A 140991-nucleotide genomic window follows, 5' to 3' on the forward strand; every position below is an offset into this window, starting at 1 on the left:
TTCCATTATAGGTTATTACAAGATATTGAATATAGTTCCCTGTGCTATACAGTTGGACCTGTTGTTAATCTGTTTTATATATAGTAGTGTGTATCTGTTAATCCCAAACTCCTACTTTATCCCTCCCCCTACATTTCCCCTTGGGTAACTATAAGTTTGTTTCCTATGTCTGTGAGTCTGTTTTGGTTTTGTAAATAAGTTCATTTCTATCTTTCTTTTTTTTTAGATTTCACACATAAGTGATATCATTTGACAGTTGTTTTTCTCTATCTGACTTACTTCACTTAGTATGATAATCTTTAGGTCCATTTGGGATATTTCTTTATAAATATTTGTATATTTTCCCCTTGTCTTATGAACTGGATTAAATCTTCTAGAGCAATAGTGACTCATATATATTTGCTTATTTTAATGGAATATTTTGAAAGTTTTCATTATTAAGTAGAATGTAAACTGTTGATGTGAGAGAGATTCTTAACTAAATTAAAGAAGTTTTCTATTATTTTTAATTTTCAAAGAGCTTTTAATTCAGAATGATTTTGATTTTATCGAATGCTTTTGTAGCATTTATCAGTAACATGTTTTCCTCTTTGGCCTCCTGCTGTCGTGAATTGTTTTCACGCAGCTCCCCACATCAAACTATTCTTTCACTTTGCCAAGAGACCACACTGCACTGCTGTGCTTTGCTGCTCTCTGATATACCCTTAGACTGATTTGTTAATAATTTGTGATTTTTGCATTTTTAAATATAAGTGGAATTCATGTCTATTTTCCCTTTTTGTAGACTACATTTTTCAGAATTTGGTATCAGCCTTATGTTAATCGTATGAAACAGATTAAGATTATTTCTTGTGTGTGTGTCTGTGTGTGTGTTTATACACTCCAGAATGGTCTAAGTCCTCTCAATTTTTTTCAAAGATTTGATAAAAATTATTATCTGGGTCTGGTAACATTGGAAAAGTAGATCTTTTGACAATGTTACTGATTTCTTACACAGTAATTGATACGTTCTGGACTTTTACCTCATTGTTAGTCAATTTTGATCATTTTTGTTTCCTAGAAACTAATCCATATATAAAATACTTCTTATTAAATTAGTATAAATATGTCAAAACATTAGTAATTTTTAATTGCCTTTCTATCTATAATCTGTTCCCTGGGAAAGTAAGCCACTTATACAATATTTCTACTTAATTACAATAAATATCACATGGTATTCTAATTTTTAATCACCTGTGTATCTGAGGTTATATCTTCCAGCATCTCAGAATGTGACCTTATTGAGAAATAAGATTGTTGCAGATGTAGTTAGTTAATGGAGCAGGATGGGTCCTGTATCTAATGTGACTAGTATCCTTATAAAAATGGGAATTTGGACACAGACATGCACACAGGAAGAATACCATCCGAAGATGAAGACGAGATTAAGGCGATGCTTCTATAAGTCAAGGAACATCAAAGATTTCCAGCAAACCACCAGCAGCTAGTCGAGAGGCATGGAGCATTCTTTGTCACAACCCTAAGAAGGAACCACCCATGCCAACACCAAGGTTTTGAACTTCCAGCCTCCAGAACTGGGAGACGATACATTTCTGTGGTTCAAGTCATCTAGCTTGTAGTGCGACTGTATAGATAGCTGGGAAGCGGATACGCTTTATTTTGAGCCTTTCTATTTATTTCTTCTTATGTGGACAACTCTTATGAATGATATATAACTAATCAACTCAAAATTAATAGGATAATGTGAGGCATAGGGCCACAGATAACCCCAAATCACCAGGAAAAGAAAACTCCAGTGACATTTTATGATCCAGTTTATCCAGTTAATATTCAGATTAATGAGAGTTCAGGTTAATCCTGATTAAGCACCCACAGGAACTAGAACTCACTAACTTTCAGTGGGTGTAGTAGTTGAGTACCTGCTTATTAATGCTGATTATTATAGTCCTTCATAGGGCAGCATAAGATACAGGCCTTGAGATGAGAAGGAACCTCAGGTTTTCACCCTCAGTTCAAAAGGACTGCTGTATGTCTGCCTCGGAAATTATACCTATATTTGGCACCTGGAATTTTTTAACTTATAAGTGTTATGCTCCACAGAATTGAAGTGGCCAAAATTCCAAATTTTTTTAGAGAAGCTACAACTTAATAGACTGATGGAAATGACACAACTCACTTATATAGTAGAGAATAAAAGGAAAGCAGATTAAACCGGTATGAGAAAAAGCCTTTCTCTAAATTCTACACCACGAACAAACTCACTGTTGCTCTTTGAGAATATAAAGACATGACGGATCCAAATTTTCTTTCATCTGAGTGTATACTCACAGTACCCCAACTATATCCTCCTATTTAAATAAAAATGGGAAGTGTTTCATTTATTTGATCAACAAACATTTATTAAGTACTTGCTGTGTGTTAAACAATGTGCTGGAGAATAGGGAGGAATAATATATGGTATCAAATAACTCACAGTACACAGGAGAGATAATTAACATCATTCTATTAAGTACAATGGTATCCCACAAAGAAGAAAATAAAAAGCATCAAGGAACATGGAAAGCAGAGTAACTACCTCATGTCATCACTGGGTGGGGAGGGAGGGAAAGAGACAAAATGCAGCACACACACACAACTATTGTAAATTTATAGCCACGTTCAAGAGGAATAAATTAGATCTCTAGGTATCAGAAATAGAAAACCAAGAGCCAAAAGAGTAACAGAAATTGGTGCCAGCCCGACTGATATGGGAAATGGACTTGGACACAAGCCCAAGAGGCTGAGAGCTAGGATCATAAATACTCATTGGAAGCAGACATCATGGCTCCCAACCTGCAAGGGACTGATGATGTTAATAACTATGCTTAAACCCTGGAATCTTGAAGAACTGAGCCTTCCATAAAAAGGAGTCAAGAAAATCGGTGCCCATTATCCTAGGGAAATGGCAATGAAACTCTCATCAATTAAGGGCAATGGATGAGGACAAACTCACACACAAAAAACCCCAAAACTCAAGCTTGAGTTATAGCTCAGTGAATAGAGATTAGAATTGTCAAATCAGAAGAAAGCAGTGAAATGTCTCCAAAAGACTGAAAAAAAAAATCAACTCAAACTTTTACAGTCATCCAAACCATCATTTGATAATGGTGAAAAAATAAAGAGAAAGATTTATAATTTGCTACATGCTGACCATCACCAAAGAATTATTAAAGAATGTACTTCTGTAAGATAATAATATTAATAACAGTGGTAATAATCATAGAAAAAAAGCAGGATACATAAACAATGACAAGCAAAGGAATTGATAAGTATAACTGCAAATAAAAATAAGCAATGATAATCATAATAGAGAAAATATAATAAATTGTGTTGGGGTTTAAAAAGAAAGATGGATTCATAAGATTTAGGGGGTATTATAGCTGAGTATGCTACAGTTGCCCTCCACTCTCAACCCTTATTTCAATTGAGTTGCCTTTTTTAATCATAATAATGCTTTATTTTGCCTAGACTTTACTTTTCAGGTGTTGATATAGCTTTCTTTCTTTCTTTTTTTTTTTTTTTAATATTTGTCTGGTGTATCTTTTTCCATCTTTCTACTTTTAGTCTTTCTGGTTCTTGCATTTTAGGTACCTCTTATAAATAACATAAAGTTCAATTTTTTTAGTTTTAATCCAAACTAGAAATTTACAAATGATAATTTGTACTTAATGTGATTTATAAGATATCTGAAATCCACTGTACTATCATATCTTTGCTTTCTAGTTGTCCTTTTTAGTTCTAAGCTACTTTTATTTCTTCTTTCTTTGGGAATAATGTTATTTCTTTTCCACTCTTTTCCCTCTGTTGTTTTGGATATTACACAAACTATTTCTATTCTCTTAATGTCTAAAATTATTCATCAATACCTCTGTTCTTGAATAATATAAGACTTTCAGAATACCTGAATGCCAATCTTCCACATTCTTTCTTCCCTATTACTACTGTTCAGTATTTAATTGTGTATCATATTTATAATCCTCAAATTAAATAATATTATTATTGCTTTATTTAGTTAATATTAACTTATATTTTTACCAATTCCTTTAGTCTCCATTCTTATTGAATCTCAGACCTTTTTTCCAAGATCACTTTCCTTTTTTTTAAAATGAATCTTTCAGAATGTCTGTTAATGTGGGTTGATTGGTGGTTAAATCCTGTTTTTAATTTTCAGCTCTGTAATTGAAAACCTTAAAGTAAATAAGTATACTTTTACAATTTTTTTACCTTATACTAGTTGTAAATTATACAATCTTTTTATTCTTTTGGTGTCTTCCCTAAAATGTTAACATACATAGATTTTGTTTCCTAAATCCTACTTAGGCTTTATTGTGAATACTAAATCTAAGGATTTGTACCTTTCTCCAGTATCAAAAACTCTCAGATATCTCATTCGGTATTACTTCTCCCCCATTATATGCATCAGATTGACAAAAAATTAAAGGTTTGGAAACACAGAGTTTTGACATGGATTGTGGAAAATGGGAAGCTTCATACACTTCGAGAGAGAGTATAAATGGCCTGAATGCTTTAGAGAGCAATTTGGCATTATCTAATAATGTTGAAAATTTCATCCTTTATAATGGAGCAGTTGCATTTCTAAGTATGTATCAGATACACACTCACATACATACACAAAGAAACTTGGCCACTGAGTGCATAGCAGTATTGTTGGTAATTACTGAATGGTGGAACTACCTAAATGTCCATGGATAAACAAACTACTATACTCATACAATGTTCAATTAAAAATTTATTACATGGCAGTTGATAGCAATGAAATTCATCTAATTATATTAAAATAGGTAGATGTTAAGTACACTTGCAGTATGATACATTTTATTCATTTATTCATTTTATTCATTCATTCTATTGTTATGTATGTACTGACAACTTACGAAGATTTGGATGAATGCCACTTTGGGAAGGGAGGGGAGGAAGAGGCTTGGGAAAGGAAAGGGAGTTGGGAAGGGCAGGAGGATTCAATTATATCTATAATGTTTTATTTCATCATAAAAGACAAAAGTCTGAAGCAAAATGTTAACTTTTTTAGATTTGGTTGTTAAGCAAATAATTTTGATATTTTCTCCTTTAATTTTTTTCTGTCCTTTTCTTTGTATTTTTTAACATTTTTTATTGATTTATAATCATTTTACAATGTTGTGTCAAATTCCAGTGTTCAGCACAATTTTTCAGTCATTCATGGACATATACACACTCATTGTCACATTTTTTTCTCTGTGAGTTATCATAACATTTTGTGTATATTTCCCTGTGCTATACAGTGTAATCTTGTTTATCTATTCTACAATTTTGAAATCCCAGTCTATCCCTTCCCACCCTCCACCCCCCTGGTAACCACAAGTCTGTATTCTCTGTCTGTGAGTCTATTTCTGTCCTGTATTTACGCTTTGTTTTTGTTTGTTTGTTTTTGTTTTTGTTTTTTAGATTCCACATATGAGCGATCTCATATGGTATTTTTCTTTCTCTTTCTGGCTTACTTCACTTAGAATGACATTCTCCAGGAGCATCCATGTTGCTGCAAATGGCATTATGTTGTCGGTTTTTATGGCTGAGTAGTATTCCATTGTATAAATATACCACCTCTTCTTTATCCAGTCACCTGTTGATGGACATTTAGGCTGTTTCCATGTTTTGGCTATTGTAAATAGTGCTGCTATGAACATTGGGGTGCAGGTGTCATCCTGAAGTAGGGTTCCTTCTGGATACAAGCCCAGGAGTGGGATTCCTGGGTCATATGGTAAGTCTATTCCTAGTCTTTTGAGGAATCTCCACACTGTTTTCCATAGTGGCTGCACCAAACTGCACTCCCACCAGCAGTGTAGGAGGGTTCCCCTTTCTCCACAGCCTCTCCAGCAGTTGTCATTTGTGGATTTTTGAATGACAGCCATTCTGACTGGTGTGAGGTGATACCTCATTGTAGTTTTGATTTGCATTTCTCTGATAATTAGTGATATGGAGCATTTTTTCATGTGCCTTTTGATCATTTGTATGTCTTCCTTGGAGAATTGCTTGTTTAGGTCTTCTGCCCATTTTTGGATTGGGTTGTTTATTTTTTTCTTATTGAGTCGTATGAGCTGCTTATATATTCTGGAGATCAAGCCTTTGTCGGTTTCACTTGCAAAAATTTTCTCCCATTCCGTAGGTTTTCTTCTCGTTTTATTTCTGGTTTCCTTTGCTGTGCAGAAGCTTGTAAGTTTCATTAGGTCCCATTTGTTTATTCTTGCTTTTATTTCTTCTAGGAGAAAATTTTTGAAATGTATGTCAGATAATGTTTTGCCTATGTTTTCGTCTAGGAGGTTTATTGTATCTTGTCTTGTGTTTAAGTCTTTAATCCATTTTGAGTTGATTTTTGTATATGGTGTAAGGGAGTGTTCTAGCTTCATTGTTTTACATGCTGCTGTCCAGTTTTCCCAACACCATTTGCTGAAGAGACTGTCTTTATTCCAAAGTATATTCTTGCCTCCTTTGTCGAAGATGAGTTGACCAAAAGTTTGTGGGTTCATTTCTGGACTCTCTATTCTGTTCCATTGGTCTATATGTCTGTTTTGGTACCAATACCATGCTGTCTTGATGACTGTAGCTCTATAGTATTCTTTATATTTTAATAGTTAATCTATACCTACACAACACACACGTGCGCGCCAGTAACACTAAGGGGTTAAAATCTAAGAGAAATTTCAAACACATTTTTGTCCTCTTGATTTATGCCTGTGAACATTCTAAGACACGGCTGGCTACCACTGTCTCCAATATTCTTGTCATAGCTCCTTGTCACTTCGATGTGCACACAGACAGTCATTCCAACTATGGGTTCTCCCCAGTGATTACTCCCTGCACTGTACCCATACTTGACCTCTGGCTTCTACCTCCTACCTTCCCAACCCGTTCCATCTTATATCTCAATTCCAACATTCCTCAGTCAAAAGAGACCTACAATTCAAATTGTACCCCTGCTCTGACTACATGTCTCTGCAGGTCCTCTGACTCCCAGCTTAGGTTCTAAATCTGTCATAATCTCTCCTTTGCGCAATACTCTTCTAGCTAAACTAAAATCTTATTTGATCCCCTCCCTTCGCCTATTGTGGACCTGTGCCCAGATAGATGAATATGCCTGGAGAGAAACCCACAACTCTGCTGAGGGGTTCCCTTTAAATTCATGACTCATACCTTAAAAGATCCTTATTGCTGTTCAACACTACTAGTCATCTTATTTCATTCTCCCTCCTAGGCTTTTAGACCATTATTTTATATCTTCCCTTCTTTCCTCAAACTTCCATCACCTCCTTCTTCCTCTTCAATCAGCTAATGTTTTTACTTCCTGTTGCTCTAAAAAATAAAAACAGTTAGACTAGAACTTCTACATATTCCCACCATTACACCTACCAGTCCTCCTGCATTTGCACCCACTTTCTCTGCTACCTATTGTCCCCCCATTACTGTAGATACACTATTTCTGCTCCTTTCTGTATATAACCTCCCCTGTTCTGCACTGATCCCATTCCCTGTCTCCAGTTCAAATCACCCGTCCAGCAATTCTCCCTTCTCTCTTCTATACATCATTTTTTTCTCTCTACTTATTCATTCGCATCAGCATGAAACATTCTGTAAATCATCATCACACACACAAACAAAAAAAAAACAGTAACTTTGCTCCAACATTTCCCTTCAACTATCACTCCATTTCTCTGTTCCTCTTTATAGCCAAACTCCTTGAATATATATATATTCCTTTTCTACCTCCTTTTCCAGCATCCTCTTGAAGGACTGCTGATCAGTCTTTCATCTCTACCTCTGTACACACCTCTCTACCTCTGTACAGCTTTTGTCAAGTTCACCATTGATCTTTACATTGTCAGATGTGATGAACAATCTTTTGACCTCATCTTATTGGACTTAGCAATAGCATTTGAAGAAATTGATCACTCTCTTTTCCTTGAAATGCTTTCTTCACTTGGCTTGCTAAGTTTCAATCTTCCCTGGCTCTCTTCCTTCCTCACTGGGAAATCCATTTTAGTTTTCTTTATCTCCTCCTTTCCTCATCTTCCTGACCTGTGAACACTGGAATGTCTCAGGACCCAGTCCTTGAACTTCCTCTCTTATAAATCTTTGGTAATTCCCTTGATGATATCATCCTGTATTATGGATCTAAAGTTCACCTACATGCTGATAACTCCAAAAGTTTTATCTTCTAACACCAGCCTCATATGTACAGCTATCTACTCAACATTTCCATCAGAATGTTTGACAACCATCTTAAACTTATAATGTACTGCACAGAACTTATGATTCCAATGCTCCCCTGCCTGAAACTGAGCCTCCAACAGTCTTCCCTGCTCAGTAATTGGCAAGTCCATTCTTTCTGTGGCTCAGGCTAAAATCCTCAGTAGCTTTCTTCACTCCTCTCTTTCACTCAGAAAACATTAACTCTATCAACAAACCCTGTCAGATCTGCCTTCAAAATATTTCTAGAATCAGACTATTTTCAACTATCTCCGTCTCTACCATACTCCTTCATGCCACTGTCATCTCTCCTCTGGACTGGTGCAGGAGTCTCCCACTAGTCTTCTGTTCTTGCTCACTTACAGCTCACTCTCCATGGGGCTGCAACGAGATCATTTCAAGACATAAACCAGACCTTATCAGTCCTCTGCTCAAACCTATGCAAGCAAAGTCCTTAAAACCTCACCTCACCCTTGTCCCTCTTTGGCCTCATCTTCTAACTACCACCCCACCCCCATTGCTCATCCTCCTCCAACCACTTGAAGATTTTTGTTCCCAGAAAATAAGCACCTGTGGCAGTAACGGTGTGATTGCCGGGACTATTATCGTGGGTTTGAATTCCAACTCAACTAGATGCATGCTTGTGCCAAAGTTAATTACTCTCTCTCTGTATTTCTTTATCTGTAATCAGAGATGAGAATAAAACCTATCCATAGGGTTTTGAGAACCATATCAGTAGTTCTCATTGTGGGACAATTTTGCCTCTAGAAGACATTTGGCAACTCTAGAGACATTTGTGATTGTCACAACTTGGGAGGTGCTGCTAGCATCTGGTGGGTAGAGTCCAGGAGTGCTACTGAATATCCTACAATGCATGGAATACCCCCCCCAAAAAACTGTCTGGCTCAAAATGTCTTAGTGCTATGGAGGATTATAAAACTTGGGTTATATTGTAATGATTAAATGACTCAATATTTGTAAATCATTTAGAACAATACATAACATATAGTAAGTACTATATAAGTCCCAGTTTTTAAAATATATACATTATATGTGTATACAGTATATGTGTGTGAGTGTGTGTGTGTGTGTGTGTGTGTGTGTATAAATATATACTTCTTATCCAGGGTTTCTGACCTAGCTGCTCCCTCTGCCTGAAATGCTCTTCCCACACTGTGCATTCTCCACTTTTCACAAATCTTGCTCAGATATCGTCTTCACAGAGGAAACTTCCTTGACCACCTTATCAAAATCTCACCAATCTTGCCACTTTTCCTCCCCCACCTACTCTGCTACATTTTTCTCCATTGCATTTTCAGCACATGAAATACTATATATTTATTTATTGGTTCATTGCCTGGACTCCAACAATCATCGGTGGCTTCTCTGATACTGCATTTATATTCTGCTGTGCATTTGTTTTAACGTGACAAAATAGATTGCAATATGCTTTCAGACCTCAGTCATACTTGATTATGTGTTATTTTCTGAGAATTCTAGTGTAGTACTCTGCAAACAGTAGGTGTTCAGCCAACATTTGTGAAGATGTTCAGCAAGTAATTGGAGACATAGACCTAGATGTTGTGAAGGAGTTGTGAAGTCAGATATGGCTATTTGGGAGTCCTTTGAAGTATGCAACGATTCAGATAATTCAGACTCAGAAAAGATCTTTTAATTTTAAAAAGTACTTACCAAGAAAAAATTAGCCCCCTTATTGGTCTTCATTCATCTTAGTCTTACGATCAATCCCTGAATTTTCCCTCTAAAGATACAACTATTTTGATGATTGTGGGATATAAGTCAGGCAACAGTTCAGAGTTTCAGAACCAGTTGCCAGAGGGCAATATCACATTAGGAAAGGGAAGGAGAGCAACTGAGATTTTCTTGAGTAAATACAATATAGAGTAATTCGACTGTGAAGAGCACACATGAGACCCCCCAGTGCATCTGCATCTGGGGAGAAATGGAACTTTAAAGATGTGTTTTCATGTGGGAAAAGCCCTTTTTATTGCAAATATACTCCCAGTAAGTGGCAGTTTTCATACCAAAATGGTGCTGCATTCATAGCACATCACCTGTCTCATGTGACAAAAGCTTGGAATGCACCCGCCATTTCTGAGTGCTCCGAACTCTTTGGAGACTGTACAGATTATATTATACGGTATTTATGGAAGTAAGTGCTGCTTTAGCTGGTTGGCAAAAGCACTTCCAGTATAACCCTCCCCAACTCTCACAAACACAAAACTTCCCAGATGAGGGAGAGGGAGAGTTTGTGCTTTGCATGCGCCGGGTCCTGGGTTTAATCCTCAGTACCTCCATTAAAAAAGTAATTAAATAAACTTAATTACCTCCTCCCCCACCAAATAAAATAAAATAAAAATACATGAGAACAGTGCCTTAGGAAAAAAGATGTTATTAAAAAAAAAAAAAAAAAAAACTTCCCAGATGAGTTTTCAGGGGTTGATGTCAGCTAATAAATGGTGTTTGTTGTCTTTGTCTTGTTTTTATTTTTCATGCCGCAGTAGTATGATTTAAAATTATCTTGACACATGTCAGGAATAAAAAATTATTTTCATTTCAAGAGAGTTTTTTAAATTTGAGCAAAAAAAATAAAAACGAGCAAGCTTAAACTTTGGACTTCATGAATGCCTAACTCCTTGGAAAACTACAACTGTACTTAGGAAATTTAAATTGGCAATAAATTTGATACAGTCTCATTCATTATCATGCTTTTCCATTATATATTTTTTATGAGATCAGGAAAAAAGAAACATTTCCTGGTGAGCATTTTTTTTTTCTATTTTTGGGGGATTTTTTTTTTCTTTTTTCAGTTTAAACTATCTTTTAATGTTTTTCATTTCTATGAACCCTTCCTTCCTCACCAGATTTACTTCCTAGTGATTCTCTTCATGAACTCTTCTCGGGGCCCACTGGCCTTCTTATTTTCTCCCCCGTGTACCTTGTACATTCCCACCTCCACCTCCTTCTTCACGTCATGCCTCCTCTCCCTCCTCTCTGCCTATCAAAATCCCGCCCCTTCTTCAGTTCATACCTCAAATTCTATATCATCAGATTTCTACTTTGACTCACAATGTTCTTTCTATCCTGTGAGCTTATAGTCATTACTTTAAACTGTATTTTAATTCAATGTTAAAGTAAAACATACATACACAAAACTACACAAGCTGTAATTATGTGACTCAACTAATTTCCACAAGGTGAACACACTTTGTAACCAGCACTGATATCAGGAAAGAGAATATTAACAGATCCTCAGAACTAAACTACATCAAGGATCTAAAATAAAATGGCCACAGGGGCCATGCTTTGTAAATGTAGTTAAGTAATGACGTATCTTTGAAGAAAAGAAAGTTGGAATTATAGAAATGCATTATGGATATGGCTTCTGCAAGAAAGATGGCAAAGAATTCCATTCCTCAGCATTAAATTAAAAACAATAAAAAACAATAAGAAAGGCCTGGACCCTATAGTTTCATGCTAAAAGGCTGACTAATATGAATTTTATATTTATAACTAATATGAGTTTATATGGTTTCTATTAAAATGAATTTTTAAGGTATCATTTTAATATTTCACCAGTTTTGGCCTACTAAGTAATGATAACGGCCAGCAGTAGTTGTAGAAATGGAAAGAATATGATCAATTTGAGAAAAACTTAGAATGTAATATTGGCAAGACTTGGTTCAATGCTGGGGTGAAAGAGAGAAAAAAAAACATGAAAAAGTTTATATTTCTAGCCTGGACATCTGAGTGGCATCAATAACAATCCAGGACGTAGAAGAAGGAAGTGCTGGTGATGGAGGACACTGATGAATCTGTTGCATAGTTTAAGTCTGAGCTGCCTATGGGACATCTGAATATAAGAATCTAGCAGATCCTTGGCTGTAGGCACCTGAAGTTTGGCAAGCTGCAGGTGAAGAATTGAGATTTGAGGATGAGAGCTGTTCTTAAAACCGTAAGTATGTAAAACCAACCAAGGAGCAAGAAAGTTTAAAGGGTAGCTTAAGGAGGAGATACCTGCAGAGGAGAAAGAAATGAAGTACTGTTGGTTCTGGTTATTCACTGAAATTAGTCCATTACATCACCACAAACATTGAATTAGAGAATCTTGAATCATTGCTTCTGGTCACAACATTTTCATCAGCTGATAAATACATAATCTTGTTTTATGTGTGTTTCCATTTAAGGATACCTTATTTAATATATGTATACTGTTGATTCAGTAGCATTAAATTAATGAGCAATAGCACTGTATCTCATGCCTGAAAGAACACATTTTCTTCATAAGGCACATCAGAGTCTTCTTGCTCTTAGAACATTAGACAGCTCTTCAGCACTATGTTCCAGGGCCATTTTAAACAGTGTGATCACCGAGAAAAAGCACAAAAATGCAAAAAAAATTGACAAAAACTAAAAACTGCAACAACTAAATTGACAGTGGAAAGGACACTTGTTTACCGTATGAGAGCTGAAACAAGAAATTAGAGCATCGTCTTGTAAGACCTCAGCTAGGAGCATGTGTGTTGAGTACCTCAAATTTTTCCCCACTCCGTTCATGACCATAAAAGTGCCACAAATATGATCTGAGGTTACAAATAAATTTTAGCAAGTAGGCAAATTTGCAAATATGGGATCCACCAGGAATGAGGATCAACTGTAGTAGAAATACTTTACTTTTAGGAGCCATGGTGAACTTATCAGTTCTCAGATTGTATAAAGGGAAGGAGAGATAGTCTGCAGTGAATTGAGGAGCAAGCGTGCAGTGAAATGAATAGAGACTTTAAAGAATTAATTCTAGAAAGTTTGAAGGGAAGGGACTAGAAAGCTGAAGGCATCCTAAAGACAAAAGGAATGCAATATCTTTTGCCCAACCAGCTCACTGGTACTGAGATCAAGCTGATTCTGATATATGTGTTTTCTACCTAATTTCGGAAAGCAACGAGAAGATGGTAGGCGTTTTAAGGATTGAGGAATGTACCTTGTTGACAACTCTATATGCAGTGTTTGCAATCAATTTAAAATAATTCAGTCTCCATGTAGGGCAAGCAGCCCAGGAAGGATGATTCCACTGATGCCTAATAAGATGGCTGTAAAAGAACACAATAGTGTTTGACACATTTTCCTTTTTGTAAATCCTGAGCCGCTTGCCCCAGCTTCAACATTAGCTGACTTAGTAAAGAGGTTTACAAATGAGTATTATTCTTTGGGATTCACAAAATAATGTCTATCTAAATGTAATTATAACCATAAATGTTTCTAACATTTAAAAAGTACAAATAAAAAGCAAACCCTGAAGAGGCTGTGTCTTCTAAAACTCTGTATAATGTTAAAAAAAAGTTTTTAAATTGGAAAATGAAATCCTTAACCTGTCTTTGAAGGGACCACTAAAAGCGCTCTTTTACATATAAGCAATTTAAATAAAATGAAAGGAGCAGAATTGTTCAATTTGTACGATGGTTGTTGAATCAACAACCACAGAGAATCTGCTACAAAAGAAGGCAGATGTTTTCAACTTCTTTTCTCACCTAATCTCTAAACTTATATTTTATGTGGGGAAAATTACAGTTTGTGAGAAAGACCCCTGTGAAGCAATTTATACAGTATTATTTATATTTTCAATCATTTCTATCACATTGTTGAAATAAAACACTGAGTAGCCACAATAAAAGGAGACATTTGAAAGCAACTGGAAGAAAATGACTATGTAAACATATTTTGATGATTTAGGTCAATATCAGGTAAAATAGTTTCCAGCATACAGAATGTTGACCTATGAGGCCCTCAATATAATAAATATATCAGTGTGAGTAATAAGAGTGGCAGGTTCCTCTTTGGGCACGACTGTATTCTTCCCAGATTGACACACAACTATAAACTTTGGTCAAACTATAAAATTCAACTACCTGAATGTACTGAAGAGTGAATAAGCATACAGCTTCTGAAGGAAGTCAACATTTGAAAGAAGAAACTGCACAGAGTGAGTTTCCCATTTTTCCAGCTTTTAGCTTTGGAGAAAGGTATAGTTATCATCATGTGGGGAAGCCAAAACTCTGATACAAAACTTGCAGTTTTTTCTGCCTAAGAAACCAGAGGACAGAGATCAGGGCAACCATAATCACTGGAAAGTCAGAGGTATCCCAGAGAAGCCAGAGGGATGAAATCCTAAATACTTGTGTATAAACCCTGCCCAAATTTTTAGCTAAACCTTAACCATGCATGTGCAGGACAGACTCAAAATAGCCCAGATAAGGATAAAAGAACTGAACTGACATTTGAGCTCTCTGCAAGAAGAGAGTTTGTGGTTTGAGTTCAAACAACTGAATTGTCTGCTAAAACAAAAATATTGACACTCTTCAGAAAAATAATAGGAACCAGAGTGTTCACACATAATATTCCCAATGCACAGAATATGATCCAAAATTACTCAATATATAAAGAAACAAAAAATATGGTCCCTTCTCAAGAGAAAATACAATCAACAAAGATCAGTCCAGATATGTTCTAGATGTTGGAATTAACAGACAATAGTTTTAAATAACAGACCAGAAAGTGGTGTAACTATGTTTAAGGATGTAAAGGAAAATATGTTCACAATAAATGAACAAAGGAATTCTAAGAAGAGAAATAGAAACTATTAAAAAGAAAGAAAATGTAAAACCCAGAACTGAAAAACAAATATCCAAAGTAAAAAATTTACTGAATATGCTTTAAAAAAATGCAATGCAAGAGAAATGAGTCTGAACTTTAAAATGTTATCAGTAGAAATTGTCCAATCTGAAAAAGAGAAAGAATGGATAACTATGGCAGAGACTGGGCAACTATTCAGCAAAAATGTTTCCCTTTTCTCCTGTGACTGAAGCTAAACTATATTTTCTGACCTCTATTGCTGTTGAGTGTAAATATATGACTGTGTTCCGACTGATGGAATATAGGTAGAAGTGAGGTATGGCACTCTCAGTGGTGGAACACAGAAACACTCCATGTTGTTCTCCACACTCTCTTCAACAATCTACCAGCTGAAAATACCTAGGGTGGTCACGGGAGCTATGCACTGAAGATGGCATAGCCTCCATGTCTGAATGCTGAGCAGAGCACAGCCATCTTCTTCAACCAAGACACATTAGCAAGAAATAAACTTTTATGGTGTTATGGTCCTGAGATATTTAGATTGGCTTTTTTCAGCAGTTATTATTACCATACCAAATCAGTTATTGTTGTTATTACCTTCAATGTCATCTTCATATAATGATTTCATACTTTGTCTTTGGCCTTCTTCCAGCTAATCTTTATTTCTTTAATTGAAGTATAGTCAATTTACAATATTGTGTTAATTTCTGGTGTACAGCATAGTGATTCAGTTGTACATATATGTGTGTATATATATTACTTTTCATATTCTTTTTCATTACAGGCTAGTACAATGTATGGAATATGGTTCCCTGTGGCAGTCAGTCTTTATATTAAAACTGAAAAGACCTTCTGAACCATTCTTCTTCTATGACTAATACTTTCTTCCTATACTAATCATAAATAATATTAGTTAATTTAAAATTTTTTAACTAGATTTTACTATTTAAAACTTTCTTTTGCTAAGTCAACTTATTTGATATTAACAGTAATCCCTTGAGATAAGTGTGGCAATTGTTAGTGTCTCCATTTTCTAGAATAAAAGAAAAAAAAAGGAAGGCAGGCAGAAAGGAAGGAGAGGAAAAGAAAACAACATAAGCTTAGAGAAATCTAACAAGCTGGCTGAAGATGACACCGTTTCTGTGGGAGGCAGACAGAATTCTCACACAGCGCTGCCTAGTAGCTGCCTGAGGACGACTGCCTCACTGAAACATTTCCTTGTTCCATCTAAAAGTGAGATTCGAACTCCAACTTTATTATAGGCTCTCATCTTTAGAAGCTGCACATCCTATACAAGATAGTTTTATCAGTTTTCCCTGGGGTACCTGCCCTTACCATACCAATAAACTAGTTCGGAAAGTTGAAAAATTCCATAGAAAAGGCCCCGCAGGGCACCAGGTGTCTGGTGGGGATGACTTGTTGCCTGAATGTGAGACTTCAGATGCTCAGTCTGACCTGTGCACGAGCCCAGTACTCTTGTTCTGTGACCTCCTCTACATCTTCCGCCGTCTCCTGAGCAAGTGCTCTCGCAGGAGGGATCCTTAGGTTGCTAGCTATGTGAGACTTTTTCATCAACAGTGAACTCTGCTGGTGTTAGTCTGGTGAAAACCTCCTCTTCGTCTGTTTGCTTGGCAAACGGGGAGGGGGTGGCAGAGAGGGGTTAGAAGTGTTGCTCTATTGTTTTATTTCATAGTCAGAAGAGGGATAACCTTACTGAAAGGGTGACAAATTCAGTTATAGTCAACCAGTACTTGACAGGTTTTATCAGAAAACCAAACAAGGAAAGAGTATGTATGCCTGCTACCAGCTGTCACAGTATTGAACAATAAATGTTTGATGAAGCCGACCTGCAAATACACACATCTCTGTGGAAGTCAGCTTTAAGTAGCAAGTGGCTGACGAAATTAACAAGCAAAGGCCTTGGTAGGGGATATCAAAGGGAAAGGAAAAAAAAAAATGAAACCCAGAATCTCCCAATTCCTTTCTTTGTTTCGGTGTGTGTAGAAAGAGCTTCCAGACAAGGTGGAATTCGAGATGCAGTTGCAGTTTTGTTATAATAAATACAGTTTCCATCTCAGCCCATATTGAAAGGACAGTTTGGATAATTGTCAGATTTTCCCAAATTAGCTGTGTTAAGAGAAAACTAGAAGCTGGTCTGCTGGAAATGCGAGGGTTTCGCTATGCTTCATAAGCTGCCCCTGGCTCCCTGCTGACAGGTCAGGTGCTGGAGAAGCAGCCAGGGTGGCATCGGTGGAGGGGCTCACAGAACGCCCTACGTCACCCAGGCCAGCCCCAGGTTTGGTTATCCTATTCAAAATCACTTTTCCTGAAGCCCAAAGAGGAACAAAAAAATTTCCTTGAGCCAACAAAAAGACCTCTAGCTGACGAGTCCTGTTTCATACCCCAACTTCTCCTCTCCCAAGTCAAAATCAGTGGCATTTCCCACCTTGAATGGAAAATCCTACAGGATTAGTTTAAACTATATGGTAAATCCAATTTCTCTCAGAGGCTTATGAAATTACTTCAAATTAAAGAAAAATCAAGTATTATTAAAATATTTCAGGTAAAGCAAAAAAGGTTTTCTCCACCTTCACCTATCCCCTCCCCAGTGTTTCTGTTGTGCTGTTTTTATGCTTCCATACTAAGCCTAAGTTGCATCTTAACTTGTATTTCTTTTGCACAGTTCATTGTGGGTTTCCTGATGACAGCGATCTGCTCTTATTTAACCTTGATACCTTGCTAATTCTAGCTATTGCTCATAGTAGATCTCAGTGTGTGATGACAGAATTGACCAGCAACCAAGAAATGTTTAAGAGACGCACCTGAAGCAGACCATGGGCACCCCAGGCAGAATCCTGCAGCCCCTACGTCATTACTCTAGCGATATTATTTTAGTTACTACTTGGCAAAGTGGAAGAATAAATCTGCAAACTATGGAAGAAAGACACAAAAGATTACATCCCGTGCTTTCCATTCAGCTGACTGAAGTAAGTAGAAAACTGAGGAAGGAAATTCCACATCCATATCCCCAGATAGAGGCTTTAATAAAATATAATATATCATAATTAAACCATCTTTCAACACATTAATGAATTTTCACATGTACATTTTCCCTGTGAACTTTCATTCTGTTTGTACATTTTTGAGCCCATCTCATGATAGCATCTAGTATTTTATGGTGAAGAGAGTGGTGTTATAAATATAAGTTATGTGTTCTGTCAATCTGGAAAAGCCACAAATATTATCTACTGGGGTTTCTCGCTTCTTATCTCTGTCTCTCCAAATTTTTCCAATCTATATTGTGTTAAAGAACTTTGAAGATTTTTTTTAATCTGTTCTATTATTTAGCTATTTCCAAAGTGGTGAAAAAATTTTAATCTTGGTAATAGAGATACAGAGATGAAAAATGTCTATGATGGATTCTATAAGCAAGAAATGTCTATAAAACTAAATAATCCTTTATGCTGCATAGTGGTGGGTCTCCATATGCACCTGAAAGGGCAAGAGCTGACTCCCTTTTGATATTTTGCTATTAAAAATATGAAGAGGAGAGATGTTGGAGGAAATTAATGCATTTATATGAATAAATGTTAGGGGACAAAATTCCACAAAGAGAATGATGACAGAAACATACTCTGTGGTGATCAGTAAAAAGAAACAGAGGTAAGGGTTAACCTTACAGTTAATGTTGTGTAGAAATGAAACTGCCAGTCAACCTACTATTTCTCCTTGAGAACAGGAGGAAAGGCTTGCTAAGAAATCTCACATCTATCTTTAACGTAACAACTGAGACACAATTTAGGTATCCTTTTTGCCAATATCCAGCACAAACCTATGTGTTCAGAGAGCATCCCACAATCCCACACCTCCAGAAGAAGGAGGAAGAAGAGGAAGAATAATAGTGATGCATAAATCCCAAATAAATCATCAAATGCCAATTGGGGTACGTGTATCCTTTAACCTAGAGTAACACCGTAAAAATGGAGAAAAACTAAATTTTAATACTGACCTTCATTCTACCTCTGCTTCATGGGCATCTGTAGCTCTATTACAAATTCACACCACGTTTCTGTGAACTAGATATAATGTGTACATGCAGTGAAACTCTCTTACAGATCTTGCTGAAGCACAGATTTAACTACATATGCAGTCCACTCCTACAACCCAGAGCTTTGCCCTCAATGAGGAAAATCCAGGCTCTTATTAATATTGTCAGTTAGACCAAAGGATCTAGCAATCCCACTTCTGGGTCTGTATCCAAAGGAAATGAAGATACAATAGGGAAGACATATCTGGACTCCCGTGTTCACTGCAGCATTATTCAGAACAGCTATGATATGGAAGCAACCTAAGTGTTCATCAATAGATGAACAGATAAAGAAGATGGGATACATACATATGTATACATACACACGTATATACATATACACACACACACAGTGGAATATTATTCAGCCATAGAAAAGAAAGCCTGCCATTCATGACAACATGGATGGACCTTGAAGGCATTATGCTAAATGAAATAAGCCAGACAGAGAAAGATAAATACAGCATGGTCTCATTTATATGTGGAATCTTAAAAAAAAAAAAGTCAAATTCATAGAAACACAGAGTAGAAAAGTGGTCCCCAATGTGCATAGCAGCACTATTTACAATAGCCAAGACATGGAAACAGCCTAAATGTCCATCAACAGATGACTGGATAAAGAAGATGTGGTATATTTATACAATGGAATACTATTCAGCCATAAAAATGACAACATAATGCCACTTGCAGCAACATGGATGTCCCTGAAGAATGTCAGTCTAAGTGAAGTAAGCCAAAAAGAGAAAGAAAAATACCATAAGAGATCGCTCATATGTGGAATCTTAAAAAAAAAAAAAAGAACATAAATACAAAACAGAAATAGACTCTTAGACATAGAACCCAAACTTGCGGTTGCCAAGGGGCCAGGGGGTGGGAAGGGACAGACTGGGATTTCAAAATTTGTAGATACTGACAGGCATATGCAGAATAGATAAACAAGATTATACTGTACAGCACAGGGAAATATATACAAGATTTTGTGGTAGCTCCCAGTGAAAAAAAAAATGTGACAATGAATATATGTATGTTCATGTATAACTGAAAAATTGTGCTCTACACTGGAATTTGACACAACATTGTAAAATGACTATAACTCAATAAAAAAAAGTTTAAAAATATAATAAAAAAATAAATAAAATTTCAGTAACCTAAAAAAGAAAAAAGAAAGAAAGAAAGGTGGTTCCCAGGGGCTAGAGGGTGGGGGAAATAGGGAGAGGTTGGTAAAAAGTACAAACTTTCAGCTATGAGATGAATAAGGTCTGAGATCTAATGTATAATATGGTGACTAGAGCTGATGATACTGTACTGTATAGTTGAAATTTGCTGAGACAGTAGAACTTAAACGTTCTCATCAAAAAAAAAATGTTATTCAACGAGGTGACAGATGTGTTAATTAACTAGATGGGGGGAGAACCCTTTGGCAATGTACATGTATATCAATTCATCACTATGTACACTTTAAATACCTGACCATTTTATTTGTCGATTATACCTTAATAAAGCTAAAAAAAATATTACCACTGTGGTCTGAATGTATTTGAAATGAGCGGGGAAACTGAGATATAGAGGGGTACAGTGAGTTTCTCAAAGTTTAATAGAGAATCAGTGGCTGAAACAGGAAATTTATTTTTTTGGCAGTAAATGGACATTCATTTTCAATATTGATTCCGTGCATAAAGTGTACAGGGTATTTCATCAATGAATGTATATGCATTTTTTTTTCTGCTTTTCTTCTTCAGCACTAGAAGAAAGCCATTGGGGAACTGTGACAGAATTCTGCAGTTCATTGGCTGAGAAATCATTTAGGCGGACTTATTGCCTGTATTCTGAATGTGTTTGTTCATAAATGCACACACACACATATATATAGTCACACACTACTTATAACATAGATTCCACGCAATTATATCAGAAAGTACAACCTAGAGACAAAGCTCACAATTGTCTGATTATTAATAAAACACTCAACAATGAATATCATAAAAATATTTTGAATGGAACAGACAATACTCGTAGAGAAGCCCAAAAAACTGGCTTGAAGGATTCATGGATGTTAACTGCTACTGCAGCCTCTGTGTTAAGAGAGAAAGTAGCCTCCTCAGTGAAAAGATTTAAAAGACACCAGAAAAAGCCACTACTAAGTGCCTTCCTTGAAAAGCCACCACACCTGAAATTGTACCATTGGAAATCTGTCCCATAAGACTAGAAAGAAAGAATCAGTGATTCTTTCTGATTGGTGAGAGTTCATGTGACTTATTTTCTTCTTTACCTAGTTTTCTTTTTCTCAGATCCCCTGTTAATTAAACCATGATTAAAAAGATACTTTAGAAAAATGGTTCTTGAGAGGAGTAATTATGCCAAATAACTCTGCAGTTCCAGGAATTTCTGGTACAATGATACACACATAGTTGACATAATAAATATGTGCATTGGACAAAAATATCTATTTCTTTCGTTTGGGGCATTATCTTCAGGAGTCGTTGAGCCCTAAGGCAACGATACATTTTCAGTGATTCTCAGACTTTGGTAGACTAGACATCTGAATCATCTTGTTCCCAAATCTACTGACAGGCATGGTGTTTGCATTTTAAAGGTAAGCAGGGGTCTGTAGGACTAACAAGAAGAAGATGGGGGCAGAGAAAATCGACAGAGACAACTCTGCTGTTACCAGAAAGTTGTCCACATTATAAAAATAGCCAAAAGAGTGGTTCTCCAGAATAGAGAGCCCAGAAATGAACCCACAAACTTTTGGTCAACTCATCTTCGACAAAGGAGGCAAGAATATACTTTGGAATAAAGACAGTCTCTTCAGCAAATGGTGTTGGGAAAACTGGACAGCAGCATGTAAAACAATGAAGCTAGAACACTCCCTTACACCATATACAAAAATCAACTCAAAATGGATTAAAGACTTAAACACAAGACAAGATACAATAAACCTCCTAGACGAAAACATAGGCAAAACATTATCTGACATACATTTCAAAAATTTTCTCCTAGAAGAAATAAAAGCAAGAATAAACAAATGGGACCTAATGAAACTTACAAGCTTCTGCACAGCAAAGGAAACCAGAAATAAAACGAGAAGAAAACCTACGGAATGGGAGAAAATTTTTGCAAGTGAAACCGACAAAGGCTTGATCTCCAGAATATATAAGCAGCTCATACGACTCAATAAGAAAAAAATAAACAACCCAATCCAAAAATGGGCAGAAGACCTAAACAAGCAATTCTCCAAGGAAGACATACAAATGATCAAAAGGCACATGAAAAAATGCTCCATATCACTAATTATCAGAGAAATGCAAATCAAAACTACAATGAGGTATCACCTCACACCAGTCAGAATGGCCGTCATTCAAAAATCCACAAATGACAACTGCTGGAGAGGCTGTGGAGAAAGGGGAACCCTCCTACACTGCTGGTGGGAATGCAGTTTGGTGCAGCCACTATGGAAAACAGTGTGGAGATTCCTCAAAAGACTAGGAATAGACTTACCATATGACCCAGGAATCCCACTCCTGGGCTTGTATCCAGAAGGAACCCTACTTCAGGATGACACCTGCACCCCAATGTTCATAGCAGCACTATTTACAATAGCCAAAACATGGAAACAGCCTAAATGTCCATCAACAGGTGACTGGATAAAGAAGAGGTGGTATATTTATACAATGGAATACTACTCAGCCATAAAAACCGACAACATAATGCCATTTGCAGCAACATGGATGCTCCTGGAGAATGTCATTCTAAGTGAAGTAAGCCAGAAAGAGAAAGAAAAATACCATATGAGATCGCTCATATGTGGAATCTAAAAAACAAAAACAAAAACAAACAAACAAAAACAAAGCGTAAATACAGGACAGAAATAGACTCACAGACAGAGAATACAGACTTGTGGTTACCAGGGGGGTGGAGGGTGGGAAGGGATAGACTGGGATTTCAAAATTGTAGAATAGATAAACAAGATTACACTGTATAGCACAGGGAAATATACACAAAATGTTATGATAACTCACAGAGAAAAAAATGTGACAATGAGTGTGTATATGTCCATGAATGACTGAAAAATTGTGCTGAACACTGGAATTTGACACAACATTGTAAAATGATTATAAATCAATAAAAAATGTTAAAAAAAAAAAAAAAAGAGTGGTTCTCAAGCCACTGTTCAGTGTTGATTTATCAGTGACCATTGGGAAGGGGAAGGGACTGGCGTTGCTGGTGAGTAGCTTCCAGGCCCCTCACCTCAATTTCAATTAGAGCAGATCAGTTTTGATCAATTAAATATATTGACACCTCACATAAGATTTCTCTTGAAGAAAGGACTCCACTACTACAGAAGAGAGACACAGAGAAACAGAGAGAGAGAAAGAGACAGAGAGAGAGGGAGGTAGACACAGAGAGACAGAGAGAGACGAGAGAAGAAAGGAAAACTCTGTTGGTTGCTAGTCCTGGTCTTGGAGGAAATTTCCACTCCTAAATGCAAATCACTTGAAAGGCTAAGGAAGGAAAGGGCTGTCTACTTTGTGAACTGATAACAGAAAATCTCTGCTCCATTATGCAAGTCTAGAGAAAAGAATGCTTTATAAACATTGGTTTTTCAGTCCATCAGGGCACCAGGACCCTGCGTTGCCAAGAGACACCTCCAGTACTGAAATGAAATGAGACAACCCATATTTACATTAACATCCCCATTTGATTCACTGTTTGATTAAGACAAAGGAGAGGGAAAAATCAACCTGCCCAGCGGCCTGAGTCGGGGGGACACAGCACGGAGAGAGGCTGTACGCACGGTCCCCATCAGAGGCAATGAGTGAGGTGGGTGTTTTATGGGCATTGCGCCCAAATCCCCATTCCTCACTCTGCCGCCAGCCAGCTCCTGGGCCCCCCTATTACTCGATTAAAACCTGATATTAAGAAATAGACTGATGAACATTCTTGGCCAGTACCATGATGTCTGAGAAGGCAGCACAAAGCACTGAAAATAATTTTCATAGAAAAATAAACAAGAAGGTCTCATTTTCCATGAAGTCTGCCACCTATGAACTTCATCTGCCATACACTGAATTCCTTTTACGGAGACAGAACAAGAGTGAGAGCGCCATGGCTGAACACGGCCCAGAAAAGGACCAGGATGTGTCTATACGCCTGCTCTATCCCTACCCTTTAGAGGAAAAAAGGTCAGAAGAGGTCCGTGCAAACAGAAGTATTGTGTATTGATGATTTAAAGCAGATGTTCTTAACATGACCCCAACGTGTGACAGACGCGTGGATGACTTGCAGTTGGGGGGGAGGGGACCGTGTGGACTGATGTTTCCAGTAAGAGCCGAAGCACCAACATTTATAAACAGTTCATCTGTTTGTCGTGAATTTGACAAAATTCAAAGGCATTCTTTGACTCAGGTCATTCTTCCGCATTTATGTCTCCACTTTCTGGAGTGAGAGGCAAAGAGGTAGCCAACAGGTGGCCAGGAACTCATTGAAAACAGCACCCACCCCGCCTCTCCTCTGCTATCGGTGCAAGAACCTTTGAGGGAAGCTATGTGACATGTAGTGCCAGGAAGTTTTCACTTCCCTGAACTGTCTAGCAAAATTTTTGTGTGAGAGTGTGTTACGCCTGACAACATCTCATGTGTCATGGTTGGAAAGATCTGAAGACCTAGGATCAATGGGAAAAGGTATTTTCCTTGATTTTACCACCGGATGGCTTCAGATGATTCCTGAGAATTTAAATGGGCCAAAAGTGCAAAGCACTCAGAACAGCACCTGATGCTACACATGTTAGTTGTTGTGTCCTTAATAAGATGAGACCCCAAGTTGGGAAGATGCTGATAAGACTTGCTTCTTTCCAAGATTTGCTGTGATGTGAAAGGAATACCTTTGCACTCTCTAATCTCTGTTTTAAAAGCACTAAAAGGCAATAAACCAGAATCAGGAGGAAATAATTAACCAATGGACTGTCCTTTTATCTGTTCTCTAAATTAGTCTGCCACTGATTGTGGTCTTTCCTCCATTATGACTTTCCTCTCCTCAGATCACTTGAGGTTTCTTCTTTCTTTTTACTCCTTCTTAATTCACTTCTGCAAACATTTGCGGGTGACTTTCTATGTACCAGAAATTGTGCTACATAAACTCAAACACAGGACAGTTTCTCAAATGACATTCTTCCATCCTCGTTGAAAAATCTTGTTGCTTTGCACTTTGTGTCATTCAGCTGTAACCCCCACTTCTCCTCTTCTTTCAAAGTCATCTACATAAGTCATAGTCACTTCCCACATTTAGTTAAGATTTGAACTCAGAGTCCTCCTCTTTCTCCTCAACTCCTCTCAATACCCAGTGTGTCTTCAGTTTCCTGATGGAAAACCCACCTTTTAACAACCTCATCTCTCAATTCTTCCTAGATGTCTTCAATTCCAATGAAAATCATCTTCACCACACCCACCCACCCCACTTCGGTCCCCAACACCCACAACCACACCTTGGACCTTGTTGTTATCAACACTGTTCTACAACAACGGAAACCACTGTTTCAATCATCCTGTCACCACCTCCTACCTCTCCAGTCTTCTCACTCACTCACCACAGATACTTAGACCTTATTGAGATTTGTAATTTCTGGACCCCTTCACTCTTCCCCATCACTGCTCTCTCTCTCTCTCTGCCCTTCCATCTCTCTCCAGCCCAACCCCATGGTCCACTGCCTCCATGATACTCTTCCAAATAGTCCAAGCCTCCAGTCTTGATGCCCTCCCAATACATAGGAAACAAAAGTACATATGAAACAAAAGTGTGCTGAGAAAATATTTTTAACTCCCTCAAAACCATTACCATCCTAACATTATCATTTCATTTCATAGGTAAAATTTGAGCAATTCTCCTCCACTCTCATCTGCCCTTCAGTCTTCAATCATTATCCTATGTCTTCCATCTCCTTACTTCTAATCAGAACACTTTCCCAAGATCATTACAAACTCTGTTGCCAAATCCAGAGGACTCATTTCATTCTTTGTTACCACTTGACTCTCAGGACTATTTTAAACTCTCAATTACTCCCTTTCAAAGCCTGATACAACTTTCTCAGCCCCATTCCTCCTCCTTTACCTGCTTAATTCCTACATTATCCTCAGAACTTAGCTTAAATGTCACTTGTTCCAAGAGCTTTCCTTAACTCCCCACAAGTGAATTACATATCCATCCTATGCATGTGTATTGAACCCTTTACTTATCCTTACAAATCATCATTCCCTGTTTTCTTCCTTTGAGTGAATGACTGTATAGGTAAGGATGGAACCATAATATGCTGCTCTCATCACATCTGTGCCCCAAGTGCTTTGACCTCCTTGTGATTATCAGGAAGAATGTGGTAAAGATTCCCACTAGAGTCATGGAACTAGATAGCAAACCATATCTCAGACATCTCCCAAGAATAGGCTTTCAGAGATTTTAATAGGTCGAACTCCTCTGTTTTGCTGGTAATGATATTGCAAAATATGGTGTTATGATATCACAAAACATGGTGTTATGATATCACCATAACAACATCTTTCCCATTATGAGGACTGGAGACTCCTAATTGGAGGGATAATCTGGAGATGTCTGAGCTCACAATACTGGCCTAGCGATCTCATCTCTCCTATAGGTGCTTTCTTTGTGGTGGCATGCGCCACTAACCAGTCAACACCAGAAAGCTCCTGTCAGGGTCAAAACCCTCCCAGTGACTTGGCTCCAGGAACATTCTGAGCCATGTTCTTCCACGATATTAACCTTTAACACTCATTAAGTTACACAGATCTTACATATCAAGTACAAGGAAAACAAATCACCCCAATTCCATCAAATGATACTGCAATCATAGTATGCCTCTAAAATATTTAAGAAAAAAGTCAAGAGAGGTCAGTGGGTAGCATATTAACTATCATGAAATTATCCACAGACCCTTTCGAGGAACAGAAAGGATAAAAGAGTGCAATGTAAACACTGAGATTTGGGCCCAAGATTACCCCTAAAACCCACTGGCTGTGGAGTTGCATGCCTACCACAGACTCAAATAAGCTTCCTTAAAAGAAGAAAGGAAGGAAGAGTGGAGGGAAGTGGGAATGGAAAAACTAAGCGAAAAGAAGGAAGGGAGGGAGGGAGGGAGGAAGTAAACAAAATTTTGGTCCTTGCTCTCAGTGAGTTCATAGTACAATGGTAAGTGAATATGTATTCTGACAACTGCTAACCATAAAATATGAGTAAGATGCTAGGGAGATCCTCATTAAAAAATTACTTTAAGGAAACAAAATAGAAAGCTCTGTCTGGGGTCACAGGAGCAAGCACCCACTTGGGAATGCCTGGCAAAAATATATCTCCTGTGGCCGATGCTCACTTCCTCAGCACACACGAAGCGGCTAAGGAAAAGGGCTGCGCTCCCACTGGCTGCTGCCTACCTGTGTGGTCCGGGAGACCAGGCCAGGGGTGCCACTTGCCCATGTCCTCGTCTGTAAACTGGGTATAGGCGTGACACCGTCTACCTCCCCGGTGCCCTGTGACGATTCTGTGAGAGATGGGGGATAAAATACTCAACACTGTGTCTCCTGCTGTGATCGTTCATATTGTTCCTACATCTGCTTCAAGGTTTCCTTTGATGTTTGCTTTAACCAAAACTCATTAGGATAAAATCGTCAGGGGGAAGTCCCCACATAGACTGTGGCCGTGGAGATTGCCCCATGTGGGGAAGAGAATTACTTTGATGGTGGCCAGCTCATCATTTTTGAAGCGACTAAAGTGTGCAGTCTTCCTTCAGGCTCTGGCTCCACACCTACTAAGAGGTGTGGAAGAAGATATGCATTTGGTTGAGCATAAAGAAAATTTGAGGATGCTTCATGGCATTTAATTACTTCAGTGCATGTCAGAACTTGCATGGCCATGAGGTAGAGAAGAAAGCTAATGCTGTGAGAAAATCTAGCAGACTTACATTTTACTTTGTTCATCATTAAAAGATAGGGTAGTTAAGTTTTTCTGACATGTTACAGAGTCCTGTTTTCAACTGCTCAGAAGCAGCTGACCTCAGAAAAAAGTAGGTTATAAAACTGCCCTCAGAGGTTCCTGCTATTCTTCCTTCATGGTATCTGAAATTCTGTTGTTTAATCTTGTAAAAACAGGGACCAAAAATGGTGTTATTAAAACATAAATGTCTGCTGGGGAATGAATACTATAAGCTGTTATCAGTCATTTGTACCTTAGGATTAATGAATGTCAGAGTCTGTCCTAAGAATATGTTTTGATAAGTCAGGCAGAGAAGAGGAAGCACCAGGTCCCTAAATTCCTGAAAGTGTGAGGACAAAAGTTGCTCAAGAGAAAAGGAATTTTAACCCAGGAATCAGAGTGCAGTAAACAGTTACTTCAAGCACCTTATCAGTGTACCTCGCCTACTTAGAGACAACAAATGGAGGGTTTTTTTTTTTTAATTGAAGTATAGTTGATTTACAATGTTGTGTTAGCTTCTGCTGTACAATGTAGTGACATTGAATCTAGTTCCCTGTGCTGTACAGTCAGTCCTTGTTGTTTATTTATTTTACATATAGTAGTCTGTGTCTGCTAATCCCAAACTCCTAATTTATCTCTCCCACACCCCCTTTCCCCTTTGGTAACTGTAAGTTTCTTTTTCTATGTCTGTGAGTTTATTTCTATTTTATAAACAAGTTCATTTCTGTCATTTTTTTAAAGATTCCACATAAAAGTGATATCATATTTGTCTTTCTCTGTCTGACTTACTTTACTTAGTATGGTAATCTCAGGTCCATCCATGTTGCTGCAGATGACATTATTTCATTCTTTTTCATGGTTGAGTAATATTCCTGTGTGTGTGTGTGTGTGTGTGTGTGTGTGTGTATGTATATACACCACATCATCTTTATTCATTCATCTGCTGATGGACATTTAGGTTGCTTCCATGTCTTAGCCATTGTAAGTAATGCTGCTATGAACATTAGGATGAATTTATCTTTTCAAATTAGAGAGTTTTCTCCAGATAAATACCCAGGAGTGGGATGGCTGGATCATATGGTAAGTCTATTTTTAGTTTTTTAAGGAACCTCCATACTGTTTCCCACAGTGGCTGCACCTCCCACCAACAGTGTAGGAGGGTTCCTTTTTCTACATAGCCTCCGCATTTGTTATTTGTAGACTTTTTAATGATGGCCATTCTGATTGGTGTGAGGTGATACCACGTTGTACTTGTGATTTGTATTTCTCTAATAATTAGTGATATTGAGCATATTTTCATGTGCTTATTGGCCATCTATATGTCTTCTTTGGAGAAATGTCTGTTTAGGTCTTCTGCCCAATCATTGGTTGAGTTGTTTGCTTTTTCCTTTTTTGTATGAGCTGTTTGTATATTTTGGAAATTAATCTCTTTTTGGTTTTTTTTTTTTTTTTAACAAATGTGCTATGCTTGATCTCACATTAAATGTTCATCATTCTGAGAATATCTGAGGGAAAGTTACAGAAGCATTTTGAGTCTCTGGAGAAAGAAAAGAATATGACAGACAGACAGATAGACAGATCGATCGATCCATCCATCCATCCATCCCTCGATTTTGCCATTTTAAAAATAGATTGTATTTTTAATGTGTTGGCAATTTAGTAACTAATATTTTGCACAGTGTTAATACTTAGGCAGATTGTTTACTCATTTAGATTGCAAACTTCACAATGAAAGTCCCAGCAATATTTTGTATCAAGTGAAGGCATCTCTCTGAGCTTGAGCCTCATTACACTATGAAATAAAGTTATTGCCAAATGAAATCAAAACATTTCTGAAATTTAGATTGTATTTGTTACCTTGGTGTTACATGTCTATATTGTGTAACTCTTTACATATAAGACTGAGTATGTTTCAACACAGGGTTCTTCTCCTAATGTCAAGTAGTATCTGCACAGAACCGCATTTTTGGTGGGAAGAAAGACAAATTTAAAGTCAAATGGTTTGGATGCCTCCTCCCCCAGCCCTGGAGTGCATTTAACGTATCTGTCTGTGCTTTACTTTTCTCTTTATGAAACAAAGGTAATAGTAATACCCACCCACGGGCGCTATGAGGCATTATGCTGTAAGAGTTCACTGAGACAGTGCATGTGTCTCTGCTTTGTTAAACTCAAGTGCCCTATATTTTAATTTTTGAATGTTTTATACAATATGTAGAGATGCAAGTGAAAAGCATAGGTCTTCATGGACAGGTGTAAAGCTTGGTCACTAAATTCTACATGTAAAAAAATATAACCTCTACATGAAAAAAAAAACCATGGTCACAAAATTCCCTATGTTCATATTTAAAACATGGTCATTAAATACTTCTCTGGGTACATATATAAAATGTCCCCAAACCAAAAGTAAGATCAAAGAAATGACTGCTTCAGCCCTCAGTTCCTCAAAGAAAATATCCTGCTTCAGCTCCCTGACACATCAAGCTTCTCACTGGCCTGTTCACTATGATAAGATTTCTGAAGGCTTGTCCACACAAGTACAGTGCATTTATATGACATATGTCAGAGTTCAAATGCCGCCTCCTCTGAGGGGACTTTGCTATTTTCTTTCTGAAGAACCACTGTCTCACTAATCACTCTGTGCTAAATCTATTTTATTGCCTTTTAGCCTCCATGACAATCTGAAATATCTTTATTTTTTTACTTATGCATTACCTGCCCATGTCATCATCTCTGCTATCCGTGTCCCCAACGTTACACAAAACATGAATGGAAATTCCTAAAGAGTAGGGTATTTGCTTGTTTACTGTTATATTTACAACACCCAGAATAGTGCTTAGAATCATATTTAATAAACAGACATCAAATAAATGAACATGGAACATTTCTCCATGTAAAAAACATACTCCCTGCGTGTAACATGACTTATAAGTTTATCTCAATCCTATCTATTCCTTTATCTATTGACATCATGTGTTGTGTCTTTCTCCTAGAACTTTGAAAGTACTAGATCAAATATGGCTCTACTTCTGACCCCAATTTCACTCTGACAATCCAGGTATTGGGTCTTGAAGTATTGAGGCCATTTCCCCAGAGCTGTGGAAAGATGAGCTAACAGACTGTGGACTGCCCAAACTCTCCTATCTCAGTCAGAAAAACATTGTTAGTGATAGAAATGTTGACAGTTTTCACTTCAGTAAATACAGGGATAATGTGATTTCAGTTATTCACCTCCTCAGGTTGATGTGTAGAAATCTGAGCATACTTTTTAGACATTTGGTGAGGAATCTATAGTCATCCATTTTTTCCTGCTTCTGACAAAGCTGCCATCACACTGTTGCATCTTAGGAATCTTCCAGTATGTAAAGAACAGACAAGTTTTTGTTAGCTTCCTTCTAGACAGGCTTCAGTGGACTCAAGTACAAGAACTGAACTTCAGTTACTTACACCCACCCCTATCATTCCTTCAGCACTGTGGCTATGAGAGCACCTTTCCTGGTTTCTTAAAGTATGTGGATTCTTACCACTGTTTAAAGTAAGGTTTGGTGAGCTTGTCAAAACGATATACCAGCTCTCACTTTTTTTTTTTTTTTTGGAGAGGGTGGAATACTAAAACCCTTAAGATATTATTTGTGGTTTGGTGGCCAAACACTAACTCACCCCAAAATAACTTAAGACAAAATATAACAGATTATCTGTAAATAGTAGATTCCCCTTTCCTTGCAGGGTGAGGAGAGAAGACTGAAGATAAGGGGTGAGTATATATGTCATATGAACAAGAAGAAAGATATTGTGTTGGTTTGTAAGGATAATATTGGCATGTGGTTGTTCTAGGAAGTTATTAGGAGAAACCTCTCAGGTATCAGAAAGCTGCACTTGGTGGCAATGATTTTCAGACCATCTTTGATCAAAGTTTCCTACTAATCCTTGGGTAATAAGATAAAAGGTGATGAATGTGATAGTTAATTTTACATGTCTACTTGACAGGGCCACAGGATGCCCAGATATTTGGTTAAACATTATTTTAGTTGTGTTTGGGAGGGTGTTTCTGAGTGAGATGATCATTTGAGTCAATAGACTGAGTGAAACAGATTGCTGTCCCCAGTGTGGAAGGCCACCATCCAACCTGTTGAGGGCCAAATAAAATAAAAATGCAGAGAAAGGGGGAAGTTGTTCTCTTCGACTGACTTTGAGCTGAGACATCAGTGTGCTCCTGCACTTAGACTGGAACTTACACTGTCAGCTGTCCTGATTGTCAGGCCTTCGGTCTGGGACTAGAACTAAACCACGGGTTCTCCTGGGTCTTCAGCTTGTAGATAGCAGGTCATGGGAATTCTCAGCTTCCACAATCACATGAGCCAGTTTCTTATAATAAATTAATCAGTCTGTCTGTCTGTCTGTCTGTCTGTCTATTCATCAAGAGAGAAAGAGAGAGAGAGAGAGATCTTCTACTGATACCGTTTCTCTGGAGAACCTAACACAGTATATGCATAACGTCCTAAAACATCCACAGGCTATAAACAAAATTCCACTCACAACTATGTATTTTTAAAAGAGTTTCTTGTAGCCAAGAACACAATCTTTGATTCCAATTTTTAAATAGCTAGTTAAAGATGGTTATTTTCGCTTTCTCCTCTTCAGAATTATGCAACAGTCACAATAGATTGAGTTTTTGTTTCCCAAACGCAGCCTTACCAAATTTTGGAGGCATCCATACCCCAGAATCACAAATTCAAGGAAGGGCTAACAAATTGAAAATTCAAGAGGGTGCCTGTGTCTGCAGATCCCAGAGACAATCTCAAGAAACAAATCTCCAGAATTATTGGCCCAGACACAGAGGTAAAACCAGAAGTCCCCTGTCTGGAACAATGAGGTGACAATAATTTTCCAGGAGCAAAAGTTAAGTTTCAAGAAACACACTGGTCAGTCATATTTGCAGGACATATTCTGTTTGTGAGGCTAGAAAGAAGAGAAATTTGGCATTGTGTGAAGTTCTGCAGTGAGTGCCAACGTGGTTGGCTGGGGAAAATAAAGGCTAAAAGAAATTGTACACTCTCACAACTTCTTTAAATGGTTTTCTTGTAGCCTAGAACATAATTTTTATTTCTCCCACCACATGAACCTTCAGTAAACACACCTGATACAAAAATAAGTAACAACCAAAAATGAGTAAGCACAAGAATTACACAAATATACAGTGAGGATAAAATGAAGACAGTAATGGGAAAAACAAATAGTAAGTCAATAAAACACACTAGGAGACCCTGCTGTGAATACATGAACATTTTGACTAAACAAAGCAACAGGAATTTTTTTAAAACTATACACAGCATAAGAACATGAAGGATATATACTAAAAATTAGAGAAGATATAGGTAAATTGCAAAAGAATAAAATATGAACAAGCAGAGCCCAAGAAATAGGAAAAACAAAATAATTACATAAAAGAAAGCTAAGTTAGAAAGAATAATAATGAGAATAGACATTTCTGAAAAGACACTAAGAAATATGGGGCCTAAGATATGAAAAAAGAGAATTAAATAATTTAGAAATGAACAAAGAATTAAAGAAAACTGTAGAGAAAATCAGAGGTGTGGAACTATCTAAAAGTTTTATTCCTTATACCAATTTAAATTTCAGATGTGTTAAATATTTACAGTGAAAATTTTTTTTTAATTTCTAGAAATAAACATAGAAATGTGTTTTAAACAGTATCAAAGTGAGCAGCATTTTTAAGTATACACAAAATTCTGAACCTATAAAAGAAAAGAAATGAGAAACTTAACCATATAAAACTCAGAAGTTTCTATATGGCACAATATTTTTTAAGACTTTAAAGAAAGTGACAAACATCATTAAAAAGTCAAAAGTTAATAAAATGAAAATGTGAGAAAAATATTTCAACTCATATCAGAAAGGTCTAATGTCCTTAATATGTAAAGAATCCCTACAAATCAATATGTAAAAAACACCTACAAACCAGTAAGACTAACAACCCAATAGAAACATGTGAAAAGGATATAAAAGGATAGATCACTAAAATTAAATACAAATGACTCTTAAAGCAATGAAGCAATGCTTAATCTCACTCATAAATAGAGAAATGCCAAGTTACAATTCTCCAGTATGGTCAAATATCAAACAATTTGGTAAAACTCTATGCTGATGAGAGCATGTGGAATAGACATTCTCATGCATCAAAGATTGATACAATCTCTGTAAAGAGAAATTTGTCAAGATGTATCAGAATTTAAAATACAAATATCTTGAATCCCAGGAAATACACATCTACATATTTCTCCTAATTATTGCCATGTGGATAAGATAATGTATTTGCAAAGTGATTGCAATATCGTTTGCAGTGTCAAAGCATTATAAATAACTAGAGGTGTATCTACAGGGGACTTGTTAAGTAAATTGTGGTATTTCTTTACAATGAAATATACAGCTTTAAAAAGAATGAGATAGCTCTATATATACTGATTTTAATGGTCTACAAGATAAAATCTTAAGTAAAAAATATGAATTAGAATTTAATGTTGTCATTTATAAGAGTATATGTTTGTGCATATAATGTCTTTGAAAGATTACACTAAAAACAGGTAAAGATGTTTACTTCTGGGAACCAGGGTGGCCAGAGGACAGAAATAAGAGGTATATTTACTCTCCAGTGCCTTCTAAACTGTGTCTAATTGATATCAGCTATTCAAAAACAATTGAATAATTTAAAATAAAATTCAAAAAATAAAATATGCAAAATATAAAATACAAAGTACACAAAATCTAAATGAGTTTGCTTTTACTTTAATTATACTATAAAACTTCAAAGGGAACATTTTAAAATTCATTGCTCTGAATTAGGTCAGTGTCATAGGTTTCCCAAAGCTGTGCACTGAAACAAAAAGAAAACGGTGTGGTCTTAAGATGACAAACGTTTAGGAACCAAGCTCCACTGGAAATGAGAGTTGGGAACTGTTAGAAATGGTTTTGAATGTCTGCTCTTGAAATTTTGGAAAATAAAAGAAAAAATCGGTCTTGGAGTAGGTACTTCAAGATCCACTGTTTAAATTTATCATGAGATTTGTGGTCTTACAACTCCCAAAGATGTTAAAAAGAAAAAAAAAAAAAAGACTTTTCTTCAAAGAACTCTTTAGTTACTTAAGAGTTAATAAAGTTAATAAAGGTAGTGTGATCCTTTCAAAGACCCCCTTATGACCTTGTCTTCATTCCTCCTTCAACCTATACACTCAACTTCTGACTCTGCTTGAGAACAGAACAAGGGCTGAATTTGAACTCACCATTTCTCTTTAGAAAAGAATCTGCATTTGGAAGGGGAAAGGGGACCCTCTTTGGGAGTCTCACTAAAGGAAAAGAAACAAAAATACCTTCACCAAGGAAAACACAGCAACAGCCTGTAATCTGCTTTCCTCTGCCTTCATTATGCTCACATTCTGAAGCAAGACAGAATGTGTGACACTGTTTAGTCTAGTCTGGGAAAGAAGTGATTATTTAAATTGTTTTACACGAACACCAGGCTATCAGATTACGTGGAGTGGCTGAAGACTGTTTATCATCCACACTTTGCTCCCTTTACTAGTGTTACATATCACAGTTCCTTTCAACTGAATAAAATATTGTCAACATTGAAGGGAGCATCCCCTTTGCTATACTTCAAAATGTAGGAAAATAGATCTACGCATAAAGTGAATATTGAAGCTATTTCTTGGAGAGGAATGATTTGATTGCAACTGCAAAATACCTGTTGAGGGAATAAGCTTACATATTAAGAACCAATAGTTCTACACCTCCATCTTACAGCATTTCAATAAAGATGACCAGAAAAACACAATCATAAACAAATATCCCTAAGATTAAACAATCTCAAGGAATCAAAAGAGGTGATTATATGTCACTCACGCGATAGTGGAGAATATCATAACTTACTCCAATAGCTGCTTTTCTCCCACAGTATTTTTTGCTTTGCCAAACAGAATGTTAACATTCTTCAAGTGTTAGTCCTCTTTCGTAAGATTTCTAATTTTAAAATATGTAATGGAGGACTCGCCTGCATTCCCCACACACAGATTCGCAAACAGCCTATTTCAAACTCAAAATGTAGGCAGTCAGTACTTAGGGTACCAACGAAGGCAAGTCCATGTGCCTGATGCCTGATGCACCATGAGGCTGAACAAACCAAAATATCGGAGTTTGGAGCAAAGAAAGGTGAACTGCAGGGCTGAACAAGGAGGACAGGGTGGCTCATGCCCAAGAAAACCCCTAACTCCCCACTGGGTTTAAGCAAAGCATATTTAAAGGCCAGGTAAGGGAGCGGGGTTGCAGGGTATGTGGTCAGCTAGTGCACAATTCTCTGGTTAATGTTGAAGTAAAACAGCAGTCAACACTATCAACCCCTAGGCGCCTGGAGGTCTGGGGGCCACATGCTCTTGATCATCAAATAGTTAATTTCTTCTGTTTGGTGGTAGTTTTAAGCATCCGAAAAACTCAGAAAATATACATAAGGTACTATTATCTGGGTCCTTCAGGGAGGAGCTACAGCAGAGGATACGGGGGAGGGATCTGACACAGGATGGCCCACAGGGTCCTGCTCAGTTACAATTTCCCCCTTTTCTTTGATACTTCTCAGTCTTGAGGAGAACAGTCCAATCTTGTTGGACAAGAAAGGGAATAACATTTTGGATAGAGAAGTTAACCAGCAACTCGGCAGAGGAACCCAGTTTTAGAAGGACTTGGTTTCAATCTCCAATCCTATTTCATCCTTCCCCAAATCTTTCAGGGAATGGGGCAATGACTGCTCTGGCTACTTCCTGCTAAAATGGGGTATAGTCCTGCCTCAATCTGGGGGATAAATACCAAATTGCAAATATTCCCAGTTCCAAGTCTTGTATCTGAGTCTTGTAATGATTAAGATCCTAGGCCTTTAGTCCACCCTTTGGTGCCAACAGACCCAATTAGAAGTAGTTGGAGGAATGATGACTGAAACTTTAACAGACAAAATAAAACTCACTCCCCATTCCCAGAGGAATTCAGGAGAATAAGCCTGAAAACCAGTCTGGATCTGGCACTTTAGGGGAGGCTTGGAGCCACGCAGACAGTTGTCTACTTTTATCTAAGTTGGTTTTAATTTCTGATGTAGTATTAACATATACATTACAGGAGCTATTAGCCATAACATGTCTTCTTTTTTCTGCTAACATCTGATCTAAAATAATTTTATTGTCTAAAATTTGATAGTTACAAGAGGAGACCTTGAAGTCATAAGGTTGCAGCTGCCAGCAGACACTGCTTTGAGAATGTTGGTCATATCCAGATTATGACACAGCTCAGAAAATTTGAGTTTTCAACAATACAAGAATGTGTCTGAAATCACGTCCCCAGTGGCCATCTAGTTTTAGCTTGAATGTCTGAATCACAGCTACTCCATTTTGACTTTCAAATGCATTACCCTTCTAAAGGCCAAAGCAGATGTACAGTGCATGTCCAAAAGGCCATAAAACAGGCCACTCTGGTCAGTAAAGTTTAACTATGTATAAGTCAGAATGACCTACCCATACCTCAACATGTGCAGACTTTTCTATCATTTCCCCTTTTGATTGCAAATCTTTCAATAGAAAGCATTGATGATCAAAATATATGTCTCTCAATGTTGGGGTAGTAGCTCTTGTCCCAGGTTCAGATCATGTCCCTTGGTGCTAGGCCTCCTTTATATTTGCTAAGGTACCCACATTGTGGGGGGGGGGGGGGGACTAATCCGATATTGTGAACAGGTTCAGAGGTATGTTAATGGGGAAACGCTTTCTAGGCCATACATTTCATCACTTATACCAAACTGTTCCACAAGTATTGTACATGTGCTTTTAGCAATAGACATAAAGCAAGCATTGTAATATATCATGAGTAGTTATACTCTCTGACAACTCCATTAGAGAATCCCCTTTCTGTCCTAAACATTGAGGACGACAGTGTCATTGGAAGTAAGACAGTAACTTTCAATATTGAGAGGGAGACAAAATCTGATAAATAATTCAATTAGAAAATACAGATTAAAAGCCAGTGATATTTCCGATAAAACCAAAAAAATTATAACCATATCCACCAGTTAACTCATTCCTATTTAATTACTCCTTTTTACTAATAGTTTCACAAATTCAGAGTATTCATTAAACTTTTTAAATATCTTACCCAGTTCAGCAGCATGATTTAAAAGAAACCCATAATTGTCAAAAAGTCCTTTTTATGGATCTTATTGAAGATGAAGCAGTTTTGCAAAGCATCAGCTTAACTGTCTATGAATGACAAAAGACTTAAAAGGCAAGGTTAACGATCTGGTTACAACATTTTTGACAAAAAAGCTTAATCAAGTTGCCGTGGCATGCACCATTTTAAGATAACTAGACTAGAACTGATAGGTAGTCAGATAAGTGAGGGCACCAAGCAGATAGGTGGAGGAGAGGGAGGATGGTCTGGAAGATGGCATTATGCCTGCCTCCAGCATAAAGGGGCTTTACTTCCTCCAAATGAGTGCCAGCAAGAAACCAGTTAGAATGTGACAGCCACAACCGCTCAGCAGTGAGGAGAACTTAACTGGACATGACCCAGTGCTCATTGTAATATAATTAGCACTGACTGTGGTTTAGCTCCCCCCACCCCCATGGGTTTTTCTGTGTACACCATGGGTACGGACATGTGCAAAGGGGCCAAACCTGACTAAGCATTCCAGGGCCAAGAGCCATCAATCAATCAAAAGGCCACCTCCAGGCTATCTATTCTCTTCCATTGATCCTGTCTGTTCCTGTACCAATACCAATAAGTCTCTTTTTGTACCAATACCATGCTGTTTTGATTAATGTAGCTCTGTAGTATTGTCCGAAGTCTGGGAGGGTTATTCCTCCAGCCTCATTCTTTTTCTTCAGTATTTCTTTGGCAATTCTTGGTCTTCTGTGATTCCATATAAATTTTAGGATTATTTGTTCTAGTTCTTTGAAAAATGTCCTGGGTAATTTGATAGGGATCACATTAAATCTGTAGATTGCTTTGGGTAGTATTGCCATTTTAATAATATTAATTCTCCCAATCCAAGAACATGGTGTATCTCTCCACTTCTTTTAAGCTGTCTTTAATTTCCTTAGTGTTCTGTAGTTCTCCATGTATAACTCTTTCACTTCCTTGGTCAGATTATTCCTAAGTATTTTATTTTTTTGGATGGAATTTCAAAAGGGATTGTTTCTTTACTTTCTTTTTCTGGTATTTCATTGTTAGATTAAAGAAATGCAACTAATTTCTGTATGTCAATCTTGTATCCTGCTACCTTGCCAAATTCTTTTATCAGCTCTAGTAGTTTTTGTGTGGAGCCTTTAGGGTTTTCTATATGTAGTATCATGTCATCCACATATAAAGAAAATTTTACCTCTTCTCTTCCAATTTGGATCCCTTTACCCACAAACTTTTGGTCAATTAATCTTTGACAAAGGAGGCAAGAATATACAATGGAGGTAAGACAGTCTCTTCAGTGAATAGTTTTAGGAAAACTGGACAGCTGCATGTAAATCAATGAAGTTAGAATATTCCCTCATACCATATACAAAAATAAACTCAAAATGGCTCAAAGACTTAAACATAAGATAAGACACTATAAACCTCTTAGAAAGAAACATAGGCAAAATATTCTCTGACATAAATCTCAGCAACGTTCTCCTAGGGCAGTCTCCCCAGCCAATAGGAATAAAAGCAAAAATAAACAAATGGGACCTAATTAAACTTACAAGCTTTTGTACAGGAAAGGAAACCATAAGCAAAACAAAAAGGCAACCTATGGGGTGGGAGAAAATATTTGCAAATTTCCAGAATATATAAACAGCTCACACGACTTAATAAGAAAAAAAAAAAACCCAATCCAAAAATGGGCAGAAGACCTAAACAAGCAATTTTCCAATGAAGACATACAAATGTCCAAAAGGCACATGAAAGAATGCTCAGTATCACTAATTATCAGAGAAATGCAAAAATCAAAACCACAATGAGGTATCATCTCACACCTCTCAGAATGGCCATCATTCAAAAGTCTACAAGTGATAAACACTGGAGAGGGTGTGGAGAAAAGGGAATGCTCCTACACTGTTAGTGGGATGTAGTTTGGTGCAGCCATTATGGAAAACAGTATGGAGATTCCTCAAAAGACTGAGAATAGACTTACCATATGATCCAGCAATCCCACTCCTAGGCATATATCCAGAGGGAACCTTAATTCAAAAAGATACCTGCACTCCAACGTTCACAGCAGCACTATTTACAATAGCAAAGACATGGAAATAACCTAAATGTCCATTGACAGATGACTGGATAAAGAAGTTGTGGTATATTTATACAATGGAATATTATTCAGCCACAAAAAATAATAAAATAATACCATTTGCTACAACATGGATGGACCTGGAGATCATCATTCTAAGTGAAGTAAGCCAGACAGAAAGAAAAATACCATATGATATCACTTATATGTGGAATCTAAAAAAAAAAAAAAAACTTATTTACAAAACAGAAACAGACTCACAGACATAGAAAACAAACTTATGATTACCAGTAGGGGAAGGGGGTGGGAAGAGATAAATTGGGAGTTCATGATTTGCAGATACTAACTAATATATATAAAATAGGCAAACAAGAAGTTCATACTGTATAGCACAGGGAACTATATTCAATATTTTGTAGTAACTTAAGGTGAAAAGAATATGAAAATGAATATATGTATGTTCATGTATTACTAAGGCATTATGCACCAGAAATTGACACATTGTAAACTGACTATACTTCAACAAAATATATTAATACAAAAAACAAAACAAAACAAAACAAAAAAACCACCTCTAAGCAAAGGTATAAGACAAAGGGCAGACAAAGACCACAGCTTTTCCCCCTTGGATCAGCCCACCTCCCATTCTTGGGAGGTGTACTTTTCCTAAGTAAATCCTTTAAAATCTTTTGCTACACGACACTCTCTATCTCGTCTGTAATCTTTATCTTTTGGGTATGACAAGAACTGGTGTCTTTTCCTTTTGGGGTAACAGAACTAGAATTATGACTAGAACAACTAGAATTATGACTGCCAGGATTATACTAGGACATATCTAAATTTCAGAAGCTTTCTAAATAATTTCAAGAAGGTCTATGTTAATGACACTTATCCATGCTATATAATCTGAGAAGTCATCCCTGATTTGACAATGCAATGTAATTTAACAACCCAACCAATCCTAGTTAGTTTAATATTTTTCTCTGAGATGTCTCAGGGGGTCCTCTGAAGCATCCCAAAGTTAGCTGAAGTCAAAAGAACTTTGATTAGAATTTGATAGGAAGTTTTGTCAACAACGTCAAAAAGTTTCACACAATCTGTTACCAGAAGCATCTGTTATCACAAGCAAGTAAACTTGTTCTCTTAACAGAGAGGAACCAAACCCAGTCCTGCACCAGTCTTCTTTCAGTAACAAAATCCATTTACCTATTTAAGTTTATTCTAATCTCAGCCCAACCATTGCACAAAACTCTTTCAGGGCTCTCTTCCTACAAACTCTCCACAACTTTCTGTATCCGTATTAGTTTGTCCATTATTTTTTTTCATCTAGAAACAATCAGCTTTAGGACAAAATCTTTTTTTTTAACTCGAAATATATAACCTTCTTTCCTACTATATGCTGAAATATTTCCTTTATTATTTTAGCAGCTTTACTGACATAAATTAGAATCCTCAACACTTAACATTTTTAATTTCTAGTGTAAACAAAGAAATATGCAATTATGAACTATCTTTGCATTAGCATTCTGTAGACTGGCAAACATAAATACCAGTAATAATTTCTAAAAACATGTGCTTTTTGCAGAAAATACCTCAGTGTGGCACCAAACATATTTAATAATGGTCCTAAACACCTTTAGTTTCTCTGTAAAGGGAAGCCAGTGTTCAGTAAATAATGTTTTAGAATGTTATTTTGTTTGGGAAAGACCTGGCTATTCAAAAAACTTCCATCCTTTAATTCAAGTTAGCACAACTCTAAAATTTTAAGTTACCAATTATCGGGAGAGATCATTTCTAAGAAGCCATTCCTAAAACAGAATTATTTCCAATGAATTCACCCCAAAACTCTTAGGCTATTTGTATTTAATTTACTTATTAGAATTTTGTCATACTAAGTTAATTGCTTTTTTGTTTCTGACAAACTGCAACAGAAACAACATGAACCTATTGACCTTCAGTAAACCCAGGTACAATAAAAAACATGTCTGTATTGACTGTACCAACAAGCTTAAGCTAGCTTTAATGTCAGATATTAATTTAATATTGAATATTCCTAGATCACATGAGGCTGAAATTTCTTGTCTAACCTCTTTTATACTTAGAAGTATTTAATTTGTAAGTGCTTACTTTAAAGTCAATTAAACAGAGCTCTTTTACATGTTAATTTTTACCTAAAGACAGAACCAGAGATCTCACAGTTTTTTCTGCCTGAGTTAAAAAAAAACTTTTTCTTTGAGATCCCAGGTAGATCATTTAACATCTCAAAGACACAGGAAGAGGAATGCAAATTCCTCCTCTAATAGTTTTTACAAAACCCAAACATCTGGGCTATTTTCAGGATTTTTTCCCCAGATCCCAAATATCCACTTCAGTTTAAACAAATAACAATAAAAAATTTTACATATATATAGTTCACTCATGGTCACGTGCCCCACTTTCAGCAAAACTAGGGAGAACAGAATTTGGACTCAGGTTCCAAGATACACACACATACACATGTACATACCCAAGATAAAAGCCAAATTGCAAAAGGCCCATTTTGATATAATAGCAGAACCATTAGGACTATTCTCCAGATCTCAGGGAGTACTGAGGTCATACAGTGTTACAGTAAAAATATCATTTTCTTTCATTTATGAGAGCATAGCTGAAGATCTCCCAGTTTTGCAAAATATACTCTAGGAGGACTACACATGTGATGAAACAGGGCTCTGATCCTTCATACTTAATTATTCATGGCCGACGTTATCAAACACCAAGCAGACAACAATTCGAAACGGTCTCTCAGGGTCACAGTTCCCTAGTTCCACAAGGGAGATTCCCAACCAACGACCCATCAGTCCAAAACGGGAGACCCAGTGCCCATCAGAGATGAAGCTAAATGAAAGACCAAGGCTGGAAAGGGACATCCAGACCAACGCTCTGCCACAGGTGACGCCAACTCAACAGGGAGGGACAGCCTTGTGTCCTCACACATGAGCCCTGTTACTCAAAGACATCCCAACCGGCCAATGCAAGTAGTGACAGAAACAACAAACGTGGTCCCACAAACAAAAGATTAGGTAAGGTGTACCCCAAAATTCCATTTTCATTCCCAGGTGGAGGCCTCCAAACAGATGGGCCCAGCTCCCTAAAGAGAATGGACCCAGAGTGGCTCATGATGAGCTCAAAGCAGCTCACTTCCTGGTGGGAATGAGCCCAGAGGGAGCAGAGAGAATTCCCATCCCGAGCAAGGTGGAGCGACTTACCCCTAGGTGATGCCGAATCTGGACGCAGCTCCAGACGTTTCTTGGCTCCAAACAGCCCGGTGCCTGCAGCGGCCAGTGCCTGTCAGGAAGAGTCCCTCCTGGTTCCCGGAGCGAGGTGAGCACTGCCGGCAGCCGCTGGGACCCAGGCAAGGGGCTGTCCCCAGCCAGAATCAACAGGCCTCAGGCACAAATTCCAGGGCTGGCTCACCAAAATTGTTACGGAAAGCAAGTTCGTGTACTCGATGCACAGTGAAGCCAAATAAGCCAAAACTTCAGAGTCTGGAGCAGAGAAAGGTTAATTGCAGGGCTGAGTATGGAGAACGAGGTGGCTCATGCCCAAGAAAACCCCCAACTCCCCAGTGGGTTTCAGCAAAGCGTATTTAAAGGCCAGGTAAGGGAGGGGGTTCGCAGGGTACGTGATCAGCTCGTGCACAATTCTCTGATTGGCTGATGTTGAGGTAAGAGGTCAACACTATCAACCAGGCACCTGAAGGTCTGGAGGCCACGTGTTTTCAATCATCAAGTAATTTCTTCCCTTTGGTGGTGGTTTTAAGCATCCGAAAACCTCAGAAAATATAAGTCAGAATGGTCTGACGCTGAAAGGCCGCACAGGGTCCAGCTCGGTTACACTGGGAAGGCACCAGAAGTCATTGAGAAATGTGGGTTGGCTTTCCCCACTCCTTCCATCATCAAAAATTCAAAGTCATTTTGAGATTAGCCTCTGCCAAACATAGTTAGGAAAGTAAATGCACTTGAAAAAAAAAAGTTCAACAAACCGTCCGTAATCCAGAGGGTTGGTTATGGCATTCAAGAAAATAGGCACCAAAATGGCTATGAGGAAAGGAGCTTATGGCGTGTGAACTCAACAAAACCAGATCTCCATGATAATGATCTCTCCCACGGAAATCTAAAGACTTGTTTGTATATTACTTACTTCCTTGTCATCTTTTGGCAGACCGTTGAGTAGTTGTCTTCCTTTCTCTAGGCATTCAGTAATTTAGTTTATAAAATTTATTTTTCAGGTACATGTTTCATGCAGAAAGAAGAATGGCAGCGACACTATTTGTTGAAACCTATTATGTATGCTGACATTTTGCACGTGTGACTGTGGGGTCTCATTCCAGTCATCACAAAAATCATGGATGATAGATGTTGTATTAGTTCCCCACTTCTGCTGCAGTACATTACAAACCTAATGGCTGAAAACAACAGAAATTTATTCTCTTTCAGTTCTGGAGGCCTGAAGTCCAAAATGAGTCTTATGGCGCTAAAATCCAAGGTGTCAGTGGGGCTGGTTCCTCCTGGAGGCTCCAGTGGAGAACCTGTTTCTCATCTCTTCCAGCTCTTGGTGGTTTCTGGCATTTCTTGGCTTGTGGCTGCATCACTTGAATCACATTAAACTTTCCTCTTGTATAGTCTAATATCTCTCTCTGCCTCAGTCTGATAAGGTTACAAGTGATTACATTTAGGGGCCACAAAGAAATTTCCGATCTTGAGATCCTTAACTTAATCATGCCTGCAAAGTCCCTTTTGCTGTATAAGATGACATATGCATAGGTCTGGTGTTAGGACACAGACATCTCTAGAGGGCATCGTGCAGCCTTCCACAGATACCATTATATCCATTTTATGGTTGAGGAAACTAAAAGTCAGAGATGATAACCTGCTTGCCCACTTCCATGGGACTGCTCCAGCCATAATTCAAAGACCTTCCTTGCTGATTCCCCTATACCAGGCAAAAGATTTTGTATTGGAGAATTATTTCAGATTCTAAAAATGTATATTAAAACCAAAAAGAAGTTTTTAAACTGAAAATGTGGCTTGAGATCTTTGTTTATAACTGATGACGATGTGCTCCAAAAAGACATGAAATTAAGTTTGTGCTATGTAAAACTGTCACCCAGGTCCATGAGCTAAAAGGGGGGAAATCCTACCCCTTTCCACAAAGACTAGCACTCCAGGTTTACTTATGGAAATGTTTAAGCATGTGAATGTAAAGTTATTGACTACAGATAATTTATGGTTATTTACTTTTAAAGACAACTGGAGACGTTCTCTTGGATTTGAGCTCCAGGAGAGGCTCCGGAGGCCTGAGAATGGGGAGGAGGGTTAGGGCCAGGGGTCAGGAGGAGGTTAGGCCAGCTAAAGCTTTGGACTTGTCACCCAGAGCTCCACATTACCCTTTTCATATTAAGAAGTCCTGGGTGAAAATTCATCTGGGAGTAATTTTTTTGGCTGCTGAAATTAATTTGCAAATCACTAATCTTAACCTTTAAGGACTTCTGTGATTCCTAATGTGTCTGTTACACATCTAATACATTTGTGTGTGTGAGAGAGAGAGAAAGAAAGAGACAAGAGAGCCTGAATCTCCACACAGCAGATTCCTCCATCATTTTTGCCATTTCCAAAATATTTGTCCATCCCCCCCCAAGCCTCCTGCCCCCAACAATTTGGCCAGATCAGTCTTGATGGGTTGTGAACCTGGTCAGAGTGAATGAATCAGGTGTGCCCTGCACAACACGTTCAGCCACTCCTTCCAGCCTTGAGGGTCTCTTTAGTAAACCACTTCTTCAAGTGCGCTAGTCTATCATCACAGCAATAAACACTTAAAGCCCTCTCACCGTCAGCCATTGACTCCTTCTCGGTGAGCCACGTGTGCAGGCGCTTCAGTTGTGTCTACAAACACACACTAGTAGGGGGAAACACAAAGTGAAAAACACTGTTTATTTTGCAAACAACAGCTCCAAAACGGTATATTCTGCTAAACTTTATTATTTTCAAAATAACACGGTTGAAGACAGTCTTTTTTTGACACCTTCAAACCAGTCTTTGTTGACACATTCTTTTACATTTGTGAGAAGGACTTCTCCAAGGTCATGCAGTTCCTAGTATGATCAGCTCATGACCTCAGCTCACACAGGAGAGAGTACGGAAGTTACTCCTGGGTGTGAGTCCCTCTCCTGCTAACAGCTTGTAGTAGACTCCAGAAATTACATTAATGCTTAAGTACCAGTGAATACTTTAGTATTTCACACCATCAACCAGGCTCCTAGAATTACTTGAGAGATTTAAAGCAACTTCAAAAGTATTAGCTTAAATCAAGCTATACAGAAAGTCAAGCTGTCTGCTTTAGATTAACTCATTCATTCTTTCCTTCCCTCATTCACTTATTTCCCCCTCTATGCATACCACTCTTTCATTTCAGTAAAAGGATAAAACCTCTGGCTTTAACGTGATATCCCATCTTTATAAATTGAAGTGAGTTGCATTACTCTTGGAAAAATTATTTGTGGAACCTGCCCATTTCAGAGACACTTTTCCCCCCAGTGCCTACTGAAAGTTAGAAAAGATGATTGAATTCAAAAAGAAAAGATAAAACTTTAGTGGATATATCTCAAGAAAATATGGCTGCTTAAAGTGCAACTTTCAAAATCATGTGTGTTTTTATTATTGGTAAAACATTTACAAAACATGTTTTAAACATTTGTAAGTGCTTTGGGGGGACATACAAATACCATCACCTTGTGAGTTTATTTTTCAGAATAAAATCTCAGTGAGTAGTAGTTTTATGAGTCCTAACAGAGCGCATGATGTCACAGGGGTGGTGGAAGGAGGGGCAGCTATGCTGACAGAGCACTGTAGGTACACACAGAGGAGATAATCAGCTGTCATTGGGAAAGGCTTTGCGGTAAGTGGCTTAACAAGCATTATGAAAATTGCCTCTGGCAGCAAACAATCAGCACAGGGGAAGCCTGGAAAGAAAAGTGACCATTGGGGGGATGGATAATTACCCTAAAGAAGAGCTCACCTTCTTAAGATCAATTCCTTAACACATGTGGCTTTAGAAGGGAAAACTCCCTGCTTGCAGGTTAGGCTGGTTCACAATTGTTTCTTGCATCTTTCTCTACCTAACTTTATTTAATCCATCATTGCCCATTTTGCCTCCCACAAGGACCCCATTCCTAACACATGCTCCATAGAAGTGCGGTTGCACAGAGGAGCAGCCCCTAATGCCAAAATCATCTCTAAGGCAGCTGTATGGAGCTCTGGAATTGGAGGGCCTGGCTGCAACAGCCACCCACTTCCCTCCTTCCACGAGTGTGTTGGCAGCATGAGCCAGTGAGCCAGAGTTCAAGGGCTGTTATGAGTCACATTTTACACCCTTGGCTACTGCAGAGTATTTCAGTGGCAAACACCTCATCAGCCTTGTAAACTTGGACAAACAAGACTCTTGAGAATTACAAGTGATTTCTCCCCCCTCCTCCTCTGAGTGGGCGCCCTCTCTGTCATTGTTTCAGCATAGACTCTGAAAGGCAATTCTGAAAACAAAAACACAGAAACTCAAGCGGGTTAGACTTGCCTGTCAATGAAATTGCAAGAATGCGAGAGGGAAGGCAATTGAGGTTGAACCAACAGAAAGTTGGAGCCATCCTCCCATTTCCTTTCCTGTTTTATCCTATTTGGCTATGATAGAAAAGAATGCCTGGTCCCCAGACACTGCAGTCTATGAACTCATGGAAATCCATATTGGTTGTCATCCTTTTGTGAATGTGAACCCCATGATGTGAACCAGTCCATCAACCCCAGGCTCTTTATGTTGGTAAAGCCCATTCATCTGCACCTTCACCCAGGACCAAACTCAATTTCTAATTCCATAAATTTTAGCTTCCTCAAAAGTGTGTCAGGAATTTGAAATACAAGCTACTTCTAGCAAAAAAACAAAAACAAAAACAAAAACAAAAAAACAAAAGCAGGATCCCATGTTAATGCAACAAGAATCTGCTTCTCTGAAAAGGTGAATCAGCTCATGCAGGCAATGGGTATGATGTACAGTGATGGAGAAAAGCACATTTTAATTCAAGTGGGTTGTTTTAGTATCTTCTTGGTTATGAAAATATGTTTAGTGCTGTTTACTACAATTTCTAGAGGAATAAAAATTAACTCAAATCATGAATTGCACCTACCTCTTCATGATCAGAGCTGTGAAAAAATTCTGTTCTCTCTATCAACAGTCAAAACCAAAAAAAAAAAAAAAAAAAACCCCAAAAAAAACAGTCAAAACCAACTATCGCCTCCATCTCCATCTCATGAATGTGACCCATGATCAAACAATGATTCGGTCATTACTGCTCTTTTACCTAATGGTAAACTTTAAAGAAACTATGCTGCCTTACCAGTTGGATTCTCAGCTTCCATACTTTTCTATAGATTATCCAGGTATCATCTTTAAAACCCCATGCCTATTGCAAACTAAAGAGCACAACTCTTTGCCTTTGTCTTTCTACCAGAACTCACAATGGTTTTTAAATGGTTTTTAAAATTCAAATAATGATGACACCTACAGGAATATTGTAAGTGTTGTCACACAGATGCTGTATTAGTTGGCTAGGGCTGCTGTGACAAAATACCACAAACTGTGTGACTTAAACAACAGCAACGTACTGCCTCACAGTTCTGAAGATCCAGGTGTTGGGTTGGACTGTCAGGGCTGCCTCCTACCTTCTGGTGGTTTGCTGACAACTTTTGGCTTTCCTTGTCCTGTAGATGCATCACCCTCGTCTCTGCCTTCACGTTCACGGGGTGTTCTCCCCATGTGCATGTCTATCTCTGTGTCCACCTTTCCCCTTTGGATTAGGACCCATCCTAATGACCTCATCTTAACTTGATCATCTGAAAAGACCCTATTTCCAAATAAGTTCATATTCATACGTAGTAGGCGTTAGGACTTCAGTGTCATTGGGAAGGCACAGTTCAACCCATAGCAGATGCTAAATCCATGTCTGTTGAGTTGAAATTAACTGTGCTTTATAAATTGCAACCCTCTACACAAACCTATATACTACGTGATTATAGAAAAAGCAGCACATGTACCTCCTGAACAAAAGAGGGCACAGTAAAAGCAGGCAGCAACATTTCATTCACCAGATACTGTAAGTAGGTTCAGGGAGAAAAGTTGTTGTAACTTGACAATTAATAATCAAAACTTTTGGCCACAGATGTTTTCAAACTGTAGCCAGTACTATACATTCTAATGAGTCAGATGACTCCTTCTGGAAGCCAACCTGCCTGTGTGTGTGTGTGTTGACCTAGACAAGACATATAGGTTGATCCTCCTCCTGTGGTGGCGTTTCCCACAACCTGCTGTTAAAGCAGCAGTTCACACTCAGAATCGCCTCCACCCTGTAAAGCCCCAGCAGCTGGGTTTGCAAGTTAGCTAAGTAGAGAGCTAGATGGGGCAGGATTCATGGCAGCTGCATCACCATTCAATGCAAGTTTGCCTTTAATAAATTATTTCTAAGAGTAAAGAATTGACTAATATACTCAATCAATGGAATATACTTTGGCCTCAAATTTTTCAAAGCCCTCTCTAGTCACTATAGATTTCTCATTTAGTGCATTTTCCTATATCAACCATGCGTCCTTTTTAATTTCCCTTTTTTCCCCAAGAAATACAAAAGCATCAAGTTCTTGGGCTCAAGAAATCCTCTAATAACTGACAATAAGTGAGAAGCAAGACTTCACTCATAAAGAGAAGGTAGGTCTGCTTCTGTTCTCGAAATTAATTTTTTCACATCATGGCTGAAGTGTTTCTCTTCAGCTTACCTACATGCCAAGCTCAGCTAGGATGGAGTGGCATATGGCGGCAAGTTATGAAAACAAAGTCATGAAACCTTCCCATGTTTGCACTCCAAGTCCAGATATCCACAGGGAATTCTCAATACCTGTTCTTATTTTACAAAGATGTTGCAAACCATTGGGATCTCAACTTGTCCACTCTTCAGGAGAGAGAATCATGGTAAGTAGTATTCATTAAAAGTGAATCATGCTTCAGGAAATGTGCTAATTGCTCACATGCATTAGCTCTGACTCAAACCAATGCTGCAAGAAAGGTATTATTATCCCCACATGGAAGAAGAGGATGCAGAGGCTCAAAAAGTTAAGTAGCTTGCCCAAGAACACAGCTGGCAAGAAACAGAACTCGGATTCTATTCTAGACACCAAAGTCTACTCTCTTTCTCTTTTATCATAACATTAATACTTAATATTTTTCATCAACTAAATAAAAGATAAATCCAACACCCACACTTGGCTCTATTTATGAGAAAAGCTTATTACAGTAACTGGTAATTGCTCTTATTGTTTGAAAAAATTATTGTATGAATATCCTTTCTATTTCTGTTTAGGTTGATAATCTGTAGATATCTGAGTCACTCGCAAGAAATCCTAAATCTAACAGGATAAGGAGAGAATATCTTCCATGCCATTCTTGAAAATAAAAATTTATATATAAATCCATACTTAATTGAATTCAGCAGCAAACACTAATAAGAATTTACAGCTTACAACAGGGGTCAGCAAATTACTACCCATGGGCCAAATCCTGCCTGCTGCCTGTTTTTATACAACTCAAGGGCTAAAAATGGTTTTTACATTTCTGAAAGCTTAAAAATAAAATCAAAATAAGAAGACTATTTCATGAGAATTATATGAAATTCAAGTTTCAGTGTCCATAAATAAGGTGTGGGGGTTTTTTTTGTTTTTTTGGAACACCGCCATCCTCATTCATTTATGTACTTACTGCCTGTGGCTTTGAGCTACAACAGCAGAGTTGAGTAGCTGTGACAAGATTTTTGGCCTGCAAAGCCAAAAAAATTTACTACCTGGCCCTTTACAGAAAAAGTCTGGCAAACCCAATTACACCAGTCACTGTGGAAGGATCTATGACTGTGAACAGGATAGTACATAGACTCTGCTCTCCAGGAAAGTGCAATCTAGGAGAGGGGTAAGATGTGCACACGTATCTTAAGGGCAGATAAAGCAAGATCAGTGTCACACGAGATGTTCACGTTCAGTGAATATTCAAAGGAGGGGAAGATATAAAAAAGGCATGGAGACGGAGACTCGGGGGCTATCCTATATCCTCATCCTGGTTTATACAGTAACTGAAGATCAGGGTAAGTGCACACCGAGCCCCTCTGTCTTTCTTTACTCTGACTCTCACATACACACACACAGGAGATCATGAAAGGTATTCTTCAGGGATGACCTTATTCTCAAAATTCTGTTCTTATCCCAAATACACCAGTTAAGCCAAAGTCATGTATGTGAAACTGTCGTACATTGTCCATGAATTTTAGAGCTCAAAGGAAATCAGACATTATTTAATCCAATGCTTTCATTCTACAGATGAGAAAACTGAGCCCAGAAAAGTAAAGATAATTCCCAAGTTCAAACAGCTGGTCAGTGACTGAGCTAGCCACAGAGGCGGGGAAGGCACCTAGGATTTGTAGAATACCTGCTTCCACTTATGTTTTCTAATTTAACTCTCACAACAGCCCTGCAAGGCCAATATTATGTCTATTTTACAAAACAAAAACCTGAAGCACAGAGAAAGTAAAAAGCTTACCTAAGGTATCACAGATACTTTTTGTACAAGCCAGAAATGAAATCCTCTGATTTTTCTACTTTATAATCTTCTAGAGACCTTTACTAGAGGTACTTTTACCCGCAGACACATGAATTGCCTAGTTCCAAAAAGAAGGTTATCTGCTTCAAAGCCACAGACTTGGCCAAAAAAACGGCGGCTTTCTTACACCACCACACGTGGTCCTTACCCTGGGCACAGTTGTGGCAGGCTTTAAGAAATAACATTGGTCATTTATAGATTTGTCTCATGTCATTCCTTCCTAAAACTAAATTGGTTAGGGTGAACATCTCGAAAGGTTGACTCCCTTTCAGAAGGGCAGGAGGTAAAAATCTGGCAGTAATACGTTATTTCTTCATACATTAGACGTGCACTAGGCCAAATGAATGAAGCATTTATTTTTGTCACAAAATACAGGCATATATGTTAATCTGGTCCTTAGTACACAGACTCTTCACCATTTATTACTTTAAAAATGTGGTCATATAGTAATATGTTCACTATTTAAAAAAAAGTTTTACCACTCAAAGGCCCTGTACTCGTGTGTGTAAAGGATGTCTTAGGACTGGCTAGACGTTCAACCTGAACCCATTTCTTCTCCATCCTGACCTTACGACTAGACTACACTTCCCAGCTCCACTGCAGTTAGGTGTGGCCATGTTACTGAGCTCTGGCCAATGAAATGTGGGCAGAAGGGAACCACACCCCCTTCCAGGCCTGCCAGTAAGCCCTCAGCACAATCATCTGTATCCCTTCTCTTTCCTCATCCGTTGGCCACCCAGACAATCTGCTGAAGATCTAAGAGATGACTGAACCACTAAAGGGAAAGAACCTGGACCCCTAAGTGACTACATGGAGCAGAGCTCTTTCTTCCCTCTGAGCCCTCCGACCTGCACTGGACTGATAGGAAAGGCAGAAATAAGCTTATTGTGCTAGGCCACTCTGATCTGGGGTTGTTTTTACAGAATTGAGTCAGCCCTAAAATTCAAAAGTGATTCCATTGAAGCAGCTCAAATGTTTCCAGCTGTTTGATTTTACTTCCTTTGAATCCTATCTTACTGTTGTTTTGAATGTTCATGTTCTAAGTAGAGGTGGCTCTTTATTGTTCAGGGTGAATTTGAATATTGGTAACAACCAAATGGCATTTGATACCAAGTTTAGTAACTATAGATTAATCAAACTACAAAAATCTGCAAAAAAAATTAAGCAATAAAGTTACTAATTGAAATTAATATGTGACTCTAAAGCAGCAACTCTAATGCAAATCTGCTGACCACCTTTCTTTGTAAATAAAGTTTTACTGGCACACAGCCACACTCACTTTTTACATACTGTATAGGGACGCTTTTCCACACCACACAAACAGAAATGAGTAGTTGCCACTTGGCCAGCAATATTTAAAATACTTACCATCTGGCCCTTTATAGAAAACTTTGTTGGCCCCTGCTCTAAAAGAACAAAACTCATTTTCTTTTTTAATTGACTTTGAATGCAATTCCAAAAGAGCAATTACAAAAGTTTTAGGTGTGCCAGCATCATAAGATCAATTATAGAAATCCCTAAGAAAATGATGTTGAAAAAATATTACTCATGAAAATATATGCTCCACAAGATCAGTAAAAGTTCAGTCACTCACACCCTAATTCTCTTAACAAAGTAAAAAGACAAGTTACATACTAGAAGAAAGTATTTGTTGATAAAGGATTCGTGTCCAGAATAGATACAGAATTACAAGCCAATAAAAAAGACAAATATACAAGTAAGAATATAGAAAAGGGATATGCAGAGGCAGTTCACAAAAGACAAAATCTAAATGTCCAATAAACATATGAAAATAGTCTTTACCTTACTAATAATCTAGGAAATGCAAGTTAAAGCAACAAGGAGATCATGTCAGACCCAAAAGACTGGCAAAACTTTAAAATCTGAAAATCTCAAATCACGGCAATATTGTAGGAACGTAGGAACTTGATTGCTAGGTGTGTAATTTGTATTACTGCTTTGGAAAGCAAGTTGGTAATTCCTAGTCAGGCTGACTCCATGCCTGCCTGTCTTACAACCCAGCAATTTAGTTTCTAGAAATGCACCCTAAAGGAATTCTCATATATGACCATAAAGAGACTGTCCAAAGATGTTCACTGCAGCCCTTCTTGTAACAGAGAAAAGTGGAGACAACCTATCAAGTAGGTAACTGGATAATAGAACTGGGGATTATTCATATGTGTAAAATTATGCAAGAGTTAAAATGAATTAACCACTTCTACCTGGATACTTCTCAAAAACATAATGGTCAATTAAAAAGCAATTGCAAGAGGAATACACAGTAGCACACCACACGTAACATTTTTAAATGCATAGAATTATACATTTTCATAGGCACTTTTTATATAGTAAAATTACAAATACAAATTTAAGGTAAAAACAAAGTAAAAGTTAAAAAAAACTAGAGATCAGGTTCAGATGATAGTTAACCTCTGAGACTGGAGGGAAGGAATATATGGGGTGTTGCCCCTTAGTTATAATCTTGTGGTTATTTCTTTAAAACAGAGAGAGGGTGAAAATAAGTGTGGCAAAGTTATACCACCTATTTATTAGGTGGCTGACTAGTAAATATCCACTTGTTATGGTTCTTTTGTATTTTTCTGTATGTTTCATACATTTTATATAACATACTTATTTAAAGGCTAAAAAAAAGTAATCAGTCCCTCCTCTTTATGGTGGCAGTGGGCACTCTGCTCTCTGCACACAGTAGGACACCAGGCAAAATGTAGCAAGTGACACTCAGGGCCTGTCCATTCAGGGCTGAGCCCACCTGGAGAAGCTGACTTCCATGACTTGTTCTTGCCTTGGGATTTTTGGAGAAAGGAAATGATCTGTGGACTTCAAATGGTGTTTACCGACTTCCTCCTTAGGGGATTACTGGCTCTGCAAAGTCACCACTTCCGTAGATTTGGGGATTTTAATCCATGATTAGGCATCTCCTCCTCTTCTCTTGTAATATGGGTTCCCTTCTATTGCCTCTGAGCATGGACATGACCAAGAGACCCTAGCTCAGAGCCTTGGAGAATTCAGTCACCTTCTCATGACACAAGTAGGTTAAACACCCCTTCCCCATTTTACCCTATCATTGCACTCACACCTTATTAACACCTGCCACAGTCAGAACTCATTACCCACTTATGTTAATATACAACTGATGCCTGTTTTACTCAGGGTTCTCCAGAGAAATAGAACTGATGAGAGGGAGATAAAGAGAAGAGGAGACTTATTATAGGAATTGGCTTATGCAGTCATGAGGGCCAAGAAATCTCACAGTCTCCCATCTGCAAGCTGGAGACCCAGGAAAGCCAATGGTATAAGTCAGTCCAAGACTGAAGGCCCGAGAACTGAGGGGCGACTGGTGTAAGTCCTTGAGTCTGAAGGTATCAGAAGGTCTCTCTCTCCCTCTGGACAGTAGGCTTTCAGACTTGTCTGCAGCAGTATCCCCAGAGCCAAGTTCTGTGCCTGGAATAGGTACTCACTAATTATTTGTAGAGTGAAATTCAACTTTCTGTTGAAGTGCAGAAAAGAGTCCTGTCTAGAATCAAAGCCAGGGCATGGACCAAAGAGATGCTCCATGTCTGCTCGCTATGAATACCGTAACAGGTAATAGATTAGCAGTACTCTGAACACCTGATTTCCGACCTTCCAACCTTTACCACCCTGGCTTGGCCACTTACTAGTTCTGGACCCTCAGAATGTTAGGAGTACTAAGAGAAGTCTGCAGCCTCAAAAGAGAGGCAATCTAACTGGTAGTAAGAGGTCCATCTCTCTCACTCACTCCTTATGTGGTCTTTGGCAATTTATTTAACATTTGAGTCTGTCTCTTTATCAAAAACAGAAAGCAACAATTGTACCCACAGTATAAATTGTTATGGGTATGATTTATGAGTATGAAAACACTGACTAGTGCTCTTGGAGTGTTAAAGCAATCAAGAAATACAAAAAAAGAAGGTGGAGAAGGAGAAACTATAGGAACACTTGTAAACCGGAAATTACAATATAATGTGGTATTATTATTCTGTGCAAAACATTTCACCATGCTCTGCTGGAAATGCAAAGCTGTATAAGGAGATACGACATGTGTTGCTTGCCCTCAAGCAGCTTGCAGTCTCAGAGAGTAATATGTGTGCAGGTTAAAAGTGAACAAATGCAGCAATTGTGCTCCTTGGTGTTTATGCCAATGAGTTGAAAACTTATGTTCACATAAAAACCTACACACTTAGGTTTAAAGCATCTTCATTCAGAACTGCCAAAACTTGGAAGCCATCAAGATGTCCCTCAGTAGGTGAATGGATAAATCAACTGTGGTCCACCCGGACAATGGAATAGTATTCAGCGCTAAAAAGAAATGAGCTATCAAGCTATGAAAAGACATGGAGGAACTTTAAATGCCTATTACTAAGTGAAAGAAAACAATCTGAAAATGCTACATACTGTGATGATTCCAACTATATGACATTCTGGCAAAGGCAAAACTACGGAGACAGTAAAAGGAATCAGTGGTTGGCAAGGGTGAAGGGGGAAGGAGAGATGAACAGGCAGAGCACAGAGGAATTTCAGGGCAGCTGAAACTATTCTGTATGCTGCTGCAGCGGAGATATATGTCACTGTGCATTTGTCCAAACCCAGAATGTGCAACATCCAATGAAGCGTGATGGACTTTGGGTGATAATGGTGTGTCAGTGTGGGTTCATCAGTGATAACAAATGTACCGCTCTGGTCTGGGGTGTTGATAGTGTCGGAGACTGTACATGTAGAAGGGGCAGAGGGTACCTGGGAATTTGGTTCTTTCTGTTCAATTTCACTGTGAACTTAAAAATAGAAAATAATAATAATAATAACGCAAGGCAGTCCTAGGCATCAAGGGTGTGGGGTGGACTAAAGTGCAGAAGGAGATCAGCAGAGCCCAGGGCCAGCAACAGAAAAGCAACATGAGCCCGGCCTGGAAAACAGAACTGGAAGGATCCAGGAAGCAGGAACAATCTAAGGCCTTCAAGGAATCCCACCCATCCAAACACTGCTGAGGACGAAGGGGGAAGAGGCCCCCTTTGCCCAAGAACAAATTCAAAGGGCTATTATCCGAACTGTTTGCACTAAAAAGAGCAATAAACACTCATCTCAATAAAACTCCTTAAATACAACAGTATTTAGTACGCCCAGTCTGGCTCCTCTTTGTTATTTTTGTTGCTGTTAAATACTCAATGCAGAGTACAATTTACTTCTCCATTAAAAAAAAAATCTTTTTTTCTATTCTGTTTTGGTTTGTGGGTTTTTGTTGTCATTCCTTCCTAAAGCGCTGTTTCCTCACATTTGCATCTCCCAGCCTTTTTAATGTGATATTCCATTTAAACTGCCTTTTAATTGTACGTGCTGCCTTGGCAGAACATGACTGATGTACTCGCGTTAATTAGGGCTCCAGTCAGCAGCCCGTGCCAGCTGGAAACTGAGAAACAAGCGTAAATTATTCTGTCATCAATCAGCTCGAAAATGTTTGAATCACTAATTAGTTTGCAATTTGGGTGACAGTTTATCTGACGCAGGCGGTGTCAGAAACTTCAGATCTTAGATGAATAATTTGCCAGGAACAAGCGCAGATTCCCTGCTTTTAAATACATGAAGGTTTATCTGCATGTTGAAAGGTGGCTCAGCGGTCTTCATTAACTTCCAACTGGGACTATGTAAATCAGAAATCAGTGTGAGCCTCTTCAGGCCTGGGTGGCTTAGCAGATGATATTTAGAAAAAGAAAGCCTCTTTTCTCTCCTTTTTTTAATATTAATAATTCATAAACTGATAGACAAGGATGTTTGGGCTTGAACAGCTTAAAAAAAATCACAATGGTTTAAAAAAAAAAGCAATCACCCCCTTTTACATGAAAATTAGTTGTGCTGGATCTTGCTGTTGAGCTGATTTATTCTCCTCCACCATCACGTGACTGGAATGTTAAATGGGGAGTGGTTATTAGCCCTTGTCCTTTCGAGAAGGATCGTTACTGGGATTTTATTAAATGGCAGACTATGTTTCCGTTTAAAGAGAAAGGTATGTAGACCAGGGTGAGGGTGGGGGATGGTGGGGAGAATAAGCCGTAAAAAATAGAAAAGAGAAATCTTTGTCTAAAAGCATCATAAAAATCTATTATTTATCCAGTAACAGATGCTAGTATGGCCCCCACTTATTTGATCGAGGATCAGGCCTGCGTAATAACTCCCTGCGTTTACTGTTGATGGGAAGAGGGTGTCATCTGTGGGATACTTTGGGATTATGGTGCGATTTGGGTCTGTAGCTCCATTATCTCTACGTTTATAGGCCACATGCTGCCGTTCACATAGAAGATCGAGGATAAAGGGAGTTGTCACTTTTCCAAAGTTGTTAACAAGAAGTCAAGTTGGGCCAGCCTACCAATTGTCCTAGACCTAGGGAGTGGCAGTGGCAAAAAGCAACACTGCCCACTTATAAAATGGGAAAGGGGAAGAAAGAAAGATAGATGAGCTTAGAGTATTCCGTGCCCTCCTCAGAGCTGGCTTCGAGCTCTCGATGGAGAGGCGGTGGGGCTTAAGGTGTCCCCGAGATGGTAGGGTGGGGGGTACTGTGGAGCAACGGGCGGCATGGACTCCACAGCCTGCTCTGTTCCGAGGCCTCAGTGTCCAGGCAGGGAGAGACAAGGTGGGAGAAACAGAGCGAAAAGCTTAGTGTGCCACCTTTTCCTCTCAAAGCAAGGCCCTAACTTCTCTCACTGCGGGCAACAGAAAAAGATTTTTTGGCCTAGTGTGGTACATTACATCTGTTAAAAGATAGAGATAATTGCTGGCCTGCTCCTTTATCTTACAACATCAGAGCTTGGCCATTTCCTCTATGACCTACACGGATAGAGCCACCTACACACTATCTGCAGCTTCTGACCCACTCCAGATTCCCTTCAGTTTCCTGGAGGATGAATATGAAGTCGGCACCTCACTTCTTTACTGTTGATGCAGTTTATTCCCATTTCTGCTATGACCTTGGAATCCCAGTTTCTCAAAGACTGGATTTCTGTCTGATCTTTATGATCCAGCCTTGCCTTGCTTCTCACTGGCCAAATATTTGCCTTGACCCCCATTTCTCCTGTGAATTAATTCCCTTCTCATATTTCCTTCCTATTGAACTTCTTCCTTGCCCCACTTCCCATTTATAGCCTTCCAACAACTGTACTCCTTCATTATTTAAGTGGAACCACTGCCCTATTCATCACTCAGTTTGATGATTAGATGCTTTAATTCCAGTTTCTTTGGAAGACAAGCCATTGCTAGACCAATCTATCTTAAATTCTCTTGGCACCCACTTACACAAGCATTCTCTCTTTCTCTCTATTTCTCTCTCTCTCTGATAGACCAGTATTGATCTTTTATTAATAATATTATCAATTATGCACTACATGTAATTTTTCCTTCATTGGCTTCTTTCCTACTTTGAGGCTTGCTGTTCAAATATATTCATCCATTGAATCACCAATTTGGAGCCTAATTTCCATTTGTAGACTTCTAGTCCTTTGGATCTACCTCAGTTCCTGATATTGCCTTCTACTATTGGAGATGGTCCATAACTACCTTAACTCATGTATACCTGTTTGGAGTGACGTTACAGTCAGCTTTTACTAGGTAGTGCTGCGGTAGTAAAATCCATCAGTTCAATAGCTTACCTCAACAAAGGTTAGGTTTTCACTCACTCACATTATATGTTGGCTGAAGTTTTACTTCATGCCCTCCTTGTCTGGGAACCAATATGAAGGAGAAGCTGCTATGTGGGACATGCCTGTCTCAAGGCAGAGGAGATAGAGCAGTGGCAGAACCAACAATGGCCCTTAGAGTCTCTGCTCAGAGGTGTCACATGTTACTTCCACATACATACCATTGGCCAAAGCAAGTCACAATGCCAAGTCACACACCAATGGAGCAGAAATTCTAATCCTCCCACAGAGACAAACCTGGTAGAAAAGGGCCTGGGTCCTCCAAAAGAAATACAATCTTCCAAAAACTCCACAAATGTCCCCACCAGCTTTCTGGGTTGCCTGGCAATAGCTAGTTAAGACTAAGGCTGCCTTCCTGGTAGTAGATGTTGCAACTTCACACATCTCTCATGATCTCCATGGATGGGGGCACTGGTTTTTCCATTTGTTTCTATAAACACCTGACCATTAGGCTAAGCCTGTTTAGCATCAAAAGTCTTTTTGATCCCTCACTGATAAAGCTGCTCTCAAGCTTGATCCATAAAAAAGGAAAACAGTGGAGTGGAGGGTTATTGGGAAGGGTCCCACCCTGAGAGCACAACCACAGAGCTTCCACCAGACCCTGGGACAAACATGCCTCTACTCAGGACACCAAGAAATAGGAGGCTGTGCGCCTGCTCATGCTGAGAGATCTGTAAGCCACTTCCTTAACCCCTGCTGGGTTGACATTTTGAAATTCATCCTCACTTCATTCTTCCATGTTGGAGCTTTTATTTACAAGGCACTAGTCAATAGACTATTTTATTTCCTCCTCAATATCATGATCAAAATGTGGCCCGTTGCTGTCAAGTATATGTTGTGAACAAACCACAGCCTTGTACCCCATATAACCTGGCTTCGCATATTAGTGGTTAACTATATCGAAAAGGATTTAGCCAGCTCGTCCATTCTATGTGGCTCTTCCTGAAAACAAAAGAAAACAAAACTAAACAAAAACCCAACAAAGCTATTAAAACAGCAAATGCCAACAATAGACACTAGTCTATTACCTTTCATTTTTTAAAAAATGAACAGGATCTAAATAAACTCAGATGTCAGGGCAACCCTAAGGAATTATCTTTAAATTTTTCATTTCCTTTAACCCACTCAAGAGATGATGTTTACCACTTCTCCTCCTTATTATATTATAGTTGTGAAAAGGCTCCGGGATTTGAAGGGTTCCAAGTTCTACCAGGAGCTTGTCTATGTAACCATGCTTATATGTTTGTCTATATAAGATGATCATTTAGCTGCTGAAGTAACTCCTAACAGATTAAATATACTGTATCCCTATGATCAGCTTTTCTCCCAAACCATATCCATGGCAGACATTAACAATCAATCTCAGCACTCTCTCCTTCCATGCCTAAAATCAGCCTTAGAATCCTGCTCCGCACAGTGCTCCTGGCAGCAACCTACCACTGAAAGGAATCATGCTGAAGACAGAATCAGAAACGGAAACTGCCATCTTGGTCTTAGTAGTAACTGGAAGTTCTCTGGCACCATGACAGCTACCTGTGATCCTCACCTAGCCTCTGAGGTATTTCTCCAGATTCTTTTATTAGTTTCCTTTTTGCTCAGAACTTGACCTTTTTCATCCATATAGCTTTGCAACATGATTTACCCATCACTTCAATTTTAATTTAGTAAGTTTTCTTCCATTCAATACCTCACCATGGTTGACTGCCCTTTGTGTCTAGTGTTTGTATTGAGCTTATTTTACTTTGAATATTTAAATCTACATAGAAACTTGGAGCAACATTAGTAACATCTTTAGCAGATTACTGGACTCACTTAAACACTTTTCCTTTCTACACCTTGGTAAGCATCAAAGTTCTAGCAGAGATATAAAATAATTTTTATCAAATAAATGTCTGGGGTCCTAAATAAGCCACTGTAATTTCATGGTGTATTAACCTCCTAGAGCTAACATAACAATGTACTACAGACTGGGCAGCTTAAAACAACAGAAATGTGTTGTTTCACAGTTCTGGAGTCTAGAAGTTCAAAATCAAGGCATTGGCAGGGCAAAGCTTCCTCTGAAACCTATAGGGGAGAATCTTCCCTGACCTCTTCCTAGCTTGTAGCTGCAGCACTGTGAGTTCTGCCTCTGTCATCACCTGGCCTCTCCCCTCTTGTGCCTGTGTCTCTCTGTGTCTCCCCTCCTCCTCTTCTAATAAAGACACCAATCATACTGGATTAGGGCTCTTTCCTATGACTTCGTCTTGACTTGATTACATCTGCAAAGATAATAAGGTCACAGTCACAGGTAACTGGGGTTAGAACTTCAACAAATCTTTTTTGGTGGGGACACAGTTCAACCCATAATACCCAGGAATATAGGTTTAGATACAGTGCTGATTATCTAAGTTAGTATTGAATCAGTGCCTAATTGCGGGAGATGGTGCCTCATCATTGTGTGAGAGGTATATCTCAGCTATTTCATCTGCTTGCAAGGGTGTGTTATTCCCAAAAAAGTGTCCAAATGAGAAATCATGCACCAAGTGACAGAAGATTTATTGGCTACTCTTTGCATATGCAATCTTGCCCTGAAGGAGTAGTTATTAATCCAACAAGTGCTTGAAGTAGGTTCCAATTCCTCTTTGAACCATATCTTAATTCTTAATAGTCTCCTTCACAAGGCATAATGAATCTGGATGGAAATAAAAGTATTATTTTATTTACACATTTATTATATATCATGTATAAATATTGTTGATTTGTTCTTTTTATAGAAATCACACACTACCATTATGGAAAAAGTGAAAAAAAAATCTGAAGGCTGTTAAAGAAAAAAAGTATGTAATAGTCTACCATCCTCACGCACTTTATTAATATTTTTATGTAACTCCGTCTGGTCTTTATGCACAGATTTGAAAAATAATTATGAACATACTACAAATACAAATCTGCATGCATATTCAAGTGAGCAGCTTTAAATTTGTAGTTTAATTGTAATGAAAGAAACAAGATCCACTTAGTCCCTAGTAAGAGGGAAAAAAGAAAAAGACAATACCTTATTTATTAACTCCAAGTCTCAAAACTTACATGATACGCATAAACAGCTTTAGTTTATGACAGATAAGTGAGCATTAGGCCATTAGCTTATAGTAAATAACTAAGACATTAGGTCTGCCTACCAAAGTGTTTTTGGTAAAAATGGTCTAAATAATACCACCCTTTGTTCACTTCGGGTACAAGGAACACTATGCATATATTGGATGGGGACAAGTTTGGCTGTAGTTATCACACAAATCTAAATAACCAGCAATGTAGAATTCCAAAATTAAATAAGCTGCTATATGCTTCCTGCTTTTCTTGAAGAAAATGATATACATTTCTTCCAGCTAGTGACATATATGATAGAAATAGAGGCAACATCTTTAGTTTCTGACTTGTTCTTTTTCTTTGCTTATAATTCTCAGGGGTTTCAATATATCCACATGGACAATTCCCCCGACATTCTGATTGCTCAGTTTCTCATCCTTCTCAAATCTAGTTACTGTGATCTGTGTGCCACTAAAGTTGCTCACTGATGAAGCCACACGTGAAGCCAATATTCATTCAAAATTCTCTCTAGTTCCCTAACCACCACCTCCTGAGTTTCTGTCTTGTTCACTCTCTCAGACTTAAGGAATGCCCAATTCCTTGAAAGTCACAGTTTTCTCTGCTTACGAATTGCATCTTGACCTCATGTTTCTATACAAATTCTCCATCTTTAGTCATTTACCAACTATTTTCTCCATTTCCACCACTGAGAAGTACAGAAAAGTCAATAAACCTCACTATCTAACTTCAACTAAGCCTTCATTGCTTAGTGTCTCATTTCAGTGTATTACAGCCCCCACCATAATTCATATTTTTCCCTTTTCACATTCTTCAAACCTTCAGCTCCTCCCTGAGATTCACTCCCCACCCCAGAAAATGGCCACACCTGCCACTTCAAAGGGAAGGTCAGAGCCTTGTGGTCAGACTGACCCGGCACCTTCACATCGTAGCTGTGTGACCATGGAGAAGGCAGTTCACTTCCTGTGAGCCTCAGGCCTATTGTGACGATGAAACAAAGGAGGTTTGTGAAAAAAAGGCACCCAGTACCTGGAAGGTGTTCAAAGCCCAATAAAGGTGAATACAACCCAAAAGCTGAGTATCAGACCGCCGCCTACATTGCCTTTGCCTAAGTCTGGCCCAAGCAAAGTTTCTGACATTCAGACTCTACTCTCACAGAGACAGACAATAGAAGGAAGTGCTGAGACCCACCCATTCAGGCCGACTCAAGGAGCCTCATTTTCTTCCTTTCTTTCACTTTTCCTGGCCTCTTTCCAAGATGAGTAAATCTGGGATTTGTAAAAACCATTTAAGAAACAGCAGATAAGCATGTGCAGTGAAACCAGAAGAGAGAGGATCTGAGTCTGTCAAGACTGGTGAAGTTTTCTGTGTTCACTTGTGGAAACGAGGATGCAGAATTGCATGTCAGCCTTTCCAAATTGAATAGACTCTACCTACAACTGACTGATTTACAGCTGGAGCCAAACCAAGGCAGAGGGGGGGCTTCAAGAGCTGGCTTGGTTGAAGCCTTCCCACTTCTTTTGGATGGTCCCTGTTGCCCATGGGCCCCTTCCTGCCCCCCTGGTACCTTCACAGCAATTCAGTTTTCCACCCAATTCTGCCTCCCTGGCCAATCCATGGAGCTCTACTTCCTATCAAAATTTAGCTGTCCTGGGTTCCATTCCCTAGGGGCCAGGTGACAGCCACTCTCTCTAAGAAGGAAATTTTAGACGGTTGCGACACGTTTATGAGCCCTGACTCTCCATCCTCTTCCAGCTAATCTACACTCGCTGTGGCTCTCATGCTGAGATTTTAGCCATTTTGACAGAGCTTGAGGAGATATTTTCAGACCTTCAGCACTGTGTGGCCCCACTGTGGAGATGACTGTCTTTACAGTTTGTGTGAAAGTTCCATCCGCTGTCAACAGCCCATAAATAGCAAAAACCACAGCTACTGATTCAAAGCAAAATGAGGTCCTTGAATAATTTGGGGGTTGATGAATGTTCTGACTCAGATAGTTTGGTTCAGCGAAGGTCAGGTACCACGGACCAAACTGGAACTCGTTGCCCTTTCTAAATCAGTATCTATGGAGATACATGTAAGGCCTGCAATGCACCAGGCACCATGTAATTTTTTTAAAAATCCCACCCAAAATAAAAGTCCTTTCCCAAAATAGAGGAGTAGGATGGTGCTAATGTATGTTGACATCCTCTAGGTGGCAGACCCCATGTTAGAGACTTTCATATATCCTGCTGCTACTCACAATTAGAGTAATATTTATGGGGACCTGTAATGTGTGCCCCAGGTATTATTCTAAGTACTTTACACATAATCACTCACTTAATGCTCACAATGACCCTGTGATGGAGGTACTATTACTAGCTCCATGTCACAGAAACAAACATAAAGCTGGCAAGAGCACGTGCTGCCTCATTCGGCCCCCAGAGCAGTCTGTGAGATGCATGTTATTATCTCCCCATTTTGCAAAAGAGGAAATTGAGTGTCATAAAAATGATGTGATTGGAGGCAGGTAAAGGTTACCTAGATTTGGCCCTAGGTCTTTGGGGCTCTGAAAGTCTGTCTCTTTTCATCACCTCGTGCTGCCTGATAGCCTGAAGTCACCACTCCTCCTTCACGCAGAAGTGGCAACTGACAACCGAATGGATTCCTGTCAACAGGCGTACACGGAATGGATGAGCTCAGGTATCCTGGCAGGTCTCCCCTGTGCATTACGGTCTCAGTGAGGAGGGCTATAAAACAGGGACAAAATGAAAGGACTGATGAGTGCTAAAAGGCTATAAAATCTCCTTGGATCTGGTTTCTAACAAATCAAATGTAGAGGAAAAAGCTTCCCGTCTATCTGGGAGCTCTGCAGAGGTGGTCTAATTCTGAGTCCTTTCTGAAAGCTCCAGCACTTTGTAACATAAAACTCAACAACTCTTGTTTCCGGGATGCTGTTATGGGGTGGGGGGCAGTTTTGAAGCTGGTCTGGGCTTCTGTTAAGAGCTTTTGATTAGAACCCGATTCTGGGTTGTCTAAGAGGAATTTCCTCCCCCATACACTGGAAGAATCCTTGTGTCCCCTCTCCACTCCACCTCACAGAAAAATGATTTCTGACATCAAAATAAATCCTTTGTGACATGTGTCCTGCAGTGGTGTGATAAGAAATGAAAGATGAAGAAAGGAATGTTGCAGATGATTATGAAGTAGGTGGCCACTTGGGCAACAGAGAATATTTAGATGAGTTGGAGAGAAATAGGAAAGCAATATAACTTGTGGCTATTTGACAATTTAGAGAAGAATTTTGCTTCCACAAAGGAAAGCTTTATGTATGTTTGGATTCACTCACTTTTTTAAGAATTTGCTATTTATATAGCATTAAAGATATTCCAAACACACAGTAGGGACTCAGTAAATTCCCGTTGAAGGAACGGATTAATATAGTTACTAAAAGGGGATTATGACATCTCTAAAATTTAGAAAAAAAGGATAGACAATAAAATATTTTAATATTCATGATTTTACTTTATATGTTGGGAAAAGCTTCTTTTAAAATATTTATTTCCTTTCACCACTGCTTTTGTAGCCTTTCTTCCCTGATGAATAATGCTAATACATTATGTGAAAACTACAGGTTGTTAAATATACTTTATTGAGACTGTGCCTGCTGAGTTCTTGGGGGTTTTCTTTTCCCCCAAACGAAAATGGTGGTTAGCTTTGGTTGTTTTGAAATGACAGTAAGAGCCAGCAGGAAAGGGGGCCATGATCCACTGTCCAGTCTGTTCCCTGCAGCCTGGACCATGCCGAATTAATTAATTAATTAAACCAGCCATGGTAACATTGTTTGTTGCACATTCTGTTCAGGTTTCTAATCCAAAGGAAGCTGTCAGCCTTGACTGCCAAGTTGAGGCTGGATTAATTCCCCATCATTGGGTATGAAGACAGAGAGGAACTTGCTTAAGTGGGGTGTCTTCGGGCATGAGAGGAAGTGGCCGATGGCAGCTGGGGGCTTTAGTAACAAGGAGATTTCATAGAAAGAGTCTTTAGTAGGAAGTGAGACGGAAGAAGCAGCACAATTAGGGCAGAAACCACAGCCTGGGAGTGGAGGGAAGGGAAGGATGACAACAATCAGAGACCAGTGGCAGACATTCAGGTAGTACGGAGGTCTTCATGGGGTCTGATGGGGGCAGGGAGTGGAGTAGAGTGAGGGTGATTCCCAAGGAGTCATATCAATGAATGTCTGCAAACAAATCAAGAAGAAAGTGGACTAGACTGATCAGGAGCCATTCAGCCAACCTGAGTGGTGGCACTGGGCAGGCTCACTTAGTGTTCAGGGTGGGGGTGAACCAGAGGTGGGGCTGCAAGTGATCTCACCAAGCCTCTGAGAAATGCAAGCACAAGGGATGCAGGCAGCTTAGATGTCCTTTGACGGTGTGGCAACACTGTAGCTGGTGTCTCTGTTTTTCAGCGGGGAGAAGCTGAATAGCCCAAACTTCTCAGGCTCACAGAGAGAAGATAATCAAGGCTGTATGTTTGACCAAGGCCTGACAGTCTCTGGTTGATTCCTGGAAAGGAGAAGAAAGACTGGGGCAGACTGAGGGGTGGATAATGTAAATAACTGAAGGCTCAAAGTTAAATACATTTAACTTTGTATTAAATGCTTTTGTCTACGATTGCCAAGCATTGCACCACGTTCCAAGGCTTTAGTTGTTGACAAAAGAGAAATGGTCACTCTGATGAGGAGTTTATGAGTAAAAAGCAGTTACAAATACAGAGTGAAAAGGACTGTGATGGTGGTGGTCCAAGGCTTGATGGAAACACCAGAAGGGTCCTGAGTCTAACCTTGGGAGTTAAACAATGTTTCCAAGGAGAAGTGACACCCAAACTGAGACCTGGAGATAAGGAGCAGTTCAGCAGAGAAAAGGGGGAGTGGGGTGTTAGAGAGCAAAGAAGAGTCAGGTGTTAGGGTTTGGAGGCTACACTTTTAGTACAATGGAGAACTGAAAGTTATCCAGTTTCATTGGTGCAGGGTATATTCAGAGACCTGGCCAGAGAGATACTCTAGGGCCAGATAATGAGGCACTTTCCAAGGATGTCAAAGAGCATGTTTTTCTATGCCTTTTAGCCCAGTACAATGCTTTCAAATTTAGGGTACAGAAGGTAGAGATTGCACCCTGTATTGTATTAAGACAGCTTGAGTTTTAGGGTTGAGAAGGACTGGTTTAGATCCTGGCTCTGCCACATACTGGGTAAAGGTGAGTGGTTCTTCACAGTCTCTGGGCCTCAATCTTCCCTTCTGTGAAATGGGGGTTCTTTTTCTATATTGCACGGTTATTTTTAGAATTAGAATTCTTCTCATATGGAAAGAGGAGCCATCCACTTGGGAAGGAACATTTAGTAAATGGAAATAATGATGCATTCAGGTTTCTTGTACTGTTCCTAATATCTTACAGCACTATTTGAATTCTTGATGTTCTCTCTAAGAAAGGACAGTGGGTACAGCATTGATGAAGAAGATAAATTTAAAGCCTCCTCTCTCATGTGCCATTAACAATGGGAGCTGAGGCCCAGAATAAAGCAGTTTCCTATCCGTTAAACGGGGGCCAGAGCACTTGATTCCTCACTTCCAGGCATGTTGTAACGTTTAATTAGATGTTATCCATAAAGTACCATGAACTTCCCAGAGAAAGGCAGCATATAAATGCAAGTTACAGAGCTCTTATGATTCATCTTTCTTCTCTGATTAATTCTCAAGTCTGTCCCCTGTAACTCAGAACTTTGGCATTTTGTCCCCAGATATTCCTGCTTCTTTCTTACAGAAAGAGTCAGGTTCTTGGTCTTTTTCTCTGTCTCTAAATGTCTGGTGCTTTGAATTTCACTCAGCCTTCCCTGGTCTCTCATTTAGCACATCATCTGATGGATTTCCTTCACTCAGCTGATGTACTTTGGATGGAGGATGCTTCCAACCATGGGGACAGCTTATCTTCCTTAGTGCTCTCTTGAACTTTCAACTTTCAGTTTCAATAGGCACCAAGGGGATTCTAATCGAGGCAAGGCAGATTATTGATTATTTGGCCCTATCGTGTATGCACGACTCTCTAAATCTTTTAGGCTCCCTTGGTTTAAAAGGAACTGATAAGTCATTAGGATTGAGACAGTGCCCTTCTAAACTGAAGACAAATTTCTAACTTGGTCAGGTCACTTGTGGCCTAGTGCCTTAAGCCTGTCATTTCTGTCCAGTTTTTTTTTTTTTAATTTGACAAGACAGATGCTATAACCTGGTTTTTTTTTTCTATGAGCAGGATTTCCACATACAGAACTAAAAGCAATTAAGTCCCACAGGACTGTTAAAATCTGTGAATAAATTCCAGCTTTTGTTCCTCCTCAAATGAAATTCATTGTTTTTGTACAAACTGCAAAACAGGAACAAATGTTATTAATAGTTAATGGGGAATTTTGAATTTTAGTGAAAATCAACAGTTCAGTTTTTCAAGGTTGGTTTCAAGGATTAATCTTTCTGATACTTTCACTGTTTACAAGAGATACTGCCATATGTCACAAACCACAACTATATTGGAGAAACAGACAAAATACTGTACTGGGAGTGGGAAATGATCAAACAATTTTGATGTATCCTAGAAAGTTCAAAAAATCACTGAGATCCTATTTGGATGTGATTTTTGCAAAAATTTAATTGGGGCACAATGAATATGATCTAATTCTGGAGATAAGGATCAATGAATGGGTTCATGGAGAGGCTCACAAGAGTTTGCAATTGTATCCACAATATTTAATTTTTTTAAGAAAAAAGATCCAAAGGAAATAAGGCAAAATGCTGAGATTTTTGTAAGTGGCAAGCGCGTGGTTATTCATTGTACTACTTTTATTCTTGTCTATAGGTTTGAAATAAAAATATAGTTTGCAGTAAAAGTACTACTTACAATACTTGTAATTCTAAAAAGGGTAGAATCATACATGTAAATTGGTTTCCACCTAATGGAAGCTTCAGGACTCTAGTCAGGGATCTTGCAAGCGTTCTTTGCTGGTAGGATGTTATGGATGAAAAGCTGACACTGAACATGGAAATGAGAACCTTCCCTTGGTGTTGAGAGCACCATTTATGAGCTAGCTCTATAATTCTTTCCAACTAAAAGCAGAAATTTACATTTGTCTTTGTTACTTTTCATCTTAAGGGCCCACAGATCTAACCTATGGAGGTATTTCTTTTAAAAGCATTTATTGTTTTTATAAAATCAATACACACATAATTTTTTAAAATAAGTGATATAGAAAAAAAGAAAGCAAGAAATTCTTGAAAATACTACCTTTCCAGAAATAGAAACATTATTCATACACCTTTTCATTCACAAATTGAAATAGAAAGATAAACGGATGTTTGAGTGGAAAAGAATGATTTCATTGAGTTAACATTAAACAGTTTCCTTTAAAATATATTAAATTTAAGATTCTTTTAGCAGAAAAAAATCTACAGTGAAACTATAAGAACTGCTAAACTTCAGATAAATGAATCTTTTCCACAAGAGATACTAAGTCTACACTACTCCTCTAGCTTAAAAAGCAGATTGTGGACTTCCAGGTTCTGGTCTGGCATGTAAGGAGTTTAGAAGTCCACCTCCCCATCCTAACAACTGAAAAACTGAACTAACTGAAAAACAACAACACTTCTTAGATCTGTCAGAGAAGTGAGTCACAGAGCAAGCCACAGCCCCCAAAACTGAAGAGACAGACAGGCAAATCAGAGAATCACAACTTATGAAAGCAGAGACCCAGAGACCAGAAACTTCTGCGGGAATGGGTACTGGGGTAGAAAAACCTGAGCGGTGATTGACAAATTGCTGGAGGCTCAGTGTGAACAAAGCTGAGACATGAAAACTCTAGGAGGCCCGAGTCATAGTGCACATCACACTTTTGTGAGTTTTACTTCCAGGAGCTCTACCAGGTTCTCACAGAGAAGATCAGAGAAAAATCCCCTCTGGTTTCCCACAGAAGGGAAAGAAAAAGTGACCATTTTGAAACACGCCATGGCGTTCTGTTCTTAACGAGTTCTGCCCTCAAGAGAAACTATTTTACCAGAGCCTAACCGATTGGGGTTATCAGAACCTAACCAACCTGCGGGAAGGGAATTTCCTAACTCCAGCCCCCTCTAGCCATCCTGTCTCACCTAAGGAAGTGGAAAAATGAGAAGGACTTGTGAAGTTTGCAGCCCCAGGACACAGGTGCACTAAAACACTGACACCTAAACTTAGGACTATAAGCACTTGCCTTCCCCCACCTCTTACCACCACATTACCAAAGACCTATTTATTACTACAGTTCCTTTTATCCAGTGCATCATGTCTGCCTATCAATAAGTAATGACAAAGCATACTAAAAGGCAAAAACATGGTTTGAAGAGACAGAAGGTATCTGAACTAGACTAAGGTGTGGTAGGGATGTTGGAGTTTTCAGACCGTGAATATAAAACAACTATGATTAATATGCTAAGCGCTCTAATGGAAAAAGTAGACAACATATAAGAACAGATGGGTACTATAAGCAAAGAGGTGGAAATTCCAAGAAAGAATCAAAAAGAAATGCTACAGACCAAAACACGGTGACAGAAATGAAGAATGCTTTTGATGGGCTTATTAGTAGTCTGGACATGGCTGAGAAAACAACCTCTGAGCTTAAGAATATGTCAATAGAAACTTTCAAAACAAATAGCGAAGAGAAAAAAGACTGGGAAAAAAAGGGAACAGAATCTCCAAGAACTGTGAGTCAATTACAAAACGTGTAGTATATACATAATGGAACTATCACGGGAAGAAAGAGGAAAAGGAATAGAAGAAATATTTGAAGCAATAATGAGTAAGAATTTCCCCCAAATTAAAGTTAGATATCATACCATGGATCTAGGAAGCTCAGAGAATATCAAATAAGATAAATGCCACCCCCACCCCCTCCCCGCCAAATACAAAGACAAACAAAATACAAATTTTCTGAATATATATGTGAATCATTTTCTGAACATTTGAAACTAACATTGTAAATCAATTACACATCAATAAAAAAAAATCCTAATCCCAAGATGATGATATTAGGAGTTGGGACCTTTGGGAGGTAATTAAATCATGAGGGTGGAGTCCTCATGAATGAGACAAGTGCCCTTATAAAAGAGGCCCGAGAGACACCTTACCTCCTTCCTCGACTTGAGTTTGCAGGGAAAAGACAAGTGTCTATGAACCAAGAAATGAGTTCTTACCAAACATCAAATCTCCAGACACCCTGACCTTGGATTTCCCAGCCTCCATAACTGTGAGAAATACACGTTTTGTTGTTTATATGCTACCCATTTTAGGGTATTTTTGCTGTTGTTGTAGCAGCCCCAAAAGACTAAGACATTCAGTAAAAGATAATAATCTGAAAAGGCTACATACTGTATGATTCCAACCATATGATATTTTGAAAAAGGCAAAACTATGAAGACAATAAAAAGATCCATGGTTACCAGGAACTTGGGCAGAAGGAAGTGGGGAAGAAGTGATACTGAAAGATTTTTAGGGCAGTGACACTACTGTGTATGATACTAGAGTGGTGGATATATGTCATTATACATTTGTCAAAACAGTGGAATGTACAACGCCAAGAGTGAACTCTAATGTCAACTATGGACTTTGGGTGATACTGACATGTCTGTTTAGGTTCATCCACTGAAACAAATGTACCACTCTGGTGAAGGATGCTGATAGTGGGAGAGGTTTCCATGTGTGAGGGCAGGAGGTATATGGGCTGGGCTTTTCCTTCATTCAGACTCCACCTGAAACATCAGCTCTTTCTGGGTCTCCAGTCTGCTGGTTTACAGGCTGGAACCACACCATAAGCTATCCTGGGTCTCTAGCTGGCTGGCTGACTGAAGACCTTGGGACTTGTCAGCCTCCGTAATTCCTTAAAATAAATTGTTTAAGTATATAATATATATCCTATTGATCCTGTTTCTCTGAAAAGCCCTAACAGAGTTTCTTTTTTTTTTAATTAGGCTATTTTATTCCATTAGTCTGTATGTCCATCTTTATTCCAATACTGGTGCTGTGATTACCATAGCTTTGTAGTATGTTTTAGAATTGGGAAGTATGAGACCTCCAACGTTTTTCCTTGTTTTCAAGATTGTTTTGGCAATTTGGAGTCCCCTGATATTTTACATGAATTTTAGCATGGATTTTTCAATTTCTGCAAAAAAATTTTTTGGATTTTGATAAGGATTGCATTGAGTCTGTAGATTACTTGAGGTAGTATTAACATCTTAATAATACTAAATATTCCAGCTCATAAATGTCTCTCTCTATATGTGTATGTTCTATAACATCTTTCAGCAACGTTTTGCAGTTTTTCAATATACAAGATTTTTATCTCCTTGCTTAAGTTTATTCTTAACTATTGTATTCTTTTTGATGCTGTTTGTAAGTGGAATTATTTTCTTAATTTTTCCTTGGGTTGTTCATAACAATATAGAAATTCAACATCATTTCATGAAAAAACACCTCTCAACAAATTCAGTATACAATTTCTTTTTAATAAAAACTGTATCATGGTACAGACGCTGGCCACTCAAAACCTAACTTACTTAGAAAACATTTGCTTAACCTTATCTAAAGGAATTTTTAATTATAATGTCACAGATACAGGATATAGAGCTCTGAAATTCAGAGAAGCAGTCTGGGCCAGAGATTATAAATCACCAATCAAAAGTTCCAGAATCCACTTTTCCCCCTTGGGACAACAATGTTTACCATCCCTATTCCACAAATTCTCAAACGTTCAAGTCATCCACAAGTTTGTCTGCCCCATAATATATATTCAACTGGGCTTGGAAGTCTGAAACTCAGTTAGCATATCCAGGTGCTTCCTTAGTCTATTCTTCTGTTTAATACTTTAATTTCCTCTTTGAAATGCTTTATCTATCCTCCTCAGTTTGAAAATTATCCTCCCTCAGGAGACGACAGAAGTAAAATCATGTTTTGGAAAACACATGGGCTTTGAAGATAGAGAATCAAAACTTCAGGCCCTGGAACCACCATTAACTCATTGTGTGATCCTTGGCAACTCATGTGGCCTTTCTGACATGTAGATTCCCAAGCATATGGTTGGATTTAATAATATTCAACAGCATGATGTTTAATCGGAACAATATTGCAATGAATGGAAAGACACCAACAGACAAGAGGTACAAGTTCTTTTAACACTGCTAAAGAATAAAGCACCACTGACTTCACACAGATGACTTCACAGCTAAGAAGAGACGGCATCAGTCACTTTGGATAGGTGAGCTTCCCTGATCTTCAAAACCCCATAAAGGCATCCTACCACCAAGGTACCTCCTAACCACAGTCAAGACACTTTCAAGTTCTTAAAGACGCTTCCTTTGCCATTGTTACCCAGTTTTTCTTTTCTTTTCCTTTCTTTTGACTCATTTAGCTTCTCTATGCCTTCCACCCACTAGGTACAAGTAACCAGTAACACCCCTAACACATTCCTGCAAGAATGAGTCCAAGGGAGTTCTGTCCCTCAAGGTCAATTTCCCAAGTGGGCGTCCCCTCTCAGGATAAGGCTTTAGGTCTGCTGACCAGATTTATTGCTATACTTTGTACTCTTGGTGATACTATGAGGATTCAAATGTTAAAGTATTCATTAAATAAAAGTTACCCCCAAACTGTAGTTCCCAGTTAACTTACACCATATTCCCTGTTTCTGATCAGTTAAGAATATTTTGGTTGCAAGTGACAGCAAAATTCAACCCAATTCAAGCAGTCTTTAATAATAAAAATCATTTATTATCTCACAAAACTTAAAACTCCAGAGGTAATTCTGGCTTTAAGAGAGAAATTATTTAGAAACTCACTGGATCCATTTTTTCTCTTTTCCGTCCCTTCTGTCTTTTATGGTTTTCCATTCAATTTCAAGGCTCTTCCTACTATGATTTTTTTTTTTTTAATGGCTAGAACAGTTCAAGACTTCACATTGTTTTAACACCAACTCATCTAAGAGAAAGAATGTCTGATGGATCTCACATATGGTCCTGGCGTTCACACTTTCTCACTAGCGCCAACTGGGTCAGGTATCTATCCCTGAACTAAACTTGGTAGTCAGAGGGAAGGGCTAGATTGATTGGATTCAGTGAATCAGGAACCATTTCTGGAACTGAAAATGGGACCTTTCCTGCACAAATCTTATGCATGAGAATGAATTAAACAAAGGAAAATTAGGGTACTATTAAAAGGAGAGGTAGGGAATAAATGTGAGGGAGACAAGAAATGAATATCCACTATGTGGATTCATTTTCTTTCTCCCAATAAAATAAAGTCCTTGACCCTAGCCTCAGCCTTCATGATGCCTGTCCTATAGGCATGCTGGTATCTGGCCTTCCTCTTTTGTCTATTGTTTCATTGAAAGCTGAATCTACTAGAGAATTTTTTATGCTTCCTTACTGATTTCTGTAATTGCTTCCCCCTTCTCTTTCTTACTGAGTTATTCAGGATTATGTGGTTAGAATTACATTCTGGAATTACATCATCTCTTATGTGTGTTTTTCTATATATTCCTCCAAATATCTTAAAGGAACCTGACAATAGTGATAATTATACTGTTATTGGGGGAGATATAACAAGCATGCCAGCTAGCTCCACTCCTTTGTAGGAATGGGCCATAGGTGTGAATCATCACAGGAATAAGGTTAGAGGGAAACACAGTATTTTCTTTTTGGTAGAAGAAGAAAATGTACTTAGCAGTCTTCAAAGGGGTCAGATAAAAACCATCTGATTCCTAACCACCAGCTCCAGATTGCTTCCCAGGCCCACCTCTCTTCTTTTTTTTTTTTTTTTTTCTGGCCCACCTCTCTTCTGATCTGAGTTTTCTGTCCATGAAAGAAAGAAATTTTTTTGGTAGCAAGGAAAAAACCCTCAGGGTGATTGGCTGATTGTATGCCATTTTGTTTTATCCCCACTCCATTGGCCCAGGTAATTGAGAGTTGACTCCATTTTCCACTCTTATTAGAGGTTTTTCATTCTCTCTCTCTCTCTCTCTCTCTCTCACACACACACACACACACACACGCTCTGGCCCTCTCACACTCTATCTCTTTCATCTAAAAGTATGAGATATTCTGAATACTCCTTTTAGCCAGGAATCACTTGACAACACTTATTATAGTGAGTTGGGGGTGCAGAGAAAGGTGGTCAATGAAATTTTGGTGCAACTGAAATTTTTGTGGGTCTTAAGGAATTAAATTATGTGCATGCATCTTCATCACAAGGGTTCTTTTGTTATTTTTTTTAATTGCTCCAACTTAAAAATCTTTAAAAACCAAGTAGTGAGTTATTTATAAGGAAGAAGTTTAGAGGCAAAACTTAAACAATCATCTTCCCTGTATATGCATTCAAGATACCAGGAATATAACCTTTAAAAATTGTGAATCACTATCCACCTGAAACTAACACTGTAAATCAACTACACTTCAATAAAATTTTTTTAAATTTTGAATCACTATATATACATATGAAACTTACATAATATTTTACATCAGCTATACTGCAATAAAAGAAGATCAGGAATATATCTTATATCATTAATCCCCACCCTCTACTTCATTCCACACCCCAAAGACCCTGAAGCTTCGGAGATATATAACTGATGTTTGCTTCCATGACACATTTAACCATGTATATGATGTTTCTCACAAACTTTGAAACTCACTAAAAACAGATGGAATATATGTGTGTACTTCCTCCTCCATTTTTGGTAGAAATTTTCTTAACATAACTTTCACCAGGATTTCATTTGTCTCCTAATAAGAGATTCAGATTTCACAACTAAATTCTTATCATTGAATATCACTTTTTGCTAAATTAGCATTTATTTTAGTTCAATAGATACCTTATGTTAACAAAATAAAACACTTTGCCTGTTCTTTTTATCATGACTAAGTCCACTTAGCCATATTCATTGTGCAGGTGCTAAATCTATGTGATTAATGGGAGGTTTGGTACTAAGCTGATAGTTAACTGAGCCTCCTGAGAAATGACATTCACTCTTAACCTAATACACAAACAAATACCAAATTATTTGTTCATTGATATTTTCACCTTAAAAAGTAAATGATTGAATGACAACACTGTTCATCTCTATTTTAAACCCTATAAAGCTCTGTTTACTAGCTTCCAGATAAAATGTTTTAAGATAGAGTAATCATACTGTCTTTTTTGCTTTTTACCACAAGCACTTCCAAAAGGCTCTTTAGAAATAGAAAGGAGTTGTATTCCAAGGGAGCCCATGAGACCTACTACATAATGATGAAACCAAGACAGGAAAACTGGCTGATAAGATCAGCTGTGAGAGGACTGGAACTCAGTGGCAAGTCCTAGAGCCAAAGTCCAGAAGAGTTAAGAGGTAACCAGAAATGCCACAAATGGTGGTAAGAGAATAACATTATCAAGTCATAAAGCCATGGGCTAACCAACTGGAGACAGATGGGGCTGGGATAGTCAGAGAACATGGAAGAACAGAAAAGTCAAATGGAGCCACTTTGGAAGAGTAAGCTTCACCACTCCCTTACATCTGTGTATTGTGTTTCTTTGGCTACTTCTTGAGTTTCAATCTTACAAAACTAATTTGAAGAGCTTACTGTGTATTCTATAACTTGTTGCTAAGGGAAGCATTACAAAAATGTCTAAGAAATTTAAAGATTGAGAAGCAGTTTGGAGCCAGTTCTCTCCTTCCCTCAACAAGAACAACAAAATAATAATAATAGTAAGTTTATAATAAAATGTATCCTCAAAGCCCAGCCATCTCTTGACCCCTTGTGGGCATAATTTCACATTAACGAAGTATTAGGTCAGCATCCAAAATAATTGGAAAACAATGTAAATTTTCATTGCCGCCATTCGTAAAAATACCTAAGAGGGAATGCATACAGAAAAACTTTGGAAATATTCTCTTTCCTATCTTGTCAACTCCTTCCACGTGTGGCAGCTTTCAAAAGGTCCCAGTTCTTCTCTTAGTGGTTCAACTCCCCAAAACTCTCGAATCAGCCTCTCTTGTATCTTCCCTGATCTGTCTCTGGTGCAGCCTCTTTAATACATGGCTCATTTTAACCTCTCTGACTCCTTTCAAGTCCCCTGTTCCTCCTTTACCAAGATTCAGTAGAGTAAAAGAATGCCTAAGAACTCACACAGCAAGCAAAAAATTCCTCTTCCTGTTTTCCAAAATGGTTTGTTGAAGTTGTCACTTGTAACATTTTCCTTTTATCCTGTTTCACCAATAACATACAGGATCTTTCCTTTTAAAGCAGGTTTGTTAAGTGGCAAGTTTGTAAAGGAAAACTAAGGTTTTGCTTTTGATATACAGAATGCAGGAAAAGCTTTCACTTGAAAGACAACAAAGCCCAAAATCCTTGACCATGTACATACACCAAGGAGACTGTGAGTCCAACTTTACAAATTCAAGTTGAAAACATAGTCAAATCAAGCTCAGGGATAAATCAGCTTTAGGCTTCCTAGTAACTCAGAGCAGATCTGTATGTGTGTATTTCTCTTAGCAACTTGTTCTTTGACATTAACAATTTTTTTAATCTTTCATGATAGATATTTTTATTTGAATTAGCAATTATCAAGTGGGTAAAACTACTCATTTATCTCAGTGTTATGTGCTTAAAGTATGGCTATTTGGACCACAGACTCCTAACCAGGTCCATCAGCTGGCAGAACATTGTAATTGCAGGTAAAGAAAGAAGGACTAGAGTCACCTGAGGGATGAGTCACCCCCAAATCAGATGAAATATGTGCAAGAGTATGATAAGAATATTTGAAATTTAACAAACTTTCACAGGGATCATTTATTTTGTATTTCTAGCAGTGATTTGTTTCTTCTTTATTGCAATCACCATTACACCCTCCTTTCAAGCATGTCACTTTCCATCAGTACCTATAAAGCCTCACATGATGTCTGTTAACAAGGCATTTACGTCTAGTCACGTAGAATGGAATCGGGGGTCATGATAGGTGAAGGTAAGAGTTTCCCATAGTGGAAAAATATTTTTTAAAAATGAATGTGGAAGGCACATAATGAGAAATGCTATCATATGATTGTTGCTTAATCAACAAACCCAAAGTAAGACATGAAAAGTATAGGCAAGGCTTAGCAAAGGTCTATGGCCAGGGGAAATTTGAGTGTGCAGGCAACGGGAGGGGGAAACTTAAGGCATGAGCAGAATACCAGCATCAAAATCAGGCGCACAGGAGACAGTGAAATGGCAGTAACTGTATCTATCCTTCTTTTTGGTCTACTAATTTTGCCTAACCCAATACCTGGCATATAGTGGGGTCCTCAGTAACTGCTAGATCATTTTTCCTTCCTCTTTCTCATTCTGGATTTATTTCTATGCTTAAAGAATGATCACTGATAATGTGTATGCATCAATTTGATTTCTGGCTGAAAATAGATACAGTTCAAATTACAAATTCTAAAAATTAAATTATGGTTCTGTCAGTGCTGGGGAACAGCTCAGATTAGCCTCCTGCACTCTGTTCACTGAAATCTTCATCTTTCAGTATGGGTAATGGCTGCCGAGAACTATGCATAACACAGTGCTTACAAGCATGACTTTTAAAAAAAAGAACAGATAATCTTCTCTCTTCCCTCTTCTGATAGATATGGTGACTGGGAAACATAGGGTCACCCCAAACATACACTGATACAGGGAAGGAGATTAAGATGTTGGAAATAGGATGGACAAACTGTGTGGCCAAGGTAGACTACACCTGACCCCATCCCAAAAGCCTCCCCTTCCTTACTCCAGCTACTGCCTTTTACCAGCAAATACTTTGGAGGTATGATCTACCTTGGCTACAATCACCTGTTTCTGTTTAATTCTCTTTTCAAATTACCCTAAAACCTAGCAGATTAAAACAACAAACATTTATTATGGCACAGTTTCTGTGGATCAGAGATTTGGGAGAGGCTTAGCTGGGTATTCTGGCTCAGGGACCTTCTTGAGGTTGCTGATAAACTACTGGCTGGGGCCGAAATCATCTGAAGGTTTACTGGAGCTAGGAGATCTGCTTCCAACATGGTTACTCACATGTCTGTTGGTGAGAGGCCCCAATTCCTCTCTAGCATTGGCAGGAAGGTTCAATTCCTTGCCACCTGGGCCTCTTCTTAGGACTGCTTGAGCATACTCACTAAATGGCAGCTGGTTCCCCCCCGAGAGACTGGTGGAGAGAAAGAGAAAGAGAACAAGATGGAGGCTGCAATGCCTTTTATGATCTAGCCTCAGAAGTCACATACCGTTACTTCTGCCACATTCTGTTTGTTAGAAGCACATCACTAAGTCAAGCCCTCACTTAAGAAGAAAAGAATTGGATTCCACATTAAATGGGGAGAATAATCAAAAGTTTTATGGATACATTTTTAAACCATCAAAACTACAAAGAAGCAAGAGTCTTCCTATCCTGAAGTAATTCCTGTTCTGTGCCTTATACTCTGGTCCAAGATTTCATCAAAGATAGAATTATAATACAGAATACAAGACAATAAGGAAACTACAAGAATTTTGTATGTGGTAAAGCTGGCATCACAAATCAGCAGGAAAAAAGGATTATTTTAAATTATGTTACTATAAATATGTTGAATGCATTATATGAACAACTTATTAAGCTTTTATTTTCTTAATACTTTTTTGGAGTAAGAGCTAGATCATACAGTCACCTTTTTTCTCAAAGCAGCATTGTGTATCTTGTATTTTCTCTGTAATAAGCATGAAAGAGATGTTACAGTGCTTTTTGCAGCAACATCAATTGACCTACATTTGGCATTCTAGGTAATGACCATGTTCCAGAGATTGCAAATTTAGTGCAAAGGAAGATGGGGTGGAAAAAGGCAAAAGGTGAAAGAGGCATTTTACACTTTTTTAGGAGCACCAGGTGATACCACATTATACAGAAAAGGAAAGAAAAGAAAACCCAGGAAAGTCTAGAAAGACAGAGGAGGTCCCTGGCAGCAAGAGAACACCAACCACCAGAGGCAGGAGAGAATTGTCCAAAGCTGTTGGGAACACTGACAAGAGAAACTGGTAAAGGTGGAATGACTAAGATAAAATTTGCACTTGAAATCTAAAGTACATGAATGAAAGAAACAGACATTCAAATACAAATGCTTCTCAGGATAAGAGACTAGAAGCCATCCATTCTCTGACTGTTCCAAGAAAACTTCACTGAAAAGGTGGGGTTTGGAAAACTAAGATACTGAAGGTCTTGTTAGAAAGTACAGATTGGAGTCAAGCATGGATGGACACTCAAAATCGCCCCAAATGACTTGAGGCTGTCTAAGAAATTACTTTAAGTGAAACCAACTTGGAAAGTTGAGCCCTAGAGATGAGTTAGATTTGAAAGAACCACTTCCAAGTTCTCAGGCTTACCAATTGAGACAGTGGTTTTTCTACAAAGAGGCTGCAGTACTATTATGCTCTTCAAGAAGGTTAGCTCTATTATAGTGGTTGGGACTTCAAAATCCCTTCATAGAGTTTTATAAGCAAAGACAGATTTACCGTGTGTGTATATTAAGTCACTAAAGAATAAGAAAATCCAACCCATGACTGTTTCTCATTCAGTCAAGATACTATGTATTCATCATAAGAGGCACCATATTTGTATGTAGTACCAACCCTGGCAATTAAATTGTCAATGCAATTTTTTTTCTCACTTAAGAAAATGTTATACTTGTATAGATGGAAATTTTGTCACCATATTATTCCTGGTGACTTAAAGAGAATTGATGATTCTGAATTTTTAAAAAGTACTCCACTGCTATCTCCAATATTTTCTTCCAAGTCTCTTCTACTCACTTTGCAAGTTTTGATACCAACACTTTTTTTTACTCAATTCAATCACATGATGCTGGAAGCTAAGCAGGTTCTGCTCAAAGTTAGCAAGTTGTTTCTGATAATTTAATGTCTTAGGAATAGCCCTACACGATGCATGAACCAGTCACATATGGTCCTTACTGCTTTGAAATTTCTTTCATCTATTCCAAGGGATTCGGCTATTTCTCCTGTCTTTAGTTGCACTGCTTAGCATGATATGCAAGCCTTTTCTCGAATGTAAGAGCTTCATCTAGGAGGCATCTTCATTGGTTAGTTCAGATAAAGCACACAGGTGTTTCTCTTGCTAAATAATATGAAATCTAAGTCCCTCTTTCACCAATAAATATGCCTTCTGTTCAATTTTCACATCTAATTTTACAATAACTTCTTTTCAACACCCAGAGTGTAATCTTGAGAACCTCTTAAATTGTTCAAATTCAACACATGTAATATTAGCAATGCACAAAATATAATTGCGGTGACAGCAGTATGAACAGCTATGACCAAGCTAGTGTGTGTTCTTATAACTATTTCATAACTGCTGTTTGCTAACATTGACTGCAGGACAAATCTCAATTTTAGAGGTGAAACTCAAAATGAGTACATCTTCTATCTAAAGAAATAAAATTTTTCCTGAAAGAATGTGAAATTTTTCATGTTGGACAATTCTGTAATATTAGCTATCTTGGAAGCAGTATTCTTGAGGGAGAAAAAGTTATTCACCTTACTTTAATAAATGGGCTTTATTACAATGTTATGACTATTAAATTTCAATAACAATAAATAAGAAGAGTCAATAAAACAGCATAGAGAGCCCCCAAAGACTCTAGCATATGATCAAATTATGTACATGGTAAAGATGGAATCATGAGGGAAGAGTAGTGGACAAATTGAGCAAGAAAAATTAGTTCACTGTTTGGGAAAAAGTTAAATAAAATCTTTAATTCACACCATATCCCAAAGTAAATTCCTGATAGATAAAGATTTATATTAAAAAGAAGAAAATAATTAAATAATTAAATTATCTCTGGATGCCAGAAAGCTCTCTAGGTATAGTAGCAAAAGAAGAAATAGATTTGGTGACATAAAAATTAACTTCTCTATATAGAAGAAGCTTATACACAAGAAAGACAAGCAACAAATGGAAAAAAATGCTTAGAACAGAAATATAATGTAATAGGTTGATATCCTTAATATATAAAGAGCTCTTACAATTCAGTAAGAAACAATAACCCATGGAAAAATGGACCAAAGAAATAAACAGTAAATTACAAAAGCAGCATTTGAAAGGTAATAATGAAAAAAGCTACATCTCTAGAATTTTAAAAATACGAATTAAAATGGTAGTTAAATATTTTTCATTCTTCAATAATCCTTTTAAGCTCTAATAGCCACCATAAGTGAGCATGGAAAATGATCATTCTCATACTCTGCTAAAGGACTGTAAATCAGCATATCTTTTCTCAAGGGAAATTTAGAGACTTTCAAATGTTATCTATTCCCTTGGGAAGAATTAGCCTTTTACCTTATAAATTCTTTTAGGAGTTTATCCTGAAGGAAAATTTAGCTATGTGCAAAGAGATTTATATGCAAAAGTATTTATTACCATATTATTTATGTTTTAAAAAATTAGAATCAAACTATTTGTGCAAAATTAGGTGAACAATTAAATCTATTATTGTAAAACTCTGATAGAAAATTCACAAGAATCAAACTTATCTCCTTTGTAAAGTTTACAGTAAGATAGGAAAATGATATAATATTTAGTGATAAAATCCAGATCCAAAGCCGTATTCAGAAGGTAATGTTATGAATGTCTGAAATAATTACACTGTATTGCAGGTTAAATTGATTTACTTTTGATACTTTTCTATATCTTCCAAGATTCCTACAGTAGGAATTTTTTTTATAATGAGGAAGTGGCAAAAAGGAGATGACTGTGATCAGGATAATAAAAAAGCAAACAAAATGCACTCTTATCCAATAATGCAACAGGTTAAAGACATATAACAGATATTATAATAATTGTGATTTACAGCTGTTTCCTGTGCTGAAAGAATGAAAATATTATCACTCTCTGTTTTGAATTGTGAAGTGTAAAAAGACAATATTTTATTGGTAAGAAAAGAATTAATTTAAATATATAAGTTGTATGAGTTTACATAACTGCCATGTACTTTTGGACTTTAATAACATTACTTCATAATGTAAGGTCTTGAAATGACAATTAGCAACCTACCATATGCTAATAAAATACTCTTTCATTGTCTAAGGTTTAAAGAAGCACCCAAACAGAAACACAGAAATCACACTGTCCATCAGAGGCGTTAAATATTTACATCCGATTCACACAGACAATTTGATACATAATTGTAGATAACTTTAAAATAAACCAAATTCTTCTGGTACCAGAAGTGGGAATACATCATTGGGTCCGGAACTGGAATGATCATGACTAAGTACAAGCAAGTTTCCTCTAAGATGGATTAGAGAATAAGCTTGTCATCTTAAGGGGATGGCTTTCCCACCCCATTCCTCCACGGTACTTCAACTCTGATTACCTGCTCCAGGATGAAAGCAAGATTCAGCCTACGTACATATTAAATTGGGAGATATTTTGAACAGCCTGCCACTTTCGTCAGCTGTGAGAGACAAAGTTTCTCTCACTTTTCTAGATCCCTGACACACAGAAGAGAGAATTCAAAACAACTCTGTAGAGACTGGAGGTCAAATGCTTAGGCGGTGCTTTGCTCTACTACCTGACTCTGGAAAACAGTATTTTTTCCTAAGTGAGTGGAAAATTGAACGTATAATTCATCTTACTTTGATTGATGGAGTTATCGATAGTCATAGAGCAGTGATGTAAGTAGTGCAGCTCTTCCAACTGTATTATTAAATGACAAGTACTGGGGAGGGGGAAAAAACACTTTTAGCAAATATAAAACTTTAAAACTGTTTCAAAGTAGAAGATTGAATGGTTGTTTACCTTCGCCTCCTGTTGCAAGATTTTACACACTTACTTCTTTTTCCCAAAGCTACACAATTTTAAAGTGATGTCTGTCTGATTGAATGTGTTTAAGTGTGAAAGGATTTCCCAAAACATATCTCATTTGAAACCACTATCCGGGTGGCAGTAACAATGGCATCAGTTACAGAAATGTTACTGACAACAAAAACATTCAATTTGCCAACAAAGGTCAGCAGTAAATCTCTTTAAAATATGTATGGCTCATAAAAGTAATAGGTTTGCAACTGTGATTGAAACAGATGTTCATAAAATCAGCATTTAAACATGAAGACACTGTAAAATAAATGAAGATGAGATTAATTTAACAAGTTAATTCCAAAGCTGAAGAGGGGAGAAAATTAACAGTAAGGCATACTCCTCAAAGTAAGAAAAGTTACATGGCAGTCAAAGACAAGAATATTGGAGTAAGCTTACAAACTCGAGAGCGAGTGAAGGGTTTTGTGCAAGAGTCATTTGAACATGGCACAGACATTTACTTTATACTGTTTTATTACAGCAAATTACTTTGTATTCTCTGATTATTTCAATAAACATAACACAAAAAGAGAGAGACTTTTGGTCAGTTTCTTTTCTTCATCAGTTGGAGATAAGAGACCGTCATCTCCACTGAGTGAATCTGAGTTTTACCGAAACACTCTTAAAAAAGGAAGAAAATAGAACCATTAACAACTATTATCTTCAAACGCCAAGTTTAGGAGTGCAAAGGTAGCAGCAGAACCAAAGCTGGAGTTCTCTAGAACACCTAGGGAATATTTAAAAATTTCTTTCCCAAGTAGGTGTGAGCAGTTATCCAAGCCTCATACACATGTGCTGATAGCCCAGTTCTCCCTGTTTGCATTCTGTTTCTACATATCAAGGGATGGTGCAGAAGGGTCATTTCTGGGGCAGAAAGGCCATGCGGCTACTTCACATATCCACACACAAAGCACTCAGGCACTTCCCATTATGCTCCTGGGTGTGACGTAAATCTTGAAGGACTTCTTAAGCGCGTTCTCACCAGTGGTAGGCGGCAGGCGGAATCTGGGTGGCCTGGCTGTGTTTGGGCCTCCTGCTGTTGGCTGCAGCCTTTCTTGTAGATACTGATGAAGGACATGAGGTCAATGCTGGCTTTAAATCTTCATAAAATAAAGACAACTATGACTGAAGTTTGGTTTGGCCCACTCACATAAAAGAAACATGGCCACAAGTGTTTTGTACAAACTTTCTGTCCTCACAAAGTAGACAAAGAAGTTAGCACCAGACTGGGGCAAAAGAACTTGGCCCCAAAGGGAGATTTCTGCAAATTATGCTCAATGAAAAATTGAAGTGTACTCAAGTGATCCTTTCAGGGCTCACTATAGAAATGGCTCCTCCAAAGACTATAAAGTGAGCTCCTGCCATGACAATAGTTTTAGCTGTGGTCTTTCTTTATGACTTTTGACATAATTCACCATATAGCTCAACTTGGCCAAATCGATTGGCCATAAATCCTCAAATAGATGCTGCTCTTTAAACAAAAGCCAGGTTAAGGCATCCAATAATTAACTATGTTGGACTTCTTTTGAGTTCTTCCATGTTTCATTGATTCATTTCTTCATGCATATTTTGGCCATAAAGTCGATCTCATTAAAATTGAACAAAAATACCAAACTGATCCTTTTTCAGGGTAACAATTTAGATGTAACTAGTTGGTGTCAGTTAACAAGTATGTATTGATCCAGGACTATGAGTAGGGCATTATGATGGATGTGATAGGGTGCGATGCTGAGGAAGAAAGAGAACAAAAAGAAAGAATATTAGCCTTACCCTCAGGAAGCCTGTTATGTAACTGGAAGAAAACAAACAAACAAACAAATAAATAAGAAACAATCTGAAAGTAGTTTCTTTTTTAAAACAAAATATGTACTTTCTAATATAAGAAAACATTTTTTCTGGTTTTAGAATATGAGTATATTATAACCAATTCAGAACACTCAAAAATACAAAGAGAAAGTATTTTCAATGAGCCATAACACCACCAGGCAGAGAAAACCACTATTAATATTTTTAAACAAGCTTTTTATTTTACAATAGTTTCAGACTTACAGAAGAATGGTGACGATGGGACTGAGTTCTCATATACCCTAGACTCACTTTCTCTTATTAACATCTTACATTAGTATAGTTTATTTGCTATAATTAATGAATTAACCTTGATACATTATTATTTTAAAAGTCCATACTTGATTCAGATTTTCCTTTCAGTTTGTACCTGCTACTTTTTCTAGTAGAGCCCTTAACATATTAATTCTAATAACTTTTAGTTCTCTGTGTGATAATTCTAATACCCATGTCTCGTATCTGAATTTGGTTCTGATGCTTGCTTTGCCCCTTCAGACTGTGTCTTCTCTTGCCCTTCGATGTGCCTTGAAATAATTCTGTTGAAAGCCATTTTGTGTTAGGTAATAGGAATTGAGGTAAACAGTCCTTTAGTATGAGGTCTAGGGGTTTTAATCTGACTAGGGGCTGGGCTGTGTTTAGTATTTATTGTAGCTTGTAGATGTCAGAGTCTTTAAGTTCTGCTTGTATCCTTGTTTTTTTCTCCCCTCTTAACTTTGGGCTTCCCTAAATATTCCTCTTCAGGGAGTCTGTGTCTTGCAGCTCTTTCTGCTGTAATCCACCATTATTAGATTGGAGCCCAGTTGGTGTCCTGGTAAGACATGAGGGAGAAGAAATGTTCTATAATCTTATGACAGAATCTCGGTTTTTTAGTGAGCCTCTTTCTGTGGTCCATGACCTTCACAAATGTTTCTCCAATGGGATAGCTTTTTTTTTGCTAAACTCCCTTCAGTAAAATAGGAAGTCTAGAGGGAATGAGAGTGGGAGGACATCTTTTCCCCCAGCTGGAATAAAGTTCTGATAAAGACTTTCCCAGGAGTCTGCGCCTTTCTTATGGAGAACGCTCTGGGTGTATTTCATAATGATGGGTCGTCCCTTCTCTTGCCAGAGTCATAATGTAGATCACTCTTGGGTCTTCATTGTGAGAAACCAGTGGATTTCCTGCAAGCAAAACTCATTAAACCAAGACCATGACCCCCCATGAGTTTTTTATTCTCACATCAGTTCACACTCAGCTTCCAGCAATTTGTCAAAATTACCAATGAGAAATTCAAAAGCCAGTTTATGGCTCCAGAGGCCTCTGCTCCAGTAAGCAAATGTTAGCTGTGACTCTGGATTTGCATTTCTCTTCAGATTTCAAGGTAATGATTTGACCTGCAATTTTGGTTGCAACCTCAGTTCCTGGTTGGGCCGGTTTGTTTGGCTTTTTCTTGCTGTAAGAAAGGGAGTGATGACTTCCATACTCCTTACATACCAGAGCTGAAACCAGAAGTCCCACTATTAACATTCTGATGAATATGGTTTTCTGTGTACCTATTTTCCAAACTTTTTACCCATTGTTTTTAAAACTTGGATCAAACTGTACATAATATTTTCTTAATCTTCTCTCTTTTCCATTTACCAAAATAGTGTGAACATTTTTTTCCATGTGCTGAAGTATTCATCTATGCTACAAATTTTAATGAGTTCTATTATTCGATATGTGGCATATTAAGAAAAATATATAAAACTTGGAAATACTGCAAAAATATGGCACACCCTTTCAATGTTAAATAGGACAAAATCCTCCCAAAGATTATCTCTAAGAATAAGCTTTATTCAACTTATTCTTAACTGTTTAAGAAACGTTCTGGAATTACTGAAGTTTTATGTTAACTTGTAAATTTTTTTTCCAGTTGAGATGCAAATTTTTTTTTCCAAGAGGAAATACAATTCCAAAATTTAGAAATGTATTGCCATTTAGGATATTAACCAGTTTAATAACGAAACCAATATTATTATATTAATATTCATTTATCAAATTGTTGATAAATACTAACTCCTCAAGTGCTCTTTGAGCCCATCTTAACATCTTACTGATTTCCTCATTAATTAATAAGTAGAATAAAATCTTTAATCTGTGTTCACTTTATATTTGCAGGAGATTCTTGATTTTACTTTCTTGAAAATTATTCTTTTAGAATTTACCATAATTTATGTAACTGTTCTCTAATTTGTTGACTCTAGGTTTTTCTCATGTTTTTTATTAGGAATAGCCTTGTAATGAACATAACTTTACTTATAAAAAACATAACTTTGACTTACCTCTGATGTTTCTTTGACAAAGACTTTACTTACTGACTCATAAAAACTCTTTATATACCCTCTAATATTTGGTTGCAAAAGTTTCTTATAGTTTGCCTATTGTTTCTTAATTTCATTTATGATGTGTTTTGGATATACAGGAGTTTTATATTTTATGTAGTCAAAATTATTTTCTGCTTTTCTTTTGAGGTTAGAAATGCCTATATACTGACTAGTATCAGATTGTCACTACAATTTTTTTTAATTGTCTAATAGCTCTATTTCTACATTTAACTTTTAATATGTCTGGAACTTATTTTAGTGTAACATGATGTTGGGATATAATTTTTTTCCAAATCATTAACCAATTTCTTAAAAATTGGTATTAAATGTGCTTCCTTTCTCCCTTGATTTGAAATGGTGCCATTTAAATATACTAGATTCTTCTGTTCTGTGGATCTGTTTGTTCTTGCATGGTACCTACTGTTTCAATTAACTATGTAGTGTTTTTTAACAGCTGCAATCTTCTTCTTCTGTATCTAAATTTGCTTTGATGTTCTTACCTGTTTATTTTTATATATTAACTTTAAAATAAATTTGACATTTTTCCAGCCCCACCAAAAAGGTCATTTTTAATGGGATTACATTCTCAAAATAAACTGGAGACAACTGGTAATTAATATGGAACATTTCCATCCAGGAACATGAAATGTTCCTTTTTTATACCCTTCTTTAAAGTCCATCAGAAAAGTTTTTTGGTTGCCTTCATTGCTGGTTCCACATAGTTCTTAGGTTTATCACTAAGTGCTTTATATTTTTATTATTTTGAAAGCCTACAATATGATAATTTTTATATGTTCCATAGTCATTTCAAAACTATGTGTTCTTCAGTTATAAAGCGGAAGATTAAATATATATCTATTAAATCACTCCTTTGAATAGCATTTCTCAGACACTCTGTATCTTATCTATCTTTTACTTTTATGATACAGCTCAAGAACAATTTCATAACAATTTCAGGCCTAATATTTACAATAATGTTTTCTCCTAGTTGCTCTAAGACAGGTATTGAGTCTGAATAGGTCTTAGTCAGAGATCTGGACCCTGGCTGCATATGAGAATCATCTGAGTCGCTTTTTAAAAATATAAATGTCTGATCGCCCATTCCACAATGATTTAAGAAGAACCTCTGTGAGTGAGGGCCTGGACTTCAGTATTTGTTTTTAAGTTCCCCTAAGTGATTCTAATGGAACCAGAGGTGCAAACCACCATCCTAAATAATTATCATACTCATGTAAACTTTAGTAAATAATTATATAGCCAATCACATTAACAAGCGGGTAAAGTACTATCTGTACACTCAAGAAATTTACATATTGAGCCACCAGCAAGGTAGCCTGTGTAACTGAAAGGAAAACAATGAGCATTGGAAATCTGGGTTCTAATCCTGAGTTTCTAACAGGAACTCTGCCACTAACTTGAGTAGCTATTTTGTTATTGGCTTCTGTGCCTTGTTTCTCTCACTTGTAGTATGTCAGATGAAGTAATTATCTCTAGAGAAACTTTAAGCTCAACCATTAAAAATATTTCCATAAGAACAAGTCAAAAAACAACAAATCAGGGGTTCAATGGATTAAATGTGTAATATAAGTGTATAAATTAACTATATTGGAAAAGGATGCTCAAAGCTTTTATTCAATACATGGTTTTGAAAGACTGCTCAGAAGTAATTGGTATAAACCAGTCATACATTGTTGAACAAGTTACTTAATTTCTTTGAATTCCTAACTGTAAAATAAGAATAATAACAGAACCTTCCTTGTATAGTTCCTTGCAATAACAGAATCTTCCTTTCTCATCTGGTCTTCCTGTTTCAAATCCCTCTGCTATACTGTTAACTCAATTATTTTTCTACAACTCAGCCTAACAACCATTCTGCTTCAAACACACACCTGTTCATGCACATGCATGTGCACACACACAGATCAGTGGTTGGTTCTCCACATCTACAGAGCAAACTTAGTAGCTAATCCAGCAATCAAGACCGTTCACAAACTGTCTCTTCTCCTTCCTCAGCTATTTTGTCTCCACTCCTTGACACACCCCAATGGCCACTGGCAGTGGACTCTGTCCCTTCTTCCATGTGCCAAGCATTTTTACATCTCCTTGTTTATCTCTTTTGGGAATTTCTTTCTTCTGCTTTTTTTACCCATAACAAAGTCTCACTGCTTGTGCTCGTTGATTGCTTGATGTCCCTAGAGCATGTCTGGTAGAAATAGAAATAGAAATAGAAACACAAGAATTTGGGATGTCTTGGAAGACATCAAAAGTTGCCAATTGTGCCTAGACAAATGGTGAGTCCTTATGAGACTTAAACTGAGAGTATCACCAAGCCTAAAACCATCTGGGTTAATATGATCACTATCCAATGGGCTTGACGTTTACTATGATAGCCAAAGAAAACTGAGATTAAAAGAAATACAGGTGATAGAAAGAAGAACAGGGAGGAAGGGGGTAACACTAAATCTATAAAATAAAAGGATTGGAGGCTTGATTTTGAATCTCTGTGTGATCATCTACAAATCAAGCAGTAATTCTGGGTCTTTTTCATTTGTAAAATCCAGGTGAACTGACAGAGAAAATATATGACATCCCAGTTTAACATTTGATCATTCTCTCTACAAAGAGCCCAAAATTATAACATGTAAGTTTACATTTATGTTGTTCAGTTTTAACCGTCTGTCTTTGTGTTTAATCCTGGAATCAAAGGGAAGATATGGTACATCTTTCACACTTTAGACATAGGAAAACCTCTACATTGAACTGAATAAAATAAGTGCCATTTAAGTATCTGAATAAAGGTAAAGCAACTGTCCTCTCACAGTGAAGAGTGAACCACAATAAATAGGTATTCCAGATGTTATGTTATCCTGAGTCACTTTTCACCTCTTCTCTATTGCTCAGGAGAACTGAGGTTTGAAGTTACAATTAGATTCTTTTATTGTAAGGGTAGACAGGTGTTTCTTTGTTTACATGGTGTTTGTGTTGTTCTTAAAATGTTGTTTGAAAATTACATGTCTGTAAATTAAATCATTTGAAATAAACAGAAGCTCTCACTCTTCAAAGGAAATCTGTGATGAATTGCTTTGTGAAGTAAGGAAAGTTTTAGTAGGATAGATACACATCAATGTCTGAACACTGAGCTTTTTAAAAGTTTAGAACATTTTAAAATGCATATATAAATAAAAATGATATAAACAGAAATTGCATATAAGTATAAATATATATAATTTGTTAGGAAAGGCAAAAGAGTGTAAATGAAAATAGCCATCTAATACTGCATGTGCTGTTCAGTATGGAAACTGTGGACCACTATGGCTAGTTCAAATTGCAGTGTATTTTAAGTGTAACACATACACAAGTTCTTGAAGATTAAATGCCAAAAAAACCCTTATAATATCTCATTAACAATTTTTATATGATTACATCTTGAAGCAGTTTTTTTTTTTTAAATATCTTGGGTTAATAAACTATAACATTAAAATTAATTCTACCTTTTGTTTTTCAATGTGGCTACTAGAAATATTTAAATTACATATATGGTTCACAATACATTTCTATAGACAATGTTGATTTAAAAGCCTTAAATATGAAGTTTTACCTCGTGTAATGCATGTATGGGACCTCTACACCTATATTTCTACAGGTACAGGAAAATGGAAACTATGGGTTTTGAGTGATTTATTTTCCTATTTTAATAGAACTTGTATTTCCTTTTTCAAAGTGAACATCTAATTTGGAATGGATTCCCCCGATGACATTTCTCCAAAAATTTTATATGTGAATATGATTAAAAAAATACATTGTCAGTGATGTTGAAAGCCTTTCTTCATCAAAAGATTTTCTAGGTGCACTCGACATGAACTTTATATAGCCTGCTTAGAAAAGAAAGTACTTGAGGTAGCAGAATGTACAAAAACAAACAAATAAAATGCAAATATGGAAAGTACAGAAGTGGCTTCAGTTATCAGGCAACACTGCTGCTTCTGAGTCAAAAATATACACTCTGTGTATTTAATTAGTGATTGAACATCTAGAAGTAAGAGCCTTAATCTGGCCTGAAGAGTGACTTCCTTTCATTAAAACACCACCACCAACAAAAAACTTCCCTGACAAGTTTGTTTTGAACCTCTTGCTTTAAAGAAAGTCAGGCTTTACCCAGACATATAAATTATTCACAGATATTAATATCCATTTGTGTAAAACTTTTGAAGTGGGACATGGAATAATAAGTGGAGCTAAAATTTTTAAATCCCTGAGAGACTTTTTTTTACAAAGGTTTGGATCTGTAAATAATTAAAAATGAGACTTGTCTAAGGAGATTTGAGTTCACAATAAAACTGTCCCAATGGCAAAGACCTTTCACATTTTGGAAGACATAACTTTGTTTTTCTCTTTCCCTGTTGTTTCCTTTAATGACTGGTAATAAAATAGAAGGAAATACATTTTGGCCCTAAGACACATCTGGAAATGATATTTCAAATAATCCTCCCACAGGTCCTCTAGAATGGAGTTTAAGCACCCCCAGTGACCTACTTCCCTTACCTCTGGAAACTCTCTAGATGAAGTCAGAAGAGTATTGACATTGCAATTTTCTTGGGGCTTGGGGAAAATAAATATGCATTCCTCTCCTTTAAAACTCAGCAGTAGTTAAAGGTTGTTCATAATGGCGCTATTCACAGTGGCCAAAAGTAGAAGCAACCAAGGAGTCCATCAATGGATGAATGGGAAAAAAAAATACAGTCTATACATGTAATGAAATATGATTTAGACTTAAAAACTAAGGAAATCCTACAATATGTGCCAACATGGATGAACCTTGAGGACATTATGCCAAGTGAAATTAGCAAGTCACAAAAAGACAAATGATTCTGCTTATATAAAAGGTATCAAAAGTAGTCAGATTCATAGAGGCAGAAAGTAGGAGTGTGTTGTCAGGTGTTGATGGCGGGGAAGTTATGGTTTAACATGAGTGCAGGGTTTCAGTTTGCAAGATGAAAAAGTTCTGGAGATTGGTTATGCAAAGATGTGAATGTATTTAACACTATTGAATTTAGAAATAAAGTGGTAAATTTTATATTACATTTAAATGTATTTATGTTTATGTTTATTTAATTATATTACAATTTTAAGTGTTTTTGAAAACTCAACAGTAATGCCCTCTTCCTTTAATTCAATTATTTGTTTGGTTGAGTCAAAGATATTTATGTCCCTCAGAAGATAGCAAAAATCCACGTTGACCAGAAAGTTCAAGGAGAATTCAGTGTTGGAACCCAAAGGCCCTAGAGACAGCTAACCCACACCCTACCCTAGTGTACCTTCAGGTGAGGGGAGTGAGGTCCGGGGAGGCAAAATGGCTTTGACCTAAGACCACAAAAGTAACTGGCAGCTCAAACTGGGCAAAAATTAAATTCATTCACATCACAATGCTATGTTTTCTTATACATATGTGATCCAGCAAACTCTCTTGAAAAACACACTATGAAACTTTTTTTAAAAATGAAAAACCAGCTTAGGTGTTAATCATTGCCTAGGTCTTGTTTTCATCAGTTGATTGCTTACCCCAGAGTTCTTTAGCAAATGTGAATAGAATGAAACATAGACAAGATGAGGTCTCGTTAGTATGAAACTTCCCTGAATGTCTAGACTTCAGCAGTGCAGTTTTTATGGTTTGATCTTTGACATTAATGCCAATCGCTGCTAAATCCTTTGTTCAGGCAACATCAGAACTGTGAGATGACCTGTGGTGAAGTTCATGTGACTTGCATGTTAAGGACGCCAATTTTTAGATTTGTGATTAACCATAATTATTTGAACAGAACAGAATACCTACCTAAAAAGACTGAGACAAAATGCAAAGGAAAAGATAGAGGAGGAGCATGCATGAGTAGAGCTTCGTTCTCCTTACTTAGAAACTTCAGATGCATACCCTAAAGTGTCTAACACATCTCTACTACATTCCCCAACTAGCCTTACAGAAAGCCAGGCCACTTACAGACATGATTTTTTTTTGTTTTTATAGTTCCTTTTCCCTTGTTAAGGACAAAAACAATCTCAAAAGTTCACAACCAGTGCTATCCACAAGGCCCACATCCTCTGTCTAATCCAGACAAGTGATTTCTGAGAACATGCTCAGCATGGCTTTTGCTTTTAATTTGGTCAGTCTGTTGAGCACAATATCTCAATAATAGTCTTATTATATTTGCTCACAGGTATTGTCACTACAACTCTTTAGAACCACAGCTCCCCACCTCTTAACGAAGAGGACCTAAGCATGCTGTACAATAGAATATTCTAAATTGTTAAGGGAACATAGCAATACATGGTCAGAGGAAATTTGGACATCATTCAAACTACTAGCTGCAGAGAGTTGACAGTTTCAACATTAGGTCACACTAAATTTATTTGATGATGTCATACTTTGTGTAGCTGGGTATTAGCAGTTGCTGTGATCTAAAGCAAGCACTGTGTGAAAATCAATGTGGACCAAGAAATGAGGGTGGCAGTGTCCAATTTGATTCCAGGTTTGAGAAGTTAGGCAGTGCACCATGGGGACACTCACCCTATTAGTAAGTAATTCAGGTTACCTAAGAGTAAAATAGTATGTTTTTCTATCAATATATCGGTATTACTTTTTTCAGGTGGCTACTAAATTATTGGACATAAATGTATATTAAGTCGTTTGGACCTAAGTATTTAATAAACAACTACTGAGTTGGGTTTGTTTGTTTGTTGGCTTAAGGACACCATGAAAAAGTTACTGAGATACTAGGCTGCCATGAACTGACAAAATCGAGGAACTTCTTTTCTAGGAGGTCCTAGAGTTCATCTTGTAGTGATTTAAAGTGGTTTAAGTCCCCACAAAGAACTGTTTTGGAAGTCTTGCTTGTTTTGTGCCAGATTATGGATGCCCCAACACATTTTCTGACAATGATGACAAGAAGGAGTTCTATTACTGAAAAGGTTGGACAACAGCAGGGAATGAGAAGCTATTCAGAAATACCACTGCTAAGCTATTGAATATGGCTTCCAACCTGAAACTTAAATAGATTCTTTGTTTAAATGATGGTTCTAAAGCATATTGAAGAGTCAGCCCTCGGTGGCTTGACTTCTTGGAATCAAATACTAAGAAATGCACATTTTATTTTAAAGCAAACAAAGTACAGGAGCCTTAAACAAATTTCCTCTTAGCCTTCATGTTCTTAACCCTGCCAAAATGCAACAACAAATGAACATCAATAGGGCACCTGCAACAATCATCTCTCACTGAGACTCATTTCCAGGTAGGTACCTCCAGGTAAGAATTTTCATTTCCTTGCACATGTTCCTGGAAATCTGGTTTTGAGGATTCCAAGTGTGATTATAATGTCATGATGAAATTCATGGAAAGAAGTCATGGATGGATTTCACTATCAAAGAAAAAACAAGTGATTTTGGACTTTCTAATATTATATTATTAAGCATTTTCTTGATTATAAGACAGACTCAGATGCTTGAAATGCCCCTAGTTTGATTAAGTCCTGTTACAATCACAGTTCTGTAGCTGCTGGTTGCAATACATTGACTGCCGGCAGTGATCATTTCTCACCACGTTCAGGTTTTGCCTTTCTTTCCACTTACGTCTTTTACCAGAAACCACCTCAACTATATTTGGAAAAAAGTAGAGTAATCCATTCCAGTAAAAAATTATGGTGATGCTTATTTGGATTTCCTTGAAGCGGATTTGTCAACATTGATTTCTCATCATTCAACGTATTTCTCCATGTACAGCGGTAGTAGCTAATCCTGCCAAATGGGGTAACTTTTGGAAACTTGTCTTAATTGTCTTCATCCATAATTAGCTAATGACCAGCAGACACATAGAAATGTATCCTAGGTGCTCTTTTGCCTGTACCTAATCTTCATTCATTTTACCCTAAGAGATTTCCCTCGTTGAAAGCCATGTGGCTGGGACAGATGGCCTGCATGTGTTATCTCCATCTTTATCAGCACTGAGGACATTTCTGTTGGGGTGGCTTGACAGTAGCAGAATCTTCAGGAGTATCTATCCTACAGCCATCTGGCACTGATTTTTCAGCTCCAACCCCTGAGGTTTCATGAGTGTCTCAACATGAAGGAAGTAATAAGTCTCTGGCCACTGCAATTGCTAAAGTGAGTGACCAGAACTTTCTACACCTACTAATGTAAAGCAGAGATAATCTTGAAAAAGGTTCTGTCTCCTTAATAGTCAAAAGATTATAAGATTAAACTGAGAGTTTGCTTTATGTTTATAGGATGACATCCAAAGCCAAAAACCTGAGTGCAGTCTTAGCCCCTGAACTTACTAGCAGCAAAAGCCTGAGTAAGCCACAGATATCCTTGGCCTCAGTTTCCTTGTGTGTAAAATGGAAATGATCTTAACACCTAAATCACAAAATGGTTAGGAGACTAAATTTGAAAGTGATATTCAAATATGAGTTGCTATAATTACTTAAGGGGGAAACTGGTATTTTGAACTCAGCAAGGTTGGGTAATCCATTTGATTTTAGCATTTAGATTGTGTTTAAGTTCCTGTTCATATTTTATTGATTGTGAGTATAACTAGTAGAGTTGTGATATTCAAGAGAATTCTTGAAGTAGACAAGTGCTTCTGTTGAAGAGATTCTTGTTTCACCACTTATTTAACACAATGGATAAGTACCCATTTCCTTAAAAAGGCACGTGTTTAGCACTGCAGTAATATCTTACATGAAACTACTGTTTAGATTATTTCAAAAACCTCATTCTTACAAAGCTTTTAGTAATGACAGTGTCATAACCCCATAAACTTCTTTTCTTTTAACCCTTGAAATTTTGACTTTTGGGAAAATCTCAATTTCAATTTTTAATTTATCTTTTTCTCTTAAAAGCCAAGGGGTTTTCCCCTAGCTTTGTTTTTCCCTTAGTTTCTTTTAACTTGATTTCCTAGGTGGAACATTCTGAAAGTTCCTTACTTAATGGAAATTAGTGAACAAACGCAAAGAGGAAGGCATTTTGAGTCCTCAGAGATGTCCCTTTTCATTTGCCTTCATATTAGACATCACCCAGGGACGGCACGATTGCTCAAACAATTTTGGTAGAAAATGTGCAATCCTTTTCTTTTTCTCAGTTGACTTAAGATTGAGTCAGTCCGAGGCCTGCTTTGCATGTCACAGCTAACCATTCTGTTCCTGTCAGGGTCTCAAGAAGAGTGGGCTTTTCCTGCTTGTCAGTTAATCCAAACAATTGGAAGTACATTCTTCCCTTATTGCTGATGCTTGCCCGGCAGATGCAAAGACTTTGATAAGCACTCATCTCCTACAGTTGAATGAGATGGAGGTGCTTCTGCAGTCTTGACATCAGCTTGGGCCACCATGCCTTTTGATTTACTTTTGAGGGGGTGGGTATAGCTCAGTGGTAGAGCATGCTTAACATGCATGAGGTCCTGGGTTCAATCCCCAGTACCTCCATTAGAAAAAAAAAAGATTCCAAAGATTTACTTTTGCGATATGGTCCCTCTTTTTATCCTTATTCTGTGGTAGGTTTTTATTTTATTTTATTTTATTTTATTTTATTTTATTTTACATTTACTCCTAAAGATTTTCATAATAACATCTCTATTGACCAGGTAACCAAGCACTGGAAGACCAGTATCCCAAGAAAGTCCTCAGTCCCAAGGAAACCAATAGTTGGTCATCCTAGCAGTACTGAACAGTATGATTAATATGCCCTAAATTTAGTTTCTCTTAACTTTCTCTGAAATCATTTCCACCCAAAACTCTTTTTATGGATACGAGTTCTGTATATGAACAAGTTCAACTTGGTTAATAGTGATTTAGAGTCAGAGAACTCTTTGCAAGTCTGCCCTTCATTATGAAACACTCTCTTTTTCCTAATTTCAGGCATCTTATTCTTATCCCTTTCCTTGTTGTATCTATTTGTAAGCTTTGGAGGATTTTATAAAATGTGATCATTTGAACTCTGTTTTTATAAATAAATTGGTGGGTTTTAACCTAAGCAGTTAGTTCAGTTATAGGAAAAATAATAAATAATGCAATTTAAAACATGAACTGTGAGATTAATCTCATAATAGAATTATGGGTAACTATTTTCTTCTTTTCTAAATCACACTGTGCATGTATAACTTTTACAAGACAAAGTCTTTTAAAAATAATTTTTAAATTGGGTTTTAAATAATTTCAGTTAAACAAAATTTGTAATGTTCACCAAAATTCATCCATAAGACCTCACTATTTCTAGTCAGGGCTGCCCATGGGAATACACATAGAAAATTACCTAGCTCTTTTGCCAAGAAAGACATCATGCCAGAAAAAGAAGACACTGAGTCAGGGTTCAAGAAATCGAGAATTGTGAAGCAGGTCAGTTATGTAATAAGCTGACAAGGTCAGTTGAAGAATGAATGAAATTCCGGAACAAGGTAGCCAGAGGCAAAATGGAATTTGGAAGGGGAAAAGGGGGTGTTAGGAAAATAAGTCTTAGAATATTTTTGATTGAACCAGGGAAACTTCCATTCATTCACTCATTCATTCACTTGAAAATACTTACTGAATACCTTCTATGTGCCAATGTTTACATCAATGAACCAAAGGTAGTAAACAAACATTACCCTTACAGAACTTGTATTCTAGTGTGGTAGTGACAATAAATAGCAAATATAATAAGAATATAGTATTTTTAAAAGTGAAAAGTGCTATGGGAAAAAAACAGGGTAGGCTCAGGGGCACTGGGGATGCAAAGCAGTGTTGGTGAAAGAAGGATTATAATATTAAGTTAAGATCAGAGAAGGATACAACTAGTACAATTCTTCAAAGGGACCAAGCTTTACCTAGAGGACACAGCAAATGAAAACAATGACTTTGCAAAAATGCACTGGGATTGAGAATGCTATTTCATATATGACTTGGTAGGACAAAAGGGGGACAATAGGTTAATGTCAGCTGTATCCTGACCAATTTGGGCCTCTTTACCTTCAAATGTGTCTGCACCTATTTGTCTTTACTGCAGATGAGTTGAGTAAGGCAATGATGCTAATAGTTCCCAGAACAGTTCCACTAGGGAACTACAGAAAGATTATTGTGTAGATAAGCATCACGTAGGAAACTTTCTCTGCTGTGATCTAGGGCAAGATGTAACCCATGAGGGCTTCCCTAATAGAGCAAACAAGAGGGATTTCTATTTTTATTCTTTTTTTTTTCTGATATCAAATGCTACTGAAAAATAGTTTTAGTATTTTAATGAATGACTGACTTATGGTCCATGTGAATACATTTGTGGGCTGCATAAAAGAATGACAGAATTAAAAAGATTTTAAATGACATAGATAAATAAAACCATTAAGCCAACCATAACAAGAAAGCCCTTTAGAGGGGAAAAGTTATGTTGCTGGTAACCCAGCATTTGATAATGTCCTTAAAGTTTCCTTTTTTAAAATTTAGTCTTGGACTAAGTAAACTTAGTTCTGCCAAAAAGTGCAGAAAGGCTATGTTTCAATGCAACGAATGAATGAATGGAAGTGGAGATGCATATAATAATGACTACAAACCCTGATGTATTATGAAAACTAGTCATATATCCACTGTTTCTTTTTATTAAGAAAACTAAGCCTCCCAGAGGAGACACATTATATAAATTGTACTGTTTAAAAATTGCTGTGTTCATTATGAGGAGCTTAATTATGGTCATCATTTACCCCCCAAAATCAAAGTCTTGTCAAAGATTTCATAATAATGAATGTTTCTCATTAAAAATTAATGAACAAGTGGCTTATTCTAAAGGTATCAAGTCTGTGGACTATCATCATTTTCCTCTCTTGTTTAAAAGAATTAATATTCATGCAAATTAGATCCAAATTACTATAGTTTAGATGGTTACTTAGTACTACAGATTATGGATTTGTTTATTACCATAGCAGCCAATTATATTTGTCAGCATAGGCTAGATTATGCTGTGATAAACAAACCTTGAAATCTCAGTGGTTTAATATGACAAAGGTTTCTTTTCTGCTCATGTAAAATGAGGTGTGAGTCAGAGGACCCCTCACAGCTGCTTTCCTCTCTACCATGACTCAGCAAACTGTGCTGCTTCTGTTTTGTTTTGTATCTGTATCATTTCCACCTTCTGGATCATCATGGAACCAGAAGAGAGAGGTAGAAGGTTGTGCATCAGCTCTTAAACGCTTCAGCCTGAAGTAACATACATCACATCTGTTGGCAGCCCAGTACCACATGGTATTGGCTAACACATCTAGGACATGTGGGAGAAGCAGATAAATATTCAGAGAATAATAATGTGCCTTCAACAGCAATAGCCAAACCAAAAGAAGAGATTGGTAAGAAGCGTATTATCCAGGGAGTGCTGTTCGGCTATTTTGCATAACGTTGGGAGGAAGGAGAAGGCAAATATTCCAAAATACAGCCCAAAACAATGGCTGTTTCTTGAAAACAGTTAGGTAATGCATGAATCCATACATTAGTGATATAATTGCCATTGTATCCTTGTGATCAGAAGGCTCCTAGAATAATTGCTCACAGTCCAAGAGGGACAAATCATCAGTGCAAAAGACATCTGGTAAGTCCATCTCTTGATGGAAAACAGAAAGTTACTTCTTTGAGTGTGGGGTTATAAATGGCACTAGCAAAGGCCCACTCTTCAGATGGATGGACTGTTCTGTTAAGGTCTAAGGGATGCTCTCTTGGCCAGATTAACAAGGGAGACAGTGCTTTGACTGAGAAGGAAAAACTCTTCATTCTGAAGTCTTACTTGAGAATACGCAGACTTTAACTTCACTTTCTTCTTCATCCCTAGGCTAAAGTAGCAAATAAATGAAGAACTGAGTTAATTAAATGCATATTTTAACAGCATTTATCTGGCATTGATTGGCTGAGGCCACTTACAGTAAAGTGTGGAACAGTTAATACAAGTGCTGGCCATCTCCTAGAGGAGGTGACCTCAAGGTCAGATAATTGTAGCAGTAATTTATTTAGCTTAAAATGAATGTGTTCTCAATTAGGTTGTAGGCATTATAATAACACAAGCGGGATTTATATTTGCTTATGTCTTGGCTGTGAGGGTTTAGTTATTGGATTTCTTTGCCTACATTTAGTCCCCTAATTCATGATCCCTCCCAGTAAAGATCAGGGGGCTTGTTCATGCTGATTTATAGGGACCCGGTCCTAATGTTGCAGATATTGGCCTGATATCAGGAGGAGAAGACACAAAGCCCAGCGGCTAGAAGACAACATTATCTGGGGGGTTCTGCTCATGAGTACTGTCTCTCCCTCCAATAGAGATCCATCAGTATCTTACATTTGCCCCATAAATTGATGCTTAATATGAAAATAAACCACCACTGGGGCGCTTCAGTATTTACTGCTGGATTTATTTCGCTGGAATTCGTAATTTACACACACACTTCTCTTTAATCTGCTGGTCCTCTAAATAGAAAAACGGTTATCCATGATGCCCTACTCTCAAATTTGAACTTCATATTTGATTTGTTTAGATAGGGAAACTGAAGATAGGGGAACCATTCCTTGGGCAGATGTGGCAAAGAAATTTTTAAAGTCAACATGCAAACCACTGATACTTTACCAAACCTGCCCACCCAGACTTCTGCGAATTTTTCAATCTCCACAGGTGCATCAAATGTGCAATGAGTAATTCTGTATGAACAAATATAATCATTATTATTATCATTTCCATTTCTATGCAAGCTGTCAGAGATGAGGGGTTGATCAACTACAGGGTCCAGCAGAGACCAGTCTGGAAGCTTAGGACTCAGCCAGTAGATGTCTCTGTTAGACTCACAATAGTGGAGTATTTATGCCCCCTGGGGAGGGCACCAGCCCTCTCAGGATGAACGCAGCTGGCTTACAAAAACGTGTATTTCTGTCCAAAAATTTAAAAAATTTAAAAGGGAAATCTGGCACCTGTTGTACTTGAGTTCCAGTTTAGACTGTCAGCTTCACAACATAGTTTCTGTTTAAATCACCCAGTGAGATGCAGGGGCTCACTCATTCTCCTGATGGAGAGAGGGTTATTCTCCCCCGTTACAGCCGCTGCATAAAATGCAACCCATGTGCATTCTTCCTTCTGTAGGGGAGCTGAAAGCGACCCTCACCTTGCTGTCTGCTTGGAGGCACTCTGCTGTGCTCTGTGGGCTTTCACCAGCACAAACTTATGGTCCCTGGGAACAACAGAGGCTCTTGGGGTGTGTGTGTGTGTGTGTGTGTGTCTTATGCAACAGATTCAAGTAAGCGGTCAAACCTGTGAAACTGCTAGAGATGAAAACTGTCACCCAAGCTAGAAGGTGTGTAGATGTGTTCTCCAGAGCAAAGTACTTGCTACCAACTCACTTTTGTTTGATGTACATTGGTGGCTTTGCAACCCAGATTTGCAACCCAGAAAAGCACTTTATATTTAAAGGTTGCATGACTGCATCTCTATACTATGATGCTCCTAGTTGCAGGAAACGTTGTCCAGGGGGAAAAAAATCAGACTGGGCATTAGGAGACTAGTGTTTAATTCCAATTCCTCTCTTCATTCTCTGTGTGATGTCAAGTTACTCAACTTTTCTAATCCTGTTTCATTTGGCATGGGGATGATAACCAGAACAAAGGAAGACAAACTTTTTGGAAGAAGTGGCAAAATTCTTACTTCTCAGGATTGTCCCAAGGCATAAATAAGATAATGTATATAACTTGAATTATACTCAATTACTGTCTATTCCTTTTCTTCTCCTTCTTCTTTTCTCATTGATCTGATCAACAGGAAGGCTAACAATGCTTTAAAAAATTGATAAAGGGATTAAGTGGCTAAAACGAAGTTTTAGGATTATTAGAGCACATCAGAGACTTTTATTTACTGTGCTCTGTAATACCCTCTCTACTCTTTTGAACATAGGACAGGTGTTCAGAGTCAGAAGAATAGCACAGATTACGTGTCAGATTGTTCCTGTATTCTTTGGTTTGAAAGCTATTGATTAAGCTATGTTTTCTTAGCTATCAAACTATGACAGAAGAAGGTCATTTGCACCAATAAATATAAAATGCCAGAAGCAAAGTGTGGATAACTTCTCTAACATTCATGCATCCATTGCACAATCATTTATATGTTTACACCTGGTCCTTTTCTGATGGGAAGATGACTCCTAGATCCTGGTTCCTCCTCTACAGTCTGGGAGGAACATCTCTAAATGAATATCTCCAATGCTAACTGAGAAATTGTATAATAAATAGAATTTAAACCATTAAGGAGATTTTGCAGGCTTGAAATAGTGGCAAGAGTGTGGGTCAGAGAAAGCCTTAAAAAAGGACAAATATAACAAGTGGGACTCAGTTGATAAGAGGGACAGTAACTGGATGATAGATGGGGGAAGAAGAGGGTGACATCGTAGGTGCTGGGAATAACGAGAAGAAAGGAAGACAAACTTGAGAAGAGGCTGCAGTCTCCTCCATGCTTCACTGTAACAGTGTCCTGAAGTCACAAGAGTATTCACAATAAACACAGATGTGCAGAGAAAATGCCGACCTTTTTTCTCTAAAGCTGCTATGACCTTCACGGGTAGTGGGGGTGGGGGATGAGGAGATGAACTGTTTAAAACCTGGTCCAATTCAGCATTTCAGCAGCCTCCTTTGGTTTGACTCAGGCTCTTTGCGGTAGCTGGTCGGACTTCTCGAACCCTCTTCCCAGATTCTCTCCTTTCCTAGTTTTTGATGCATGATTCCTTTGCTTGACCACAGAGGCCCCTGAGTTTTGATCCAGTGTCTCCTTCTCAAAGGACAAACCAGACTTCTTAGTCCATCCAATAAAGCTCTGAAGGTAGGAGCACCAGACACAGTTCTGACTCCGTCTGTCCACTGCCTGTCCCTCCCTCCCTCCCTCCCTCCCTCCCTGTCTCAGGTCAGCAGATTGCAGAGTGACCTCTGTCCTCTGTTTTCTAAGGCACATATATTCATGAGGTGGAGCAGGAGAGAGACTGATTTGCCCACCAAGGAACATAAATTGAGAAATAAACCAAAAATATCCATTTCAAAACCATGCAAATTAAACAGAGTTCTTACGTGTGTGTGACTTCCAAGCACTTTCAAAATTTTCTCTTTCCGCACTGCAGAGGGACCCAGGTCAAGTTTGTTCACATTTCTGATAATCAGCCTACAGACACGATACTTCAACTCTCATCGTCAAGTTTTCGGCTCTTGAACGATAGATGGGAACTGGTTTGTATTACACAGAAACATGTCTTTCTCTTCAGCAATGATAGGACACCTATATAAAATTTACACCTCCTCAAATAAGATAGCACCAAACATTTTAATACTTTTCACGCAGAAGATTTTCCCAACATCCACATTGTAATGCTTATAAGCCAGGTCAAATGGAAACATTGCACGAAGATTGTAACTGCAACTATAGCCTCTCAGAGAGTAATAACGTTTATTTGAAAGAGAAGTGTAGTAGTCCCCCTTTATCCGTGCTTTCTGTATTTCAGTTACTTGCAGTCAACTGCAGTCCAAACATATTAAATGGAAAATTCCAGAAGTAAACAATTCATAAGTTCTAAATCATGTGCTATTCTGAGTAGCCTAATGAAATCTCATGCTGGCTCAAGCCCTCCGGCTCCATCCCAACCATCATCATCGACTGCCCAACATGCTCTATGATCCAGGACGACCCAACACAGATGGCCTTTCTTCTGACACATCATCAGAAGGTCAATAGTAGCCCAACGCTACGTCATGCCTACGTCATTCACCTCACTTCATCTTATCATGTAGGCATTTTATCATCTCACATCATCACAAGAAGGTTGACTATAGTACAATAAGGTATTTTGAGAGAGATGCCATTCACATAACTTTTATTACAGAGTATTGTTATAACTGCTCTATTTTATTGTTAGTTATGGTCGTTAGTCTCTTACTGTGCCTAATTGATAAATTAAACTTTATTGTAGGTAGGTATGTAGGGTTCGGTACTATCTGCTTTTCAGGCATCCACTGGGGGTCTTGGAACATGTCCCCCATGGATAAGGGAGGACTGTTTCTAGAAAAGAGAGACATTATAACAGATAGAGCTCTGAAATACATGTGCTTTAAGTCTGTAAAAGAGACTCTGAACAGTGCAGTTTTTGAAGTTTCACTCCATGAAAGTGAAGGCTTTCCCCCAAAAGGCAAGGGAGGCTGGCCTTGTCCTGCAACTGTTTTCTCAGAGCCTGGAAGAAATTTAAATTTCAATTTTAAGAACTTCATTGGCATGACAGGGCAGACATGTTTTGTGAAAGTCAATATAAGTGAACCCCCGTCAAGGAGTTGGTTTCATTGTCTCTCTCTTTTGGCCATCCTCCCTGTCCATGTCTGCTCTGCTGGGTAACAGACTGCAAAGGCCAAGGTCAACACTTTTTAACCTATCTCTTCTCTCCTCTCTTCTGATTTTATACAATGAGTGGTAGAAAAGTAACTGATGGTGTTTGGGAAAAGCAAGGGATTTATGAAAATATGCTGCTTTTAAATGTCTCCAGTCCTTGGATTTTTGCCAAGTATATTTCTGTATTGTAGTCAGTGAGCCTGAAATGGATAAATCTGCAGAGTTTGTGAGTTGGCCTTTTAGAAAAACAATCTAGAATATTTCTGAGATGTCCCCTTTCTGTACTGCAAGTATGAATATTTCTACATTTACAACCATTGCCCATTTGAAGATTTTTTAATAGTCACGCCAGGCCTAGAAATTGCAATGATGCAAGGAAAAAACAAAACTGTCAAGAAATACATGCCATCATATACAGGGTATCTGTAAAAGTATAGAGATAAAAGCATATACGTATAATGTCATCAAAGACATCTCCAGTCTTTAAGAAAAGTAAAATAATATTGAGTAATATTAATATAGCTTTTCCAACATTAGCAAATCTAATATTAATAATGATATTAACACAGATGATAACTTTTTCCCACCTAAACACACACAAACACATATATATACAATGGAATACTACTCAGCCATAAAAAAGAACAAAATAATTCCGTTTGCAGCAATATGGATGGACCCAGAGATTATCATACTAAGAAGTAGCTCAAAGACAAGTACCAAATGATACCATTTATATGTGGAATCTAAAAAAATGACACAAATGAACTTATTCACAAAACAGAAAGAGACTCACAGACATAGGAAACAAACTTATGGTTACCAAAGGGGAAAGGGGGTGGGGAAGGGATAAATTAGGAGTATAGGATTAGCAGATACGCACTACTATATACAGCATAGATAAACAAGGCCCTACTGTATAGCACAGGGAACTATATTCAATAGCTTGTAATAACCTATAATGAAAAAGAATATATGTATATGTATAACTGAATTACTATGCTGTACACCAGAAGCTAATACATTATAAAGCAACTATAATTAGAAATAATAATAATAATCTAGGGAGGAAAGAAGTAAAGGGAAAGTAAAGTAACAAGAAGTACTAGAGGGTCCAAATGTCTGTCTCCTAGCACATTTATAATAATCTCGATGTAGTCATTTTCTCCCATAGACAAAGTTCCTAAGAAAAGCACAGAATGTGAAAGAGTGGTTCCTTCATCTTTGATTTCTTTTGTTTCCTTTGACCAAACCACCAAAAGCATTCTGAGAATACAACTAAAGCTCCATAAATGTTTGTTAACTGACAAATTATGTAAAATTTGCTCTTGAGAGATTACCAGAAAGAGTGACATATATATGTGTGTGTGTATATATCTATGCCTGTGCGAGGTATTTTTAAATATGAAAGTGGTTTTAATTCATGTGGTAACAGAAATAAATTATCCATTAGATTTATGAGGTTTAACAGAAGAGAATATCCTGGTGCTAGTCTCCAACCAATTCTGGGTGAGCTTTTCTGTAACCCAACTGTGTGGATATAGAATTATTTCTATAATCTACAGCAATGGTTGGTTCCAAGCTCCCCTGTGATAACATAGATTGAATTATGCAATCTAATAACTTTGAAAAAAGCTTTATCATGAAAATGCGTGTATCCAGTGGTTTTCATATGGCTCAGACCTCTCACGGACTGTTTTCTCTGACACAGTTTCTATAGCCTTACAAAACTGCTCATATGTTTAACCTATGCATATGAAGTTCACGAGACGGAAGCCTAACACTGCCAAGGTAGCGATTGCGTTCCCTGTAAGGAAGGCCACACGTTCCCATAAACCTTAAAGAAAGGACACAATTTTACTTTTCTCTCACGTACTATTTCTAATGCTTAAGTGTACAACATGACCCAAGCACATTTGAAGTACCTTTGAAAGCTGGACAAAACTGAAAATATGCAGGGGTTGGAATAGTTCTGCGTGCTCATAAAGGGCTGGCCATTCCATCAGAGAACTCTGACTTTATGATTCTTAGGCATACGTTACTCTTGCCTTTGAGGAAATGAGTTGTAGGCTATTGTAAGGAAAGAGTTTTCATTCTGCAGACACCAGCACTAGGAGATGAAGAACTACCCTCTAGAGAAAAATAACTATTATATCACAGAAGACACCCTATAGCCTTCGCTGAGCCACGTCTGAACGATAAGAACTCCACTGAGCACTTTGGTTGGAATGAGAGTGTCACCAGCTATTTTAGTACATTTTTTAATAAAAATTCTTCTACCTAATCAATCCTTGCTCTTCAATTTAGAGCTGAGATTAATTCTCCAAGACACATTATGGTACAGCAGTAACACTTGAAATCATCTTACAACCGCTTGCTTTCATATTTGGCATAACTATTGTACCACCTGAGAAGCTGCTTCTATTGACCTTTAGATTAAAAATATGTTGGATTATCATGATTGACACTTTTTAAATGACTCATTCTTGCCAAACACAGCTAACAACTTTGTAACATTCCCTTTTCTTTACAACCACCTCTACTCTCATTATGTGAAACGCGGCTGTATTCTACGCCTGTATTCCTCTCATTGCCTAACATGCTTTTTTTTCCTCCCGAGTTCAAGAAGATTTACACTTGGCGTGAAATGTTTCACTGATTGCTCTGTTGGGTTTCATTATACCAGTGTAGTTAATCAAAGCAAGTCTGGCCTTGCTACCATGATTCATTGTATGGTTTTTTAAACTTAATCATTTGCACAGAATGAATATACACATTATCACCAGGGCTGGATTTCTTTAACAGCCTGCATGACATGGTACTGGAATGCCTTCGTCGACTGCTGATTCCTGAGAACTCCGCAGTTGCCAGAGTTTTTGTGAAGACACTTCATTGATGGGCTTTCGATTAGGAAAAAGCGAATAGGAAGCCCTTAGGTGGAGCTACAGGGAGCAGAAGAAAGGCAGTAAGATGTGAATTCTCTCCAAGCCAGGAATCCTTTCATCTGTACATAATGTTTCTTGTCGTGGTGTGTGGTCTTCACAATCATAAATTAACAAGTAACATTTCTTCACTCTCCTTCCTAATCCCATCATCAGTTATTGGCTGCTGGCATCTGGGTAAGGTTTGGCAGATCTCGGGATTTTCGGTATAGCCTGAGGGAATCTCTGCCACTGTTGTTTTTAAACTGAAGACGCTAATTGTGTAAGTGTTAACATCTGTGAACTAGGGCGAACAAGGCTAGTTTCTGGGTCTAAGTCAAGTCCAGTGAGGCTCCCATGGACACCCTATTCCTCGACCAAAGAGCAGATTTGCATTTCGCCAGAGCCAGCGGAGTGCAGGAGTCTGCTCCGGGCTCATGGAAGCCAACTGTCAACTTTTCAGGGATTTTATATACTGGGGGTTAAGGTTAAGCACAGCTATTCTTAAAAACCAAAGTATATAAACTTTTAATTAAATAAATCATATTTTTAAAAGGTAATAAATACTCAAAACTCATCATTTCCTAAATATTTTACTGAACTGTACTAGTATCCATGCTCTTGAGGTTATTTGTGCCTAGAGTATCTGTACATACAGTGGGAATACCACATGGTTCCAGCTCTACACTCAGTGACATCACGCTGGTGATCTGAAATCAGCCACGATGGGAGTACACCATGGAAATCACAAACACCGCAAACCAGGACTTGATTTTTAGTTCTGCTTTCTCCTTGTGTATGAAGGAAGTACTGTGTTATTCTACCTGCCAGAAAACTATGTCTCAGAGAAGTTCAGTAAATGATTCGGCTGTAGGATTTTACTGCAGGTGTTTTCTGACTTCAAAATTCATTCTCTTAAGTCTTGTGTTCTATATGTCCCTTCTAGTGGGCTTTTTACCTGCCACTGTCCCTATACACTCATCAAAACTACTACCGGTGTTAACTAGCATTTGGTTTGTATATCCACTGTGTTCCCTGAGTAAGGTACAACTTAAGTACATTCGCTTCTGTGGTTTTTTTTTCCAGAAAGCCAGTTGTGATACACTGACCAAGACATCTCTATCCAAAATTGCAGGTTCAACTTGAACAAATCTACCCCCAGGAGTGATCAAACTCTGCTGCAGCCATCCTATCACTTAACTTCCACATCCTCGTTGCTTGTCTTCCTCACCATCTCCTAACTCTGGAAAACACTGAAAAGTACTTCCTAGAAATAACTATTTTTTCTGTTTATAAAAAAAAAAAAAATCCCAGTTACTAGAATTTACAAATTTTCAGAGCTCTTACTCATCATTCTTCTTCAACCATTCTTCAAGACTTGCCATCACAACCACCAATTTTATGTGCTAGCATCAGCCAAAATGCTCCCACTTAATGTCAACATGTGAGCAACACGAAAGAGACTAAGAAGTGAGGAAAGGAGGCAGTTACGCAGACATGCAGAGAGGTACCCTCCTAAGCACCAGGCTTAATGGGCTTTGAAAGAACCAGGTATTGGATACTTAAGCCTATCTTCTCTATGCCATTCGGATTTGTTTTCCATGGAGAAGACAATCTTTCACTGGGAAACTCAGGGTAACTTTTCAATCCAGTACTACCTGGCTGACGTCAGATGAAGGAATTGAGTGGAGTGGTAGCTGAGAAAGAAGAGACACCAAGTCTGATAAAATTATATGGGGCCCACCCACTACTGTATTGGCGAGTACACTCACCGAAGAAATACTAAGTTGCTCTGTGTGTGTGTTCAAATATCTTACCAGCTTTGTCTGATACTCAGATTTTCTGCAGGAGTGAGTATGAAACACGCACATGCTCTGTGGGTGGAGCTTCTCTACTGGAATAATTTATCCCCACCCCAAAGCTTTTTAAGTGGCGACCCCAAAACCTGACCTCCTGATGACATGTTTCAGTCTTTCTGTTCGTTATTGGTACCACATGCAGCCAGAATTACCCTCAGCTTTACCACTGACCCTGGAAGTCATGGCTCTCTCACAGCTTTATCTACTATGACATGAAGATTGTTTCTTCAAAACTATTAGTCACAGTGAACACTTTCCTCGTGTGTACCGTCATCAACATTTTTGCCTATTTTGTAACTTCTGATGGCAAGAAACCGATATCTCAGCCTCACTCCTAACTCAGAGGCCTGTAGATAGCTTATAATGGAAATTGTTTGGTGTGTTGCAATTAGATACAAATCACACTCTAACTTTCCAAGAAGCTTTGTTCCCAAATGCAAAAAAATATGATAGCAAAACTCTGTAAGTAGTTACAAGACTTCTATGCAAAAGTGATATCAAGGAAAGAAGATAACAGAATTCACTTAACTGTAGAATTAAAAATCTGAAGACAACTTATCACAAAATTGTCAAATGTTGGGATTCTTATTATTCTCTTATTAAAAATGCACGACGGCTCTCGTTTTTCCTTATATCTGTATACATTTTCCTCCACAGTTAGACTAATAAAGTATTTTGCAAATAGTAATTTCTTAAAAACACAAGTCCACCAGCTGACCTCAAAAGCTGTGGGATTTTTCTATTCTAGAGTTTGGCTTTAGACTGCTAGCACGTTCTGCAACTTCGGCAACATCACTTGAACTTACCCACTGTCACACCTTTTGTGAAACGGGGATAATAATACTCTCTTAGTTTGTTTGGGCTTCTATAACAAAATACCATATGTGATTTATGTGCTATGACAAAATTCCAAGGTGACTTATAAACAATAGAGATTTTTTTAGCTCACAGGTCTGCCAGGCTAGAAGTCCAAAATCAGGTTCTGGTGAGAATGTGCTTCCTAGTTTATGAATGGTCATCTTTTTGCTGTGTCCTCACACGGTAGAAGCAGGGAGGAGTTTCTGGGATCTCTTTCTATAAGGGCACTAATTCCATTCAAGAGGGCTCCACGCTCGTAACATAATCACCTCCCAAAGACCCTCACCTCCCAACACCATCACATTCTGATTAGGTTTCAACATACGAATTTGCAAGGGAGGGACACAAACATTCAGTGTATAGCAAATGCTCACTGGGAAATTTCCCTAGAGTTCTAGAGGATGACAATTCTGACCTTGATATCTGCACGTGCTCAGACTGCTTGGTCTAGGAGACACTACTACATTTCTTGCACAGTGGCAAAGGGGGATAAAGGAGTATCTGAAGGAGAGAGTCACAGCTGCAGTGAGAAGCTTTCTCAGCACAGCAGGATTCTGGCCTCTTGAGTCTCTGGAACACTCAAATTCACTGAACACAGAGAGGAGGAGGACTATATATATTTATATATTGATCTGCATGCTGGGGTTTCAAATGTGATTCATTATGTACCATTTCCTTTACCCTAATCCATCTGCTAAGGTTTTTCTTCTGTGCAGAAGGAATTTGAAAAAGAAATGCGACTTTAACTGAGAAGAGAGTAACAGCATGACATAGTTAGAACCACCTGCACTAAGAAAGATTCAAGATGGTATTTGTCAAATATTGGAAGATGTGTGTCTGCTAGCTGAGGGATAACGGGATGTTTTCAGAGACTGTTTTAAAGTTCTATGGCCAAGAAAAAAAAAGCTGCATTTGCTTCTCATAATAGTGGTTATCATTTCTCTTGTGAAATGTTTATCTACTGGTGATCTCACTATGGCTTCCTTTGGATTGTCTTCTTGTTTTATTTTCTCTCACTAGAAAAAGCAAACATCTTGGTTCCTGTCTCTTTCTATTATAAGTAGCAAGCATGTGCAAAGTTAAAACAAAGGCTGCATGTTTCCAGGGAGCTGGATAAGTACAGTCAAGTGGACCCTGATGGGAAGGACATGGTGTGGGAATTTGGTAACAAATGCTTACGGATTCTGAAAGAAGTGGAGGAGAGATGGATGAAAACCAGAGGGGGTGGAGTGGGGAGAAAAGAGAGAATAAAATAACACGTAAGGACCTAGACCTAGCCCCTTGGGTGGGAGTGAATAAAACAATCTTCAGCTCAACTTAGAGCTGGTCAACCATGCTTTATGTATACATCATACTAAATTTCAGCTGCTGAAATCAGAAAGATCTTCAACCAGGGATGAGAAAAATTATGCATCATACCCATGTGGACATTTAATTTGTTTATTATCCACACATATTGGTAGATACTAACTTCACAAAATTGTATTTTTCAGCTTGACCCAAGTAATTATTGTGGCTGCCTATTTTCCTTTATTCCTGAGTCTAAAAGATATTTTTATCTTAAAAGTAATTTAACCATGTAACTAAAAGTTTGCAAAGTGGTGAAAATGAGAACAAAAAAGTACCTGGAATATGACCCCATGTCCAGAATGCTGGCAAATGCCTTTTGCTTTTTTTTGTTCTTGTCTTTTTATTTTGCATTTTTACATTATAGTGTAATCATTTATAATATATCTCTTGTATCATATATTTATATATATACATTTCATACATATGCAGATTTTCTATCTCATTATTTTTCCATAAAATTATATTTCATCATCTCATGTTATTATGTATGTGCTTTAAAAAATAAAATTTAATGCCTGCATATCATTTCTGAGTTGATTATAATTTATTTAACCTGGCATTAGGTCCATAGAATATAAATATATGTTATTTCAAAAACTGGGGTCCAAAAGTAAATAGATTAGAATTCACCCAATTGGAAAAAGTTAAAGATGTTACTGTATACCTGCGTTATTATGTTACTTTATATCTGCACTGTTATGTCCTGAGAAGCTCCAGGAGAGGAGATTAGAGTGCTCATTTCTCAAACTTAATTAAATGTGGAACTGTTTTCACCACAGAGCATCATACGATGTTGGTGTTCCCCAGAGCACACTTTGGAAAACAATGGTTTAACCATTTCCTTATTTTTGGATAGCTAGTTTGTAAGAAATGTTTCACTATAATAAAACAATTAAAAATTTAACATCATATGCAAGCAGATTTTTTTCATATATAGAAGTATTTCCTGAGGATTAATTCCCAGAAACTAAAACAAAATAAAACAAGTGAAACAGTTTGTATATTTTTAAGGTCTTTGCTACATATTGCCAAATTTGCTCTCCAACTGCTTTACCGGTGTATTGAATATCCTTCTGGCAACTACAACATTTCACAGATTTGATTATGAGTCTATGGATGATAGATCAGTGCTGCTCTTGGATTTGAGTATGGCTGAGAAAACCAACCAATATACAATCAGCAATCTATTTCCACACTATCCTGAGTGCACGTACTTTTAGTCTCCTGATAGATACGCCCTGAGAGGCAGCAATTTTATGAGCTTTAAAGGGAGCGACACAATTCTGACTCTCATACACTCTGACTGGAGGCTGAGATTCTTTTCCTTTGCTCATAAAGAAGCTGAAGGCTGTGGTGGTACATTTTGAGATACCTAGAAGGTTGCTGACACATGGCACGTGCTCGGTAAATATTTACTAAGTGAAGGAAAGTTTAAATGCGTGACCGTATACCCCTATGCCCACAAAATGTTTTCTCCTGTCCCGCTGTCTTGAGATAGCCCCTATTTCACCCACTACCCCCTCCTCACGGGCCTCAGCATAGGGCACTTAGCCAATGGTTCAAACCATGGAGGACCCAGTCCGGCAGAGAACTTAAATACGGCTGACAGGAAATCTTAGACCTCTCTGAGTTTCAGTTTCTTCTTATCAAAATAAAGTTAATAATATCCTTTCCTGGGTGTCTGGAAGCTCAAAAAGATACAAAAGCACTTTGAAAAGTGAATACCGCAGTGAAAATATGAGGTATAATTATTATTTTTACCAACTCCATGGTACAGATCCCAAACAGTGAGGAAGTCTGGAGAATGGAGTGTTAGGAGTTTGTAGATTAAAGAGAGAAAGTAATGGAAGCCCTAGGCATTCATTTTCCTTCCGGTGGCAGACCTGCAGACAACATTAATGCTTTCCCTAAAAGAACAAGTCTCCACTCATGCTGGGGTTTCCAGATTCTTCAGAAGTTGCTAGGAGGACCAGACCTCAGAGTAATTTGCTGACTTTAAAAAATGCATTGTTGACAGCTGGGATTATATGGTATCTCTTTTTTCCTAGACTTTTTCTTGATACTAGTTTTATTGGGTTTTAATCAGACGTGGTCTTGTGAAATGCTTTGAAACCTGATTAAAAAGTAACGTGAATAAAAGTGGAGGAGAACTAACAGCAGTGTTGCGGATCTAAATGACAGATTAATTAAAATATGGTGGTAATTATATGTAATTAGAGTAGACACTTGACATTCATGAGGGACACAGACTGAGACCTTTGGAATGCCCAGATTTGTGAATTCAGAAATAGTAGTACAGGCATTTCTACTTGAATTTTGAAATGTATTGAGAGCCATACATTTCTTGAAGGTATCTTCATATCAAATTAACCACTGTTTCAGACTTTGAAATTTAGATCCTAGTAATCATGGTAGTGGCTGGAATAATTTTCTGAACGGTTTCATGAATCCAATTTCCTGGTTTCCATATAATGTTTATGAATGTCCTGTCTATCTTATTTACTCAAGTCAATGACAAATAGATATTGTGCTTATTTATCTTCTTAAAACTCCTAGTTGTTGTCCAAGAACCCACTATTTCTTTTCTTTTCTCTCTCTTTATTTCTTTCTCTCTCGCTCTTTTGCTTGCTTGCTTGCTTGCTTTCTTCCTTCCTTCCTTTCCTTCCTTCTTTCCTTTCTTTTTCCTTCTTTCTTTCTTTTTCTCTTTCTTCTTTTTCTAACCTGCTACAACTCTGAGACCTGTTAAGAGTGCCAGGCAAATAGCAAGTGTGTTCAATAAATATTTGCTGAATGCTTTCTTAAATATTTCTTCACTTTCATACCAGTACCAATTTAGGGGAAAGATAATTTCTCCCCTGAACAAAGTGGATTTGTTTCTTTGTTTTGTTCTGTTTTACTCATTTCAAGAGAGTTACTGCCTGCCTTCCTACCCCTGTGTTTCCTTCCATGTGGAGGCCCTAATGTCCCTAAAACACTTTTGGCCTCTCCCCCTTTTACGTCCCTTTTACTCTAGGGTGGTGGTTCTCAACCAGGTGTGATGTTGCCTTGGCAACGTCTGGAGACATGTGTTACCAATGGGGTAGGAGGGATGTAACTGGCATCTAGTGGGTAATGGCTGGGGGTGCTCCTAGGACAGCCCCTCAAACAGAGAACCATTTGACCCAAAATGTCAATCATGTCAAGTATGAGAAATCATGATCTAGGGAGAGTTAAAATAATGTTACACTTAAGAATAGTTGAGGACTTTTAAAACAGTTCCCTGCCCTTTCTTTTTCTCTTTGCGATCTGCCTGCTTACAGTGAAAACACATTTCTGTCTCTCTGCCCTCTTTCATGGGGTAAGTTTAGTGCGGCAGGATCTGCCACCCACAGGGCAGTCCTGCAGTTTGGGGGTGTCTGTTCAATTCAGGGGAGTGATAGCAAGCCTGCATATCTGCACTCCCTAAACCTCAAAAGTTAAAAAAGGAGATGTTTTAATCTCTCTCTGCTTGAGTCCTGAATCTCTCCCTCTCAGTTCATTCTAAAGTTGGGTATGAAAAGTTACTTTCATTTGGGGTGCTCCCTCAAGTTCCGACATTATATATACTGAAGGCAACATGCAATATGGATGCTGGATGGCCAGCTGGGTTTACTGACTAGCTATGGCTCCACCCTTTTCATACCAACTCTGCTAACAGTTGAAATGGTGATGGTAAAGCCAACAGTGGATACTAAAGGCCTGGCAGTTGGGAAGATTCAGGTCCTGAGAGGAAGGGAAATTGAAGAGCCTGTTTACTTAAAGATGGAAGAATGACTATGAATAGAAACAAAATGACTACAAATGTACCCATTTGGGATATATCTATTAATATATCTGTCTCCAACTTGGATGCTGGAGTGAACATGTGTTATTTTTGTCTGTCCAGAAGACATCTTTTCAGAACAAAGCCTACATTTTCCTGAGGGAACCATCTTTCTTACACTCTTGGTTCATGTAGGCCAACACCAGACCTGGATGTGGGGGTAGGAATGAAACACAGACCTGACTCATGATGATCTTGACTCCCATGGGCCACCATGAATAGATCACAAATGGGCACCTACCCCAATCATAGTCAAACCAATGCCAGGATTTTGCTGGAACAAACAGGAGAAAGACCTACATTATTGCTGCCAGACTTGAGACCATGAGCATGTTAGCCTGAGCTGCCATGAGCAGGATGCATGGAATAGAAACCAACATATAGAATAAAGTGAACTGAGAGATGGAGAGAAAGAATCCAGGACATAACTGCATCATTTGATCACGAAAATCTAGTCCTGCCTAAATCTTGGATTCTTCACTTACATGAGACAATGAATTCTATCTTATCACCCTTAATTTTTTTTTTTTTTACAATAGAGAGAATATTTAGTATTGGAGACACCAGCTTTGGACTCATGATCTCAGTCTGTCCCTAGTAAAATAATTCCTCCTCATTCTGATGCTTACACACTGACCATTGTCTTCTCAAATTATACTCTTGACTACCCTCTTGATCTTACTTGTTCAATTGCTTTAACCATATTTGAAAGTATTTCCTACTGGTCACCGGATATGCTGACAACCATGAGTAAATTGATGCCATGAATCAGGTTATAGGTGAGACACCCTATAAAGAAGGAGTCCTTGCACTTATCAGACCAAACCCTGGGAACAACCCACCTTAACCAAATGCTATTCTACAATAATAACTAACATAACAACAAAAGTAATATTAATGGCACCTACCCTTGATTAGCACTATACCGCTTTTCACATACTATCCAAAATGCTCTCTGTATTATTTCATTTAATGTTCCCACCAGCCCTGTAATGTAGTCCTAATTTTCCTACTGTACAGAGGAGGAATCAGAGACAGAGAAAGACTCAACAACTTACCTGTGGTTACAAAGCTAGCAGAAAGTGGCAGTATTGAGAATCAGGTCAGACTCCAGACCCGGTGGCCCTAACCACTGTTTTCTCTTACTTAACAAGCGTACTCACTGGAGGGTACCTCTGTAGCAAGGTTTCATAAACTGCCAAGGATCGAAGTCAGTGATAGGTCCTATTGCTCATTTTCCCCAGGAAATTCATTCATAAAGCAATTCCTTTATGGTACCAACAGAGAACGATTTTAAAATAAAAAATTTACATGTAAAAATTATAGCAGGAGATGCGATGCCCACGCCAAAGACACAGACTCCAACAGTCCTTGCCATGGGAAGTCTGTAAACTCAGTCAATCACTTACCTCTCTCAGTCTCAGTTTCCTCCACTACAAACAGAAGAGGCTGCTGTAGGGTGTACTGATCATGGTGGCCATTGCTTGAGGGCCTACTATGTGCTGGGCATTCTGCTGGCCTTTTACTCATCCATTGGCTCTAAGCAGTCACTCATGCCTTTTTAGGTCTAAACCTTCCGTGATTACAGGCTCCCTGTGAATTAAAATATTTTTGAAAGGGACATGTGAAAATATGAACATGCAACTGCTTGAAAGAGTTGGATTAAAAATCCCCAATAATACAGTCCCCTTAAAGTTAATTTTTACTTCTGTTCTCCACAGGGCAGCATTGTTTGTACTTGGCAAGCAGACACACTGCGGCCATTATCCTTGTTCCAGGGCAGCAACCAATAAATGTGGTGTGACTAAGAAATCAAACGCTCAGAGCTGAGCTCTCGGTGGCCTGCTTAACCTTCGGCTGAGTCCTATTGCCCCGCTGACACCCAGATCGACACGTGAGAAGCCAGAGCATTTTGTTAATATGCAGGAGTTCCCTCCCAGGGCCAAGAAAGGCCTCTATGACTCAAAGAAAATTAGGTTCCTCAGCAGTAAACTGCCCTTTGGGGAAAAGGAAGAGAAATTCCAGAGAAGGGAAAGCAAAAAGAAAGAACACATTTCAACTACTACTCTCAGTTATAATTAAAAACAATGATGGCAGTCAATGACAACTGCTCATTTCAAATGTTCTCCTGCGTCCCAGTCATCTTGGAACTGGTTTCCTTCGTATATATTTATTTTTCTTTAAATATCCTGGGACGTGCACATTATTATCTTCTGTGGACATCTTTAGTAAACAGGCAGCTTAGGCATGTTTGCATTGTTCTGGCTTGTTGCTGTTGTTGACCTGATTGGATCATGCCCTGCTTTGATCACTTAAAAATGAAAGCAGTTTTTACTGCAAATTGCGCTGGAATGATTTGAAAACTAAACAAACCAAAAGGACATGTTCTATTTATTCTCTATTACTTACACATTTAAAAGAACACACAGACCTCCCTTCTCTCACTCCCCAAAACATGAATGTGTTTAGAATGTACTTTTTAACCACCTTCTCTTTGAACATTCTAGGCAAAAAAATCCCTCTGGATTGTCTTCTGAAAAAGGGTCTATAGGCTGGCATTTTGGTTTGGAAAAGCACTTTTTTTTTTCATTAGACCCTCCTGGCAGCTCTGTTTACACAGGCTCAGGAGGTTTTGTCCTCACTCCAGCACTTACTTGTTGTAGAAACTTGGACACAATAGCTAAAGTCTCTGAGTTTTGCTTTTCTCCACTGTAATATGGAGAGAGTAACTCAAAATCGCATTGAAAGGGTTAAATTATTTAAAGTACATGACAGGTATTCAAGGAAAGATGAATACAATTTTCCTTTTTGTTGTTATTTTCAACTTACAAATGAGGAAATTGGTGTCAAAGAAATTAAATAACCTGTCCAAGTCCTCAGAGCAGACAAGTGGAGAATTTAGGAATGAACCGTGTTCTTTTGCCTTAAAATTCCCCTCCTCCTATTTTCCCCGTGTAATAGAAACAGCCTAAGTGAAAACTCTGTGCCTGCTAATACTCACACAGCTTTAAGATGTATTCACCCCTGGTCGCCCCACTATTAGACTGTCAACTCCACGTCCTTACTATGAAGACATTCTAGAGTTGCCATTTTCTCTGTCTTAGTTTTGTGGTCAAAATGTCCCCTAATTAAAAAAAAAACTATTATAAAATGAATTGAGAGGCAATGGTTTTAAAAACACTATTTGCATAACGATGTGTCTGTTGCTGTGGTTGCCTTTTCTTGTCTTTTTGATCAACAGCCGAGATAGCCTTATCTTTTCGATGCTACAGTCATGAGGTTATTAAAAGGGACCAAATACCCTAACAGCCTTGTACCTTTGATTTTCTGCCATAGTTTCCAAGTTAATGAGTAAGAGGGTCAAGGGAATTTATTCCTGTGCTTTAGGAAATCTACAAACAATATTAAAAGAGAAGTTGATGGCAGATTAAGAAACTTTTAATAACCTTGTGCAAACCTTCCAGACACTCATTACTCAGCTTCAGTTAGCACATATAGGTGATTGAAATATGCAATTTCAAAATATGCTGTGGGAGTTAGGAGAGAGCCAGAGGCTGACAGAGAGGTCGTTTGGGCAAGAAAAAGGAGGTTTCAGGGCCAAGGAGTTCAGTGAAAGAGTTGGCTCTTTTATTCTGCTGTATTTTAAACTAGAATATGACATAAGAAGGAATGTTGGAAGCCTTGGAGGGTCTTGTATGCATACCATTTTGAAATCCACGGTGGACCACTGATTAATTTCCGGGAGGCATGTGTGCTTTAGTTGAGAGAAAACACAGTATTCTCTCTCCTCTCTCCTTTTCTCTCTTTCTCTTAAGATGCCATTTTTCTAGGCAAGCAAGTAGCTTCCTAACTGCTTTATCAATGCCAGTCTAAGAAATGGAAATTCTGAGATGTTTTCCTGTTCATCTTTGAACAGGTATTTATCTTCCTAATGTTGTTTCTCAGAACTGACTGTGAATTGGTACAGAACTTGACCTTATCCACTGGATTCCAACTTCTAGCCTAAGCTCTTTCAAGTTCTGGGAACCTGGGCCAGCCACATAGTGGTTTAACACGGAGTGCCTTAAGTATTTGATCAACATTTGACAAATGAAAATCTGAGGCTCAGAAAAATTAAGTGATGTACCCAAAGTCACAAAGCTACTGAGTAGAGTTTTGAACATTTGACTTAGACCTCTCTCGCTCCAAAATCCTTCCTAGTGGACTGCACCCTGGCAACCATTTCCTCTTCCAGATAATAATCATCACCTCTGTTTTATCTTCTCAATGAATTTTGTGTGAGAATCAAATAAACTAATATTTGTGAAAGTGCTTTGTAAACTCGATACAGCAATATATTCAGAAAGACTAGAGAAGGACAATTTCAGTGGAGGAAAATCCCCATGGTCAAGGGCATGCAGGGAAGAGAGAGTGACATACCCAACATGCAGTCGAATCACACCTGCTTGTGTGGGGCTTCATGTGGGAGAGCAGGGCTCTGTCAATTTTTTTCTGTAAAGGGCCAGAGAGTAAACATTTTAGGCTTTGTGGCCCATCTGTTCTGTCTTAAAATATTCACCTCTGCATGAAAGCAACCATGGACAATATGTGACTAAATAAGCATGACTGAATTCCCATAAAACTTTACTGATGGACTCTGACATTGGATTTTTACATGATTTTCACTGATTACAAAATATCATTCTTATTTTGAATTTTATTTCAATCATTTAAAATTATAAAAGCCATTCTGGACTTTCCCCTTCAGCAGACTACTCTTTAGCTAACATTCAGCCACACAGCCACATCTTTGAATTGCAAAGGAAACTGTAATTGTCATGACTGCCTTACATCAATCATCATTTGCCTTCGTCCATTTCTGGACTAAGAAACATCTATAACAGAATACCATAGCTGGGTGGCTTAAAGAAAAGAAATTTATTTCTCATAGCTGGGGAGGATAGGAAGTCCAAGATCACAGACCCGGGGATCCAGTGACTGGTGAGGACCCTTTTCCTGGTTTTCCTAGTTTACCGTTATCTATCACCATGGCCGTGTTTATTACCTTTGCTAACATTCTGTATAGTTTGGTCCCCATCACACCTAAGGACACCTGTACTCACACAGCATAATTCATACCAAGAGTCACGCAAGCTGATTCACAGACAAATGTCTGAGGTCTGTTTCCTTCAGAGCTAGAGTTTTCTCTGTGCTGCACCCTCTTAGCCTCAGGGCTAAGGTCCATTGATCTACCCACTCCTCCCATTCTCGGTTATTTATCCCACCCTTCCCTTTCCCCATGACCTCAGATGGGGGTGATAAAGGAGTTTGATCTGGGTGCCAACTCAAACTGAAACTGTACCAGTGGCCAGAGGAACTCTGTTTAGAAAAATTGTGAGCATGGGACTAAAGAGAGCCAGGTGGTCTGTCCATCCTAGCCTCAGTGGTTCTTAGAAGGCATTGCTTGGTTCTCCCCACATGGGGCTCTGCCCTCAGCATTACAAGTGCAGAAGAACTTAGGACAGCAAAGACTAGCAGGCGTGTGACTGCAGTGGCCCAGGCCAGTAAGAACATTCCTACAGTCTGCAGTAAGAAAGAGAGAGACGATGGCCAAAATATGGGCTGAAAGCAGCAGGAATCAACATAGAAAGAATGGCCTTGAGAAAGAAGAGGAAAGAGTAAGAGAACCATTTGAGCAGAAGGAACTATTTCCAGGCACCACATCTCATGCCTGCAAAATCCATTCTCTATGCCCACAATCATTATGGGAACAGCTCTTAAATAAACTAGGTCTCAGGAAAAAATATCCAGTGACTGCACTGTTCCCTCAATGTGTGTGAGAACAGCTGTGGACACACACACACACACAGAGGCACGCAGTCTTATCTTTTTGCATCATTCAAGTTGTTTCTTTCTGGGTCTCCACACTTCTTAGGAACATCATCCTTCTCTTGGATTCTCCTGTCACCGTGGAGGAATCAGTTGTGCAGTCCCAGAGCTAAAAATCCGGCTGTTTTCTTATCAGTATGCTGTACTGACCTAGAGGCGCGTTTTCATTTTCGGCATATGTGCTGCCAGGAGAGCTGGGTGGGCAGCAGGATTACAAATAGAGGCCTCAGGCAGTGGTAATTGAGGGCTGGTACAACCACAGTGGCTCACAGCTTAGGGGGAATATTGCTCCTGACTTGGTGGGGAGAAGCTAGACATTTCCTTGTGGAAATAGGAAGTGCAGACAATGGTTAATGACTCCAAACAGCAAGTGTCAGAGTATCTGGGGAATCTACTTACAAGGTTGCCTTTAAAGTCCTGCTGCTGAAATTCTTCCTGCATGTGGCTAATATTGACTGTGTTGTCCTCACCTCGCATATTATTACCTGAGGTCATTTGAAAGGATGTTCTCCCACCCCACCCCCTCCCTACCTCATTCATTGATTCCCTGGATTCTTAAAACAGAAGCTAAAATTTTTATTCCACAATTTAGTTCACATCAATGGACTATCTGTCACGTGGTAGGTATTCAGTACATTGGGCTTGCCTGAAGGAGGTTACAATTTGAAAAATTAGAGGAAAAAAATAAACAAATTAGATGGAAAAGTAACATACTGGCTTAAATTGGCACTCAGACATTTATCTCTCTCATCATCAGAAATGCCCTCGTTGGGTGGATTTCAAAACTGTTCACAAAAGAACCTCTGTGATAAGGAGAATGAATGCAGACGACTGACACCCTGGGGCCAAAGCCCCAGATAACCCACCACAACCCACCATTTTTCGGAAATATCATGTCATATATTAGTGGTTTTCACCCACGCATGACTTTGTCTCCCATCCCCCACAGGACACCTGGCAGTGTCTGGAAACGTTTTTGGTTGTTATAACTGGGAGGGTGTGCAGCTAGTGGGTAGAGGCTAAGGTTACTGCTAAACACCCTACAATGTATAGGACATTCCCCCCGAACAGAATTATCCAGCCCAAAATAACAGTCATACTGAGGTTGAGAAGCCCTGCTTTATATTTAAAATTCATGCAAATTTTGCACTCCACTCCATGGTGATAATAATATTATTTTACATTTTTTTTTCCTTTGAGTAAAATGGACACTGAAAGAAAATGGGGTCATGATCTTCCGACACCCTGGCCTGGGCTCCGGCCCACAGCAGAGCACCATCGTGCTTTGAAAAGCATGGTCCCATCCCTGCCACTCCATTGATTCCATGCATCTTCCCACTCAGTTCCCACCTCTTCTGTGAAGACATCACCAAAGCTTGCCACTAAGGGTTGCCAGATGAGGCAAACAAGAATACAGGGCGCTTGGTTAAATATGAACTTTAGAAAAATAATAATTTTTTTATTAAAGTATATCCCATACAATACTTTGGACAATCGAAATTCAGAATTTTTGTTTGAATATGGGTTTTGAATCTCAAATAAATAACAAATAATTTTTTAAGATGTGTGTCCCATGTGACATTTGAGATATATTTATACTAAAAAGTATTCAGTTTTTTAATCTGAAATTCAATTTTAATTAGGAATCCTTTATTTTATCTGGCAGTCTTACTTACCCCAGCTTTAAGAGTTTTCTGTCTCCTTTCAACTCCTCCTTCAATGCTTAATGATTATTTGAGTAACTGTCTTTTAGCAAGCATGTTTTAAACCTCCAAGTAGAATCTAAGTTTCACGAGGCTGAGAACAGGCCCCATCATTTTTGTTCTTTTTGCATAGAGTGGTGCCCTGAACGTTGCAGGAACCCAATATATATTCTGTGGCTGCTGCATCATGTCATTATAATGCCATGCTGGGAAACTAGAAACTTTATCAGGTTATCATTACATGATAGATGCTCCTAGGACCAAGATTTTAGCAGTGAGTATAGACTGTATTGGTTAAGATTAGCTTGGCTATTAGGATTAGCCAAGACTGAAAAAAAAAAAAAAAAGACAGAAGTTTACTTCTCTGTTGCATAAAAGCAAGCTGAAGATCAGCAAGGCAGGGTTGGGGTAGTCTCCCAGGCTTCTTCCAATTTCTTACTCTAGGGTATGATCTTTGTCTTCATGTTCCAAATGGCTGCTGGAGATCCAGCCCTTGTATCCACATTCCAAGATCCAGAAAGGCAGAAGAGGAGAAAAGCTCATCCTTTGTCTTTAAAGACAGTTTCCTCCAGTTGCATCTCATTGACTAGCATGCACATATAGCCACACATAGCTGCAAGGGAGATTGACAAATGTGGTCTGTATTCTGGGGAGAAGTATGCGTAGCTAAATATGAAGTTAATTTGGGAGCAAAGTGGAGAATGGATGGGCAAGGAGCAATCTTTGATACAGATCTCCTCTGGCCTCAGTCACTAGTTCCGTTAACCATTTTTGACTTACATCCCTTATTCTGAAGATAACCAGGCTGATACTGGAAGAATTTCTGACCCCATCACAACAGTTCAAACCTTTGTCATCTTTAAATGCCACCTCTTTCACCCAGCCTTCTTAGGTTCTTCCTCTATGCCCCTTAGGAACTATCCACACATTTTATGTTCCTTTCTTGGGTATGCACAGTTTTTACCTTGCTTCATAGCTATTTCTGTGAGTTCACATTTCCCCCACTAGATTACAGACATCTTGAGGACTGAGTCAATTTTGAAATCATGCTTGTGGCCTCCTGATGTCCTGCATACACCAGACATTCAAGTATTTGTTTCATGGGTGAACGATTGTCACACATCTGTGGGAAAGAAGTGACAGCCTGGCACGGGGACCCAGGCACATGGGGAGACATCCATGTTCTCTTTACTGGTTGCAAAGATCATGTATGGTACAGATTATTTCATGTAGTTAAGCGGATTTGGTAAAGAGAAAAATGAGTCTGTTTGGGGATGACTGGGAGTTTCTAATATAACTGATGTTCAGAGTCTCAAGATTTGGGATAAAATGCTACCCCAAACTGTTCATGAAAGCAGCACATCTACAAAACTTGCCATTACTGAATGACATGGAGTAGAAAGGCTGTTAGTGAAGGCTAATGCCTACACAGATGGTGTAATGAAGAAATGGGAGGTTTAGGCATGGGAAACCGCAGCTCCAACAGAAGGAGCTGAAAAGATATAGATAAGATTAGTGACATATGTAAAGGCCCAGATACTGTGTGACAAAGTCTACCCAGCTGAATAGGCTGAAGCCAGAAGTAATAGCAAGGCTATGTTCTCCCTAATCCTCCAAGATAAGCTGTTCCATCCAGAATTATCAGCCAACAATCTTCAGGGTATCAGGCTGAAAATGAAGTTTCAGACTGCTTTGATTCCTCATCCATAAATGAGAAAGTGCCTGAAGGATCTTTATTTATTCTCGCTCCCACCGAAACACTCTTCAAAAAGTGCCAATATACTAGCAACAGATGCATAAAGCTTCCCTTCCTTTGATTGACAGAACATGATATAAAGCAACCCTCACTTGACATTTCAGTTTCATAAGTCTCCTAGCAGGGGGAGGGAGAAGAAAAAAATTCTTGAAAAAAAAAACACTAGAAAATAAAGAGGATTTATGCAAACTCACACGAATGTTTTTAGAATCAAATTTAACAGTTTTATTTCTTTCCAGCCCTTATTTGATATTTCAAGTTGCAGATGAATGATTTTGGCAGGAGTAATTTCAGCCATGCGCTTATTAATGTTTATGGCTTATTAAAACAAAGTATTTACATGTTAATGTTTGTTGATTACTGGATGTTTAAGTTGCTTAGTTATAAATGATTAGGGATATTCACTCTGGGGAGGAGATATTTAATTTGGTGCCGTGTATGCTTTAATTTAGATTTCAGAATAAGTAACTGAATGAGAAAATGTCATGCACACCTATGCATTTCAGTTTTGAAAGGTCATCCCATGGTTAGTTTGTACATTTAAAAATTCTTATCACATTGTTCAATAAGATATTAAAGTCAGCTGCCCCCTCTACATTTTTCTTGCCACTGACATATAAATGTTCTGTTTGAAATAAGAACCGAATTTAATGACTACGTATGTCTGAAGGAAGAAGGGTTGAAAATTTTCCCAGGTGAGCCTTTAAGAAAGGTACTAATTCTTTTTTGTTATCAAAGAGATTTCTTTTTTATGTACAATTCCTCCCTGAGTTTTTGTGCAAGTTACTTGTTGTTAAGTTGTTCACATTCTGGGGCAACCATGGTATACTGGAACTCCAGCATGCCAACACTTTCCTGACAAACATCAAAGCTACTTTGGGTCCCGTGGTTGACCTAACGTCACTCAAAGAGCATTTCAAATGGTGTCTTCACACTGCAAAGACAGCTCTGGGTGAGTAAGAGCAAGAGGAAGAATATACCCAATTGGACAAATCTTGGCTGGGTGGAAGTCAGTTTTATTTCAAACATACTTTACTTCCCTGTGTCCCCTGCCTTCCCCACTCTCCAACAAGCTCAACAGTAGAGAGGAATAGTTGTATTATCACTTTTTGTCATGCTATGGTGGAGTGACTTAAAATCTGGGTTATTTTACCAGAGAGAAGTAGAAACTTGAGAAAACCAAGTAGAGTGGTAATGTTCCTTTATGGACTGCATATGTTTATGTCCTGCCAAATTCATATGCTGAAGCCTAAGTCCCCACTGTAATATATTTGGAGATGGGGTCTTGGGGAGATGGTTAGGTCACCAGGTGGAATCGTCATGGTGACATGAGTGCCCTTATAAGTAGACACATCCTCTTCCTTTGTCCACCCTTCTCCCCAGCTCCCATCATCTTTCTCTTAACTGTGAAGATACAGCAGGAGGGTGGCTATCTACAACCCAGGAAGTGGTCCTCACCAGACATCAGATCTACCTCACCTTGATCTTGGACTTGCCAGCCTCGAGAACTGTGAGAAATAGATCTTTGTCATTCAAGCCATACAGGCTATGGTATTTTTGTTATAGCAGCGTGAACTGATTAAGACAGTTCCTAATGACAGTACTGGCATAGAGATACTCTCCAAAAAGCCAGAAAGAAATTGTTGAATTGCCTCTCCCACTTTTTTGGGATTGGATGAAAGATTCTGTAATGCTTCCAGATTTCAACCAACAACTAAGGTGCGCTAAGAACTCTTTAATGAAGAACAACCTTCAATTTGGAAAAGGAAACTTTGTCTGAATTTTTGCAGCAGGAAAAAAGAGGAATTAGATCAAAAAGTCTGAACAGAAAGTATATAGATAGAAGTAGTTATATAAATTTTGGAGAATTCATTTAAAAAATAGACTTCTATTCCTCTTTTCATTTAGGATCCAAAGATTCATCTTAGGTATAATAATTTAAATGATACATGAGAAATGGGTGAAGAACATGGGCTTGGGTGGACTACTGGGGCTAGACAAATCAGCCCCAGCAAAGAGGATCCAATTAAATTTTAGATATATGCTCAACTGTGAACACTAAATCAGAAATAACTTTTAATTTTTAAAATATATATATAAAATTGGCTCCTAAAAAAATAAATTATATTATGGAATAAATAACTTCTCTCTCACTTAAACTTCGAAGAGACACCCAAGATGATACAGGCTAGGAGTGAGGATATGATAGCAGAAAACTGTCACTCTAAAATGTATTTTCCATGCGTAAGAATACATGCTTTGCTAAAGGCAGCATGTCAGAATGACACTTATAATGTCAGGATAAGCACAAATTAAGTCTACCACTTAAAATACAAAAACCTCAAATGTATAGATTCCAAAAATGGCCATTTAACACAGAACTGTTGAATAATTCATTCTGTGCTATATAGGCAAATCCGGCATTCAGTTGGCATTGGTACAGGTCACGTATAAGATGATGCATTTTACTATAACTCATGGCCACTATTTATTGTCCAAATTTCTTACAAACGCATAATGTTGCCCATAGAGGGACCAGATAAGAATGTGAATGAATCAGTTAAGACTCCCTTACTCCCTTACCATATCTTCTAGACAAATCAGCAAAAGATGTTTACAAATAAGGACTATACTTTTTTTTTTCAAGGTAAATCTAGGCATATCCTCATTAGCACAGGAAATGCATTCCCGGAAATGGGAATGCTAAGTCACTCAGTACTATCTAGGTTCATTACAGCATAGCTCCCATGAGGATGTGGTCCCTACATGGCATTTGTTCCATCATTACCAATGCCTAAAACAGTCCTTGTTCAAGAGCAGACGCTCAATAAATATTTGTTGAATAAATGAATGGTTTATCCATTCATTTCAGCTTCCCTGAAGTCATCACATGCCTCTGAACATTGTTTTTTCTGGGTACTAGCCACACCACTCTAGCCTGCCTCCCTGTCTGATGCAGGGATGTTTATCTGGCCCACGGCTTCCGTCCAACCTGGTTGTGGGTTGATCTTTTTAACCTGTTTCCCCACCTGCAAGTTTGTCTCTTGAAGGCACCTCAAGCCAATGTCACCCTCACATTTGAAAATCCTGCTTGGTAATCTTCTTTGTACTGTTGCCCCACCTCGGGCATACTTACACATACACTTATTATTAGCTATTCTGAGTCAGAGTTGTTCAGTTGAACACGAAGCAACAGCAGAATTAGAGACTCAGAAGAATCAACTCACTGACAAACCCCATTCAAACTGAGCCAAGTATCTCGTGGCCTGCTGCCAGTCACTGACAGGGCCTAGCGTGCAATGTTGTCTTCTGTACCAGTGGTCCTGTCGTAAGAAAACTCAGTATTGACCACAATATTCAGTATATATGTCTGTAATAAAAGCATTTCTGAGACAAAGAGTAATAAAGCAGATCAGTAGTATAGAAGGGATTCCTAAATACATACCTGCATTCTAGTTAGAAAACAACAGATTTTGTTTTACTCTCTTGTTGTTTTACTTTTTCATTCATACCATAAAGTGTACAAATCTAAAATATCAATTTTAATGATTTTTTTAAAAATAGCCATCACACAACCCAGATACAGCTTCTTACCAGCAAACTAAAAACCTCCGACATACACACTCTGGTCATTACCCCATTCTCAGCAAAGGAACTCTGGAATTCATTCTCAAAGATCAGTTTGCCTATGTTTTACTTCTTACAAATGTGTTATATAGTGTAGATTCATCTGTGTCTGTCTTCTTTTACTCAGTTTTTTATCTATGAGGTTCAATGACATTGTTGCAGGTAGCTGTAATTCACTCCTTTTCATTGTTGTAGAGTATTCCATTGTATTAGTATATCAAAATTTATTTATCCGATCATTTTTAATGGATATTTAGATTCTTTTCCAATTTGGGGCTGTTATGAACACTCTTGTACATGGTTTGGTGCACATATGTAACATTCCTGTCGGGTATACATCTAGGAGGAAAATCATCAGTAACAGGATAAGCAAATCATTAATTCTAGAAGGTACTGCCATATAGTTTCCCAAGTTGTGTGAGAGTTCTAATTACTCTTACACATAAAACAGTTGAAATATTCTGGAGTATTTTGGCTTTGGCTTATTTTAGTCATTCTTGTGGCTATGTAGTGATATCTCAGTGTGGCTCTATTTGCGTTTCCCAGATATCTAACGATGCTGAACATTTTTTCAAATGTCTATTGATCATTTAGATATCTCTTTTCATCAAATGTTTGTTCAAATTATTGCCCATTTATATTATGTTGTCTATTTTTTCTTATTTATATACAGAAGTTATATACCTTATATATTACATGTAATACAATGTTATATATACATATGTGTATGTATATATGTATATATATAAATGTGAAAGGAGTTTTTGCTGGAGATACATATACAGCAAGAATCTTCTTCCAATCTTTCTATAGTCTTTGCACTATCTGAAGGATATTATCTGATGAACTAAGGTTCTGGATTTTAATGCAGTCCAAGTAATCAATCCTTCCTTTTATGGCTGGCATTATTTGCATTCTATTTAAGAAAATTCCCTAACTCAAGGCTTAAAAAATTCTTCTACATCCTCTAGGAAGCTATATGGTTTAACTTTTCCATTTAGTTATATGATACTTCTGGAATTTTTTTTTTTGTATATGGTGTGAGTTAGGAATCAAGATTTATTTATTATGTTAATAGGGATATCAACTTGATTTAGCACTGGTTTTTTGTTTGTTTGCTTTTTTTTATAATTTTAAAATGTAAATTCATTTTTCTACTTTTTTACTGACATATAATCGATGTACAATATTATATAAATTAGAGGTGTATAATATAGTGATCACAATTTTTAAATGTTAAACTCCATTTATAGTTATCATAAAATATTCACTATATTCCCTGTGCTGTACAATATATCCTTGTTGCTTATTTATTTTATACATAATAGTTTGTACTTCTTAAGCCCTTACCCCTATCTACCCTCCTTTCCCCATTCCCACTGGTAACCACTAGTTTGTTCTTTATATCTGTGAGTCTGTTTCCTTTTTGTTATACTCATTAGTTTGCCTTATTTTTTAGTTTTCATATATAAATGGTATTATACAGTATTTGTCTTTTTCTCTCTGACTTATTTCACATAGTATAATGCCCTCCAAGTCAATCCATGTTGTTGCAAATGGCAAAGTTTCATCTTTTTATGGCTGAGTACTATTCCATTGTGTGTGTATGTGTGTGTGTACCACATCTTCTTTATCTATTCATCTGTTGATGGACACTTAGGTTGCTTCCATATCTTGGAAATTGTAAATAATGCTCCCATGAACATTGGGGGTTTATGAATTGAGTGGTTTGGGTTTTTTTTTTCAGATATATACTCAGGAGTGAAATTGCGGTCATATGGAAAGCTCTATTTTTAGTTTTTTTAGGAACCTCCATACTGTTTTTCATAATGGCTGCACCAATTTACATTCTCACCAACAGTGTACAAGTTTTCCCTTTTCTCCACATCCTCACCAACATTTGTGACTTGTGGTCTTTTTGATGGTAGCCATTCTGACAGGTGTAAGTTGATTATTATTGTGATTCTTATTTGCATTTCTCTTATGATTAATGATGTTAAGCATCTTTTCATATGCCTGTTGGCCATCTGTATGTAGATATTTTAAATTTATGTAGGTATTTTAAATTTTGTCTCAGTAATCATAAAAAAAATTATCTATGGAGAAATTTTGTACATATTTTGTAACCATAGGTATTTCATTTTTCATTCTATGGTACAGGTGTCATTTTCAATTTTAATATCTAATAATTTACTACTAACATGTAGATTTACAATAATTTCTTATTGACTCTGTTTTTAGATTTTCTATTTACACAATCAAATCATCTGCAAATAAGATGGTTTCTTCCCCTCTTTTCAATCATTCTACCTTCTATTTTTCTTGCTGACTAGGACGTTCAGTACAATGTTGAATAAAAGTGGTGACAACTGACATCTTTCTACTTTCCCAAACTGAGCACTAAAATTTTCAATATTTCAACCTTAAGTTGATCATTTTTTGCATTATTTTGATACCCATTATCAGGTTGAGAAAGTTCTTCTCTATTCTGAGTTTACTAAGAGTTTTTAATTCTGAATAAACATTGGAGTTTATCAAATGTTATTGAAGCATATATTGAGATGATTATACCTTTTTTCTCTTTTATTTTAAAAACAAAGTGAACTTCATTCATTGCCTTTTCAAATGTTAAACCAAATTTGTATTACTGGAAAACTCTAACTTGCTTTCTACTGTTCTTTTTTATATGTTTCTGGATTTAATTTGCAAATATTGTTTAGAATTTTTGCCTCAATGTTAATACGAAATACACTGGCAAAATAATCAGTATCTACTTCTTAATTAGCAGCATCACGTGACCTCCTCCCAATGTTTTGGTAAGCAGAATAACTCCTTTCAATTAGAAACATGGCATCAGTGCTATGTCACATAAAATCAAAGGCTTGGATAAACATGAGTGAAGAGAGCTGAGAGTTTGATGAGTTCTCCTGGGCTCCAGAGCAGGAGGTGTAATGGAGGCTCTGATTCTGTACTTTGCGGACTGTCTGTGAGCCTACAACTTTCTCTTGTTGATGGGTGTGATGAATCCATGTAATGGTCTGCCTTTAAGATAAAGTCCAAACTCCTTAATACAGAACCCAAGGTCTGTGGGGTCCTGGGGTCTACATGCCTCTCACCTCACATCTCACTCTTCTCCCCAGTGTTCTCCTGCAATCCTCCTCTAATCTAAATGACTCAGTCATATTGACTTCCTTGCCATTTGTTCAATATGCCAGGCTGTCATTCATCTTGGAGACTATGGCTTGCTCCTCTCCTCATAGAACCTACATTTTCTATTCAGGATTCTGCCAAAGTTTCCCCTTTTGGAATGCCTCATTACACAGGGCTATGACTAGGGATAAGTACTTACTCATCTTTTTTATCCTATAAACTTGACCAGCACATAAGAGGCACTCTAAAAACATGGTTTATTAGAATAAATGAATGAATAAAAGTGTATTTACTACGATTCTTCTATGTCCACTGATCATCTCAGTAGAAGAACTAAACGCCAAAAGAAAAGTAAGAAAAACAACACTAACCACTAATTTATTCATTAATTAAGACAGCAAATAGTTATTGAATACTGACTCCATGCTAGACACAATGCTACACATGAGAGATGCAACAATGGATAAGATAGGAAAACTCAAAAAGTTTATGGTCTCATGACAGAGACAGCAAAGTAAACATAAGGGGCTGGGGGGAGAGGTAAATGTTTAAATTACAAATTGGAATAAGTTCCATCAAAACAAAAACACAGGATATGAAACTCTAGAACATAGGGAGTAGGGAATATTTGCTTTAGAGAGAATTGTCAGGGAGAAGTCTCTCTCACATGGTGACAATTAAACTACCTTCTGCAGAGTCCAGACTCTTCCCCTTAGACAGTTCTGAACCAGGGTACTGAAGCTGATCATAGTTTTATTCAGGTTTTTTCATCTCAGCAGTTCTCAAAGGGTTATCCGGGGAACCAACAGACTGCTCCCTTTCAGAGAGGCCAAGAAGTCAAAACGATAATACGAAAAGATCATAATTCTAAAATTATCTTGCCTCTTTTACTCTCATTTTTCAAGACGGTATGGAAGATTTCCAGAGGCTTTGTGACATGTGATGTCACAACAGACTGAATAAAGAAGCTGTCTTTTATTAAACCAGACATTAACGAGATTTGCAAAGAAGAAAAAGAAAAAAGTATACCAATGTCATTTTTCTCACCAAATAGTTTTGTTTTGGGCAAAATAGATATGTCGATTAAAATACATGTTATTTAGGTTAACATATAATGAGTTTATTATTGCTATTTTATTCTAATTCAATAAATACTCTAACAACTTGCCAGTTTTAATTTCTAATATGGTAAATATCAACAGATAAAACCCATATAAACAAGTTCTCAAACATTTTTAGGGGTATAAAGGGAGATCTGAGGCCAAAATATTTGGGAACTGCTGGCTCAGCTGGTAGAATTAACATCAGTAAAAGAAATACAATCAAGAGATGAAGTGAAGATACCTAAGATGATATATACAAAATGATCCTGCTAGCTCACCAACTTTGGACACAAAATGATAGCATCTGCCTGGAAACTGAAGCATTCAAACAACTCTAATGCTCCTAAAAGTCTAGTGTTTAGCAGGTTACGGACAAAACACTAGCTATTTAAGTGAATGTGGGCAGGGCTCACAGGAAGAAAGGTTCTCATCCAACTATTTGGTGCCCTGTAAATCCCGTCTGAGCATTTTCTATTGTAAATGGGAAATTTTGCAGCCTCTTGTTCATAGTACAAGGGATAGGAAACCAGCCATCCTTAAATGACATAAAAATAGAACCAACTCCTCCATTTAAATTTCTGGAAACTTTTCCTTGAAATGTTGCCTTCAGGTCTCTCCTACCCAATTACTTTGCACTAGGTCTGCTCAGCCACTGTCCTAGATGATCAAGCCTGACTCCACGAAATATTCAATCACTCCACACCTCCGCCTGCTCCCTGGGCACCATGGCACGAGCTCTCCATCGTATTTTAGTCTGATTTTTACTTTCACTGGCAAATCTCAAAGTCATGAAACCACCAGCCATAAGAGATCAGTTACAGAGGAAACATTTCTTTAACACTCACTTAAAAACAAAACACAACAAAACTAACTTCAGTCCTTTGTCATTCTAAAGAAAAATGATCTATTTCTCTTTGTAAAAGTCATATTTACTTTACACTGCATCTGAAACTAAACTAGAAGAAGTCAATAACAAAAGAAAGAACCCCACCACACACACACACACACACACAGAAAACGAAATAGCAATACATATAATTGGGAGATTTGGGAGGCTATTATTAAAGACTTGTGTAATGTGCTACACCCTAAGAAACAGATTTGCACCAGATTTGCAAGCAGAAATTATCGGAGTACTTTGAGCCTCCTTCGTGTGAATTTAACCTTTGGTTAGGTTCTAACTTTTCCTGTAGTAAATAGTCTTATGCACATTTGTATGAGGTATACAAAAAGTGCTTTCCATTACAGAGATGTATACTCATATATTGGAGTATTACTGTAAGTAAAGAAAGCAAAATAAAATGTGATCGCTTCAAATAAAAACTATTGACAATATTCCTATCTAATCCCTTTCCATTGATTCCCTAAAAGTACCTTACTGAATCCAAAGTCTCTTGTTTCTTGACTAAATGGAACATTTCCAGACTGACCCTTTGGAGTATATATGCCACCAAGTAATTAACCTGTAATCTAGAGCCTTCTTTGGTTGGAAGATCTCTAAAAACCTTCCTGGATACTATTTAATCAATTCCAGAAAGATTCTCTGTTAGCAAACAGAGACACAATACACATTCTTCTATGTACCTGAATATTGAAACAAAATAATGGTTTGTAGATGTTATAATAGACAGTGACCAGAATTTAGCATTATGTTTATGATTATTTATACTAATTTGAGTGCATTGATACATTCTCCAGAGCTACATTTTCTAATTCAGAAAACAAATGCACTTTCAGAATTTTAGGGGAAATATATGAAAATTCAAGCACTAGAATAACAAGCTACAAAAAAAAAGTCATTCCTGTTCTGAGGACTCAATTTATTTGAACAAACTTTACTAGAAAAAAATAATATTCAATGAATATGAGGATGTTGGATCATTATTGTATTTACTTAAAATGAATTATTAATAATAGCTAAAAAGACATCATGATGCTGTAAGATGAAACTACTTCAGTGTAATTACTCTGTTAAGAACTATGAACACCTGAATAAAAATTTGTCAACAGAATTTTATAAAACCTTCCATAAAGTGATAATTTTCATAGAGGCCCTTGGTCAACATATCCCTTTAATGTTTTAAAGCTTTTCAGCATATTTTGACTATAATTTAGAAAAAAGAGGGGAGGTTATGGAAAATATTTACTACATGGATTTGTATATGTGTGATATAATCCTTTATTCACTGAAATTTCTATATCCATCTTCATTTCCCTGATAGTGTCACTCTAAAATGAAGAAAGGGAAAAGAAAAGAAGTGCTTTTTTCACCTTCAATTCTCTAACCATCCTTAGCAAACACAAGTACCATGAGCTCCTCATTCCCAGTTATTAAAAAAAGAGAGACGCACAGAGCATGTTCGGGACCCCAGTGTCCCAAGGAGATGCCTCCTATTCTTAAGGACATCAGATGCTTAGAAAGAAGGACAGCTTTCTGATGAAAAAAAAGAAACAAGAATAGAATTTCAAGTTTTAGCTTTATGAGGTAAGTTCCTTTGCTTCAGAGAAGAACCAGGCAACTTTGACAGTCCTCACACATTCCTGGGAGGCAGTAGCATACCCTACGTTGCCCAGTGTTCATAATCATAACAATGAAATTACAGATTTTGCCCAAATAAGTCCATCTGTCAATCATACATGATAAATTGGATTGTGAACTTATTAGGATGATTTAAGTGTATTTAAATTGTCATTTGTGCTGTTAATGGAAATTTACATAAACGCAGACTAGCACCAAAGCCTATATAAGAAGGAAGATATTGTGTTTACCATAAATTAGGCAAAGTATTTGGTTTAATATTTGATGCATCTGAATATTTTTCATTAGCATTTCAGGTTTCTCTTTCTGCATCCTCTCACTCATTGTTCATGAATAATGGAGAGAGTCTAACGTAACCAACCTCCTTCCCATTCCCCTTGGTTGGGACTGAGCCATCTGTTAGTGGGCACATTCAGTGGGGTGGGGCAGTTAGGGATAGAGTTAGGGCTAGGGCTGAGAGAAAAGCCTGTAAGATGAGAATATTGGCTATTTAGGGGTATTGAAAAGATAGATAGATGGATAGATAGGTAGGTAGGTAGATAAACTGAAGACAATGGGAAGCAGATTTCTTACTATTGAAGAAGGTAGTTACAACTATGGAGACAGGGAATGCTGGAATTAATCCTGCAGTCCTAAATTGGAACTGAAAGTGTTGGTATGGAATCATGGTTTAAAAATAGAAATAGAAATAGATACAGCTGTATGTGTGCCCGTGTAGGTGTGTGGACACATGCATCTTTCCTTAGCTGTCTGCAAAAAGGGACTAGATACAACGACACCCTGGTAACAACAAGCATCCCAGGTACTCACATCTTTATTTCTAAGTAGCATTCTCTACTAAAAGAAACAAAGGGTCCTGGAGAAATAACTGAATGTGGGGCCGGAGTGGGAAACAAGATAAGCCTGGAATATCTTATGACAGAGAGTGAAAAAATTTTCAAAGAATTATGTCAAAAGGACACAGGAGCCAGGTGAAGGGGTTTCCATTGGCTAAGCCTGGGATAATTTGTTCAAGATATATAATAATAATAATGGATTGAAAAACACTGGATAAAACAGGAATCTGAGTCAAAACTGGTATAGATGATAGGTGTAGATAGATAAGTGATAGACAGTGCGAGTTTCTCCTATAGTGAAGGGAAAACTGTCTTACAGTAGAATGCCGTGTGTGTAAAAGGAATGATAGAATTTATGAAATCATCATTTGCCAGCGATTATAGAAATAATTGATTCAGATAAGACTCACCAAAGAATACTAAAACAAGTGGGTAAAAGTTTGATGAGGGACAGGATATTCACACAGTCTCCAACTTTTCTCCACAAATCACTTAGTTTCTCATCAATTAATAGGTACAAAACACATACTAAGTAATCTTACAATGAAGAAACCTGGAAAATTTCATCTAAAGTAAATTATAAAAGGTAAAGGCACCAAAAATACGGGTATCTTATACCTCCAGACATGATGCACTTAGAAGAACACACTTTACTTCTATGATACTTCTGCCCAAAATGCATAAATCACAAGAAAACATCAGGCAAGTCATAATTGTGGGACACTCTACAAAATAATTGGCTTGTACTCTTCAAACATATCAGTCATGAAAGACGAGGGAAGACTGATGATTGGTTCCAGATTGAGAGAAAATGAAGAAATATGATAACAAAATACAGCATGTGATCTTGGATTAGATCCTAGACTTTATAAAGGAAATTATTAGGACAATTGGTAAAATGTGAATGGGTCTATACATTAGGTGGTAATATTTTATCAGTATCAATTACTTGAATTAAAAGATTTGACTATGATTACATGAGACACTGTTTTAGGAAATACACATTGAGGTATTAAAGGGCAATAGGGTACCATGTCTGAAACCAAATCTCAAATCTTTGAGAAAAATATAATATGCACATCGTGTGTGTGTGTGTGTGTGTGTGTGTGTGTGTGTGTGTACAAGAGATAATGGTAAAATAAATGTACTAAAATGTCAGTATTTGGGAATCTGATTGAAGGATATACCACAGATCTTTGTGCTGTTTTTGCATCTTTTCTGTAAGTTTAAAATTATTTCAAAATGAAAAGTTAAGGAAAAAACTCAATTATCCCCACCCCTTAATAAAAGAGCATGAAATCACAATTTTTAAAAAGCCAAAAAACACAAATGCACACCAATACAAGAAGTAATAGTCCAGAGAGTCTATAAAATGATTCAGAGTAGTATTAAACTATCAAAATACAACAAGGAAAAATGGTTGTCTATTTCACCCAGGTCTGTCTTCCAGGAGATGGATATCAGCATTTGGGTTCCAAATTTATGTCCACTTTTCTTTATTTCAATTTATTGATTTCTAGTTTCTCAAAGAATCATTTTGGTAGATTGCCTCCCTTTTCAGTATCTCTCAGTGAGGCCACTTTCCAAATATCCTTCTAAAGTTTTATAAATGTTCTCAACATGATCACATATCATCTCTCTCTCCTGGAGGAAAAGAGAGACTTCTAAATTCCTAGACAACTCCTAAACAATATCTAGCATGTTAATTTGCGGTGTTGTGCCTAAAAATGATCCCTTTTCTCCCCTAGATTTTGGAGTTAAAGTAGGGAAACTTAGACAGGACGCAGAAAAGATACTGAGTATATACTGAGTATCTGCAGCCTCTGTTTCTTTACAAGATAGGAATTGTATAATATAGCTCATTTTATCTTTTCTTTCTGAGTTTCTCTGATTGTGGATATTGAGTTTCATGATTAAAGTTTAGATCTTCTAGATATGATGCTTTTAAAAACAGAATCTTGGTAAGTCTCAATTTTATGTGTGTTATAAACTACAATAAGCAATACTTTCCCTGTGTCATATCCTTCTAAGTTTCCAAATTCTTGATCAATTAGATTAGAAATGTTTTAGGAAGATAAAAACTCCCTCAAAAGAAACTAAATAGTGTCTTTGCTGCATTTGGAAGATAAAGTACTTGAGTTTGGGTAAAAATCTATTGTTACAGAGGACCCAGCCAGATCCAAAATGATAATGATGGTGGTGGTGGTGGTGACGGTGCTGATGATGGTGAAGGAGGAGAGAAGGGGGAAGGAGATAAAATGATGATGATAATTACTACACACGCTAACATTTGAGAACTTACATATGCTCCTCTTTCAATGTCTTACATGCCCTTGACATATTTAGTCTTTAAAATAACTCTAAGAAGTAGGTATTATTACTATGCCCACTTTACAAATAAAGAAACTGAGTTCCAGAGAGACAGGTAAGTTGCCAGAGGTCACAGAACCCATAAAATGCAGAGCCAGGCTCCAAACCCAGGTCAGTAGGTCTCTTTCCCCCTAACATGTTGAGTTAGGAGATTTGGCCCCCTCTACAAACACACACACACAACTGCTAGATTCCCCAAATTTTCACAGAACTCAGGAGTTGAGTGGGAAAGAATTGTAAGCCTGTCTACTGTTGTAGGTCAGATATCTAGACATGTCTGACACACCTTCGAGGCAAGGGGACCATGGAAGCAAGATTGTAGGTAGCAACCAAGAAGCCCGTGTGTGTGTGTGCGTGTGCGCGTGTGTGTGTGTGTGTGAGAAAGAGAGAGGGAGAGACTGAGATTCGTAAGTAAGGGCAGCCTCCACAACTGCTTGAAAGAAAAGGGAGCAGTGGTTCAAGATATAAAGGACACTGCCCTGGAATCCACCCTAACTTAAGAGTCAGGGAGAGTTCTCTGCCCTGGGACGATGAAGACTAAATTGCAAAAACAAAAGAAATGCAACTGAAAGTTCAAGCAACCCTGCTGGCTGGCCCTTTCCCATGCCCACAACTGAACAGGGGAATGTCAGAGGGGACAGGCACTTGCAGAGGACAGTGGGGAGAGCAGGGAACCTAACTGTGTTTGAGGTAGAGGATGTGTCACCACCACTGTCTGGGCAGCGTAAGGTGACATGAGCAGCCAGGTGGCATCGAGCAGTCCAGCACTCAGCCACCAAGTGGGACAGGCTGAGCAAGAACTACAAGCAAAGGCAGCCTAAAGCAGGTGGGCTGCCTTGTGCTTTTCACATGAGGAAACCTTCCTTAGAGGCTGAACTGATACCCAAGAAAGCAGAAGGCCTGAG

At 37.9% G+C, this 140991-nt stretch overlaps 1 long non-coding RNA gene across 1 annotated transcript; it reads right to left on the reverse strand.

The window, feature by feature from the left end:
* Window positions 1-43545: 43545 nt before the first annotated feature.
* LOC135322346 (uncharacterized) lies at window positions 43546-121604 on the reverse strand. Its single transcript, XR_010382875.1, has 4 exons — window positions 121554-121604; window positions 118544-118727; window positions 46159-46226; window positions 43546-43816 (listed from the first exon to the last, which is right to left on the reverse strand). It is a non-coding gene; the product is annotated as an uncharacterized LOC135322346 (long non-coding RNA).
* Window positions 121605-140991: the final 19387 nt, after the last annotated feature.

The sequence above is a fragment of the Camelus dromedarius genome, chromosome 10, assembly GCF_036321535.1.
Source record: "Camelus dromedarius isolate mCamDro1 chromosome 10, mCamDro1.pat, whole genome shotgun sequence".
NCBI lineage: Eukaryota > Metazoa > Chordata > Mammalia > Artiodactyla > Camelidae > Camelus > Camelus dromedarius.